A 144,179-nucleotide genomic window follows, 5' to 3' on the forward strand; every position below is an offset into this window, starting at 1 on the left:
GCAATTCAAATCGAAGCATATGAGCAATTTAGCGGTCAAATTGTAATCTTTGAGCCTCTACCGAGCCTTTTTTATTTCTTATTATCTTAAGTTTTCGCTTTAAAACGTAGCTGAACCACAAATACAGGCAGACTTGCCTGAATTTAAGCCGTCGATTTGATTCAATTCACTCTGCTTAAATTCTGGCTGCAAATAGAAGTAATAGAATTTGATTTGACGAGCGTTCATTTCCATAGCGTTATCACACCATAACGACAAATTTCTTTAGAAGATACCGATAGCTGTAACAAAAGCTTCACAGCCGTTATTTTTGGATATAGTATTGTGGCCTCGTTATACTCACGAACGCTTCCATTCATATTTAATTTAGTCATGGACAAATTAGACGTTATTTCCAAGCGCGAAACCTCGAGTAAAAAGCAGTTAGGCATCTATTCATGGGAACCTTTAGATTTTTATTGAACTCCAGAAAGTTTTCCTGAAGTCTCAATATCGGGGCGTTTGGCTTTCCTGCGGTCAAAGAAGGCCGACACAAAAACGCAGCCGAAATGTACTCATATACAAAAAAAAAATAACCTTTCATGACCGGTGGAAGTTGTACCGGCATCATATCAGAAGGGTCTCAGAGGGTTACCTGTAAACATAAACTGATAAAACATTTCGTGACCGGTGGAATTTGAGCCTAGGTGCACGATAGTTGCCATACCTTAGTTAGTTTTCAGTTGTCTGTAACATTCGAGTATCACTGACATCTTCCGTGAGGATCCCGCAGTTTCCTTCTTACTTTGCCCAGCTTAAGCACTGAACACTCTGAAGAACAATCGTGGTTATCACTGCCGAGATTTGTTTGATATACTGACTCCATTCAGATGCAAATGAAAAACTTCTTTTATGCACTTTAAAAACAAATCTGCATATTTATGCTCAGTATGTAATTGTCGCGTAGCACAAAACCACAACAGGCCATTTTCGAGTTGCCTTTTTCCAGTGTTTCTTCACGAGTGCTCGTGAGTCCTCGTGCAAAACTAACTGAAACGAGTGTGATCGGCACGAAAATGACGCTATGACTTGATACGCGGGACCGTAATAGGCAACTGTTTGTTTTATCGGACAGCTGTAATTTACATCCTTTTCTAGTCAGTCTATTATTAATACAAGTCCTTAAACCAACTCAAGCGGATAGTAACGCGACCAAGGCCCCGTCCACAATGCAATGCGCCGGAGGAATTTGGAAAGGGAAGTTTCACTCTGAAAATATATCGAATGCTTTCCGTCCACACTACGCCGGAGAAATTTGAAAAAGCAACAATTGCTGGTCATTTTGTATTTGTGTTTGTAGAAATCTCGGTCTGGGAAATAACATAATTATCGTGGCGCCATCGTTTACGAAAACTGGCTCCGTTTTCGAAATGTTTTCCTTCCACACGAAAACGAAAGCCGGCGTTTTCAAATTTCTCCGGTTTCAAGAGCTTTTTCGGAAAGCTTCTTTTCCACGACGGATTCATTAGTGTTGGACGGTAAGCCTAACCGTAGAATAAAGCTACGTTTTCATATTCCTGCGGCGTTATGTTGTGAAGAGCAAAACAGAGGAAACAATTTCAACAAATAATTGGAGGCGAAAGTTTTCACATGAAAATGAAATTATATTTAAGCTGGCCCGAACCTTTTTATGCGTTGGTTACATGATTTTTGACTCGCGCGTTTTAGCAGAAACGCTTTTTTTCCGATTTCTTTGATTTTTGTTATCTTAAATCATGGTGCAAAATATTTCAGTTTTGGGGAATTTGACGAGAATGTGTTTGGCGTGCACGTTGTAACGGAGAAGTTTTCTAACATGCTCTTATTCTCAACGCTTGTAAAAATACACTTTTTGTTATTGTAAATACATTTCCACTTTGTAGATGTTGACATATACATGTTGGTATATATTTTTCACTTTGCATCATCTTATGTTAAGCGTTAAGTTAAATTACTCGGATGCATTGTGCTTAATTGAAGCCCTTGTGTTTGGTTGAAGTTCAGCACTAATTGGAACCAAATATTGACTTGAATGGCTTTGAGCTAAGAGCTGAACTTATCTTTTGTAATGTCTTCTGTAATATTTAACAAGCCAATGTGTTCCTAGGCAACTGGCCTTAAAAGATTGTTTTGTTAAACTTTGTTCGGGACCAATACGGCTGTACGTTTTTACCCCAAACCAGTTGACTTTATTCTTTAGCAGATAATAATGACTTAGTTTGGAATCTCAAAGTGTTTTGAGTTACTTAAATAAATCCGGCAATCCGTTTTGAAGCCATACCAGTTGATATCAGCGACTAATCGTGCCTATAACAAAATTCTTGATTCTGATTGGTGCACGGTCACGTGGGTATCCAATTACAGGTGGACCCCAACCACTTATTAGAATTTTTTTTCTCCCCAACCTTCCTCGGCTTCAACAATTCAAGATGGCGGCCAAACATTTCGCAAAGAAATACTGAGCTTCCGGTGAAATACATATCAAGTTAGTCTGCCCTGACTTATAGTTTCCAGTAAACATTCACGAAAAAAGAAATTTTGGAATCGCTGATTTTCAATGAGAAGTAATCGCAAAAGTTATTTCTGTGCACACGCGTGTCGCGTGATTGTGCTGCTTTTGACGCAACTGATTCATCTAACCTACCACACGTTCTTTGATCATGGTAACTTCTGTATACCCTTCCCTCGGTATAACTCTGCTTGTTGGCGTTTTCTTAGACATTTTTTTTAACTGACAAATAATATAACTTTGGCCCTAATTAGCTGGGTTACAATTATAGAAAGTTACCTTAATTAAAACGCCTACACATTATCTTCAGTCAACACACCCGATATGCATAGAAAAATGCGAAGCAGCTGCCTCAGTCAAACAAACAAGTTTAATTTTTCAAAGCATTTATGTCTCGACAAAAGAAGTTAATTATTTCCGAGAAGTCCGAATGTAATTCAAGTGCATTTTTACCTATTTTCCGTGGGAAAAAATAAAATAGCTGAACGACTGATTGATCGAATTGAAGGTTTACGACGATCGAAAGAGCTGCAGAATACTTAAGACTCGAATAGACAAGAAACAAACGAACTTTGTTTGCTTTGAACAGCTTCTTAACAATTTGTCTGACACAAAGATTTTTAAAAAAGAAAAACAAAATACATGAAACTCACAATAAAACTAACAGAACTCTTACATGAACAAGGTTTTGAATAGGCCAATTGACCCCTCATCGTGAGATGACATAGAACTAATAGAAATAAAGCTTTTACGTTTCTTACTATGTATTTTGCATCCGTTTTTTTGTCATGATAATAATCAAGTTTTAAGAATGAATGAATGCTAGACCAGAATACTTTACCACCAGAGGTTCATTCTTTGAAACTGCAATGAACTAAAATCGACTATTTTAGCTTTAAATTTAACTCGCATTTTAGCGCTAGAAGGATTTTTACACCCGAAGTGCGAATTTTAGAGATTCGATTTTAACCTAATTGAAATGAGATGGGCCGATATAGCTTTAAAGTAAGTTCATAAATTGCTATTATTAAGACAATGAATTGCAAAATTATTTCCTCACTGACTTCTCTGTTTTGTCTAATAGGCCATAATTATTTTCTGTACTTTTGGACCTCTTCTCGTAGAAGCAGGTAAGTTGTATTATTGCATTTTTACCATAATCTGAAGGATTGCATACTCTTAGCAGCTGTGTGCTGATTTAGTTTTTCGTAGGCGGCAGCAGTTGCTACCAAAAAAAAATCGAAATTGAAAACACTCTTTGTTTTTCAAAATGCAATTTAAAAAGTCATCTATAGTATTTCGTTCTCGCGTCAAAAAAAGTCATCGAATGAATTCGATTCTCTTGCAAACTCCATGCCTCACGACAACTTCACCTGAAGTTTCCTTGGTATAAATATTTCATTTGCGTTCTAAAATTAACTAAAAGTGAAAACGGAGAACATTTTTTACAAACAGCAAATTCCACTTGCTGGATACGTTGCTATCTCATGGTGAAGTTGCAAGGACTGCAAATGTTTTGAAGCCGTTAATTCAATTCAAACTTGCTTATTTTGAGAGAAATGTGAATTATCGAGAATCTTATGATAAACGTAATGCCTATAGATAAAAAACCAAGATTGAATTTGGAAGCCTTTTTAAAGTTTAAGAAAGATTCGTTACGGCTCGGTCGATAAGTAGCTAGAATTGATCCTTCGTTAGGGCTTCAAGGCTGGAAAACGTTCGCCTAAATATAAATTTTCGAATTCACGTTGGTGTTCCATCTTGATTACCCCAATCCGAACATTTTTGTTTGTCTATTGTTTATTACGTCAGATTCCTTTCGAAGATTTCCTTGATTTCAAGTCGCATCTGTATACAAGACTCCATCATAATCAAACAAGTCGGTCAATTCGAAAAAAGGTTTCTAAGAAGTGGTCTTAGTAGAACTTGAAAACCAAAAAAAGCCCAGTTAGTAAGTCTCACGGAGGTCAAAGGACTCGTTTTTTGCTGTTACTAGAGAAGTTGTTTGCGTCATGAAAAATGACCACTGATGACTCAATTGATTATCGATGATTAGGCTTTTTTTATCTCGTTACTATAGCATCAACTGAAGAAAAGGTGGTGGAAGTAAAAGTGCTGAAAAACGCTGGAAACCGTTGCGAGTCCTCTTTATTGAGGGAGCTTTTTAACGAGAATTTTTTACGGAAAAATAAAAACGCTGGGGCGCGCTGGTCGCTTAAGACTTCGTCTCAAGACTATGGTGTTAAAACTATGACGCTCAAACGTTGCTGTTTTTTGTTTTGTTTTGTTTTGTTTTGTTTTTTTTTTTCCAGTTGAAATATTGGGTAGATGGAGCCTAGACGAGCTGGACAACGGCCAGCTTATAGAATCACTAAGTCAGAATGCTTCCTCCACCGTACTGGTTGCTCGCGAGGGTGCCACAAATACCCGCTTGGGGGTACTGAGCGTAGAAGACGTCAACCATTTGAGTATCGCTGTTCCCAACGGCGACTGTCTTGTGGATCTTGATGCATGTGGAGAAGGTTTTGGTGTCTCTTTCTGGATAAGATTCAAAGGTTGAGTATCACTATAAGCTGCTCTAAGGGATTTGCAGGGTAATTTAAGCGTTTTTTTCGACTCGCCCTTCGCGCTCTTGGACGTGCTCATGCTTTTGTATCGCGATACGTGCCCTGTCTCGCTAATCCACATGCTCACATCAGCACCAAAACTTTTTCTTGAAAATGTATGTTGTTTACTGGATTGGGCACATAGGAGACTATATCAGTCCAAATACGCTTCGTGCCTGCAATCAGACATTTATACGAGCACTAAACCGAATAAAATGAACTAAAATTTTCCGTTGCGTTCGCTCTGTGGTGTTATTTATCCTGTCGATCTTAAAGGGGACTCTCTTCCTTTCTTCCTTTCAGTTTTCAAACGTGTTTCGAATAGTTTGGAGCTAACTACCTCATTGTGAATTATCAATCATATTCAGAATAGAACGGTCTTTATTGAGTGTTGTAAAACCAAAACCGGCCTCAAGAGTCCTCATGGGCCCGATGAGGATGAGTGAGTGAAAACCAAAACCAAAGTAATCACGCTAGCCGATCACAAAGGACACAGACAATACAGTTAGCCAGTCAAATTCGAAGAAATTACATGTAGCTGACGCGAAGCGCGGGAAAATGTGTGCGAACGCGTCACAATTGGTTTTGGTTTTACTTCTGATTGGGTGCAAAAGTAGCGCGATATCTTTAAGCCAATCGTGTATCATAGAAAGTGCAAAACCAATTACTTTTCGACCTTCGTTAACAGCATTTTTAATTTCGTTCCCGATTTGTGAGTTGTAATACCTCATGCGAACACGTTTCACAGTGAAACACGCTTCAATCGTGATTGGAATAAAATGTACCGGACTAGCTAGTGTGAACGCGGACATTAACTTCCCACAATGCCATTGTGTGGTTACGTCTGCTTTATATATAGCCACGCAATATTCCTCTGTTATCGCTTGGCCTTTTCGTGACGACCCTCACAATGGCTTTAGATGCAAGGTGTAAACGATACCTAGGTGGACATTTTTCTGTTTTCTTTAAACAGGACTTATATCAGACATCATTGGAGACACTTACAACCAGGAGACCACATTGAGAGGCTGGTTAGATGTTGTCACGAGTCCTGCGTTGCGTTGGATAAACTGTTATCGAGCGGCACAACATGGCTGGGACGCATCCAAGTTTCACAGTAGATGCGACTTTAAGGGCCCCACGGTTACCCTGGTTAAAGTAAAGAAGTTCGTTTTCGGAGGATTCACAGACATCGATTGGGGAGGTGAGATCGACTTGGCTAAAAAAATGTACTAGAATTAGAACTTGCTTTCATTATCGCTTTATCTTACGGACTATATGTTAACGTAAATACTTAAGTCCCGTCTACCTTTCTAACTACTAGCCTACCTACCTACCTACCTACCTACCTACCTACCTACCTACCTACCTACCTACCTACCTACCTGCCTGCCTACCTACCTACCTACCAACCTACCTACCTACCTACCAACCTACCTACCTACCTACCAACCTACTTACCTTTCTACCACTACCCACCCACCAACTCTCGTTAAAGAGGACACCCTCGAGACTGTCACAAGGAGAGTCCGCAGTAGAGGTGTCTCATGAAAATGGCTCCATTTTTAGTTGTGTCGCAATTTACGTATTCAGTTATACCCTTTGAAGATTTTTAGTTCTTTTGAATCTGTAGTACACATCTTCTTTGACACATAATCATCTAATGTAGGCCAAAATAGTGCACAAACAAGTAAACATTCTTAAGCTGCAGAATAATTAGGTTATTCAATACGTCCAAGTTGTCCGTGTTAGCGAGAAAAGAACAATGAAAATAACCGGGAGAAACTCCTATATGAATGGGAAAATATGAATGAAACCCCTAAAGGAGACAAATCTGAGCGTGGTTAGATCTTTATTTGACCCCTGTAAGATACCACTTAAAACGGAATAGGCTGGATTACCAGCCGCTGTTAAGGAAAGGAGCCCACGCTTGTAGACCAGACTCGAGAGACCCGTGGAAATCGAGTCTGAAAACGAAAATATGAGAGTTTTTTCACTCGTATTTCTTCGAGTGTACCCTTTAATATACTTTGACAGCTAAAAATAGTGGCGTTTCGTCATGAATGCACTTAGTGAGACCACAATCCTTGATTTACACCTCTAAGCGAGGGGTCGAGCATCTCCGGCCTTTTCATATGGGATTTCCTCCCCCGGGGCCTCTCTCTTTCCCTCCCTCCCTCCCTCGTTCCTTCCCCACTTTGGGACCAAATAAAGTGTCCGCAATTCCGAAATAGCGGTAGTTACTTCGAAACATTTCTTTGTGTTTTTTTCCCTTCTGCCTTGTTACGTACACAGGGTCTACAGGCTTCAAAAATAGCAGCACCTCCTTCTTATTTACCCTTGCAAACATGGACGGCACAGCGGGCGTTAAACTTGATGTGCAAGACACTTCAAAAGCGATTTACAGCGATCCGTCTTACGGGCCATGCTTTGGTGATGGCGACCTTGTTATAAGTGACATGGCTGCCAAAAATCTTAACTCAAGCAGTCATCTCGGTACTTCTTACAGTCTGCCAAACGCGATCTTTCCTGGCAGTGTCGATGCTGTTAATTTTTTGGCAGGGAGTGAATACTTTATGCCTGACGATTTGGAAGTGTTTTATATAGGTAGGAAAAAATGAAGAAAAAAATACCATAGTTAACTTTTGACTCATATTTGTCCCAAAGGTGTTTCCTTTGTTTGTTTGTTTGTTTTGTTTTGTTTGTTTGTGTTTTTGTTTGTGTTTGTGTTTTTGTTTTTCTTAAAGAGCTCACACTCCGGGATGGAGAAAAGGCCCTTGCCGTAAGAGATGTGGCGTTTTAAAAATGTTTTGTCGTGTAGTTGGATCATGAAAGGGATTTTGTGTCTGAATACGAGAATACGAATAGTAAAACTCTGCACAAATGTAAGAGGTTTGGATGAGGTAATGGAAACTAAGTTCTCAGTTAAATTCTCCGGCGACAATTTCTCAGTTATCAATTTGGAAATCATAATCAACATAGAGTTTTGACGATTTTATTTTTTCCGTTTTCTCTTAAGTTGTGGTTTCAACTGAGAAGATATATCAAACACCCAAGACAGTGTTTGATCACATTTCCAAACACCTCGTAGCTCGTCAAAAATACTCCGTTAGCAGTGTCATATTTTCAATTCTCTTCTCGATGTTTCGAAATGTGGTCGAACACGGTCCTTCCTGTTTTATATACTACATCGTGAGTAAAAGTAAAAAAAATATAAGCCAATTGCCCTAATACATTCGAGGAATCTTCTTAACGGAAGTATTTCGGCGTTTTGATATGTCTTAAATTTGTTTTGACGCACAGCAACCAAATTACTATAAATTCTCAGTTGCTCAACATTTAAAGAAATGATCTTTTAAACCTTGAAACTGCAAGCCAGGTTTAAAGAGAGCAAAACTGTGCATTTCGTACCATTAAGGCTGTGACATATAACAAGTACCATCTTTTTTAGTCAACATTTTGTTTAATTAAAGTTCTTGCATACAGTGAAAACCCACCTTACGGTCACCTCGTTAACACAGTCACCTCGTTATTACGACCACTTTTTTTGTCTCGGCGAAACGCCCATACATTTTCTTATAAGAAAACCCCGTTAATGTGGTCACCCCGTTGATACAGCCAACATTCTGAAATCCGAACCTGTATAATTCATTATAATTCTACTCCGTTTATACGCCCGCTCAAATTAACCAGCTATGTTCATCTTTCCTTCTTAGTACTTTACTCACTGATACAAGTTCCATTGATTTTTTTTTTAAACTATATCTGCACTCCGAATGATTATTAAAGAACAATTAAGACGTTACTCGATTTAGACGAGTCATGAGGTTTGACCTTACCGGCCGTTAATACGACCACATTTTCATGGCACGTTGGCGCTCGTATATGAGAGGTTCCCGTGTATTTAATGGCAGACATATTATTTTGTTTTTGTTTTTTTCTTTAATAAAGAGTGCTTCCATCCACTGGGCATGGAAAATGGCGATATTCGGGACAGCCAGATAACACAACTCACTGGTAACTACAAGGGGCCCGGTGACATTAACAACGCTCCTTGGCAGGCAAGATTGAACAACCCGTCAGGTAACACATGGATTCCTTCGAATCCAAGTGTGGCCACATTAATCGTGGACTTGGAAGATGTTTATCATGTTATTGGAATAGAAGCCCACGGTAACAACAAAGTTCCAGGCAAACCTGGATATCCAACTAATTTTGAAATTCAATATAAGCCGAGGTTAAATTCGTCATCTTGGGTTCCTGCTCATTCGGTGAGTATTATCAGTCAAAGGAGCTCAATCACGGTATTTTGAGTTATTTCGGCCACGTACAAAATTACCTATAAATTGAAGGAAACCTGAAACTAATGATTTACTAAGATAGAAAAACACCAAAGAGGTAATAATAAACCATAAAGGGACAAGGATGGTTAAGGATGGAGAAGACTGACAAGGATTACAAACGATGAACTTCAAAAATCTAGGCTTAACTTTTCAAGATGCCGAAAACGCCGTGTCGCAGCTCCTTTAAAGAAGTTGCGTCAGAGACGGAACATGTTCAGATGTATGGCCACCTTTTTTCATGTTTTATTTTCCTCAGTCTCCCTCAGTTGTGATGTTAAATCAGTAAATTTAGCTTGTATTGTATTAATTCTCATCGAGATAATCGGACACCGAGGGTACTCCCACGTGAAAAGGTTAGGGATGCTCGTCAGAAAATTTGAATTGTCCCCTAAGGGAGACCAATCTGGCGTGGCTAGAGCTTTATTGTACCCCTAGCAGATACCGCTTAAAACGGACATTTTGTCTTCAAGTGCACCCTAAAAGATACCTTGATGGCTAAAACTAGTGGTCACTGTAAGCGAGACTAAATTTACATACGTGATTTTAACACCCTCTAGCGATACGAGAAGCATATCCGTCCTTATGACAACTATTATTAATTCTTTAGCTTTTTTTCGGTTTGGTTAAGTTCTGTACTGTGACCCATATTCAGCGTGTCTCAGTAACTTGTGAACAAAATCGACTGCTAGCGTCTCCCTCCACTATTTGTTGTACTGTTTGTGTCCTTCACTAGTTATAAAAACGATCAAAGTGATATACAGATTAGCGTAGCTCCACGGCCGGTTTTTTCAGAGCCCGATTAAGCTAACCCAGGAAAAGCGAGAATTTAGATTTGAGTTTTGTAACTTTGCGGTGAGGTTTTTTGTTTATATTGTTTGGCCTTCTCAAACGACGCAAAACATAAGCAGTGAAAAGCATTTCTATACCAAAAAAAGTTATAATTCGGTTAACTTTTAATCCCGAGTTAGCGTTAACCAGCTTCCCAGTAACCCTCTTCTGATTACAGAAAGTTAAACTGGCTTGACTATGCGATACCTGGTCAGCGGTCAACTTTTAAAAAAGCATGTGACCTCTATAAGCTCTAAACTTGAACCTGCGATATGGCACGTAATGCTGGTCAGCGGATACCTTGTTTTGACAGGTGTCAATTAACCAGAAAATGGATGCCCAATATCAAAGATGTGCGCTGTATATAAACCAAGGCTACTTGTCTCAACCTATTGGCTGGAGTATGGCCACCATGTTGCGCGACGTCGTCGTCGTGCGTACGCGCCCACGAGCAATACCGCTAGCCATTATAACCATGAGCAATTCACGGGTTCCTACGAGTATGGTGCTCCGCCTAGCGGCTCGCCGGAGCTCCGCTTATAAATACCATCTTGGTAGCTACCGTAAATGCCACGGCCGGCTTATTTGTAGGCTTGATGGCCAGCCGCTCTTCGAAAAAGAAATTAAGCCCGGTCTCTTTCCCGAACTCACTCTCTTCCCGTGGAGGAACGTAGACCGGTCTCATGCGAGCGGCGGAAATCGAGCCTAGGTTGTTTAAAAACGTGGATAACGTTATCCAGGGCAAATCACTATTCACTTATTGCTAGTTGTAATTTGTTGAGTATAGGAATTTATACTTAACTCAGTAAACTAATTGGGCCACTTAGGAATAAAAACATAGGAATAGAAATTCATTAACGGTAATAGAAATTCCTTAACTTATGAGATGACTTTCTCGATCTTTTTAGGGTCTGAGCTTAGACGACGCATTTTCAATCAAGCGATTTCTCTTCGTCCCGTCATTTCAAGCAGAACATCTTAAGTTTATCCTCAGTCAATGCGTTAATGATGAATGTGGTTTTGCAATAGAGATTTATGGATGTTCCGCAAGTATGTGTAATAATAATAATAATAATGATAATAATAATAATAATAATAATAATAATAATAACTTTATTTAACTGTCAAATGTATTTAGCACTGTTGTGCTAATTGAGGACACTGTGAATAACCAAACAAATATTGCAAATAGAACACAAATTATTAAGAATTCCAACTGGTGGGAGGCTGACCAGTTGGTTATTTACACAACGCGGTGGAGGAGTTGAACTCGAGACTACCGAGAACAAATCTAGATCGCGGTAGGAAGGTGGATTTTAACCAGGGACCTCCAGATTTCAAATCCAGCGCCCTAAACAACTCAGCCACGCCGCCTCCCAATTTGTGTTTAATCAGGCTCTCTTCATCTTTAGTATTCATGATCACCTAGTAAGTAAACGTGTTCAAATCTGGATCGGTAGGTCTGGCCTGGATGCTACTCTTTGTATCGTCTCGTGTTGTGTCGATTTGTTGTTTTGTGCCTTATGAGGATCTTACGGGATGGTAACTTTAGCAGCAAATGGTTAATATTTGGGCTTTTTTACTCCAAACGGGTAAATTTTTGTCCCGTTTTACGGCTACTGAAAGGTCAACCGCATTGAGACCCTCCTGTATATGATCCGTGCTGTTTGGTCAATTCTTTGTTCAACCCTTTTTTGTTATGCAGTTGTGTTTGACGGTTGTTCTGTGTTTGGTTCGGTTCGTATGCAAGCTATGGGGTGAGCCAACCAGATAAGAGCTAATATAATAACTTGAGCGGTGTTCAATAATAAATTCTACAATATTTGTTTGGGCCGGACCCATTGTGATCGTCCCTGAATATGTGTTCGTCGTTGTGCATCAAATCTGTGATTTGCCCCGATACTTGTGTTTGAAATCTCGTAAGGCAAAAAAGTGCTTTATCCATGGAACCGAAACAAATAACCGGAGTTCTGATAGATGGATCTTTTTTTTTTTTTTTGCACCTGATCGCGACATATTCAAAAGCAAATTTCTCGAAAACCTCAGGTGCTTGATTCCGATTTATTAATAAGCAACGCATTCAAGTAGTTCGCGAATGGGCTAGTGTTATAGCTTACACATGCGCCGACTGGCGAAACCATCCCTTAAGTCCTATCTCATATTGTAAGTGGAAGTAGGTCACATTTCCTGAAGAAACGGAGGTTCCACTGTATTTTAAAATTAAGGGTTGCAGGAACATTCTTCATTTCCCTTTAACACTGAATGATTTAGTCGTATAAGGTTGTCGTAACATAATAAATGGTTGGAACCCAGGAGTATCAGTAGTTTCTATAGTGTAATCGCCCGGATGAGGGTAGTCCTGAAAAAAAAACTGTTGTTGGTGACTAGTCACCAACAACAGTTCTTTTCAGAACTACCCTCACCCGGACGATCACACTATACGAACTCAAGTGAATAATGTTAGTCAGTCGATGATGTTGTAAGTCTGGTTCGTTGAAAGTGATTGGTTAAACAAGTTTAGCCATGATGGTATTGGCTGAAAGACTCGTGTAAAGTTTGTCAGCAGTCATTGGTCGATTCTAGTAAGTTTCCATCAGTGTTTAGTCAGATCGGTGTGTATGAGTTCCACTTATTGTTAGTCAATAGATAGTTAACGATTCCGTACGTTTCTTTTTCTCTCAATCTCCAATAACTTATGTTATTTATATTTACTCCATTCAGGGTGGTGTAACAGAGCGCTTCGTATGGAAAGCATTACCGCTTCGTCTTTCTTCTCACAATATCAGCCCGATGAAGCTCTGCTCGATTCTTCTTCATGTTGGAAACCTCTAACTGACAATGACCCTAACGACTACTTGCAAGTTGACCTGGGAAGTGTCAGACTACTAGAACGCGTGGTCACTAAGGCGTTAACCTCTCAGACATATGTGGAGTCGTACAAAATCCAATACAGCGTTGATGGCATAAAATGGCAATTCTACCCTAACTTCGATGGCACGCCAAAGGTATTGACGTACATGTACTTTAGTCATAAACATTACTATCTCTGTATGGCTCCCTGGCTTCGCATGGACGGATGACGGGCAAAGGGCAAAGAGCATTGCGGTCAAACGAAACAAATGTGCAAGAAAAAAAGTATTTTGTGACTAGTTTATCATTATCACTGTTCAACGTTCCACACTTTATCAGTTTTTACTGAAAAAAGGTCTAAGTATTTGAAAACTGGGAAATGCGGACTTCCCTGCGCCATTTGTCAAAGCAGAAGTTTTTTCGGGTGCGGAGCGTTTTAAACGTAAAGAATCTCAGTTTTTTTTATCTTTAATCTTTAATCTTTAAGATTCAAGCAAGAGTTTTTTCGGGTGCGGAGCGTTTTAAACGTAAAGAATCTCGTTTTTTTAGAGAGAGAAAGTGAAATAACAGTATGTTTACACCCAGCAGCTATTTTATATGTTCTTGCTTGGGCTTCCATGTCATAGCCTGCGTCACAGCCGCGGCCATGATACAGGCTAACATTTCATGGTAAATGAAATTTCCAGAATGAAAATAAATATTGCCTGACACATTAGCTTCGGACACACCTCCTTCGGACGTCCGACAGTATTCGGACGTACTTTCGACAGGATTCCTCCGATTTTGTAACTACAGATGCGGGATTCGAGGGTGAATAGTGAATAGTTCTCGTAGTATTGTAATGCAGGTATTTTTTTTTTGTGTGTGTGATTTTTTTTTTTCTCCTAATGTAACAAAATGAAGTTATTAAATATGGACCCCGTCAACATAATTGAACAATTTCAATAGATCTTGTTTCCGCTACTATTTTTGCTAAAAGAAACATTAACGGAAAATGGATCTTCATTCCAGGACAACCACGTGACTCCAACTGCAACGGCGCACCCGAGGATCATGTTATATTACGTGACAATTTTCTGTTCTCTCTATTTCTCTAAGGTGTTCACAGCTGGTAGTAATCTTTCCACAGTACTTCTTGAGTCCACGGTGCAAGTACGTTTCGTTCGGTTCTATCCGGTCAGCGGAGAAAAGTGTGTCAAGTTGGAGCTCCGTGGCTGCGCGTCAATGAAAGGAGGATGTGAGTATGAATAGCTGGTGTCACGTGTTTATCACGTGTTTGTTGAGTGAGTGGCTAAGGTCACGTGTTCGCAAAGGAATAGTTACGGTCGCGTGTTCGCAAAGCAGTAGAAGGTCACGTTCTTGTACATCGTGTGATGGTAAAGCGAAGAGCTATAATAAAGTTTTGTGCTCATGTAGGACTAAATATTACCAATGGCCCACTATTTTATTTTTCTCTCAAACGCCCGCTAGCTCTTTGGAATAGTGTAAAAACGTTGTTGTACCTGAATGTTCCTTGGTTGCTGTCCGAATATGGGAACATGAAGCATATTATTGTCGAATCGTTTTCTTTCTTTTTTTTTTTTTTTCTTTATTCACTGTTTGTAAAACCATAGCACATTTGCAGATTCTCAGCATGACATACTTGATGAACTTAAAAAGAGCTCTGTATGCTGGAAACAACGTATAAAACTGAGATGAAGATATTGTGTACAGTTCAGTGCACAGTTCGGAAGTGCTTTACGAGGCGAGCAGGTTTAGTTTCATTAGTTAAAGGAGCTCAGTTACGGTATTTTGAGTTATTTTGGTCACCTACAAATTAAAATTACCTTTAAACTGAAGGAAACCTTAAAATAATAGCTTACTAAGATAGAGAAACACTAAAGAGATAATAATACCTCATAAAGGGAAAAGGATGGTTAAGGATGGAGAAGACTAAACTGGATTACAAACGACGTATTTGAAAAATCTAGGCTACACTTTTCAAGATGCACAAAACGTGACGTAGCTCCTTAATTTTTGAAGAATTCGTCAGAAACTGGGAAAAAATCAAGAGGTATACTTACCACTTTCATCAATTTTATTCGGCATCTTAAATCTTCAGATGCTGAAATATTGTCATCTGGTAGTGACCCTGGTAACGACACTGGCGTGCTGGTTTACTCTGAGTCAATGCTTAAGGCACAGTATCAGTCTGCCGAAGCTTTGGGTTACTCAAAGACCAGCCCGCTTCCCTCAACAGAATGGACGCGCTTCACATTTATGCTGAAAAAGAACTTCGATACGCGCATTTTCCTAGACAATGTAAATGTCGGCTCTCCAGAGCGAGAAGACGACGAGTTTCCGTTAAATCCTGAGAAGATGATCAACTTGGCCAGCCGTTTATCTTTCTTCGAATGGTGGAGTGTTGAGAACATTCAACTGTCCGACTTGAGTTTGTGGAGAGATATCCCTGGGGGTGGCGACTGGGAAACTTGGGCTGGCGTAACGCTACCTGAAACGCTAGGTAATGTTTTGTTTCTTTTCCGGAGGAATTTGAAAACGGTGTTTTCACTCTGAAAACGCATTAAATGTTTTCCGTTCACACTACGCCGGAGAAATTTGAAGAAGCAACAATCACCGGTCATTTTGGATTTGTGTTTGAGGAAAACTCGGGCAGGGAAATCACATGCTTATCGTGATGTCATCGTTTTCGAAAAGCCTCGTTTTCAAAATGTTTTCTTCCACACTAAAACACAAAGCCGACGTTTTCAAATTTCTCCGGTTTGAAGAGCGTTTTCGAAAAGCTCCGTTTTCGTGACGGATTAGTGTGGACGGTAGGATCAACGGAAGAAATAAAGCTGCGTTTTCAAATTTCTCAGGCGCACTGTGGACGGGGCCATAGGAATCCTAGTTATTGTAATAACCCATTTTCCGGTCGCCCTGAGCCTCTCCATCAATGCGAGGCCCGGTGCACAACCATTCATATGAAAATGAGTTGAATTTCGTATCAGTGTGAATAAAATCTCATTTTTCATTTATGACAGGATGGGCACCAAGTCTCGCTTTGAGAAAAAGGCTAAAGGTAAATCGAAAATGGTCTATTACCCAATTACTTGAATTATAATGTAGGAGTTAAGAAAATGGGCACAAATGTCTCAGAGACATTGAAGATGATTTCCAGTCCGTAGTGCGCACTCTCGAGGGTTTGTTTGCGTTTTTTGCTTTGTTTCATGTCAGTAAAACATCACAAAATGTAAACATTTCGCAACTACGTACATGAAGTAAATTCAAAGTTTCAAAACAACCGCACTCTCTATTTTCCAATTGCCCATAATGCACTCTGTTTGCCCCCCAAATTTTGCATTAACTATTGCTGTGAAATGCTCTTGGGAACATGCAGACTTCCCAAGAGCATTTCACAGCAAACAGAGTGCATTATGGGCAATTGGAAAATAGAGAAATTCTCTATTTTTCAATTGCCCTTAATGCACTCTGTTTGCCCCCCGCGAAGCGGTCGAAGCTTTATGCTTCGTTCTTTCTCATATCACTTGATGACACAACTTCGCAGCTGTAAAAATCAATGAAGCTGCTGGAAAAAGGCCTCGTAGATTTGGTATGTGGTTCGTAACGAATAACATCGATTAGCGTTCCATCGAGTGAGCCTTACAATGTTTATATAAATTGAAACATTAGGGTACTGCGACTGCGCAGTACGGACAGGAAGTCACTTTGATGACCTCATAAAGTTATTATGTTATTACAGGAATTCGTCTTTGTGGCGGTGTTTGGAAATGTGGTCTTAATTAGCTGATTGGATTTTTGTGACTTTATCTCGCCGTTTACCCGCTAGGTTTGGTTTCAGCTGAAAAGATGAATCAAGCGCCAAGGACAGTGTTTTATCACAACTCCAAACACCTCGAACTGCGATGAGTTTCGATCGATGTAAGCCCTTGAAGCGCATGCGTGACTATGAGTAGATTACGACCAAGAAGTAGTCAACAGGTCGTCAATGAATCAGTTTTATCGATTCTTTGGGATTAATCAAACAAGCTGCTGAGTTTTACCAACTTACGCCTTGATAATGCTGACCCTGTAAAACAACTCGAGCGTGCGGTCTAATAATCGAGCTCACTCCTGTGGCTGAGTAAACCAACCATTTTTTTGAAAAAAAAAAAACCTTTTTTACGTGGCAATATAGTCAACGCCTACCCTATTGTTATGGGCACCTGTCTAATCGTTGGAACATTAGCTAAAAGAAACCTTGTGCCTTTTAAAAGCCATAAGAAATAAAATTTTATCCTTTAGACCCTCTTGATGTGGAACATTTCTGCTTTTTCTGCTCTTTTTGAACGGCATGGCCTCCCAGGACATTCCAATACATACTCTTGCAATATGAGTATAAAGAAGTCATTATTGTTCTTTTTCTCCCAGATCTGTGTAATTTCGATGATTCGCCGTGTCCGTGGAAGATTGGAAACTGGACAATTAAAAAGGAGTGCGTGCCCAGCAATAGATTGGGGACCGGGCCTTGTCTTGATAAAAATGGCGGTACAAGTAAGTGGAACAGGGTGTGTCTTTTTTTCCCCAGTCGGGTTTATTTGTACAAGGCACATTTTTCTTTTGCCTAGTTCTCAGGCCTCATTTTGAATCACGGGTCTTTAGTTCTCGTCTTCAGAGTGGAATATTTTAGTGGTAAAAGATTTGATCAGCTAAACAGCTGCCAACGGTTGCATCTTGGCTTTCAGGTTTGGAATCTATCATGTCGTTGTTGCGTTACGTTTTCCAAGCTTTTTCTACGTAGTATCAGCCTTGCTAAATATTCTCAATAAGGACCTTAAGCAACACCAGGGACGACGCCTAGTAAAAAATGGGTTTACATTTTACCTTCGAATTTCGTTGCTATCTGAACCTGTTCAGTACGCCACTCGGTCTAAAAACTTACTCAAACTAAATATGTAATGCCAGCGATCACTTCCTAAAAGATTTCCTAAAAGTATTTCTTTAAAATACGCAAAACCTGGTCATTTCACGTTGTTGTTAATTTTGCAGAGAACGGGTACGAAATGTACCAAGCATTATAACGCACGTGCACAGCTATTGTTCTGCTCATTAAACCTTTTGTTTGGTGACGTTCTCGTTGCTATTGCCGTCGTGGTTTGCTTACGTTCCCTATTCTAATTTTGATGCTTCTCACTTGTTCAGGCTTTTACATACACCTGGAGTCTTCCTATCCTCGCTCAAAAGGTGAAAGTGTCCGGTTCGAGAGTCCGTATGTCTTAAGTTCCTACAAATGCGTGATATTTTGGTATCACATGTGGGGAAAACATGTTGGTCGTTTAAACGTCTTCGCTGCGAAAAAACTTGGCTCAGAAAAGCTCAAATGGCGACTGAGCGGTGATCAAGGAAATTCTTGGAACGAAGGAACCATAGGAATCAAAAGAAATTTTGCCTTTAAGGTGAGGGAAATTATTTAAAGTTTAGTTCGTTTCTTGTAGACCCGGCGCCATAGGAATTCCGTCTTTTCTACCATGTGGTCGTTTGGTTTTAGGTGAAAAGCAAACAAATAAAACAAAATAGCGTAAACAACTCACACCATTCAACTCGAAGGCGTAATCTGTTCCAGGCGAGTGGTTTGTTAAGCCCCGGCCAAACGATCACAACATTTCAACGCAACATATCGCTACATTGTTGGCGCAAGATGTTGCGCGCGTTTGGCCTCCCTTTTGCGACGTGTTGCAACATGTAGGGTGTTGTTGGCTCAAATTTGAAAATGGTCAAATTTTTCATGCAACATTCGCGGATGTTGCATGATGTTGTACTCGTTTGGCCAGGTTCGTGCAACAATGTTGCGCCCGGGCATGCGTACTTATTCGATTTTCAACACCCAATTTGTCGCAACACGCCGCAACAGGGTGGCCAAACGCGCGTAACATGTTGTGCCTAACAATGTTGCGATATGTTGCGTTTAAATGTTGCGATCGTTTGGCCGGAGCTTGCGAACTCTGAGTTAACAATGTTGCGATATGTTGCGTTTAAATGTTGCGATCGTTTGGCCGGAGCTTGCAAATTCTGGGCCAACAATGTTGCGATATGTCGTGTTGAAATGTTGCGATCGTTTGGTCAGGGCTTTAGAGAGTAACGCAAAGACTGAACGGGTTTAGCGCGAAAAAAAAAACTGCTGGCTCTGCTCATGCTCTGTTCACAGGCCGGTCATCAAGTGTTTTCCTTCCGCACTACACCGGAGAAATTTGAAAATGCAACAACCACTGGTCATTTTGGATTTGTGTTTGAGGAAAACCTAGGCAGGGAAAACACATGAATTTCGTGATGTCATTCGTTTTCAAATTCCTCCGGTTTGAAGAGAGTTTTTGAAAAGCTCCAGATTAGTGTGGGTTTTAGGCCTAACCAAAGAAATAAATCTGCATTTTCAAATTTCTGCGGGGTAGTGCGGACGGGGCCTGAAAATGTCTAAAAAAATCCATTAAGTGGGTATTTTTAATTAATAACCGCTTGTTGATACAGGTTATATTTGAGGCCGTGGTGGGTGATGGATTTCTGGGCGACATTGCTATCGATGAAGTAACGCTGTCCACCACATCATGTGATACTTTTCCAAGTTTCGCAAAGCCCGACGTTTCTGGTAAGTGCTTGAAAATGGTAAATCATTCCAAATCAGGTATTTTACATTTGTTTCACATTCAGGCCCACTGCATTCGTTCAAAGGGCTGATTAACGCTATCCGCGGATAAATCGATATCCATGCAGTGGATAATTGTTGACAAAACGAACTGTATTTAAAAACACATTCAGCTTTCAGAGACTGTACGAATTCCGATTTTCTGATTGGCTGATTTGTACCGCGTGATACTGAGTTGTGACGAGACAGCCACCTTGACGTCATTATCGTGGTGTAATAGCCGTAGTGTAAATTCAACACACCACTGTCATTACACCATGGCTTCGGCTGCCTCAAATATAGTGGTTTCAGTGCAGTGTTTCTTTGTGCAGTGTATTCAATTTGGATAATAAAAATGTTAACGCACTCATTGCCCGTGCATTATCGGGATTTACCTGTACTCGCTCACTAACAATAAACTCGAAATTTTCAAAATTTCAAAATTTCTCGTTCATTGTTAGTGAACTCGTGCAGGTAAATCCCGATAATTCACTCGCTGAGTGCATTAACCTGTAATTATTCCACAAACTCGCGTTGAATATGAGTTGGCTATAACCATCTCATATCCAACAAGCGCGAGTGGAATAATTGTTTTATCAAAAACGCACCCCAAAATCTACAAACCTAAACTAAAATAAAAATTAAAACACCCCAAAAAAGTCTCGTGTACGCTTAGCGTATTTGTAAAGCATGGTATAATGGCTCATATACCATGGTGGCTAAGCCAATGAAAGCTCTCGAATTGCATTATCCAATGATCCAGTTTTTAATATAGTGAGTTATCAATCCTTTGAATAACCGGGGGAAGGGATTCAACTGTTCGAAGCATTATTTTGAAGAGAACTTGAGATTTTACCTTTTCGAAGCGTCAATCAGCACAAGGCTGAAAAAGTGAGGTCAGGCACTGTAACAGGACAAGAGCAGTGCATTGTGACCGCAGCTTTGGCTTGAACTCAAATTGGATGTTGCAGTAGGTAATAGGCCTAGGTAAATCGTCCTTGAAGCATTTGAATAATTTTCGATTCGTTTTAATCAGTAAATAACCAGAGATTTCCTTCGAGCACTCCTCAGATTACTACGTCAGTATGACGCAATGAAGGCACTTTGTGTTGGTTAGCAACTAAGGAAACGAGAGCGGTGGCGTCACTCGGACGGATTACTGTTCACTGTTTTCTTAGCACCTGCCTAAAAAAAACCAGAATTTTAGAAGTTTATTCTCTTTTAGGGTCCGTTTCAGGCCACGATCTTGAAAAGTCTGCGATAATTGGCCACCTGGAAGGGTTTAAAACGTTTCTAACGCAAGCACTGAACGATGCTGGTGTAGAGGACAAGATCTGGATACCATGCTATCGGGCGTTTTCCCACGGAAGAGACGTGGCAGAGTTTTACTCCAGATGTGCAGGGAAAGGAATGACTGTTACAGTAGTGCGTTCAGACAACTACATCTTTGGTGGATACACTGAGAAGGACTGGGGCAGCTCTCTAGGTTAGAATAACAATTTATTAGTAATATAATACACATTACCTACCTACCTCCTGCCTACCAATTACCCACCTACCTACCTGCCTTTCTGACTGCCCACAAATGTACTAACCTAACTGCCTTTCTAACTACCTGTAGTTATGAATACCTACCTACTAATCAGCCCACCCACACACACACCCACCTGCACACCCCACCCATCTATCTACACACCCACCCACCGATCTATCTATGGAGGCAAGATTAACGGCCATAAACTGCAAGGCAACCTACCTACCTACTTACCTGTACCTACCAACGAACCTTCCTAAGTTACGAACCTGACGTATTAACCCATCTAACCTGTTAAACATGTTTAAAAGAGGTTTAACTAAACAAGGTTAAAGTTTAGCTGCTCATACCATACACACCCCGCAACTTATCAAGTTAAAAACCTGGTTGAATAAAATATGTTAGCAAGGTGGTTTGAAATTTGTCTTCTCAAAATGACTGCAAAAGTTAATCAACAAATTGGAAAAACCTAAATTTGTTTTAGTTAAATTAGTTTAGTTGGTTTGAATGGCGTATATAGGGAACCAAGCAACTGGCTAATTACCTGGCAACTTTTTTTGGACCAAAATCGCGCAAAACATTTATTTCTCCCTTACACTCACTCAAATTGCATTCCTTAACTTAATTATAATTAAGTCACTTTAATTCAAATAGCCAGTGTAAGTGACTATGGCCTGAAAAAGCAGAGCTTGCTGTACATTAAAAACGCGTTTAAATTTTCTTCTATTTGTCGTTTTCTGTAGAGAAGGGAGCTGCTGTGAGTTATCACGCATTCCTTTTCAGCCTGAGCAACAAACAGGGTACAGACCCGGTGTTATTTCCTTTAAAGCACGACAAGCGATACACAGCACATCCTGTAAGGCCGGAGCAAGGACCCACATTCGGTAATGGTGATCTTGTACTGGAGACGATGTCCAGTGGCTATAGTGAACTGGGTAACTCGTTTGGTACCACAGCTGATGTTGCGTTCTTGTTTGCAGAAGCAAACAACTTCGTTATTTCTGACGTTGAAGTGTTATATACAGGAGGTAACTACGACAATAACAAATTATAATTGAGATCATCAAGTAGATATAATCCTCGTTTTTGGTATCAATCCTATCGGTCAATTTTTTAAACTCGTCAATATCTGTTGTCGGGAACATGGGGTCCATAGGGGCTGCCAACAAGGAATACTTTACTTTGTGGCTTAGTCATTCTGACAGTTAATTAAGCAATCGCACTCATCATTACTTAAATCATTACCTATTAGGTAGTTTAGATTTGTTCACACTGAAGTGTATTCATGCATTAGAGAGATAAGAAACACCAAATATTGTTAACTATAAACGTACATTTTGATATTTTTGTATCGCCTTTTTTCTCAGCAACCATGTTTTGTTTTTTCAGGTATAACTAATTAAGTTAAAGATGTGAAAACTTTGTTTGTAACTTAGGCTGTGTCAAGTTTCCTATAGGACTAAATACATTTAATTTATATATCTAGTTTATATTTTTAATTCTTTTTGCTTAATTTTACTTTTATTTAGACCATTACGAACGTAAGGGTCACAAAATCTGAAATAGGGGATTTCGGACCTATAATGTCGGGCGCCGTGTTAGGACGTTGTGCGTACCATCAAAGCTGACACCTCACCTTTACGGGTTTTTTCTGATACTGGTGTGCAACTTTTTTTTCCAAAAACAGACACCTTGTGCGCAGAGCTATGTAACCACGCCGAGGGACGCTGTGACGAAATCACTGGCAAGTGCAAGTGTGATTGGTCGGATCGTAGCGTAGAGTGGTGCCTAGAAGGTAGCTATGGTTACCAAATTAAAGGGGCTATGTACGATGTTTTAAGTCATTTTTCTGATCTGATGTACACCATTTTTAAATTGAGGGCATTAATCTCGATTCAGGTAGAACAGAACCAACAAAAAAAAAAATAATAAATCAAAAAATTAACAAGGACGTTGCGGAATTTAAAAAAATGGCAATTTTTCTTAAGTCGGTAAAAACCGAGACTTTAACAGGCCTAAAATTTACCAGCATTGCAAACGTTGGTGAAATTATAAAACACATTGTTAATGGAGAAATACGTTTCAAGCGATGCTGGTTTTGAGAAACATTAATGAAACCCATCAGTGAGAAGTATTAATATTAGATATTTCATTTTTCACCTTATTCAGGTGAACCAAAGAAAATTATCAATTTATATCAGGATGCTGTGTCTTACTGGGCACTAGACTCTTTAGAAGAATTGAAGGACCGAGCAAGAGTGGGCTGGGGTAAGGCGCATGGTGGAGTAAGCCTAGACACTAAGGGGCTGAGTGGCCAGGCACTACAGCTGGACGGTGTGAGTGGATGGATCGACTTCGGGGATCTGGGCACTGCTTGCCTAGAAGCGGGATGTTCCGAAGATTTTAGCATTTCCATGTGGCTTAAATATAATTCCAAAGAGAGCAAAGAAGATCAAAGTTTTTTGACTTTAGGTATGTGATTGACGTCTGATTTCTCCTTAGAATATAAACACATTTTCAACCAGTCAGGTGATGAGAAAAAAGAATATCGTCAACTACCCAAGACTATGTAAAAGCTTCTGGTTCTGATTGCTCAATCAGAACTCACACGATCGCCCTGAAGGTTGTGACCTTAGATATCACCCGCTGCTTGGATACATTCCTAGCTAGGTCTTAAGACAGCCACGCTGACTCTAGTGCCGAGTGAAATATTGGTCTGTAAGATAGCATGTAGGTTTGATGAGTAATAAACTATATGTTCCAGGGGGATTTAAATGTAAAGAATAGGCATGTGTTCTTTTTCAACCGAAATGATTTTAATTTTCCTTTCAATGACCTTTTTCAAGAGGCCGTAAGCAGAAGACAATCTTCCTTAGTACAGGAGAAACTGAAGCATTACAGCACTATTTAATCTTTGTCTTCCTTTATATGGTGCTTATTCGAGGGCGACGCGCCCTTAAGAAACAGTTTAGTACAAACACAACTCTTCTTTATCCAAATACTAAGAAAACGATAAAAAACTCAGTTTAAAATTTCGCTGTCACTTTCTCATTCCTGACCGAGTTAACTAGCCTTATAGGGATGTGAGGGTTATCGAATAATTAATATATGGGTCGCTTTAAGGCTCGTGTTTGAGTAATATAAGTGCTGCGTTTTTGTTCGGGCTGTCCACCCTTATTCGGATACGTCGCTTGTTTTATTGGACCGGTTTGCCTACATTAAGCTATGCTAAGAGTAGATATGGCCGGAGTTTTGATACCCAACCAGCTACGAACTACCAATGACTCCCTGTTACCTGAAACCGATAATCACGTGATTTTCCTATCCGAGTTTTCCTCAAACACAAATCCAAAATGACCGGCGATTGTCGCGTTTCTAAATTCCTCCGGCGTAGTGTGGACGGAAAACATTTGATGCGTTTTCAGAGTAAAGCCTCTGCTTTCAAATCCTTCCGGCTTAGTGTGGACGGGACCACAGATTCAATACTCTAATCATCAAACTACACAAAGTTAATTTCAGTTAATTCTGTCTCTTTAGACAGCGGAGTGCTGGATTTCGAGTTGTTCTACGACGCAGCTCTCAAGGAGGTGGGCGTGGCTCTGAACACTGCCACCTTAAGTGCGTCGTACACGTTTTCGGTTTTTGAAGGATTCTGGACATATCTGGGTGTCTCTTGGAACAGCGTCGAAAAGTACATTGGAATACAACAGTAAGTGTAAACAAATATGCAAGTGGAAGTCATCTTTGATCAGAACCTTGCGTCGACCGTTAACCCGGAAAAAAGTCGATGATCCTACGGGATTCAAACCCATGACCTTTGCGGTGACCCATGCCTGACACAGGTTAAGAAACGGCAGGGAAAAAGTTTCTTTCAAACTCAAAAATAGTCACCGGCGTTTTTTTTTTTTTTTTCAAAATCAAGGCAGTAGCTTTTAGTGGTAGTTTGATATCTAGCATCTGGCTAGGGAAATCACACTGTTTCTTGATAGAAAAATAAGGCGATTTTCATACATCATTTTTACCAGTATTCTTACTTCGATCCTAATCGCTGAATTTAATGGTTTCGCATTTGCCTTGGGTAAGAGTACCTTGATCTTCTCCTGCCTTGGGCTACTCGCCCATTCCTGTCCCCTGAGGCTGCGCTCCTTTTGGTCAGCGGGACTTGAGGGGACAAGAATGGCCTCTCGCTCTTTGATAACAGATAAGGCAGCGCAAATCGACATTTGTGTCACACAGGAATGGTGAAACGTTACCAACGACTATTACATGGAATGTGTGTCACGCATGCGAGCGTGCACCCAACAGCAACACTTCCTTTACGCTAGGAAATGGTACATTCCCGGACGCTTCGTTTGACGAGATAGGAGTTTGGTTCCAGGCACTTGAAAACCAGAACTTTGTGGACATATATAACACATACAAAGGTATTTATGGGTAGATTTCGTTGTCTCAACCAGCAATTATCGCATTAACCTGACGTGTGAAAAACTGGGATGTTCGAACACACATACTCGGAAAAGAACAAAACCCGGAAAGCAAAGCTTGGCTCATTCCGGTTCATAATTAGCCTTTAGCCCTGTCTGTGTGCAGCTGTATGAGTTTTCCTCCAGCGAGGACTTCATATGAAAAAGCGGGGGATGCTTTAAGAGAATCTTATAATACTATTAATGAAAATTTTTAGGTAGAGTTAATACAGTGTCCCCCATTAGCCCACATTGGGCCGGCTAAATACATGGACACTTAAATAAAGTTCTTACTTACTTTCCTTCGTCGTCTCGTTTTGTGGTGTAAATCAATGATGTTGGTCTCAATTAGTGTGTTCAGGACAATCAGGACAATACGCTGTTATTTGTAGTCGTCTTTTACGGTACACTCGAAGAAATAACAAAACAAGCGCTAGCTCTCTCATTTCCGTTTAAGTGGTATCTTTTAGGTCACGCTCAGATTGGTCTCCTTTAGGGGTTTAATTCAAATTTTCTGATGAGCATCCCGATGTTTTCATTTGCGAGTCTGCCGCCCCTAGGCGATTCATCTTTTGACCACTATACCAAATTTTCTTAAAATAAATACACCCGGTCAATGTGAGTCCTTGGATTTTCCTTAGTTTACATAGATATATTTCGTCTTTTACGCTCGGCTCAAAACATCTTTATCACCTGTTAAGTCAGTCTACAATTACCTTATTGCACGATTGTTGCTTTCATATGTTATCCGCGCATCAGGTCTTGAAAGACTTCACGTTGAGTTATCTCTTCAGTTTACGGGTATTTCGTGGAAGGATGACTTCCTTGATCCTGAATCAGCGGATTATATAACGCTTCTACAGGACTCAAGGGATGAGGTTTGTAAATAAACCAACAGCGCCTGTCTGTTTATCAGCGAGGTGGCCTCATGGTTAGTGCGCTCGTCTCCGGATCGGCCAGTCCGGATTCGAACCCTGACCAGGGACATTGGGTTGTGTTCTTGGGCAAGACACTTTACTCTAACAGTGCCTCTCTCTGCCCAGGTGTATAAATGGGTACCGGCAAATTCAAAGTTAGGGGGGTAACCCCGCGATGTACTAGCATTCCATCCGGGGGAGAGTAAAAATACTTGTGGTCGCTTCATGCTGCAGAAACCAGGATAAGTTCCGGCCTGATGGGCCACTTAGCTCGTATGCAGACTTAACCTTACCTGTCTGTTTATAATCTATTAGAAGCGATAGGCTTAAGAACAAGTTTATGCCGTCCATCGTTTTATAGTTTCGGTCTATGGATATCCATTGCCTCTCTTCTGGAGAGTTTTTTTTCTGTAGAATCAAATCACGAAGAGATTTTGGTTTATTTTCGGTGCATTTACATGACCTTCGATCTTTTCTAGATTACAATGTTCTATTCGAGTATGCCTGATGTCGTCACAAGCTCGGAGAACATAACTATGTCAAAGTGCTGGTAAGCGCATACGGTTAGAGGTTAAAGTATTATTGTACCCAGAATGCATTGTGGTCCGTTTTCTTCACCAGCGGGCTTCTTGTAAAATCCATTGTATGTCAGTTGTATCGGATTTAATAACGACATTGTCAAAAACGTTACACTACCTGTATCCCATTCGTTAAGGCCGCCTAATAGAGATGTGTGCATTTTATTGTTGTTTGCTCGGCAAATTACATGGTGATTATTAGCCATGAACTGTCCGAAGGCTTTCTCTTAAATTGCAGTTATTATTTGGAACTTCAATTCTACAGAATAGTGAGCAAGAGTTTCTGTTTTTTTGAGTGTTTTGTAATGTTTTGTTACCACGTAAAGACCGTGTGTTTTTCCATCTTTCCTGTAGGGATGATGGTGGCCTAGTCTCATGTGACTTGCAAGTGAATTATTACAGCTCAGGGTACAAACAGCTTCAACTTCTATTAGACGACTGGTTGCCAAGTGCAAATGTATTGGGTGTTTCTGAAATCGTTTTTCTTGGCAGTAGAAATGACAATGGTACGCAACCTCTATTAGATTGCTGCTATTTAAAGTCAATTTGAAATGGGAATGTAAATTTATTAATGTAGAAAGAAGAAGAGTGGCGTAGTGGTGAGAGCGCTCTCCTCTCACCAATGTGGTTCGATTCCGACCTTGTACCATACATGGGTTGAGCATCCTCTCCAGGTTGAGTTTGTTGTTGGTTCTCTCCTTACGTTGCTCCGAGGGTTTGTCTCTGAGTTCTCCGGTTTTCCTCCCTCCTGAAAAACCAGCATTTCCAAATTCCAATTTAATAACCGAAAGCAGAGTCGCTGTTCGAGAAAGGAGTCCGCGTTCTCTCCCGAACTCACAAGTACACCGGACTAGAGTGAGCAGCGAAAATCGAGTCTATAGGATAGAGCACCCGTATGGAAACCAAGGCTCATGTATTTATTTATGATAGTGTAAGGTTAGGTCGACAGCCTGACATATACCCTTACCGTAACGACTCTGTTAAGCGCCCTTCTCTCAATAAGCGCTTCCCGCTGTACGTAGGTTTGTACCCTCTTCCAGGGTTTCGGTTTGTGGTGGAGAGCAAGAAAGCGGGCGAAGAATAACGCTGGAGAGCGGTAGAACGTTTTTCAGTCAAAGATCGGTCCTTGGATTTTTTATGCAATCAAACCAGCGTTGAATTAGTGAAGATTTTAGTCGAAGTATCTAGCCAATCAAACCATGTGTCTCTTGAGCCACCTTTTACTCGTACTAAGGTTCCCCCGGCCGAGAGGGAGAGGCGGATCTGGGGACGAGAATTCGAATGACTCAACTGATTCTTTTATCTCGAAGAATTCGTTTCCAGGAATTTTTTTCATACCTTTGCCATAGTCTAGCTTGTAATAACAGATGTAGAAATCAAAATGTTTCTGGAATATATTGGTAATCCAGGGGCGGATTTGGGGGGGGGGAGGATGAATTGGGTGGTTAGTCACCCCCCTTTTGGAGAAGCATGACGTAAAAAAAAAATTGAAAAGGATTGTGAATACGCTCTGGACAGGTACTTCATGTTAATGTCTCCTTTGTAGCATCGCTAGTATTTCTGGTGTAGCAGTTTTTCAATTAGGTTCCAATTCTCAAATTGCAACATTTTGGTGGCATGCCCCATTGATTCTGCAACCCCAATTTACCAGCCATCACCCCCTCCCCTTAAAAAATACTAGATCCGCCCCTGAAATCATTCGAAAGTTTCAAATGATTTGTTTTTGGTATAATTTAAGTTCCAAGTACCACAGTTTCTGGACTAACAGCAAATGCAACTGGGCCATCCTCAGTCAATGTGTCCTGGGACTCACCCCCTGAGGAAGATAATCCTGGTATATTGGTCAATTATGAGGTCAACTACAAAGCAATAGGAAGTGAAAACTGGCTTACGGAAAAGGTTTGGAGTACGGACGAGCCTTATGTTATCACAGGACTTGAAACTTTTACCAGTTACACTGTGAGTGTAACAATGGTTAATCTTGAAGGCAAAGGAATTGCTGCCAGTGTGAACGTGTCGACGGAGGAAGAAGGTGAGTTTGTTTATCGCCAAAAAAGTAAAACCTGGGCCACGTACTGTTGCCTGCATACCATTTGGCGGGAACCTCCGCCATTTTGAATGCCGACAACATTAACAGTATTTATTTTTGGTTTCTTTTTTACCTTTTTCTCACACCTGAGCTTGCTCTCTATATACGTTAAGCTCTCCTATCATAACTATTTCGTATGCTAACACTTATATATACTTATTGGAAGGCATTTGACGTGATGTACGCTGCCTCGTTTGACCATAGTTTTAGAGGGAAATGGTTATGAAACATGCCAAATTTCTTTGTTGTATGTTTTTGTTGACTATTTTGGGGGTTGACCCTGCACAGACCCTGACAAAATGCAAAAGGTGGTTATGTGTGCTCATACAACTAACCAATAGAAGTATTGCGATTATTTAACTCATGCATGGTGTATGAGCATAAAACAAAAGATGTGCAGGGTCAAGGACCTTCCAATTTAAATCTTAAATCTGTTTGTTTGCTTCTATGATGTTTTCCGGACTTCTTAACTATTCTCTCTATTAACTATTTACATTTCCGCTTCTGCACGACGTGCATCAAAGCTGTGTCTAATCGGCCAATATCTTGCCATTTAGCTCCGCCCAGGCCGCCAGCGAACCTAACAGCATCGAACACAACTTCAACAACAATTGCCTTAAAGTGGGATCCGCCCGAGGGACCCATCCCTGGCATACTACGTGGATATCGCGTCTTCTACGCCAGGGCCCCAGATATCATCAATACCACAGTCTATACGACAGTCGATAATGAAGCCATTACGTATCACATTGCCAAGGATATGACATTAAGGAATGTGACAATTTACGATGTAGATCTGACCGAATATACGGTAACAGGGCTGGAGCCGTTCACATGGTATTTTCTGTGGGTCACAGCGTTCACCGTTGCTGATAGTCCAAACAGTCATGCAGTTTCACGGGCAACAGAGGAGGACGGTAAGTTATGTTAGTAAACATTCTACTAAGCTGTGAACAGGTATTTTAAGTTAGCACTGCAATCTTTAACCGTTTCAGAATTAAGAGTGTCTGATTAATTTTCTGTTTGTTTAATTGTTTGTTTGTTTTAATTTTAACTATCACTCAGCATTTTTCATCTAGGGTTGAGAACTAAACGAGGTCCGTGCCTGTATGAGTGTGGCCTGGAACAACCTGTCTGTCTGAAAACAAGAGTTCAATAGAACAAATACTGTTCCCTTTTGCTATGATTTGATTTAGTAGTAAAAAAAAAATATAAATAATACAAATGCTAAAATGAGTGCACGAAGTGGAAAACATAACCCTTGGCAACCAGGGCCATCGGAAAAAAACCGTATGACCCTTCTAAACGCGCGAGAACTGTTTTCTAAGCAGGGTGGGTCTATACGGATTATATGCCTTTTTTGTATTTATTTCAGTCCCTGGCGCGGCTCCACTGATACAAGTAGTAACAGCGACAAACCCCAACGAATGTCTATTAAGCTGGAGCCCAATCCCTGCAGAACACCACAGAGGAGTGCTCCTGGGTTATAGAATTGTTTACACGGCTGAAAATGAGGCGTCGAACTCAAATATCACCGTCGGTGTATCAGAGTACAGGAATGTCCCTGTTGATGGATTGAGACATTACACCAACTACTTACTAAAAGTGGCTGGTTTTACTTCGAAAGGAGATGGAAACTACAGTGTTGTGGAAGAGTGCCAAACACTAGAGTCTGGTTAGTTTCTATAGAATATTTTAAATATAAGAAATGTTATTTAATAGACCATATAAGGCAATTTATTAACATTTATCCGATAGCAGGGTAACCAAACATGCGGTCACAGGGTGCTAAAACGAAACCCGCAAGGTAAGGCAATAAAGTAATAAGATGATAAGGTAATTCTTCATTTAAATTGACACACTCCGCTTGGCTAAGAAACTACTTTGCAGGAAGCTCACTATTAAAATAACATAAATATACATTAAATATACCTATATTTTAATTATTTAAATAAACAAGTGAACAAAAGAAAATGTAAACTAGTTAAGACGTAAGTACCACAGCGAACCCTAAAATGTAGCATTAGAAACACACGCATGTTAGATGAAGTCCACAAGGTCACAACCCAAGACACTGATAAAACAAGGCTCCTAAATTAACTGGAATGGAGTTGACGCACAAAATATAATACTTAATTGTTTGTTTCCCGGCTTTGTGCCTCAATGAGGCACAAAGCACGGGGATAAGGTCCGATAATATAATTCCCTGCATGGAAGATTCTGATAGTCCATCGCGCAGGTACCACTCTGCTACGGCTGGTGGACCTGAAATTTGAATTGCCTAATTAGGATTCAGCAGGCGGGAAAAACTGTACTGTCCTGACGTCAGTGTATGTTAAGAGGAAAGGCATTGAAGTTGAGCAAGGTTTCTCACTGGGGACCGCATTGAATATTCACGAAGAGGGATTTATAATTCCAAAAACCATATCAGATTGCAAAAAGTGGGAAAAAAAAGCTTCTCTCTAACGATCTTTGCCATTCTTTCCATCAGTACCCAGTCTCCCTCCAGAGGACAGAGAAGTCTACAATGTAACCAGTACGAGCTGTGAAATACACTGGGGCCCAATCCCCGATGAGCATCAAAATGGCGTCATTATAGGATATGAATTACAGTATGCACCGCACACCCGGGATACTTTGGAAATAATACTGGATGAACTGCAGACTGTATCCTTGGCTGCAAATACGTCTTCGTATCGCCTAACAGGTCTTAATAGTTACACGCAGTATAGTATAAGCATTGTTGGGGAAACATCTGCTGGCACAGGAGCACACGGTGGTCCTGAATCAAGATCTTCGTGCACCACAGAGGCTGACTGTAAGTAGTACAATATGTAACCGCTAGATTATTTATTAGCTCGAGATTTCTCTGAGGTGCACGTGGTAGTTGAAGCATAAGTAGACTTCTAACTGAAGTTTCCTTCAAACTTGAGACTATTTCCAACAATTTCTGTACTTAGCATTCATCTTCAAGTTTTAGAAAAGTCGCGCAGACTGAATATCATTTGAAATTTTCAGTTGTGTGCGCGGACATCCGTTTTTCAACTAGTATTTCGAGATTCTAACGTTACCAAACTGTGAATGTCTTTTTCAGTCTTCTCAGAAATTGAATAGTTCATTTGTTTCTAAATGTTGTTCCGAGACTTCGTAGAAACGACGAAAACGTCCCCATTTCGTGCACGAAGGACAGCCACTATATACCAATGGCTGATAGTGTACAATAGATCAGCCAATTGGATCATGTGCAGCATTGGTATCGGCGTAGTACCAATATGGAGAATAATTTGGTTTATCGTGGGAGAGCGCGGGGTGAGGGTAAGTTCTGCAAACGGACTGATAGCCATATCTGGTCTCGCCCTCTACAGACCCTTCTGCCAGTCCCACGGGCTTATCTGTCGTGGATTCCACCGCTGACAGTTGCTGGATCAACTGGACCACCATTCCTGATGAGGACACAAACGGTGAATCGGTCAGCCATGAAGTGCATGTAGTAAAAAATGAATCCGCTGACCAAGGTTTGGACGGCGAAGCTTCCACAACTGTGTTAGTATGTGGCAATGCTACTGAGGCCAAAGTTACACTGCTAGACTTTTTTACCGCCTACAGTATCAAAGTGGCTTTTCACAATAATATTGGAAGGGGGAATTACAGTGACACAGTTCAATGCATCACGGGTGAAGGAGGTAAGATTTGGGCTGTTTTAATTTCATTTCTTGCTGCATCAAAACGTGGCGTCAAAAACAAAGCCGTCATTGGGATCCTTCTTGACATTGACCATTATAAAGTTTCAAATTTAATCAATAGTGCAAGACTAATGCGAGCTGTAGAGAACTGTAGCTAGCGCTGAAACAGGGCTCACGTTTGTATCCCTCGCGCAAATGACGAAGCTGCGGGAACAACACACCTGGAGGCCTCGTGGAGACTCGTTCTCGCTCGTGCCTGTTAGAAAGGCTAGAGTTCTTTGAAGGCACGCAATTATAGCGCGATGAGTTGCTTACCAACCTCAAGACATAGACAGTAGGATCCTTTGACTCTCCAAGGCTGGAATTAATCATGAACTGCCTTCTATTTTCTCGACTATATCTCAGCAACAGTCTAGAGTGAACTTGTTCGCGCCTTATTTATTTCACTCAATGTACTTTTTTTTCTACTCATTTTCCTGAAACTCAGGCCTTTTTGCTATGAACTGAATCAGTTTTCACACACCCCACACGCTTTTTTCGTTCCATGGCTTGGTAGCCCCAGGCTTATCTCGGCAAACGTCATTCGTTATTGATTAACGAATTACTTCAGTCTTAAAAACAGAGAGAACACTTATTAATGCATTAGTATATTTCTCAATCATTATGTACAGTTTAAATACTAATTAAAGTGAGAGATTGAGGCAAAAAGTCACTGTAAGAAACAACTCAAATGGTCTTGTGACAAAAAAATTGCTCAAATGAGATTAAAGTTTATGCGTTCTTTCTCCCTGCGTCTCCTAGCGCCCAGTCTCCCTCCGCAAAACATCAGAGGACACAACATCAGCTCATCAAGCATAAAGGTTTACTGGGACCCAGTCCCCGAAGCCAACAGACATGGTATCATCAGAGAGTATCATTTTTACATCTATCCCCTTCAGTCACCAGACTCTTCTTTCGATGACGTGAATACAACAGGCGACTTGTATAAAACCTTTACAGGATTGGAGCCGTATTGGAATTATTCCATTCAAATGGCGGCTAAAACTGTTGAATTAGGAAACTACAGTGTACCCATTTTTGTTATGACGGGAGAGGCAGGTGAGGAATATTGTTTTATTATTATATTATGGTTTCTGTTTTCCAGATTATTCAATTGTTACTGAGTCTGTGCATTACCATTTAGTAAAACCAAAGTAACCCTGACACGTGACACTGCGCAAAAAGCAAAATATTCGGACCTGAATTAGACCGAAGTACCAATCGGTGTAGGCTGCGTATAGTGAAATATTTTGAGGCATTCAAGGACGCTTGACTCGAAATACGCCTGGAATATCTTGCTAGAATCCTGCCTGTTTTTCTGAATTCGACTTGAATGCTTCAGGTAAGCATCCTTGATTACTCCGGTTGTACATATTGCCTTGGCCTAGAATACTCAAGTATCATTTATGACGTCAGCAGCGCATATTCGAGACCAGAATAGTCTGGGACATTTTCGCTTTGGCGATAAAAATGGTCATAGTACCAAACGTCAGAAATAGAAACAAGCCTGATAAAATAAGTAAGGTTGCCAGTTTGAGACCAGTAATCTGTAAATGTACATTTTATGACGACTTGAATGTTTAGAAAAACTAAAAAGATTTGTAGAGGAAAAAAGGTGGAAGACGTCAAGCTTTGCCGAGCCAGCATCCAAATCCTTTGCATATTTCAAACTTATAAACAGCTATAAAATAGCACCTACACATTAATACCCTCAAAACTGGCGATCTTACTACTTTTATCACATTCTATTTAATTTCTGCACTGATTTCGTTCCAGGACCACTCTTTATGGGTCTAGCGCGCTCATTTAATCTCTCATTTTTATAGTTTTAACTTAAATTTTATTTCATCATATTAAATCATATTTCATCATATCTCCATTGGCAGCTCCCACAACAGCACCAGAAATTATCCAGGCGTACAACACCAGCGACCGCAGTATCTTTGTCCAGTGGACACTTCCACCAGGGCGAGTCCCTGGAATAATACGCGGCTATCGAATCTTCTACAAGAACTTGAACTTGTCACTTAGTCTAGTCCAGGAAACGTCAGTGGATGCAGACACATTGAGCTATGAAATAACCTCGCTGGAACCTTACAGTGAATACAGAATCAGGATTCTGGTTTTCACTGTGGCTGATGGCCCAAAAAGCTCTCAAAAGACGCTATACACGGACAAAAAAGTTCTTCCGCGTAAGTCTTTTAGGATTCATATAACTGAGCAACTTAAGCTACTCGTTAAAATATTATAAAGAAACCAAGGCAGTATGTATTATGATTTTATGATTTTATAAACTGCGACTGAAGACAGTTTAGAACGTGAGGAAAATTTGCTACAAAGCAGGAGACACTGGCGTAAATTCTCAAACGAACTGAGTATCTTATTTTGCATAGCACTTTATTAGACCGTGTTACACTTCAATATATTCTCACACCTTTCTCACACAATAAATTAACATCTGGACCGTTATTTTCTCTACATGATAACAGAGTCGCGATGATTTCGAACAGAAGCATCTCACCAATCTAGGTGATATGCTTCTGTTTTGAAACATCGCAGTTTACTTTTTCTTCTTTTTGTAACCAATAGTATTTCGAAACGTTTGCTTTATATCATGATAATGCCATAGCAAATACACCAATCAGAATACAGGTAAGCCGTTGTACACTCGGAATAGACACACGATGCTCGGACATATCATTGTAATATCTAGTGCGATACTGCATCGAGTGCTAGTCGGAGAACGCTAATATCAACTCGAAATCCGCTCCCGTTTCAGCTCCAGATGGTATTCCGGAAAACCTCGTGCTCGGCAACAAAACATCGACGAGCTGTTTCATACTTTGGGACTCCGCTGGAAATTCGATCGAAGATCCTGATGGGGCCATACTGGGCTACTATATCTACTATAGAAAGGATGGCTCCAACGACACCTTTGCTAAGTTAGATGTTCAGGGAGAGAACATGACAGGCTCTGATGTGGAAGAACTTCAGGAGTTCACGAGATACGAGTTTCATATTACAGCATATAGCTACTATGGAGAGGGCAATGCAAGCGACGTTTTTCAATGCGTTACGGACGAAGATGGTAGGTACAAGTCCCCGGATGAAAATGTCAATTCTCATAACTGAATGCTATACGTGTGTCTCAATGTAGCTATGAGAATTTAGTGGTACATCAAGGCAAAATCTCCAAGTTGATGATCTTTGTTATCATAAATTGTCTCTTTAGTAGTGTGTGTGGAGATTTAGAGTTTGATCATTCTTGTTTGAAGAAAAGAACCCGTCGTACGTTTTCCTTTTAAAAAATAAACGCTGGCAAGGTGACCTGCACTTTTCGTTGCTATCGGTTGTCAGTCTCCCTGGATGAAGTCACAGCGTTCGTTGTACAAGCGTGGCTTCAATGACTCGCATAATTTTGGTTATGAGAACTTTCAATTTGAAGGCACCTTTCTGATCGCTCAAAATGTACGTAACTAATTGTAAATCGTAAAATCGCTAGCGATCAGCATTAGGAAGTCAGAGATTTCTGGCCTGCAAAAGGCTCGTTTTAAAAACGAAACAACAGCAACAAAAATTTCAAAGAATCCTAGAAATGAGAAACAAAACTCGGACAGGAAAAAGAATTGAAGAAGAACTTATTTTCGTTTCAACAACTCCGCTTGTGTTGGTTGGACTGTGTATTATGGAACGCTTGAGACTTCAACTGGTGAACAAAAATGTTAAGAACAATGAAATATTATTTCTCTGTTTCCAGCTCCAAGCGCCCCTCCAGCTAATGTTACAAGCGTTCAAGTTACACCCAGAGGGATACAAATCGAGTGGTATTTACCAAAAGAGGAGGACTGGAACGGCATCATACGGGGATTCACGATTATGTTTTACAGGTAAATTATGACGCAATAATTATGCACTCAGATAAACTATTAACAGAAATTAAATAAGAAGGCAAGAAATATATTAGCTCCTAAAACTATTAGGGTTAGTGTTTCATCAGGGACTCCATACACTGTAGCTCGCGACAATATTGTATTTCTTACAGAAAAGATGAAGGGAATTCGTCAGCCACGTCTGTCGATGTACCAGTCAACAATTTGAATGTACAGCTTCCGGGACAATCTGGAAATGGAGGCTCTCGGAGAAGGAAACGAGCTACAGACCTATCTTGGTCACTGACCGGCCTTGAAGAATACACCATATACATTATTCACGTTCAGTTCTATACTGTTGGTATCAGTCCATACAGCCTTCCTTTGGAAATACAAACGGCTGAAGACGGTAGGTGTGGGGTAGGTAGTGGGATGATGGGGAAGTGGGAAGGGAGTCAGGGAGTGTGAAGGTTGGGAGCAGAGAAGTAGGATGGTTAGAGGGCGAGGGGATAGTGGAAGCGAAGGTGTGGGGTAGTGGTGTTTGAGTAGGGTAGTCAAGGGAAGCAGGGGAGTGGGGTAGGGGAAGTACAGTTAGCCGCACCTTGGCACCAGCTTCTAGAAGCACATGCTGGAAATACCTTCCTTTTTTTAGTCCGGTCAAAAATGCGTACTAAAGGGGCTTGGCAATGAGTTGGCAATAAAATCTATTGAAACCACCAAGTATCTCCCATGTGATATCAAAGAGTCGTCATCCATGTTAATAACAACCAAGATTACTAAATTAATCAACGTTCAATTTATTTTATTATTGCACAGCACCGTCCTCACCCCCCACAGGGGTCCTCGCCACTAACAACGGGAGCTCCACGAGTTTATGGATCACGTGGTCTGATGTCCCGGATATCGACCAAAATGGAGTCATAACGAGTTTTGTGATTGGCTATTGGCTAAAAGACGACATCGGATCACGTATCAATTTTAATGTTTTAAAAACTAGTGTTTCTTCACCTTCCAAAAGAAGAAAACGAGCTTCAGGTGCTTCATATAACTACGTTTTAGAAGGCCTGGGAATATGGACGGAGTATTACGTGGTAATTGCAGCGGTTACAGTTAGCCAGGGACCTTTTAGTGAGCCTTACTTGGTGCGAACTGACGAAGGAGGTAATGTGGAGTATATTTGTTTTCATCCTTTAATTTAGTAACCAAGAAGGTGCAAAGATAAAATGGAGCATGGAGCGGTGAGCAAAAATTGCCCGATATAAAGAACAGATGTTATACTTTAAGCTTGAGACGTAGTTATAGAGAATTCTTTTTTCACAGCTGTTTCATCAATATTCCACGTGCACTTCAACACTCTAGAATATGGCGTTCTTTTCCACGTTTATTTTTTACAATGTGTATTTTATTCACCAGTCCCCTGTCTGCCACCACAGTACGTCACCTACGATGTCCCGGGACTTACTATGCTTCTTGCAAAGTGGCAGCCAGTCCCCGCGCACTGTCGCAACGGAGTGATCCTGGGTTACAGAGTCAGATACCAACAACTGGACGGAGCTTCCCCAGCCAGGATTGAAAACACAACAGCTGATGTACTGTATGCCTTTCTTTATGATATGGACATTTATGCTAATTACAGCATTGAAATCACTGCCTTCACAAGGAAAGGTGAAGGGATTGCGACGTTGGATCTTGCCTTACCAGACACACTTGGTAAGTGTTTGGACTTAACATACGTGAGAAATTTTGTTAACGGCGCCAGCGAGAAAAGGTTGAGAAGCAAAGAAGTAAACGTGAAAAATGTCATGTCTTGTTGAATGGAGCTATCGAAACCACAAAAGTTTTCAAGCGTTGAGAACACATGCGCGAGACAAGTCCTTTGGAAATATATATTCCTTTATCCCGTGACTTTAACACAGATGTGCATTCATGTAGACATGGAATAACGCACGTCCATATACGCGTCCCATTGCACGCTAAAAACGCACGCGGATACACGCGTAGTATGTAAAGCATACACGCTAGCAGTATGAAAACGCGCTAGTACACGCGCATTAGCTAACGCCCGCTAGTACATACACACCAGTAAACGCGCGCTGGTGCGCGCGTGTTACTACACGCACGCAGGTGTTGGCAGAGCTCGCGCTTCCTTTTGTAATCTACAACTTCATTTTGTTTGACTCAAAGGGCCAAAGAAGACACCGACCAACGTGACAAGTTACAACTACACGTCAACCACTTCTGTTAATGTCACTTGGTTACCTTTTGACGACTTGTTTATACTGGAGAGAATGCTTGGCTACCGCGTCTCTTACCGGGCCGTGAGGATTGGTGACGAGAATGTAGAGAAGGAGGAGGCGCCAACGTACAACTTCACAGTTCGTAAGACAACTTTAACAGTTGTTATAGAAGGACTGGAATCGTACACTCGGTACCAGATCAACGTGTCTGGGTTTAGTCGCCAGGGGGATGGGCCGAGTGCGATCACTGAAGGAGGTATGAGAAAGAAAAGGCATTTTTGAGTTGTTTTTGTCAGCGGCGCCTGGCGTGATACCTTGTCATTTCTTACTCCTTATAGTGGCAGTAGATTTTGAAATACATTGACTCGCAGCTGCACTAGCCAGCGCTGAGGAAACACGGTCCTCACAATCTGCTAAAGAAGTTGGAAAAAGTCTAGTAAAGGATAGCTCTGCCCAGAAAGTCGAAGGAAATTAAAACGAGACTACACCTATCGTTGATATCTTTTTTTAATAATAATCACTTTTCTGGACGTTTATTCGGAAACTTTTTTATCGCGCACAAAGTTAAAGGTAAATGAAACATGAACGAAATCACCATAGAAAATGAAAGAAAAAGAATACCGAAAAAAAAAATCCGAAAAACCCCACTTGGTCTTTTTCCGCCTGCTAACACTGAAGACCTCAATATTGTGCCTTTAACGCATGCCCCAATAAGATATTTTGTAAAAAAAATACTTGGAAGTGGAAGGAATTGCTCAAATTAGGTTTCTGAGAATTTAGCTGCAATTTCTTGCAATAACATTTACAAAAAGGCTTTGGTAGTCCCTGTTTAAATGCAATTACCACTGGTTATTATGCTAAACATTTTTAAGAGGACTTCACATGTAACAATCCTAAGTGTAATCGCGGTCTTTTCGTCAGATACATGTCGCTGTCAAAAACGACTTTCTTCGAACTATCGAACTTTCCCGCCGTATGTAGATCAATTTGACGTGAGTGATGATGGACGTTTCACTGTAGCCAACATGACGGGGATGCTGCCTAAAATTCTCGATGACCTTGTGGTCACGTGCTGTCAATCTTGTGGAGCTCACGGAAGATCGTATGTGGACTTCAAGTATAACGGCACGAATGGTACCGCTAAACAAAACAGCGAGAAAGAGATGAAGTTCTTGATTGAGGATCGTAACGATCTCAGGTAAGTGAAACTGAAAGGAAGTTAGAAGCTGTGACAATTTTCCTGTTCTCATGCATTCCTTTCTGTTTAGAAATTTGTCAATTTTTTGCGTCTAAACTCATTACGGCAAAATCGAAGGTCAGTCCAAAAATATAGTTGATTAACATTCACACAATTATATTCTTAAAGCTTCTGCGATTGATTTTTTTTGTAAGATCTGTGTACCTTCATTTATGTGAAGTGTAAAAACCTTATTGGTTTCTCTCGAAAATATCAGTCTCAAAAGGGTTAAAATTTTCCTTTTCCCAACTGACTGAGATTTGAGGCCACCATTGCTTAGCACTGTTCGCGATTAGTTACATTTGTGAAGACTAGCTCTTAATCAATAATGCCACAACATTGGTATCATACAAATTCGATCCCAGTGTTTGATGAACATGTTTTGGTTATCTTCATGTCATAATGGGTTACCATAGCACTAGTACAACCTGCTAAAAACACCCTTAATTTAAGCTCTAAGTGCTAATTATTTCTCAAAAACAAGTGCGGTGACCCCCATCCCATTTTTTGTAGAGAAATCGTATCTGGCATGATGAAAATCAGTCTAAGCTCATGCAAAAATCTTAAGAAACTCTTCCGAGAAAACTAAACCTTGATTTTGTTCTCAATCTCAGTTTCCCTGTGTATGGTTGGAAGTGGCAGGAGTATTACAGTGCCGATTATCGATATATTCCACTGGTTGAGTCTCCGGGCGTGGCTTTCATAATAATCGAAAAAGAAGGTCTTAGCCCGTCACAACGACTGGTAAACGAGGTCTTTGCAACTTGGCCCTACATGGTTATAACAACGTTACTTGCTGCTTTAGCCGGGATCGTTATATGGTTCTTGGTAGGTAACAACCTTTTAGCGGGTCGTTTAATTTATTTCATGCATCATTTATCCTGAAATAAGAGGTTTAATTTTTTGGTGCATCTGTGAAAAGCAACGTTCAAACGAGTATGTCTGGGCAAGGATCTATGGTGCCTCGTTTTCATGTCTTTTCGTGACTTAAAAACGAGGCAGTCAGGTCAAGAACCTCATTGTTGTTGTTTGTCACGTGCTTTTAGCTGTGAATTTTCTCTTTCGCAGGATACAAAGTCCAATCCAGATCATTTTCCTCGCACGTTCCTCCGTGGTTCGGGAAACGGGTTTTGGTGGGCGTTTATTTCCATGACAACGCTAGGGTAAGAAGTAAACAAAACAAACAAACATCTGTTTATTATTTACGACACTTTCATTTGGCTCAGTAACTTCTCTGTATGTTTCTCAAATAATCCAATTCAAGCCAGCCACCCTCGATCGTGGCTTTGACCTTTTGTCAAAAAAGGCTGGTACCGTAATGACAATGCAGGTCCAAACCTTACATAACAACGACCTGAACCAGGTTAGACATTTCATGACCGTTTTCATATAAAGTAACAATCTGGTTAGCTCACTATATGGTTAACACTCGTCTCCGGTTTGTTTGCGGTTAATTCCTCTCAGGTTTGCTTGCGGTTAGCTTTCAGTTTGTGGTTTGGACGACACTGTATTACATATGTTAAACTACGTTTCGAATGACCCTCATGTAAAAATAAGTGAGTCACTCTAGTTCAGGTCCTTGTTAACTTAAGTCTTATTTGTCAGTCACATCACCTGATATATTAAGACAGGTTTGCTGAGGTTTCTGATTGCTTCAGAAATCTGTGGCGTTGTTTAGCATTTCAGAGTAAAGATCTTGTCTTCTGAGCGGTGAAGTAACATTTGTGGTGCGTATCTCCTCTTTCTGTGCAAGTCTGACGCACCGAAGCTTACTCAGTAATTCTGACGTTACCCAGGTAAATCGGAACTGTGTGACAGCACATAGCCTGTTCCAGGCTCTCAGTTTGTAGAGACGAACGAAAGGGGAACTAAGCGGCGAGCGCGAGAACGAGGTAGATCTTTCTCCCCACTACGAACCGAGTCCCTGCAACAGACTAAACAACCCAGTTTAAAACTAGAGAAGAGTAGCAGCTCTCGTAAGCTGCAATTGTTAAATTTATTGTAGCACGCGCAGCTGTTATAGTTTTAGGGCTAAGGGGGTTGTTTCTGTTGTTTGTTCTATTGTTCCCTTAAAGGGTATCGAGCCATTTATGTGAGACCTCACAAGTGCTGCTCCCTGATCTTATGATCAGACTGTTTGTGTTACCAAGCTTTTTCATAGTGTTTATTTATGATTACTGTAGGTATGGTGATAAAGTTCCCAAGGCTAATGCATCCAAAGCGTTCGCCATTGTCTGGATATTAACTGGTCTGGTGATGATGGGCATACTGAGCGGCGCTCTCACAACCGCAATTACGATCTTCGTGTTTGAGGCCGACATAATCTTGTACGGCACCAAGGTAGGACCAGGATATTGTAGGTGCAGAAAAACCTCACACGTCAACAGTTAGGTAAACATGCATTACCAGGGTTTCCTAAGTCAAGGGCGAAATTCTGTAACGTAGCCAGACTTAGCCTGTGATTTTCGTCACCTAAGTTGGTTAGCAACTTGATGTAGTCGTGTTCGTAATATTTTCGTGAGTGATCCTGCTTTTCTCTTTTTCTGAACACTCTTCGGATGTTTCCAGTCAGAATAGATTTAACGCAAGACCATTTGTCACCCGCGGCTTAAAACGCGCATGCACATAGGAGGTCAAAACAATCAACCTCGTTCTCAGGTCCTACACTGGTGTTAAAGTGCAAGGTGGTAGCCAGTCCAAGTATCGACAAATAACAACAGAAGTAATCCCATGCCAAAAATGGCAAGACTTAGTATAGTGAAAAACGAACTCATACAGGTATAAAAAATGTCATCAAGCAAGTTGGAGTCACAGTGTTTTTTTTCTTTCTTTAATAGGTCGCGGCAATTCAAGACACACCTGAATACAGACTAGCTGTGGCAAGGAATGCCAGAGTAAATGAAGGTACTCTAAAAAAGAACTTGGTTATTAACAGCAATATTTTTCTTAGGCACTCAGAAATCCTCGTTGCTTGTTATGTTGGTATATCATTTCATTCAGCACGATTTTTGTCGCAAACATATTTTTTTAAACATCAAAGAATATCAAACCGACAAAATACGCATCAAACAGGACACACGTAGCGTTACCAAGGTTGCGTGTCGTACTGTAGCATGACCGCAGCGTGACCTAGTCAAGCGTGACCCAAAAGCGTGACATAGCCGAGCGTGACCTCAAATAATTGGTTTGCTTTTTCAGCCAAAAACTACACAACCTTTACCGAAGTTTACGATGCTCTCATCAACGAAGACGTACAAGGAATGTTGATCGATACATACGAAGCTGGATACAAGAAAGATCAGTTTAAAGACCCAAGGATCCGAATTCACACCATTTATGATTACAAGTCTACATACGGTGTGGTTCTAGCTGGAAATTCCACCAAACTTTTACAGTGTTCTAAGAGTTACATGCAGTCACATAGAGCTGAGATGTATGAACACATTGCAAAGTTTATCCACTCCATTGAGGTAATTGAGAATTACAGTCATATGAGCCGAGGTAATCGTCGTGTGAGGTGTGCTTTCAATGTGATTCAAGTTAACACAGAGATTCTTTTTCCACGATATTATCTATAGGACGGTAAAGCATGCTTCAAAGGTTAAGTAGGTGTATAAAGTAGCAATTCTGGACCTCGTTATATTATTCAATTCTATATGATTTACATTATACATATAACAATACACTACATGGTGCAGTTGGTCATTGTGCGAAACCCATTTATCATAACTTGATGAATATGGTGAGACAAATTAATCGAAACGAAAGAAAAAACGGAAGACGGATAAACGAACAAACGAACGAACGAACGATCGATCGATCAAACAAACGAACAAACGAAGAAATGAGCAAACGAACAAACGAACCAACCAACCAACCAACCAGCCAGCCAACCAACTAACCAACCAACCAACCAACCACGAACCAACCAAGCAACAACGAACGAGCGAACGAACGAACGAACGAAAGAAGGAAAGAACGACTGACCGAACAAAGAACGAACGAACGAACGAACGAACGAACTAAAGAACGAACAAGAGAACGAACGAAAGAACAAACGAACGAACAAATGAGCGAAAGTAAGAACCTGCGAAATGACCCCCAGCCTCTCCCTAGCTGGTAAGTGCCGCTTTCATCAAACCCTGGCTAAATAGTGTCCTTGCCCAACGTTCCCCTTCCGCGGCCGGTTGTAACTCCTTCACAACCCGCCTCGCTCCCTGGAGGGTGTAGATTTAATATTGATGTTTGATTTAAACAGGAGGAACATGTTCCCTAGAAGTTTCCTCAGGCCTGTTTGACCCTCAGAATGAAGTTTTCAGATATTTTTCGTACATCATTAGTGCTTGCTTAGCCGTGGCAATCATCCTGGGGCTTATGTGGGAACGCAGGAGAAAGGTGCGAATTCGGGAAGCTGAACAATGCGGTAAGTCCCTGATATAGCTAACAGTATTATAGCCCTCAGCTGGTACGCGCACTGTGATTGGTCTATTAAGCGGGCCGTATTCTACTGCGCGGCCCGCTAAAATTTAAAGCTGTTTTCGTGGCCAAAATGTTTCGTGATTTATCACCAAGTGTTCTTATTTTTTTAGCACGTAAAAGTTTTAAAACTCTCTTTTATTTCTGAAGTTAATTCTGTATTAAAACTTGCTAACGACGTAAGAGTCACTTAACAACGATTTCAAATTGATTCGTTTTGCTTTCGACGTGCGTCAGAAATTTGAAGCCGTTCTGCGTGAATAGAAATCGTTCCCGAACCCGTCAGACACACAGTAGAGATGTAATAAATATCTGACTAACCTCGTTTTCTCGACCGTACTGTAAGTTACGGATCCTCGTTTTTCCCTTCGATTTATGGCCCGACATAAATCGACAGGGAAAAAACTCGGTCCGTAACTTACAGTACAGCCTTCGAACTCGGTTAGTAAGAGGTATGTATTATCATTAATAAGTAGGATGGGCGCTTGCTTTATGGTTAGTGCGCTGAACATCCGGAGTGAGCGGCCTGGGCTCGAGCCCTGATCAGGGTCATTATGTTGTGTTCTGCCTTCTTAGACAAGACATTTGAACCTCAGGGTGATTCTCTCCACCTAGGATTAAAAATGGGTGTCAGCGACGTTACTGTAGCTAAATGACCCGATAGGTCACTAAGCTTGAACGCAAACTTCACCCAGTTTGCCTATAGTAAGGAGTCAATTGTTGATGGAGCTGATTTCACTGAATTACCTGTATTAGAACTAAATCGAGTCAGTCAATGGCCAGTCACAACAAACGTAAACAGCCAAATGAATCAATGAGTACTTGAGGCAAAAACACGTAAACGGTAATATGCGCGGGAAAAGGCGTGTGATCAAGTCGCGATTTCTTTTGAAATTGCATCTGATTGGCTTAGCTGGTGGCGCCATGTTTTCAAACAAAACACAGTACGAAGACATCAGTGATCATCGCAGTTATGAACACAACATAAGCAGCGGTGAAATTAAAGCCTGAAAAAAATGAAATTAACGCCTGAGAAAATCACTGATGTCTTCATACCTTTCTCCGCAGTTCAAATATATGATCTTTCATATATTCATTAGCAAAACACAGTAAGTGGTAAAGCAAAACTAAAGCAATTCTTGATTGCTTTATGTAGGTGAAGTCATTTTTAACATTGTTCAACTGAATTGCCTTCAAAACGAAGGAAAGTACAAAAAATGATTTGAACCAATGTAGAAAACGAAAGTAACACATCACTTGCAAAAGATTTCGGAAGATTTTAATTTCGGCCAAAAAAAAAGTGTCCGAAAAAAAAGTGTCTAGTTGAGACACTACTTGACATACGTAACGGCTTGATAGAATTTGAGTCATTTTCTCGTCGGTGTATTCATAGAACCTTGAAGCTGCAGTAAAACTTTCATTTCCAGAAGTTGTTTAAGTTTAAGTCGTGTTTTGCAGGCGTTAATTCGCATTAGATTTGTTTTAGCAAAATGTCCGAAATTTTTGTCCGAAATTTGTCCGAAGTAAGACAAAAGGTGTCCCGGCCCGAAACGTCCGAAATTTTTGCGTCCGATTTTCTTTGCAAGTAATGTAAGCTAAACTGGAACATAGATTATGGATGGCCATACGGATTCTAACTTGGTTTGTTGTTATTTGTTTATTGTCCCTTTACTTTGGTAAATCATTATTTGAACCTTCTTTTATTAGTTCTGAAAGCCTGATAACGATGAACTTGAAACATTTAATTTGGGCTAAAATCGTTAACGTGCCCAATTCTTGTTCGGCCCCTAATATAATCTTTGTAAGCAAACTGCGTGAAACACAATAAAATGATGCTGAAACTACCTTTGTTCCCACTGTGCCGTAACACTCCACTCCCTTTAGTTTTTGTTTTTTTTAGTGACGGTATTATAAACTATCTTTTTATCATTCGCAGAGGGTCATCTCGATAGAGAAAAGACTAGAGAACTGCTTGAACAGATGAAGACTTTTGTGGAAGAATTTTACTACAATTTCAAGGCAAACTATAATAAAATGATGAAAAAGCACCGATTGCAGTTAAAACGCTTTAAAGCTCAGCATCCCAACAGCAAGCTGGTTTGTAACAACCGGCCTAACGCTAAACAGGGTTTCTTTAACGAAATGTGTGACCGAGAAATGAAGTTCTCATCTCTCGTAGATTCTGGTGGAGCCAAATCGGGCAGAGTTACAGCTTTACTGCACTAATTTTCAACCAGTGTAACCTTTAAAGGAACCAGTCATATTTTCATCACTTTAAGCCGGTTTTAGCAAAGCTCAAAACCATACTTAGATGACTGAAAAAAGTAATTAATTGAGTTTTTAGGGTAGTAAATCATAGAAAAATATCCCGGTGAGCCTTCAGCCTGGAAGCGGTATAAAAGATTCCTTTTGACCACTCAAAACTGACCATAGTTTAACTGTACAATATGCAGGACATCGTTTTCCTTTTATTCTAACTTGCATTTACGTATGTCTTTCTTCTCTTACGGTAATATCGTCTTTAATGTAAATATTAATTTAAATTACACTTAACATGCGGCCAATGCCAACTTATATCTGCATGACAGTGACCAACTCGAAAGCTCGTTGGCTACTTTGGTCACTGTACACATGCAACTAAATATTGTTTCTTCTAGTTTATTTCTATTTGTATTTTTTTCTGTATCATTGTAAACCATCTTATGTTATGTTAAGTTGTTTTCTGTAAACAATGTGCAATAATAAAAACTGAAACTGAATGTTCCAATATTATCGTGGTATAATGGCTCCATGTATCAGAAATTCTGTCTGTAAAAATACCTTCCCATTCTAGTCTCCCCAGGGTAGTCTACTGGGGTCGTCGCAAATCATATAAAGACTTCATATCACGTGACAACCTGAATAGCGGTTAGAGGTTGAAATGAACTATTACAACTACAAACTTGAAAGTCCTTTTTAATTCTTTTTTATTCCTGTTTACATTTAAGTCATTTTGGTTCATGCATGCATATATAAGTCAACAACAATTGGCTAAGTATGGCTTATTAAACTGGCTGGTGTTTTATAAATACATTTTATAACATTTTATAAATATTTTACGATGTATATAGGCTTAATTATTTTATTTTAATTATTTTTAATATTGCTACGACTGTCACTATTTCTTCCAAATTTTTGCGGGCCATTAGGTTATCAGTTTTAATACTGTCAAATGTTACCCTCGTAAAATAAAGTCTTACTTACTCCTCGTTTACTTACTTACTTTGATCATGTAATCAATTAAGGAAATCTAGCAGACAAACTTCTGTGCGACTATTTTAAATATATTCTCAAAATAAATCATTTCTATCAGCACCAAATGTCGAAAACAAGTTTTGAAACTCATATAAAACATTTGAAAATACAGTTGAAATGAAACTTTTGGAGAACTTGGAGCGAGAGCGGCAAAAAATCGTACCACCCCCTGCTTCATCGATTTTTTTGCTCTCTCTCCAATTTACGCGCGGCCGGAATGCGGAAAAGCTCTTCGTACGAGGAACGCTTGCTACGCCAGTTCTCTCGCGGATTATCTTACCAAGCGTGTTGCGTGGATGTTTTCTGGTGGATCCGAATGCACGCGATCAAACTCCGGGTCACAGTATTGGCTGGTTTTGGACCCTCCCGAGATTTCTGAAACCAGGAGTGAGCTAAAAATAACTTAATGAGGATTAACTTGGGAATTAGGCCTATGGCGGGGATTACTTCACTAACTCTTGATCCTCTCTTGAGCCAAGCAAATATTAATTAGCGACTGGCGACTTTTCCAACCCTTCTCCGCTAAGACTGGGGACAAAAATATCACGTGACATAGAGATGCCATTGTGACCGAGTGAGCTTGGGGTCAAGAGATAAAAACAAAGATGGCGGAAGACATGTGGGCATGTGGAAAAAGCTTTGAGTGTCATGCTCTCGTGAATGGGCTATTGCCCGGGGCTATTGCACAGGGAAATACAAAAATCTCATTGAGAAATAACCGAACTGTTGAAGGCTGATGCATAGAAAGACATTCAGCAAGTAAGACTGGATAAGTGAGACTGGATAAGTGAGACTGGATAAGTGAGACTGGATAAGTGAGAAATAACTTGGCTGAACGAATTGAAACAGGCCAAGGAGAGCAGAACAGGGGAGATTCAAAATGTCACCAGATAAAGACAAGATAAACAGTAGCTGAATGGCAGAACAGGAAGACAACTGAATATTTGGCACCATATAGCAGGTATGTTTATTAATAGTTGTTGTGAATAATTAGCACTGAATAATCATGATATCCATTGTGAAGGTAACGTGTAAAAAACATTTTAAAACTACAGGCAGTTTCTTCGAAACACATTTTAAGATAACAAAAAAACAATGGTTCAAACTCAATGAGGTCATTTTCAAGTTAAAAAGTGATTACAATATTCTTGCATACCCTAAACTACTGCTTTTAAGCCTCTCCGCTTATAAGCTGCCTCCTCCAATTATAGGTCCATCTACCGGTAAACAAAAAAATACATCCAGTTATAAGCCTCTGCCACCCCCCCCCCCTCCCCTCCTCCCCCCGCCACCCCCAGATGAAAGCCCCCCTCTAGCTTTCCTTGTTTTGAATTCGTTTTAATACGAGGTTTCAAAACAAAATAGTTAACCCCTCCATTTATAAGCCCATCTTAAAGTCCTTACAAAGTTGTATAAGCCCAGGGCTTAAAAGTGACAGTGTAGGATATATGAGTAAAATTTACATGTAGACATGTGAATTTGAAATGACAATAATGTAAAAATGCACTAAGCAATACAAAATGTAAGTGATAAAACTCTAAAATACTAAAGGCTAGATCAAACAATATTTTTTTTTGCATAGAACAAATTTCTATTAGAATAAACACATTATTTACAATACTAACTAACATAACTTACAATACTAACCTTACTTTAATTTAATCGCGATTTACATGTACACTACTTACAATAATTATTTTAATAGGGACGCTACTGAAAACCAAATTTTGTTGTACTTGGTGGAATAGCTCTTCTTTAAATCATGAGATCAGCTGTCCTACTGTAGCAAATCTAACTGAAAACATACAACTTTATTTCCTGAAGATTGTCTGATTTTCTAAGCTGCAATTTGTCTTCCATCAGCATTCTTCCATCAGAAGTCAAATGTTCGCTTTGAGTTGACGAAACAAAGATAAAACGGCCTTTGATAGTTTCACAAGCACGTTTGAATTGATGTAAAAGGTGAGCTTGGTAGAGACATTCGTTGCTAGCATAAATGTGCATTGTCCAGTGAATGTAATCAATTCGAGGGGTAGCACACCCAAGGTTGAATGACTTCGGGTAAGAATTGGTGCAACATTTCTCGATGTAAAATTCGAGATTCTCAAATTCTTGTAACAGCTTTTCAAAATTTGAACTACACAGCTTGAAGGGGAGACAATCATAGAAAAGAATGCTGTCTAAAACTAGCTGTTGTGCTGCAGGGTTAGAAAAAATAATATCTAAAATATATTCTTTGGTACATCTAGCAATCCTGACGGTTGAAATTTCTTGACTCTTTTCTTTTGCATGAGGTGCTTCCTCACCAATATCGTAAGACAAGACTTCGAAGTGGTGAATTGTCTTCAGCTTAGTTAGTGAGTTCTTGCTAAAGTTGTTGTACCTTGTTACTAAGCGCACTCGGATAACACTCTGGAAATTGTGTCGGACATATTCATCGAGCACCCGCGAGAGCTTTTTGCTAATACCACAACCACAGTATTCTGGAAGGACATGCGCCGCTCGTCAAATACATGTCTTTCCATCATCTACAATAAAACCAGCTGTCAAACCAACTAGTTTTTCACTGACAACGGCAACCATAACAGCACAATTCTCCATCTTCATCCATCTATGAAATTCAAGTGGTAGATAGTCATGTCCTTTGTAAATACCCCTTGACAAATTCACGACTTCTTCCAAATCGCTCAGCCAAGCAAGACGAAACCTCACCTCTTCCACGCTGTAGTTTTTTGCGTGACTGACGAGCTGCAACAATTCAGACAGCAATTTATAGTCACTAGTATGTCGACCTGTGGCAATTTCATGTATTTATCATTGGTTGTGTGACCTCATCCTTAGGGTGTTATGCCATTGTGACACATTGTCACAATGCTTCATTAGCAGAGCGTTGGTATATATATAATATATCTCGGTGTCCTCATTTGTATTCATTCGAGTCAAATGGCGGCTTTTTCGCCTTCTAAATTAAATACCCAATACAATACAATACAATACAATACAATACAATACAATGCAATGCAATACATGACAAGACAAGACAATACAATACAATACAATACAATACAATACAATACAATACAATACATTTACAATACAATACAATACATGTACATGAATTTATATAGCGCTCATTTTCAGAGCTCAATGGCGCTTTACAATGTTTGTAATGACTAAAGCCGACTGGCATTTTGAATATTGGTGTATAGGATTGTTGCAAACTTTATTCAGTTAAGTTATTATTCAGTATGTATTTTCAGTTTTCGTTATTTTGTACAGGTGGGTATTGTTTCTGTAAGTCATTATTATGTCATTTTGATCGAAAGGACATAATAAAGAGGGTCATGCAAGACTCCTGTTGACACACCTTGAAGTGGTCTTTTGACACATGATAAAATTATTTTAAATTTTGTCTTTGCTTTATATTATTTGAGTATGAGTCATGTAGTAGTTGTTTGCCAAAGTACCACAGAGACATTTGGATAAAAATATGTGAAAAGTGAAATGAACATGTCATTGGATGGACATATTAAGGCCATGGAACTTGATTCCATAGGTGGGTTGACCCACCTAGCCGTGGTCAAAAACTAGCCTGCAGTTATGCGCAATTTTATCAGCTCCGCCAATCCTTTGGAGTGAACTTCTTCAAGTGGATGTATAGTTTAAAATTTCAGTGGAGTTCACCCCAACCCTTCCAAGCAATAGCTTGGCATTTGCTCATGTCTTTATTCTATAGGTGAGCCATTTAAAATTTAATTACCAACAAGGTGTGGGCAATTGCCTACCTCTGGGACAACCCCAGAACATTTGGCAGCCTTGTGGATTTGTGACTTGGCACCCATGGCCACCCTGTTAATACAGCAAAATTTGCATGGCCAGTGGGTTACTGTTTTATAAACAGCGTTTCACTGTACCCAAAATAGTCACCACAAGATTTCTAACCTGAAAAATGCTCATGGTAGCTCCCAGATTTCAAATCCCAAATTTGTCTATGTACCTCCCGGTCATCCTTTAGTTACAACACATTCATCTGCTGCTGTTCATGTATATCATGTTCAGGGCTGAGCATGCATTATTGTTTAATTTATAGATGCACAGCTGGAAATTCATAGAGCATGTACATGTCCCAGATGTTGTGTTGCCAGTGCAATCACTGCCCCTTCTCAGAGGTAAATATTTTTACTTTTTTATGCTATAATTATTCTCAAATGAATAGAAGATGGTATTCCTTTTGAGGTCTAGAAAAACTGCATTAATGCATTCGCATCTTGAAGCAGTTCTTTAAGGCTTCATGCATGCATGTTTTTTTCTCAGAGAACATGGAATTTCATCTTCTATTTGCTATAAACATTTCAAAATAAAAATGAGCGATAGAAACTTTACACAACGTTTCAATGTCGTCATGACATCATTATCAAGTGACAAGAAAATAACGGTTCAACAGTGTTATATATGCGGTGAGAGGTGTGATTGTTCATTAACATATTTGTCTAAACAAATAGTTTCGCACGGATGGAATCTGATTGCGGGTTCAAGTTAGGTTTCTTCTTTCTAATAAACAGCATTTCGTAAATCAAACAATCCAGTTTTCCATTGCATTTCTTTAGGACGGAAAAATTATTGGCAAGGTCGTCGATGTTATAAAGGCCATGATCATTCTTTAAATGCTTTCCGATTGCGGAGAACCTGTGTTCATCAATACGTTGGTGCAAATGCCGGCTGGTATACCCGACATACTCTGCATCGCACAGATCACATTGGTAATTGTACACTACACATTGTTGAATAAGTAGAGGTGGTTTTGGTTCACGCATCTTGAGATCTTCACAGATTTTGCGACTCTTGAATACTGGTTGAAGAGTGTGATCGATTTTCTTGCTCAGGTCAGATAGTTGTTTTTTCACTGCATCGGCCGACGTTCGATCTTTAAATGGCAATACCACTTGGTGAACAGTATCTTCGTTGACAGGTAGTTGAGGTGGCACGAGAGGATCTTTGGTCATCATTGAGGTGACAAAGTGAGAAATGACGGAGTTAATAAGGCTTTCAGGGTACTTGAGGTTCATAAACATCAGCTTCAGGCGATCACATTCAGTCACGAAAGACTCCCATGTGGATGACAGGTGAAAAGCATGGTTTAACATGGTTTTAATGAGAGATTTCTTGTACCTTTTGTCCATATGGCTTTGGTGATGGAGTAGTAGGCCGGTATTTGTTGGCTTCCGGTAAACACTGGTTTCCAGTTTGTGACCTTTCTTAAGTATTTCCATACCAATAAATGGTAGCTTGTTGTCAGAAGCTAGTTCCATTGTGAAATTTATGGATGGGTGACAGTTGTTAAGTGTTGTGAAAAAGGCTTCTGCTGCTGGCACATCCTTCATCGTGGCAAGCGTGTCATCGATGTACCGCCTATAAAACTCTGGGAGCTTGTTGTCATGTTCTAATTTCTCTTCGATGGAGCAGAGAAATGCATTTGCCATAAGGGGTCCCAAAGGTGAGCCCATTGCCACTCCGTCAGTCTGTTCATAAAGCTTGCCATCGAACTGGAACAATTGGTTCTTAGTTGCTACTTCTAGAAGTTGAATCAGGTCAGGCTGGGTGATGTTTGACTTGTGTGTTTCATTAAACCAGTTGTTTAAGAACGCTTTTTCGGCGATCATTTCGATAGTTTCCTTAAGTAATACATTAGTAAACAAAGACGTGACATCATAGGATACCAAAATGTCGTTTTCGGTGACTTTTAGGTCTTGAATCTTTATAACATCGACGACCTTGCCAATAATTTTTCCGTCCTAAAGAAATGCAACAGAAAACTGGACTGTTTGATTTACGAAATGCTGTTTATTAGAAAGAAGAAGCCTAGCCTGAACACGCAATCGGATTCCATCTGCACGAAACTATTTGTTTAGACAAATATGTTAATGAACAATCACACCTCTCACCACATATATAAAACTGTTGAACCATTATTTTCTTGTCACTTGATAATGATGTCATGACGACATTGAAACGTTATGTAAATTTTTATTTTGAAATGTTTATCGAAATTTAATCTCATTCGAATATTTGCTATAATTCAGCAATTTACCAGCTATTTAAAAAATCGAGCACAATTTTCCCTAGACTAAACTCCTGTAGCCAGTAGAAATTGTGATGCCATAAAATGTTTAAATCTTAAGTGTAACCACAAGCTGTAAGGAGTGATTTTACAGAAAGTTTTAGACTTTTTATGATTACACTTGAACTACCTGTATGGTCATAAGTCGATTGCTATGGTACATACATGTCATAGAGTACTTCTTGCTTACATTCTGATTCATAAAAATTGCTGAAATCTATCACTTTGCATGTAGGGCTCTATTTCCCTTGTAGGGAAAAGGACATGTTGAGGATTATGATGATCACTTTGCATGTAAAAGGTGTAAGCCACCCCTTGTTCCTTAGCCCCACCACCCCTTGCTTCATCCATGTTTTTTCTCTCACTCCCAATTTGTACGCAACCAGAATGCGGAAAAAGCTCTTTGTACTTGAATGCTTTGTACACAGGCTTCTTGTCTTAGTATAAAGACTTCACTTGAGTAATAATTTTTTTAATGGAACACAATCACCTTGAGGATATTTCCATGATTATTTATTGTAAATTAATTGGTCATCTTATAAAATCAGTGGATTAAACAGGTTAAGCCTGTAATTATGCCTGTAATTAATTTTCCTTTGAAGTGAGTAAATATTATCTAGCTTAATGTATCTTTCATTTGTTTTCCTCCTTCAGGAGAAAAGAGCTCACGACAAGTGGTAATGTTCTCTGTGACCTGATGCCAAGATACACAAAATTGCATTCAGTTAAGTATTTGTCCAACTTCATCCTGTATTTCACAAAAAGCTACATAACTGCAACTTTTACATGTACATTTTTGTGAAGTTATCGAACCCAGAATGGATATGGTCTGGTCCTGTGACTATTTGTATACTGACTGAGAAAAAATAATTGTCATGATTCCTTTTTATGTGACAGAGACTAATTTTAATTATATATTTCTGTAAAATTGTAAATATGCGAGTCATAATAATCAAGTTTGTTGTAAAAGTTTGATTGATTGTTTACTAGTTAAAGTCAATCAATAAATTAGGGGTTAATGAAAATTTGATTTATCCATCAATAAAAGACAATTCTTTAAAAAAGTTAATAAGGGATGTACCAAATTAATATGGATATGGTCAGTTTCACAAAAACCTTTTCCAGAGTTTCTTGATCTATATATAGTGCCACATAAAATTGATCTGTGCAGGAGATGGGTGGAAGAACTGACCCACTAAGGAACTGGTTCCACTGAAAAATGTTTTCCCGAGTTTCTTGATCTGTGAAGCATAAACTGGTCCCACATTCCAAAATGCCAGCACAGTTTAAAAAAGAAACACTTAACATTTAGGAACAATTGGACTGTCTGCATACCCTGAATGGATCTCGAGCTTTGTACAGGAGATGGGTGTAAGAACTGGCCCACAAGGGAGCTGGTTCCACCAAAAATCTCTTCCTGAGTTTCTTGATCTGTGAAGCAAAAACTGGTCCCACATTCCAAATTGCTGGCACAAGATTAAAAAGCAAAACTTGTTTAGGAACAATTGGACTGCCTGCATGTGATGAACGGATCTTGAGCTTTGTACAGGAGATTGGTGTAAGAACTGGCCCACAGGGGGCTGGGTCCACCAAAAATCTCTTCCTGAGTTTCTTGATCTGTGAAGCATAGACTGGTCCCTCATCCAAATTGCCAGCACAAGAAAAGAGACTTGTTTAGGAACAATTGGAATTTCTGCATGGGCTGAACGGATCTTGAGCTTTGTACAGGAGATGGGTGTAAGAACTGGCCCACAAGAGAGCTGGTTCCACCAAAAATCTCTTCCTGAGCTTCTTGATCTGTGAAGCATAGACTGGTCCCTCATCCAAATTGCCAGCACAAGAAAAGAGACTTGTTTAGGAACAATTGGAATTTCTGCATGGGCTGAATGGATCTTAAGCTTTGTGCAGGAGATGTGTGTAAGAACTGGCCCATAAGGGAGCTGGCTCCACCAAAAATCTCTTCCTGAGCTTCTTGATCTGTGAAGCATTGACTGGTCCCACATTCCAAATTGCAGATACAAGATGTTAAAAAAGAACTGTGTAGGAACATATGGACTATCTACAAGTACTAATTAAATAGATCTTGAACTTTACAAAAGAGATTGGTGTAAGAAGTGACTTGTATAGGAGTTGATTCCATCCAAAAGAATTTAATTATCTCCAGTGCATTTGTTTCTCTGTCTGTAAGAGAGACTGATCCTACATAAACAGTTAAAAAATGTCTTATAGAAAAATGCCTTGTTATGAATTTCAATTTTTTGCACGACTGAAACTGATCTTTAAGCAGCTTTAGTTGTAGTTTTTTTTTTCTGTCCTCAAATTTAGAACCGAAATGGAGTTTGTAAATTTATGTGGCTACTTGGCTCATTTATTAGTTGCTATTCTGAGTAGATTTTGCCTTATTAAATTAATTTTATTCACTGTTTTATTTATACTTTAAATGGCTTGTTTTTTGTTGTTAGGGCTGACCTGCAAATTGGAGAAAATAATTAATGATATAAACATGAAAAAATTTGGGTGGAGGAAGTGCTAGAAGATCTTTCTTGAGGCCATTTTTTCTCATTTGAGAAAACTTTTTTCAAATTTTCTGCACAAAATTCTCGTCATCATTTTAGAAAATTTGCTATTGTATTTCAGCCAATCATAATCTAGAATAATGATGTGTAATTTGCACTGGTGTTATACTTTCTGCACTGGTGTTACACTTTTTGCACTGGTGTTACACTTGAACTGCACTGCCCTCAGCCAATTAGAATCGAGTAATTTTTTCATGTATTTTGTTAATTAATACTCTTCAAATAAAATGTTTTAACCTCCACAGGATTTTAAGACCAAAGGTATTCAACCTAATGACCCATGATGTTGAACATGACAAGCTTTCCTCGGTTTCGCCAGAATACAGGCAAGCTCCCTTGGCAACTTTAGCATGTCTTGAATTAATACATGTAGGTCCGTTAGGCATACATATGGAACTAGCCTTTATTATGATATCCTTTATCCATTTTTGGTTTGGTTATAATTCTAGAGACCTAAACTTGTGTAAATTTATGGTTGTCGTCGATTGAAATTGAATTTCAGTTTTGGAATTTCCAAAGTATCTCATATGATCGGTGGCCTTTCGATCTGTGAACAATGTTCTGTCTAATAGACGTTAAATTCATAAACCCTTCCAAGTTTGTAAATCTTGGAACAGACAAATAATTCTGCATGTAATTGTCAACTGAATTAAAGAGAAATGTTATTAGTAATGAAAGGTAACGTGGCATTAATTGCTAATTTGCACCCAAGAACTATTTATTTAAGGGACACAGTCAGCTTTGGGACTGCGCTGACCTGGACACTAGTTTTCTGGCTTTGAAAAAAGTACACCTCAACCTGAAATCAAAGTACATCTAGAAATCCGCTTTAATCTTCACAGTGTTGTACTTGATTTTCAATCGTTAACTAAAAAACCTGTTTTTGAGTGTGCTTTTGCTCATCTCATGATTTTATTTTTATAATATTTGGTTAAAAACGGTATGGATTGCATCTCTGTGATATCCAAATTAGCTATGAAATGGTATCTAATGCGCATGTGCGCCAGCTGATTGTGTTGCTTTAAAACCCATTTTATTTTAATCAGTTAAATTACTGTAGTACAACACATGCAACACAAACAATTATGGTAGATGTGTTTACGTTAGACAGTTTTCATCTTATTTCTGTTTATTCTTGGTCCATTGTTATCAAACAGCAACCAGTATACAATTTGAGAGAAAAGTTGAATAACAGTGAAACATTTTTATTTTTTGCTTTTGTTTATAGGCATCGATGGTGGGCAGTTCCAAATGTTCAAGAAGATGACTTGAATCTTATGCATCATTTACGCTGGTGGAAAAATTCCTCTCACATTTTCCATTAACGCGAGGGGCAAATTCAAGTAAGTTATGTTGCGAACATTTACTGTGGATTTGATTATTTGAGATCTGCTTAATGTTACCTCATTGATATCAACTCATTTAACTAACTCAAGTTTACTCAATTCAAAATCTTTGACAAAATCCTTTAGCCAGTCTAATTGGGTAATGGAGCAAAAATAGTCACCTGCTTGTTGTTTTATTATGAGATTAATTCATTTCAGTGGGAAAAAGACAAATCTCAACAATAGTTAAGAGGGATTGACATTATCAATGCAGATTTCGAGATTGGTTGTCAAATCAGGGGTAGCAAGAGATCTGCTCTTTGAAAGATGTGTTATTCAGCCGAGATTTTGCTGGCTGGGAAACCCAGAAGGCCTCATCCTCGTTAAACTAACCCTATTCCAGAAAATGGGGAGGTGCGGTGGCCTCATGGTTAGTGTGACTCCAGATCGAGCAGTCTAGGTTCGAGCCCTTGGCCAGGGACATTGTATTGTGTTCTTGGGCAAGACACTTTACTCTCAGAGTGCCCCTTTCTACCCAGGTATGGGTGCCAGCAAATTTAATGCAGGGGGTAACCCTGCAATGGACTAGCATCCCATTCGGGAAGAGGAAATACTCCTAGAAATATAGAAATACTCCTAGTTGCTTCATGCTACAGAAACCAGGATAAGCTTCAGCCTGATGAGCCACTTGGCCCGTATGCTGACTTTATTTTTACCTTACTTCGCAACACCCCTCCCCCCACCCCATGCTACTGAAGGTGTGCACACTGTAGATATAGCCCTGGAACCACACCCCAAGAGTATTCAGGGTGTGGAAATTCTTTAGTGATGTGCCTGTTGGCTGGGAAAGTTTAATAGGAAAATTTGCTGAGAAGTAGAAGTGGATACATCTCTGTTCAGAGAAGCTAAGCCAGCCTCAAGTTAACCCGAGTGAAAGCTAACCGATTCTTGACCCAAAATCCTGACTCAAAATCCAACCCGAAATCCAGGCTCGAAAAGGATGCATTTCTCGATTTCACCGCGACATCTACGTTCAGAACTAAATAGATTTATTGTTTGATGCGTTTCGTTGTTAAGTCAATAGTCCTAGACTTTATTGAAACATGATTTTTACTGCAAAAACGTCAAGAGGTGAAAACAAGATAATGTAGCTCTGATCGAAACTTCACGCGCATGTGAAAGGAAATATTGCTTTTGATTACTCGCACTGGTCTTTGCTGTTATAAAAGTGTTTGATATTCGTCCTTGCGGTATGCAAAACTATTTTAAGTCGTAGTTGTTAAAGATCATAGACCCTATTCATAAATGGCTGCCAATTTAAAATTCTTTTGTGTGTATTTAAATTAGCCCAACTAACCTCGTTTGAGAGTAAAAATGTTTTTGAATTATCACCTCAAAAACGAGGTTAGTTGGGCTAATTTAAAATTCTTGCAAAATAATTTTTAATTGGTAACCATTTATTAATAGGGTCTATGTACTTTTAGAAGAGTAGTATTTTGGCGAAAAATGTTGTTAGAGACGAAAAGCAGAGATAGATGAGTATAAGAACTAGCCCACAAAGGAGTAGGGTTCACCAAGGATATCCTCTCCGGCCTATGTGTTTCTCTGTCCTTAACATAGAGTGATTTTTACATCAAAACAGTTCAAAAGAGAAACTTGCCTAGTTTTGAAGTTAGACTGTCTGCATCAGCATGATACAAATTGATCTTGAGTTAGCGTTAGTACCAACCCGCCAAATGAAAAGGAAACACTTTTTAAATAATGTTCTTACCTTCCACAGGTTTGAAAACCAAAGGTGTTCAACTTAACGACTAAAGTTGTCAATCCGTTTCGCCAGATTACAGGTAAGGCCCCCCTTAGAGAACTTAAATGGCTAAAAATAGATCCGCTATGCGCACACGGGGCACTACGTTACTATGCTTCGCCCGCGTTTAGTTTGGTTGAAATAGCGTTCGGGATCCGAATTGGTCAGTGTTGCTTGAAATTGCAATTTAGTTTGAGAATTTTCAAAATAACATATCAATGCTACTGTGTAGACCGGAGTACAAAGTTTCGTTATGTATCCTCAGCGGAACAATATGTAGCCTGCGTAGCTGGCATTTATCGCCTGCGAGTGACTTTTGGCGGCGGAACAGCCATATTATTGATTGTGTAGAAAGTGTTTTAAAAGCAACCTTAAAAGCTTCTTTGAGATTTGCTATGTATCTTTACTGCGCCCATAATTCAAGTTGCAACGCGCCAGAGAAATTTCACTGCTAAGAATAACGAAACCCCTCAGAGATCGACAGTGGCTGAACGTAACTGTGTGTATCGTATAAAGAATATCGAATACATCGAGCTATAAAAGTCTTGGATCCCTGAAGCAAGTTCGTTTTGCCGGGAGAAGTCATATCAACGTTCTCTCTGATCCGTGGAAAAAGTATCCGGTTTTTCTTTTCCTTCTTTCTTTCTTTCTTTCTTTTTTTTTTTTTTGTAATGGTTGAACGTAAAATACGATGAATTCTTTGCTCTTTTTCCTTTAATGTGAGTGATTTTCCACTGCATTTTTTTTCAATGGCACACGCAGAAGGCTTGGTCGATTTATTTTTGGTTTTAAAGGAAAAAAAGGTATATCATACGTCAGGGCCGATAGTCGAACTCGCGCCTCTGTTAAATTCCGGAGCGAGACGCGCGCACCAAACCACTGCGCCAACTCGACTTAACATGATTTGATGTTGAAAACCTGACTACATAAGCATACCAGTGGTGCGCACTAATGGTCAGCGTGACATACCTAAACAGCCAACACAAAGTAATACTATTGCGATTAACTGTTTTAGTTTTTGTTTTGTTTTGAAGGAAATTTTATCTCGCGAGAGATACAAATGTGAAAATTTTTATCCCCAGGTTTGAAGTATCTACAACGTGGAACAAGCAAATAATTATAAATTTGTCATATTTACAGCTATCACAACCTTTTGAGATAATAAAATCCTATTTTAACACTAGTGGTCGTAAAGAAGGTTAAAGGGGAGCTGATTATTTGCGCTTTGAAAAAAAAAAAACTTCTTGCGTTCTTGTGCAAAAGAAAGCATGATGTGTCTACCGCAGAGCAGAAGAACGGCACAATTTGCATTTTATTTGCGTTTATTCTTGTCTTTTATTTTAATTTATACGGAAAGTTAACAGTGATAGTCGGATAGGATTAACCTCTTTTTATTACTCTTTGTTTCTTTTAGGCTTCAACAGCGAGCAGCTTCAAAGTTTGAGAAGATGGCTTTCGAGGACATCATGCACGCTATCGAAAGAATCCTGTAAACGCGATGGGCAAACTCTGGTAAGTCGTATTGTTTACATATTTACTATGCGTAATTTTATCTCGTTCTTATCAAGGCATTCAACAAACCCGAGTTTAAGTACAGAACTAGACAGATTTTAACCGGTTGAAGCCTTTTGTTTGTATATTTGGCCGTAAACTTGGTTAGACGTCAACATTGCTTTTTAAACGTGAACAAAGGTAAAAGCATATTTCGCGACGATCGGTCTTGAATCAGGAACAGCTACATGCAGATGTGGAATAAAATATTCTCTCTAAGAAATCACGCTATGAGATTATGAAAATTCAAGTGCAAAAACGTGAAAAGGTATATGAAAGCAGTCTCACTACGATCGGTTTTGAACTGTCAGGCACAAGTGCAAGCGCATCTAAATTTCGGAGATATTAAGTCTAAGTTGTTACGAACATGTGCTTTTGGAATAATATTCTAAGTCTTTTCACCAGCGGAAAATATTTACATGTATAAGTTGTATAAGTCTAAGTTGTTATGAGCATGTGCTTTGGAATAATATTCTAAGTCTCCTCACTGGTGGGAAATATTTGCATGTATAAGTCTAAGTTTTACAAGTCTAAGTTGTTAAGAACATGTTCTTTTGGAATAATATTGTAAGTCTCTTCTAAGTTGTTAAGAACATGTGCTTTTGGAATAATATTGTAAGTCTCTTCACTGGTGGGAATTATTTGTATTTTTTTAAGTTCACTTTCTCTCCTATTTCAGATTTCTTTGAGATGACCAGTGTGGGGAAAGGCAAAAGAGAAAAGACCACCAACAACTAGCATTTGTTTTATACTTATAGCGAGACTTTTGGGCTCTCGTCCTTGTGGTGCAACCTTAAATGCACGCATGCGCGTTTGGTATCATATTTTACAATAAATACGATAGTCTTTTGGCGGGAAACCTTTGTATATGTCAAATTCACTTGTGATCCCTTTCTTTCAGATGCCTTGAAAATGACCAGTTTTAAGAAGTGGCCAAAGAAAAATTGCCAACCTCGGAAGGAAGGCAAAAATTGATGTGGAACACCGCCACCTCCCCGCCACCACCACTAACTAGCATTTCTTTTATACTTATAGCGAGAGTTTGGTGCTACCATCCTTGTGGTACAGTACCTCTAATACGCATGCGTATTAGATGAGTTTCCCAGTTACACTGATGTACTGTATGTCCTGACTGTAAGTGACCGATAGCTTCGTGTCGGGTAACCCGAAGTTTAAACCGAAGTTCAAACTTCCGGTTCCCCGACACGGAGGTATCAGTTACTTGTATGTCGTGACTGTAAGTAACTGATAACTTCGTGTCGGGTAAACCGAAGTTCGGTTTAAACTTCGGGTTACTCGACACGAAGTTATCGGTTCCTTGCAGTCACGACATACAAGTAGCTGATACCTCCGTGTCGGGGAACCGGAAGTTTGAACTTCGGTTTAAACTTCGGGTTGACGTTATACGAAGCTATCGGTTACTTAAAATGTACGAGATACAGTACGTTAGGTTGTAACTTGAACACTCACCTCCTACGCATGCGTATTAAAGCTTACTGTACCACAAGGATGGGAGCACCAAACTCTTGCTATAAGTGTAAAAGTAATGCTAGTCCTTCCAAGATTGTACGGCATTTGTACGGCATCTGCAAGAGTCTTGCAAGAATGTTTTTCAGTAAATTGACACAAGTTTGTAACATGATAAAATCTATTTATTTTGTAATACTACAACAGACAAATCAATAAAGATTAAATTACAATACAAATCTTTCGCGTACAATACACAAAATAAAGATTAATATACAGTACAACAGTACAACAGTGTACTCGTTTATCGCAGTTAAAGCTAAGTCCGAAGCTCTTTGTCTTAATTACCTCCGCTATATTCTGAAGATGTGATCATAATAAAACCTTCATTTACGAACCTTGTGTTATTTTCCTCTAATGGCTTCGATCCTCTTGAATTACCGCGATATTAACAATATGTGGAACTACATAGCGCCATTGTTTCCCTTTGATAACTACAAAGTTCACGAATAATTATTAGACGTTGTTAGAAGATTTAAAAATCCTTGCAACACATAACTGCCATTGAATAAACTTAGAAACTTCCATTCGGCGATTTACTGCAGAAATTATGTACAAAAGATTGAAGGATATTAAGCTGGTCTCGCTGTACGTGAACAACAGCAGAAACATGTAAATTGTAATGATCACAGAATAACATTCCATAAAATTACCATATGTATTGTTATTGGAATAAACAATTTGAATGACTTTGAAGTTCGCGGGGTTTCCAGATCGTAAACATTTGCGTTTGTTGAGGTAATGTTTCGTCGTTTCTTGCCGCGTATTAGAAACCAAAATTAGGGAGCTTAAGAAACCACGACGGCGACGCCGACGACAAAGTCGATTGAAAAATGAGTTTACGAATCTCGCGGCACCCTGAAATCATTTACTTTGTTTATCGCTATCAAAGCTATCACGAAACTGAATCTAGGACACATCGATAAATTCGAAATAACAATTTTAAAAATTAGCTGTCGTGGTTTACGTTCTCCAGACAACGCAGAATTCGGTCATTTCACGTTGTTTTGCAGCGGACAGCAAAGAAATGTACCAAGAATTATAACGCACGTCCACAGCCACTTTTCTGCTCATTGAACCTTTTGTTCAGTGAGGTTGCCGTTGCCGTTGCCGTCGTGGTTTTCTTAAACTCCCTATTAATTCATCACACAGAGCCAGTGAAAACCCCCTTTCTGGGCACTTCTCTGTCACGCAACGCTTCGCTCTCGGCAGAGAGGGCCCTTTCTCACGAGAGCGTAGCGTTGCGTGACGGTGAGACATTTGAAATATTATCGGCCGTAATCTTTCCCAGTCCTAACCATCCTGATTCCTAAATGGTGATTATAAACCGACGTGTTCAAGTTGCCTTCTGGTAGACAATTTGACTATCGCGTCATGACTCCTTTGAAATACTCTTTCCAACACAGTCCGATTCCAAAAACTCTTTCTTAGAAGTAAGAGATATCTAACCTGTCACTGGTACATACACTATTCGGTAGAAATATAAAACCTATTGGCTAGTCCCTCTCAGACATCATCCATAGTGTATGATTAATTCATCTTCAGGTTATTAACAGTCCATCCAGGCCTCAGCTACTCTTCGAGACTGAAAAAGCGTCCTACCTGGAATAAATAAAAACAATTTATCAGCATTCAGTTACAGCAATTATATTGCCTATCACCATTTTACGAATAATTTGTCGTTCCATTACGACCAAAGGACAGAAGACATATACAGGGACTGTGTCACAACAGAGTTTAGTCTATTTTAATAAGTTTTGCAAATACTCGCGATGACTCTTAATGTTAGCGAAGAAATTACTTTTATGGATACAACTGACCAAACCATAGACTCATTACAAACAAATTCCTGGGCGTTAAAATTAAAAGTGACAAAACAAAAAGACATAACTGTTCAGCCTAACAGTTTTCAAAAACCTATATCGCAATCCGTTTCAATCTTCTTCAAGTTTTGCCCGTCCGTAGCTTCTTTTGTATTTATTGTAACACAGTTCCGTTTCGGAAATACCTCTAAAACCTATTAATTCACAAAATATCAAGGAGAAACAGCTCAACATAAAGGGAAGCACACACGAGAACTCGTTCGACGAAGCTCGAGACACCCCGCAAGACACTATCTTTCTATAACGGCTCTATTTTCATTGGGCCAATGTAATCGCTATACTCGCTCGATATTTCTTTTATTTTAGGGCTGGTGGTATACTTATGACCTGATCTATTGTCTTAAGAACCATGAATAAAGTAGCTCGTTCCAATAAGCAAAGCTGTACCGGAGAATGAATCACAATCACAGATTAAAGTACTGGTCCATGCTTGTTTGTTAAACTTATATTAAAAAACAAACTGAAGTGAAGTTTAGAATCCATGATCGGCCGGATGAACATTCGGCAGTCGCGTAGCTAATGTGGATTTGCCTTTTAATTTTGACCCCCTCACCACCCCCACCCCCCCCCCCCCCCCCCCCCTCTGCAACCCCCACTAAACAAAATACGCCCATTTAACTTCAACTCACAAAAGTCAAAAAAAGCGAATTCGAAAGCGTCGGGCTACAAGCAGCTCATAAAAGCGAAATACTTGACATAGAAACGGGGAAAGTAGACAGTAGCAAAAGCACAGGCATAAAGGATGCCATTGTCACCTACATGTGACTCGAAAGTTTCGTGAAAAGCGTGGATGAATGTTTTTTTTCTGATCATACCTTTTTAAAGACCTCGTAATTTTGTTGACACAAACACGCATAATTTACGTAACGGCAACATTTACCTTTGACTCTGAATTCTGATTATCACTTTTATGATATCATCATACCTAAACAGGAGTACCCGACGGAGCCGCTCGACAGAAAACCCGCTCGACAGGCTGCAATTACGCTGGCTGGGAAATATTAGCATTAGATTATTTACTGGCTGGGATTTTCTTTCAGCGTCTGGCTTGCCAAAAACTTATTTAAAACACTGTCCCTAGCTGGTAAAAAAGTGACTTTTTTGTTTTTTCTGGCTGTGACTTTTTCGAAAAAGCAATCAATCCCGCCCTGGGACGTAAAAAACGCGAGACGATAAACCGCAAGCGGTCGTACTTACTCCCAGCGCCACGCTCTGCAAAAAAAAAAAAAAAAAAAAAAAATGCAAATCAACGCGCGCGTGATGCCATGCCCGAAAATGATGGCTCCACTGTCAGATTGTTGCGGTTTATCTTTTTCATCAACCAGTAAAAATTGCATAACACCAGCAGCTGTCATTTTCAATGACGTAATAACACTAGTATCTCGAATGGCCGAATCCGTTAAAAACGTTTTTTTCAATGGAACACGGCCGATCTCCAGGATCTCCGCTCGTTTGTCGTTCCAAAGGCCTCAGTTAAGAAGCCGTCACTTCAGAAAACCGCTACTGGCGCTATTGTGCTGCAAGCAGTCAGCAGGTATAAAGAAACAGTGGAAAGCAACTTAAAGGTTGGTAAATTCATTCCTATAATTCTCTTGCTTGCACACGGGGCAGTGATGGTACATTGTGCTGGAATCAGTGACACTGTTCGCTGTCTGTTTTGCATTAATTCTTTCATTTATAGACAACTAAATTTAAAAAGGTATCGGAGGCATAAGAACCTAGACTCTAAGGTATCCATTTACATTCCTATTTTGCAGTCATTCTGAGTTATTTCGAGGGCTCCACAGGTAAAGGAAAGAAACGAGATCTGCCAAATCTGAGATCTGCTGTGAAAGGGACTTGGCGCAGACAAGCAAAGCAGCTGGATAAAGGGTAGGCAAAATGTTCTGTTTATATGCGCTAGTCGTCTGCATCGGTGGTCAACTTTCCTCTCTTGATGCTAAAGTAATCAAGTAAAGTAATCTCATTGTACCATACACTCATCGTTTCGCTCATAGCATTTTTGGGTTGCTATAAATCTGCAAATTTGCTAAATCGAAAATTTCCCGAAGGTTGCCGGAAGACGAAGGACAATGGTTTGCCCTCTTTTCAGTCTTATTGGGTACATTAAATGCCTTAATCGTGGTTCAGTACCAGCACAACGAGTTAATGTTTGTCCTCTGGAAAACAAGGGACTATCGCGCGTTGCTCACCGGAAATGGCCGTCGGGTGAATTCATTCCACACTGTTGCTGTCTCTTTGAGAGAAATGCTTTTATTTTGAGACCCTAAACTTATTAATGTATCGGCGATTCAAGATTGCCGGGAGTTAATTTACATTTGCAGTCATTCTGAGTCATTTCAAAGGCTGGAGAGAAAAGAGAAAAGAGACTAAGGGAAGACATCTGTCCGATCTAAGTTCCGCTGAGAAAAGGACTTACCAAAGGGACAAAGCAGCTGGATAAAGGGTAGGCGTATTTGTTTATATGCGCTAGCTCGGACTGCATTGTTGGACATGCAACTATCCTCTCTGATGCTAAGATAAAGGAATCATTGTATCATACAATCAACGCCTCCCGCTCATGGCACTTTTGTTTTGCTTTAAATCAGTGCAACTTTGCGTGATGGAGTTTTCCGAAAGTTGCCGGACGACGAGGGTCAATTGTTTGCCTTCCTTTTCAGTCTTATTGGGTACATTGAATGCAAGGGACTGTCGCGCGTTGCTCACCGGAAACTGTAGTTAAATCATGCAATGTATTTTGTTGGCATAATAAGTAAAATGTTAAAATTGTCTATGTTATTAAAATCTTTGTCAGTTAAAAGAACTCAAGATTTTACCTTCTTAAACTTTCCTTCAGTTTGTAGTTGAGAAGGAAACAACTTTCGTCTTTCCGTGCGGCTTTCTTTGAGCAAAAATATATCATTTGTCGCCTTTAGTTGTGTTTCACAAAGCTAGCTGGTCGGACCTGTAGGTTCTGCGTGTAATCATGTAATAATTGAATTTCCGTACTAGAAACCGGAGGATCTTTCGAAGCCTAAAGAAGACAGAAATCAGCGAAGGATTACAGAACTCGCGATCGTTTGTCATTTTGAAAACACTGTTTTAGAATTGTGAAAAGCAAACTACTAAGCAAGTGTCCGGAAAATATTGCCAAAGTACAATTTGACAAGCATAACGCGCGATGTGTTTGATTGCCCCAAGCAAGTGAATTTCCGGTAATAAACGCGATCCAAAACAGCTTTCATTTGAACTCGTCGTTGACCTACCAGTTGAGGCAACGGTTTCAATCTGCACGCTAGTACCGTGAATCAACTGGAGTCGTGTAATAAATGATCTATGGATGAACTGTATATCGAAGTGGACACTTCTACCAGTTTAAAATTCTTTGACCAAAGAGCGCACGTCTGGATAATAATTTTGCCAGATTATTTGGCAGACATCTGTCCCCCTTGGTATTGGGCGGGCGTAAAGGCGAAAACCCCTATTTTTTAATTTTTTTTCGGCATGTTCACTCGCTTAACACAAGGCCAATGGGGCGAATTCCTTTGGGGTGATCCAGGTCAGGATTTATGATCCGAGATCACACTGATCATGTTCAAAACGAGAAGCCGCAAATGACCTTTGGAACGTCAGGAGATAAGTTGACCCATGAGAAACTTGACAGAGCCTTAAGACATGACCGCAAACAAAAGCGGTTGTATTCCTAATTAGACGCTTTGACAAGGTCTGTGCACCCAGTACGTGCACAGGAACCACACAAAATTGCAAAAGTCGTTTCAGTTCGTCGACTAGTAGAATGGGTGATTGGGGGTATAGATCACGTTTCACGGAAAATAAAAAGGCCTTTTCACAATTCACGACAACTGATATAATATTGGCATTTCACGCTTCACGGAAAATAAAAAAAAAGAACGTTTTGGAAAATCACGGCTCACGACTACTAAGACAAAGCCAGTCGCTTCAGTTATGAGCAACTAACGATTGCTTTTGCTCCGAATCATTCCGACTTCTGTCGTGAGTCTTTTGCGGTGATCGCCTTACGAACGACTAACGATTGCTTTTGCTGCGAATCCTTGCGGCTTCTGTCGTGAGTCTTTTGCGGTGATCGCCTGACGAACAACCAACGATTGCTTTTGCTGCGAATCCTTGCGGCTTCTGTCGTGAGTCTTTTGCGGTGATCGCCTTACGAACGACTAACGATTGCTTTTGCTGCGAATCCTTGCGGCTTCTGTCGTGAGTCTTTTGCGGTGATCTCCTTACGAACAACCAACGATTGCTTTTGCTGCGAATCCTTGCGGCTTCTGTCGTGAGTCTTTTGCGGTGATCTCCTTACGAACAACCAACGATTGCTTTTGCTGCGAATCCTTGCGGCTTCTGTCGTGAGTCTTTTGCGGTGATCGCCTTACGAACGACTAACGATTGCTTTTGCTGCGAATCCTTGCGGCTTCTGTCGTGAGTCTTTTGCGGTGATCGCCTTACGAACAACCAACGATTGCTTTTGCTGCGAATCCTTGCGGCTTCTGTCGTGAGTCTTTTGCGGTGATCGCCTTACGAACAACCAACGATTGCTTTTGCTGCGAATCCTTGCGGCTTCTGTCGTGAGTCTTTTGCGGTGATCGCCTTACGAGCGACTAACGATTGCTTTTGCTGCGAATCCTTGCGGCTTCTGTCGTGAGTCTTTTGCGGTGATCGCCTTACGAACAACTAACGATTGCTTTTGCTGCGAATCCTTGCGGCTTCTGTCGCGAGTCTTTTGCGGTGATCGCTGGCGAACAAGTAACGATTGCTTTTGCTGCGAATCCTTGCGGCTTCTGTCGTGAGTCTTTTGCGGTGATCGCCTTACGAACGACTAACGATTGCTTTTGCTGCGAATCCTTGCGGCTTCTGTCGTGAGTCTTTTGCGGTGATCGCCTTACGAACAACCAACGATTGCTTTTGCTGCGAATCCTTGCGGCTTCTGTCGTGAGTCTTTTGCGGTGATCGCCTTACGAACGACTAACGATTGCTTTTGCTGCGAATCCTTGCGGCTTCTGTCGTGAGTCTTTTGCGGTGATCGCCTTACGAACAACCAACGATTGCTTTTGCTGCGAATCCTTGCGGCTTCTGTCGTGAGTCTTTTGCGGTGATCGCCTTACGAACAACCAACGATTGCTTTTGCTGCGAATCCTTGCGGCTTCTGTCGTGAGTCTTTTGCGGTGATCGCCTTACGAACAACCAACGATTGCTTTTGCTGCGAATCCTTGCGGCTTCTGTCGTGAGTCTTTTGCGGTGATCGCCTTACGAACGACTAACGATTACTTTTGCTGCGAATCCTTGTGGCTTCTGTCGTGAGTCTTTTGCGGTGATCGCCTTACGAACAACCAACGATTGCTTTTGCTGCGAATCCTTGCGGCTTCTGTCGTGAGTCTTTTGCGGTGATCACCTTACGAACAACCAACGATTGCTTTTGCTGCGAATCCTTGCGGCTTCTGTCGTGAGTCTTTTGCGGTGATCGCCTTACGAACAACCAACGATTGCTTTTGCTGCGAATCCTTGCGGCTTCTGTCGTGAGTCTTTTGCGGTGATCGCCTTACGAACAAGTAACGATTGCTTTTGCTGCGAATCCTTGCGGCTTCTGGCTTGAGTGTTTTGCGGTGATCGTGCGGCTTCTGTCGTGAGTCTTTTGCGGTGATCGCCTTACGAACAACCAACGATTGCTTTTGCTGCGAATCCTTGCGGCTTCTGTCGTGAGTCTTTTGCGGTGATCGTCTGACGAACAACCAACGATTGCTTTTGCTGCGAATCCTTGCGGCTTCTGTCGTGAGTCTTTTGCGGTGATCGCTGGCGAACAAGTAACGATTGCTTTTGCTGCGAATCCTTGCGGCTTCTGTCGTGAGTCTTTTGCGGTGATCGCCTTACGAACGACTAACGATTGCTTTTGCTGCGAATCCTTGCGGCTTCTGTCGTGAGTCTTTTGCGGTGATCACCTTACGAACAACCAACGATTGCTTTTGCTGCGAATCCTTGCGGCTTCTGGCTTGAGTGTTTTGCGGTGATCGTCTGACGAACAACCAACGATTGCTTTTGCTGCGAATCCTTGCGGCTTCTGTCGTGAGTCTTTTGCGGTGATCGTCTGACGAACAACCAACGATTGCTTTTGCTGCGAATCCTTGCGGCTTCTGTCGTGAGTCTTTTGCGGTGATCGCCTTACGAACAAGTAACGATTGCTTTTGCTGCGAATCCTTGCGGCTTCTGGCTTGAGTGTTTTGCGGTGATCGTGCGGCTTCTGTCGTGAGTCTTTTGCGGTGATCGCCTTACGAACAACCAACGATTGCTTTTGCTGCGAATCCTTGCGGCTTCTGTCGTGAGTCTTTTGCGGTGATCGCCTTACGAACGACTAACGATTGCTTTTGCTGCGAATCCTTGCGGCTTCTGTCGTGAGTCTTTTGCGGTGATCACCTTACGAACAACCAACGATTGCTTTTGCTGCGAATCCTTGCGGCTTCTGGCTTGAGTGTTTTGCGGTGATCGTCTGACGAACAACCAACGATTGCTTTTGCTGCGAATCCTTGCGGCTTCTGTCGTGAGTCTTTTGCGGTGATCGTCTGACGAACAACCAACGATTGCTTTTGCTGCGAATCCTTGCGGCTTCTGTCGTGAGTCTTTTGCGGTGATCGCCTTACGAACAAGTAACGATTGCTTTTGCTGCGAATCCTTGCGGCTTCTGGCTTGAGTGTTTTGCGGTGATCGTGCGGCTTCTGTCGTGAGTCTTTTGCGGTGATCGCCTTACGAACAACCAACGATTGCTTTTGCTGCGAATCCTTGCGGCTTCTGTCGTGAGTCTTTTGCGGTGATCGTCTGACGAACAACCAACGATTGCTTTTGCTGCGAATCCTTGCGGCTTCTGTCGTGAGTCTTTTGCGGTGATCGCTGGCGAACAAGTAACGATTGCTTTTGCTGCGAATCCTTGCGGCTTCTGTCGTGAGTCTTTTGCGGTGATCGCCTTACGAACGACTAACGATTGCTTTTGCTGCGAATCCTTGCGGCTTCTGTCGTGAGTCTTTTGCGGTGATCACCTTACGAACAACCAACGATTGCTTTTGCTGCGAATCCTTGCGGCTTCTGGCTTGAGTGTTTTGCGGTGATCGTGCGGCTTCTGTCGTGAGTCTTTTGCGGTGATCGCCTTACGAACAACCAACGATTGCTTTTGCTGCGAATCCTTGCGGCTTCTGTCGTGAGTCTTTTGCGGTGATCGTCTGACGAACAACCAACGATTGCTTTTGCTGCGAATCCTTGCGGCTTCTGTCGTGAGTCTTTTGCGGTGATCGCCTTACGAACAAGTAACGATTGCTTTTGCTGCGAATCCTTGCGGCTTCTGGCTTGAGTGTTTTGCGGTGATCGTGCGGCTTCTGTCGTGAGTCTTTTGCGGTGATCGCCTTACGAACAACCAACGATTGCTTTTGCTGCGAATCCTTGCGGCTTCTGTCGTGAGTCTTTTGCGGTGATCGCCTTACGAACGACTAACGATTGCTTTTGCTGCGAATCCTTGCGGCTTCTGTCGTGAGTCTTTTGCGGTGATCACCTTACGAACAACCAACGATTGCTTTTGCTGCGAATCCTTGCGGCTTCTGGCTTGAGTGTTTTGCGGTGATCGTCTGACGAACAACCAACGATTGCTTTTGCTGCGAATCCTTGCGGCTTCTGTCGTGAGTCTTTTGCGGTGATCGTCTGACGAACAACCAACGATTGCTTTTGCTGCGAATCCTTGCGGCTTCTGTCGTGAGTCTTTTGCGGTGATCGCCTTACGAACAAGTAACGATTGCTTTTGCTGCGAATCCTTGCGGCTTCTGGCTTGAGTGTTTTGCGGTGATCGTGCGGCTTCTGTCGTGAGTCTTTTGCGGTGATCGCCTTACGAACAACCAACGATTGCTTTTGCTGCGAATCCTTGCGGCTTCTGTCGTGAGTCTTTTGCGGTGATCGTCTGACGAACAACCAACGATTGCTTTTGCTGCGAATCCTTGCGGCTTCTGTCGTGAGTCTTTTGCGGTGATCGCTGGCGAACAAGTAACGATTGCTTTTGCTGCGAATCCTTGCGGCTTCTGTCGTGAGTCTTTTGCGGTGATCGCCTTACGAACGACTAACGATTGCTTTTGCTGCGAATCCTTGCGGCTTCTGTCGTGAGTCTTTTGCGGTGATCACCTTACGAACAACCAACGATTGCTTTTGCTGCGAATCCTTGCGGCTTCTGGCTTGAGTGTTTTGCGGTGATCGTGCGGCTTCTGTCGTGAGTCTTTTGCGGTGATCGCCTTACGAACAACCAACGATTGCTTTTGCTGCGAATCCTTGCGGCTTCTGTCGTGAGTCTTTTGCGGTGATCGTCTGACGAACAACCAACGATTGCTTTTGCTGCGAATCCTTGCGGCTTCTGTCGTGAGTCTTTTGCGGTGATCGCCTTACGAACAAGTAACGATTGCTTTTGCTGCGAATCCTTGCGGCTTCTGGCTTGAGTGTTTTGCGGTGATCGTGCGGCTTCTGTCGTGAGTCTTTTGCGGTGATCGCCTTACGAACAACCAACGATTGCTTTTGCTGCGAATCCTTGCGGCTTCTGTCGTGAGTCTTTTGCGGTGATCGCCTGACGAACAACTGATTGCTTTTGCTGCGAATCCCTGCGGCTTCTGTCGTGAGTCTTTTGCGGTGATCGCCTTACGAACAAGTAACGATTGCTTTTGCTGCGAATCCTTCCGTCTTCTGTATTGAACCTTTTGCCAACGAAATGTCATATTGACAAAGGTAACTGACATCTGTTTGTATCGTAGGTTCATTTGAAAATAAAAATGACAGACACTGGGTAGCCAAAGCCTAGTGAGGGCTTTGTAATCTCGTGTCGCTTTTACTTCATGAGCTAAACAATGTTTCTTTGTATGGAGGTTCGTTGACTTTTTGGAACAATAACTGTGGGAAATGAAATGAATGTGAAAGTTTGTCGTATGTAAGCGTTAGAAACTGATTGATAGGTTGCTTGTTGTACTTATAATAACAACGATAGATCTTCATTAATATCTAGATTACGTCTGTTAAGTGAATGGACATTGTTTATACTTCACGCTTCTTTTGGAGGGAATTCACGATTTATTTTCAGAGTGAAGCTTGGATCCCTGAAGGATAATCAGGACACTTTAAGCACATTTTATCTTTCCCTTTTGTTTACTGTTGAATGGTAAGTGTAATCTCTTAAGTGTTACAAAAACTTTCCAGTCAAATGTAAAAATGAAACCATTAACGTACTTATTGCGTTCATGGTACGCAATACTAAATCCGTTGTTATATTAATAGTTTTAAGGAAATGTACCTTGCTATGGTATATTGAAATTACTCGCTCGCTGGCTGGCAAAAAATGGTATACTCGAACATACTGGCAAACTTTTGGCAAACTTTTCTTATGCTGGCTGGCTAGGTGACAAATTTAAAGCATGCTGGCTCGTTGACGACCTCAACGTCGAGCGCTGGCTGGGAGTCCGATAACTTCGAAATCCTGCTTGCTGGCGGTGAAGAGCGGGTATTTTTTTCCCAGGAAAGTTAAATATTAAACAAGATTGACGTAGCGACACTTGGGTAATGTTAAGCAGACCGTACGGTGGATTTTCTTCAAAACTGTCGTTGGGTACTCCTGCCTAAACAGCTATCTTGCAGTAATAAATGGAGCCAAAAAAAGACAACGCAACTTGATTCTACATGCGCATTGCGTGATGTAGTGGAGATCATTCCCGCTCACAGTCCAGATGAACACAGCTTCGATAATGGGATCAGAACTTTTTTTCCCTTCTTGTTTTGTTTTTGGACGCGCCTGTTCCCCGTTTTGACCTCTTAAAATTCTTAAAGAACGGACTGACTTCCAAGTATAAATCCGCGTCGAGGCATTGAATAGACATAGTATTCTATCACCAAGGCAAAATGCTAGAGGAAGCAACGGTAACAAAATACCAAAACATTGACTCGAACACTTTGTCAAACGCCAATCACCTCTGGATTGTCACGTGACTTCAAAAAAAGGTCCCTAAGCTCTGACTAGTAAATACATTTTTTTTTTACGAATTCCACCAACCAGAAAAAGTAATGATGAAGGGTGTATAAATCTGTTGTAATTCTCACATTTATAGATTAAACAAATCCTCTGAGAAAAGGATGCTAGTTATTTATTTCTCTCCGACCCCGCCCCACCCACCAAAATTAACTGAAACGCTCCGGAAGAAAAGCCTCCTTAGTAACTGCTTCTCTAAAGAAAAGGTCCACTCCTCCTTTTAATGACAGCAGTTTAAACTATCGTTTATATTGTCGGATCGGGTGCACCGATCTCTCATGCGCTAGCTTGTCATCTGCATGTCGATAAATGATCGGAAGTGTCACGACAGGCGACGAACGGGAACCATTTCCGATCGTGCCAGTCAAAAGCCGCAAAATTTTGTTAGATCACAAACGCATAACCCAAGACAAAATTTGCTTTGTTCTGAATTTTGAAAACTTATAATATATCAATAACATATTCACAAAAATCTAGCAGTATTCAAATGTAAAACAGGCAGAAGCTGTAATATTTGATTATTTTTTATCAGTTCTTATAAAAGAGTACCGCGTGGTGTAGTGGAGATCAACGTCGCTCCTCGATCAAGAGTTCTAATCGACCGCAGGTTCGATAACAGCTTGGAACCTTTCTTTTTTCATAGATACATTTCACCAATAAAAGTGACTCTGATGATGATCAAACAGATCGAAAACGTTAAGACTCAATTTTAACAGCTTTTCACCTTAAAGTTTTATATTTTTCTTTTTTTTTTTTTCGTTTGTCCTTTTTGACGTTTTTATTTTATTTCTTTTTTTTTTACTGTTTGTAACCCCTTTCAAAATTTAGATAGAAGGCAAAGGATATAAGCAAAACAAACAAAGAGGAACTGTCCGTGGTTGTCTAGTAATTTCTCGGACTGACTACAAGTAAAGTCAAGTCAAGTCAGTCAGGGTTGTAAACGAAGATATGAATGGTTCCATTGGACTAAAATTTATAATTATTTGACAGCAAGGTAAGCAAGGTTACCAAAATATCCACTTTGGAAGATTATTTTGTGTTCACAGTAGGATCTATAGTTTCTAAATTATATAAAAACTTTCATTACATTCTCGAACGGCAATCGCGTTTGGTATGTCACGTGACCAGAAGAGAACATAGCCTGCGTAGCAAGCGTTCCCGTACGAAGAGCTTTTCCGCATTCTGGCCGCACGTAAATTGGAGCGAGAGCAAAAAATCGACGAAGCAGGGGGCGGTGGGGCGAGAAAGAGAAAGCTAAACCACAGGAAAAGCTGATCTTATTAATTTGAATTATTGTCCTCCAAACGAGTATGTAGAAACATTTAGCACAATTATGATTTTTTAATAACTCAGTGACAAATTTGTCGCTCAATAAATGAACTCAACCGTGAAAACCAGTCGGCGGTTTTTAAAATCAAGGGGTTTGCAAGCGAGCGTTCCCTCTCTCGCCCCACCATCCCTTGCTTCGTCGAGTCTTTGCTCTCGCTCCAATTTACGCGCGGCCAGAATGCGGAAAAGATCCCATAGTTCTATATTTTCAACAGCTTCCCACGCATTTTCTCCACAGTTATGTTATCATAAGAAAAATGAACGAAAACGAGATTCAATCACAGCCATTCCTCTGATTTATAGTTATAGTTATTTCAGTACTATAGTACGCTAGACAAAACTGTTCTGGATCGACGTTTTAAAACAAAAAAGTAAAACAAGCAAAGCGATGCAAATAATTTTTTGATTGTCTTAAACCTTACTAAATTCCACACGTGGAAAATTATTTCATATAGATCACGCAAGGAAGGCTTGCGTTACAGCGTGTCTAAATTTGCGGACTGGATCACAAAAGTACGGAATTGCGCGATTTCTAAGATAAAATTGTTATGGTTTACATCAACATCGTAGTGTTAGACCAGTGTTGTGTGAAGAACATTGATACGTGTTTGTGGATGTTTTCATGAATCGACGAGATGGCGCTAAGAAGGAGCGATAATCCATTTAAACAGCACTATAATCCTGTGATACATCAGCGGGTTTGAGAATCAAAGATTCAGGTTGTGGTGCTATTACTGAAGGGCCACAAAGAAAACCAAACAAAGTTATTTTAAGCTGTCATGTAAGAAAATCCGAGAAAATGGCAAGTTACTGGTAGATGGGCCCAGAAACAGGTCCGTAAACTTTCCTAAAAGCACAAATAGCAGTGCCTGATGTTCTTGGCTGACAACGCCTTAACACAGCAGTATTCTGTCCAATTGTGGCTTGTACGAAGCGTGATAAAGGCAGCCATATTCAGAACAGGCGCAAGACCGATCTAGCGGCAAGAACAGTTTTAAGACCTCACAAAATCGTGACAAAAAAATCCACCTGGCGGCACGTAAAGAGTTTCTTCGCAAAACGACACTCCAAATGTGACTCATTTTTCTCAGAAATCACTTGATTTTGAATACTTTTGTGACTCAGTTACCAAATTTGGACAAGGTGTAACGCAAGCCTTTCTTGCGTGATCCAGTAAAATAAGTTTCCATATGTTGAATTTAGTAAAGTTTAAGACAATCGCAAAATTATTTACGTCATTATGTTTCTTTTAATTTTTGCTGTAAAACATCGATCCAGAACAGTTTTGTCCAGCGTACTGTAAACTGACAGAGGTGTTTTATACGGATTTCCAACCCTGGATCAGGCATGGAAAAGCCGTAATTTTCCACGAGTAAAATTACAGCAAGAGACTTGATTACGATAATTTCACTGTGATGATATCGATGGGGTAATGCCTGATGTCATGTTCGACCCTTTAACTTTGCTTAAAATTTGTTGGTGTATAGTCGGAACATTTTTGGACGTCTTCGGAATCTTCGTTTATCTTCGAAAATCCTTAGCAATCTTCGGAAATTTACGGACAATGTTCAGAAACGTTCGTGTGTCTTCGGACAAGTTTTGGAGAATCTTCGGAAATCTCCGGAAAGTGGTCGGAAATCTTCGGAAAATCTAGAAAGGGTAGAGTAAATTATTGGACTAGTGATTTGGAGGTAAAATCACGTAAATTCCCAGGGGTAAACCCATTTAAGGAGGATAACAGAGAATCTGAGTCATATTACGTTTCGGGTAAGTCAATGCATAAGAACACAAGTGTTTACCTACGTTCTGGATTGCAATAAAATCATCACTTATGAGTTTATCCTCTTCTTGTTTTGTCCCTATTTGTATCCACCTGAAAAAGAGAAAAACTGGTCAGAAAGATTTACATCAAATGATTAATGGCTAGCATGGTGTGCTAACAGGTTCCAAACCCAAGGAGCCTGGGCAATGTTCCTGCCTAAGACACTTTTCTCTCACAAGGCCTGTCTCAACCTTTACTATAAGAATTTGGAGTGGCTGCTCGGGTACAATAGCTGTCAGAAGGAAATGAGAAAGGCCCAGAACAATGTCCTCAAGGAGGATGATTTTTAAAAACTGGTGACTTCATGGCGGTTATTCACAACTCAATTGGAATATCAGAGTCAAGAGGCTAGTCAAAGTGACTCAGTGGAAAGAGGGGGGTATTATTTGAGCAATGGAGCACTTTTTCCGTGTTTACATAGCCTCATCTAAACACCAGGAGGGTTGGGAGCATTTGAGACAGTTAAGTAAACCCGAGACGAAGTCGAGGGTTTGCATAACTTTCGAGAATTTTCCCAACCCTCCAAGTGTGTAGATGACGCTGTGTAAACACGGAAAAAGTGCTCTAATGCTTTCATAAAACAAAAGTCTCAAAAAAACGCGCTAAAGTAAAACGTCACAACCGTTTTTTACGTACTCTCATCTAAACAGACCTATCGAACAACGAGAGCGCGGGTTGTGGCTCAGTTACTCTATAAACCCAACTTCTAAGTTAGTATAAAAAAAATTAAATGTTACATGTAACATGATTTGAGGTGGTCTACTACAGTTTTGAAGTTTATACATTACAAGTTATCATATGAAAATTATTAAAGAAACAGAACGATATTTCTGGCAAACGCAAAAATGTTTGCTGCGTGTCTTTCGCAGCTCATACACTAAAATCAGAATATTTGAATTATTTGCTTGGATCTGGCGATTTTTATTTTGTTACCATTTTTTTGATGGATTGATTTAGGATTACAGAAAAATAAAATGGAGTCACAGGCAAATTATTTCCTATTTGCTGTAAACGTCATTCTTAAACTCTCTCTTATAGAGTCAGCCATCCCTCAGTGTGTGACTTGAAAGTCAACATTTTGTTTGCTGTAAATCAGTTACCTTTCTTCTGTTTGCTCATGTCACCTGTGTACACAATTTCAATTCAAATGACATGGGATAGTTTCGGTAAAAAGAAAAAAAATGTGCCCCATTACAATCCATCATTCCTTAGCAAGTGCTAACATGGTTATGAAAATGTTTATTTTATATTAGATACTGAGACTTTCTCGCAAAAAAGATATGTGAAATCAGTAGCCAATATAGAAAGTGAGAATGACAAACATTCACAAGTGAAAAAAAACATCATTTACCCAATCACAAACGCGAATGACAAAAACTCGCAAGTAAACAAAACCATATGGTGATTTCCCCCATGGCAGAGACAAGATAAAGATTTGCGGCTTTCTATGACTCACATGACTCATTTATTGCAGAGCAAGAAAACCAAAACACACTAAAGAAAACAAAATAAGACATTGCGTGGTTGACAGCATTTTCTCAAGAAATAAAGAAGAGACAGGAACCAAGATAACCAAAATTCCTACTGCCATCAGTTGCATGACCTGTTGATCGAGTTTATATGAGGCTACGGCATACATACAGCATCATTGTTGTGAGGTATGGTAACCATTTTCAAAAGGCACCTTAATAAAAAGTCCTATCCTGTTAGCATCATCGATGGATGACCTACAGGGTCACCTGGCATTTGAAGAGCTACAAAAAGCACTCCATTCTAAACACAAGCAAGTTAAAACTGTCATTTTAGCTGTGAATGGGTTTCCCAAGCACGCCGCAGAGTGATACAATGTCAATCGATTTTGCATTTTAAAACCGCAGTATCCAGGGCTCAAAATAAATGCTCACAAACTTGCAAAATGTAAGCGATTTTGATAATCTGCGGGTGAGAAAAATATCCACTGCCAAATGTTTACGAGTTAGAATCATCCATGTCTCCCAAACATTTGTAAAGAATTTGCTAGTGGTCTCACCAGCATGCTAATAGAAAAAAAAACTTACTAGCAAAACTTTGCTAGTGGACTAAAAAGTTACCTTCAAGCCCTGGTATCTATAAAATAAACAGTTTACACCTGCCTGTGGAAAACATTTTGAACAATTATCGTCCACTTGTTGAGCTGTATCAGAAAGCTCACTCATTCACTGAAGTACCAGGGTTTTTAAATTACAATAAAGTAGTAGGAGGAAATCATAAACTAGGCACGTACTACTGGTTCGCAATAAAGGCGGCAATGTATGGAAGAGTAGGCTAGTGGGTATGTTACCCTTCTGGGGGGATGGGTGCTAGCTCTTGAAATTTTTGAAAATCTGTGTGCATTGAGGTGTATTGTGGTACAATTTTAGCACCTAAAAGTGTGTATTTTAACAAGAGTTTATTGAAAACTCACTCATTGCAAGATGAGTTTCTATGAAAATTCACATAGATTATAGATTATTATTATAGATTATAAAAATAATTAATGCATACTTGTTAAATTGCAGCATCATGTTTGGCTTGCAATTCTACTTGATTGAACTGTAACAATGTCGTAAGGTAAAGTCTACATACAAGCCAAGTGGCTCATCAGGCAAGAACTTATCCCGGTTTCAGTAGCATGAAGCAACTAGGTATATTTCTACTCCCCCCTGGATGGGATGCTAGTCCATCGCAGGGTTACCCCCAGCATTAAATTCGCCAGTACCCATTTATACACCTGGGTGGAGAGAAGCACTGTGAGAGTAAAGTGTCTCGCCCAAGAACACAACACAATGTCCCCAGCCAGGACTTCAGAACCCAGACTGCCCACTCTGAAGTCAAGCACACTAACCATGTGAACACCGCACCTCCCACAATGTATGAATCAATCAACTGAAATTTTAATGCCACATTTTCAATTATGCATTTTTAAGAAGCAACTTTCAACATCAAGATTGTTTTAGTTTTCGTAGAGAAAGAGCTGCAGATAAATCAGGTCTATCATAGTTAAAGAATTGAGGCAAATTCCAGTGATATCTTTCCTGTCACATACAGGAAGTATCACAATGACTACAAAATCAGCAATCTCATTTCATTTCTACTTCTATATTTTGACCTTTTGTTCCATATTCGAAAAAATCCAAAGACTGGATTCGCGTTCACCGCGCACAAAGGGCTAAGTAAATTTGTGGCCAATTCAGCTAAACTGTAAGCCAATTGTTTTATCACCGCATTCAAAACTCAAGTAGCTCGTTTATAAAATGTTTTACCTGTTTGCCTTTATGGCATCTCAACAGTGGTAATAAAAGACAGCATAGTCTGTTGCCTCACCCTACATCGTGGAAAATGTGCACATGCCAGCAAATCCAATACATATTAAATTTCCAACAAAAATTGCTTGTGTCAAATTTCGAAATGACAGCCACACTTTTTTTTCACCACACAGTTTCTAAGTTTTTCACCTGATCATTTATTTCCTCAAAAAGATCAGATCATTCTGTTGGTGAGAAAAAACTGAATAGAAATAATATTGGAAAAGTACCCTACATGACATGTAGCTGCACAAGAAGTAGCCGGTGACTACAATATACAATTGTAATGTACAGATGTATCCATGGATATATTTTTCTGACTAAAAAAATATTAAACATTTTCATACCTGGGCAAGTGTTCTCACTGAATTCTTCATTGTAAGCTTAACAGCAATCATCATTATGGTGATGGGAACTGAAATGAAATACATCCATCTATAGGTAAATCAAGAAGAATATTATTTAATAAATAATTTTAGAAACAAGTGAATGTTATAAGTGGCTCTTTCTAGCAGAGCAAACAACTTGCCTTGCAAAATATAATTATTTCTTATATGTCGGTAGACTCTATAAATAGTTCAGACGTATGTTGAAGTAGTTAATTTACAGGTTACAGGCGAAGCTTGGAGACTGAACTAATCCATATTCATTTAGCTTCATACAAGTGAGAAAATAAGTATCTGAATTTTGATTCTAGCACAGTACAATCAATTATCTTGTTTTGTCTGTGAATTTTTCACCAGGCTTCTAACCAGAATTTGAAAATGTGCCACTGGGCCTGCTCAACATATGAAAAATAAATCAATTTTCTTTAGGAAGTGGCCATCCCCAGATCGCCTGGACACCCATCACGCTAAAAGCCTGTCACATACAAAACAACATAAATGTCTCTTTTTGCTGCAGTCTTTTTTGACTCTCGAGATTTCAGACTTTTAACTTCTTATTTCTATAATTTATGATTGTATAGTAGTTGCTAAAGCATAGAGATAAAGACAAAATTAATTTGCATTTAAAGTATCAAGAAGCTTTCATTCCCTGAAATATGTTGTTCATCTAAGGCAAGGCTGTCATTAAGGGCTGTAACCTGCAACACCTGTTACAGCTGAGTGTGATGCTTTGTGTGAACTTGATAGAATTCATCCACAAAGTTGTAAGTTTGCTACCGTTGTGGAGAACAAGGCTACAGGTGACTCAAAACTTAATGACAGCCCTGTAAGGAACGTAAAATTTGGTCTTGCACAAGCAAACTAACTTTGGTATTGGCGCAGTAAGACTCTGTTCCCCAGGGGCTCCTGCTTTCTCTCCAACTTATCTTTGCAGGTTTTCCCCACTGTTAAACTTTCTATTTCCCTACAAGCTGCCCCTGAGTCTCCAAGGATCAGCCAGGCCCCCTTCCCTTTGTCCAATAATTATCAACTCACATATATATTAAAGTTTTACATTGTATGCGAGTCATCTCATTCCAGTAACTGTTAAGTATCATCTATTAAGGACATTCGCGCTGATTGTTTCTGCACATCCTTACTGCACAGGCAAATTCACATGCCACGTCATGCGTGAGAGCGCATGCTAAGTAATAAAATGGACATTTGGTAACCCCTATTTTTCTTTTGATGGATCATTTTCTCCACCGATTTTCTCTACCGAAAATCTATCGACTAAAAGTTTGAAATTTTTTTGCACAATGCACCATCGAGTTCCATTCTTTTTAGCTCTTCGTTTATCTGTGTGACAGTTTCAAATGCCTCTTGAAGGGTTAAGTTTTGTGAAAACAGTGGTAACATTTGAAATAATTCACACAGACCCACTTCTACAAAATATGACTATGACTGTTTGCCTCTGTTGACTCACCTTTAATATTTTTTTAACTATAAGCCCCTGCAAATAGCCATGCTAAATTACGTGCACCAATTTTTCAAAATCAGGGTAGTTTCCCACATGCTTTATCTCTGAAACAAAGTTGGTGACCCCCATCTTTTTTTTTTTTTTTTTTGCATTTCTGACACAAGTAACTCATTATCTGATTGCAAAAATAATTTAAAAGAAATCTATTGACTGGAAAATTTTTGCACGCACTTCCTTAATGTTAATTGTAGCTCAGCTGACATTGACTAAATTGGTCTTTCAAGCTATGCACAATTCCAGAAAGTATCCATACCTACAGTATATACCACGGATGGGTTTTTGGGATTCAAAGGGCAAGGGAGGTTCTTTGAACATGAATTCCAAAGGCAAGGCCCAGGGATACTCATAATTGGAATTCTGAAGGCATGTGGGTGGGGGGGAGGGGGGGGGTGAGGGGGGGACAAGTTAAGAAAGGAACAGACAAGAGTGTGAACACACCATTGAACTGACAACACTGCTGACATCTGTGACAAGCAGGAAACAAGACAAATGTAGATCGACTGGACATATGCCCGCATTCATTTACAGAAGAAAACTGATAAAACGTGGGTTATACATCAAACTCTAGAGGTTTTAAAACTGATGAATTTCTTGTCAAAGCCTGTCAAACCTAAGACATTATGACCACTGACCCACGAAGCCAACACAAACTATATGCCATAGCCAGCAACACATATTCATAAAGATACCGTGAAATGGTGTCTGATAAAGTGAATGTCATTCATAAACGTTGAAGGTGAATCAGAAAGGATTTGCCTATACATGTAAAAATTTTCATTGTTAAAACACAACAACTGAAATCTTTAATTCTTCCCTAGTTTAGTCAAAATATAGTCACAAAATTGCGACTGAAGAAGAGGAAGTTTAGTGGCCAAATATTTGAAATTGCGAATGTATGCATAACTTAAGTCCTGCAGACAGTTGTTTGACTGAAAATTACTTACAATAACTTCTAGGAAGATAGATGTAAAAGCATAAAAATCCCTTTTCATTGGAGGTCGTAAGGAGTCAAACCAAGGAATTCCAAGAGAGCTGAAGTAAAAAAAAAAAAAAAAAAAAAAAACAGAAATCCAGAACAGAGGGGGCTAGGGATTGGGGAACTCAAAAGGCATGGGGAGAAGAGCATTTTGGAATTTCCAAAGGTAAGGGAGGCAGGTGGGATTAAAATATGGAAGACATCCATGGTTGGGTATGGATATTTTCTGGAATTCCCCAATATAGCCATTCTGATTTATATAAGTGTGTCCCCTTTCGCCTACTTCCCTACCAAGCCCCTAACCTCCCCCCCTCCAGCCCAAACCTCTAAACAGATGTACATATCAATGTAAGCTTACAATGGAACAACATAATTCAGGATGTAACATGTCGATAATTTCAATAGTCAATAAAAATCAATCGTTACTGATCAAATTCGATACTTATCAATCGACAAGTACCAGACATCGATAAAAATTGATCACACGATTTCTTGTGATTATCAACTTTGATCGACTTTGATCGATTTTGATTGATTTCAATCAACAAGTATTGGAAATACAAAAAACGATGTATGGTGGGAGACAAGACTATAGTTGCCAAGCACAGATTAATGAAGCAGGATTGGCTATTCCAAGACTTTATTTTAACGATTTTACACTGTAATTGGAACCTCGAATAAACCTGAACAAACACAGGGCATTAATTTTCATCATTTCCAGTGAAATATCCCCAGGCACCGCTGCATGGTGCAATTTGCATGATCAAAAAATGCCCTGTGCCTCTCGACGGTTGGAGGCCACTTTGTCATGATAGTGCAGCTGCTAAGCTAGAAATTCAAATCCTGAGGCCAAGATAATCAGTTACGGATCGAGATGTAGCAAAAAATGGAAAGAAAGAGCTGGAGAACCAGTGATTCTCGCGTGGTTAAGATAAATTTTGGAACCTTGGGAGAAAGCAAATGGGAAGAAGAGTTATCGACAGCTGCTACGAGGCAATTTTGGCGAGATTAGACCATTTGTGTGGAATTTGTGGAGCTTTGTGTGCTGGCTGTTGGGCCAGTGGGTCGCCCGCCTTTCGTTTCTCTTTAGGGGAAGCAAACAGCCAGAAAGTAAAATTCACCTAAATGGCTATAAACCACCTCCAGCAACTCAGTGACATCAAAATACCGCAATGCAAACATAAGGTAAGTTATTTTATTTAAACTGTTTTCTACACATAGCATTTAGGGCAATTTTCGAATTATTCTCATACATTGTGTTATGAACGGCTAAAATTGTAACGTAATCGCCAACAGCATAATTAACAATTATTCACCAAAGTGGAGGTAAATATCCATCACTTTCACCGGCACTGAGGTGAATAATTGTTTTAGTATATATCACACAAGCTGAATAATTAGCGGACCAAAACGTTATTTTATGTGTGACAAGTGGTCGGAAATTTTAAAATCTCTCGCACCGGCTGCTCGGAGGTGAATAGTACTTGCTAATCACCTCCGAGTTAACCAATCAGAGCACACGAAAAGCACTATTCACTTATGTGGTATATACTAATGTCACGTATTAACCGTATTCAACGTCTGGGCTGCCTGTGCTTTGATCGACATGTTACGTCCTGCATAATCAATAATTACGGCCACAACCAACACTTTCGATACTTTTCATACCGGCAAACTTACAAAATGGAGATGACACACATTTTACCACCGTCTATTTCTTAAATAATCAAATTTAAGCTTAAGCTTATTATAATATATCGACTTCAATAAAGTTTGAACAGTGCTCACCTCATTCTGGATGATTTTTGAACTCATTTGAATCACGCGCCAACTTTTTTTATTAGTTTGCTGTAGTTTGCTACGGGAGTCGAACACTTTTTGAAACAATCGGCATCATGCTTCACCTGGGAATAAATTTATATTGAATGGTAAATTGAAAGTTCTCCCTACAAAGGAAGAATGAGACGAAAAGCACATTTAGTTGGCTTATTGGCCTTGTTCACAACATGGCGGAACTGTATTTGCAAAGCAGGTTGGGAGGTTTTCTGCTACTCGCGAGTTCCTCACGTATGGCCCACGCGAGTCTCGAGAATACCTGGAGGAGTACGGAAATAAACATTACACTGATCGCACGTCGAATATGAAATGATTTTTTGAAAATAAAATACAGTCAAACGACAATAATTAGCGATCCCAGAAAATAACTTGAGGTTAACAAATCTCCATGATCCAACGCAAACATTTTGCCACTTAATTCGGTCCGTTCCCTCCCCCCGCCCCCCCCCCCCCCCCGATCCCCTCCCATTTCATATTACTGTGTTCCTTTCCTGAGCCCACGTTCATCAAGTACATGACTTACAAATACGATCCAAGATGGCGGAGGCTGTACCGGATGATGATGTCACATTACCGAGAGGTCTGTGGTGTATTTCTGAGATCCTCAAAAGATTATTTTTGTTTAACGATTTTTTTAGATTAAGTGGTCTTTTTTCCTTTTATTTTACGTTATTTTCTCGTAATGCAGAGTTATTTTTCGGCTAAAATAAAACGTCACCGAAGTGTGCGGATAATTTGTAAGCCTGTTTAGATAGAGTAAATGTTGATTTCACTGCAGAAGAGAATTCTGTGCCAGTAGGCAGGTTCCGACCCATTTAACAGTACAATCTGCAAACAGCTGCGCTCACCTTGTTGCCATGTTTGTTCTATCATTCAACTTAAAGATGGTATAGCGATTGTAGTTTTTATAATTTTGATCTTATACATACACAAATACAGTACTGTGAGTGCCCAGAAGGGTTGCTTATTCATTTTATGTGGGGCTAGGTAAATCCGATTCTGACACATCATTACAGTTTGTTGGCTATTGTGTATTAATAAAAATAAATGTAAAAAAAGAAAATTCTACTTCCTTTGGCAATTTTTTTTATAATTACCTACAGTGACCAGCAATTGTGACTGGTGCAAACTTAAGAGTTCTTCCAATATCCTAAATTTCAATATCCTAAATTGCAGCTAAATTGTATGCATGGGTATGTACCCATTTACTAGCATTTGAATCTACATGTACATCCCCTCCCCAGCCTCAAAACTGCTAGTCTACATGGTCAAGGGAGAACAAAAGAGGCCTCTGCGGAGGAGAGGAGAGCCCATAACATACATGTACATTAAAAATGCCTGCTTACATGTAATTAATTACACTCAATTATGCTGTTACTATTATTCAATTCAGATTAGTGTATTACTACTGTAGACATGTGAAACACTTTTTTGCATAACAGCTGCTGTTAACAAGATGATCAAGGAGATGATACCAAATGTAAGGGTGTCCAATGATGCAAGAGAACTTATTCTAAACTGTTGTACAGGTTAGTGACTTGCACTTGGCTTTCAAATAAACTTGAATATAATGAACAACCATAAATACAGTTGTTAGAGGTGTGGTGGCCTCGTGGTTAGTGGGTTCGTCTCTGGATCAAGCAGTCCGGGTTTGAGCGCTGGCTGGGGACATTGTGTTGTGTTCTTGTGCGTAACACTTTACTCTCACAGTGCCTCTCTCCACCCAAGTGGATAAATGGCTATCGGCACACTTTATCCTAGGAGTAACCCTGTGATGGACTAGCATCTCATCCAGGAGGGAGTATAAATACTCCTAGCTGCTTCATGCTACAGAAACTGGGATAAGCTCCATCCTGATGGGCCACTTGGCTTGTATACAGGCTTAACCTTTACATTACCCATAAATACAGGTGAACCCCACTATTTCAAACTCTCAGGGAAAACAAAAACAACAGTGTGAAATGGCAGGAGAACAAAATAGCTGATAGTAAACGACTGAAAGCCAGATCCATGGGAAATGGATTTGAGCTTGAGGTAACAAGGAATTTGAAAACCGTGCTTGAATAAGTGGGGTCCAACTGTAATAACACAAATCTTGAAGTCTTGCAAGCAGAGCAGGTTGAGGTGAGAGCAAGGGGTACAGGGAGCCTGAGTGGTAGGCAATTATTTGAAAAAAAAAACTAACTTAACTTTAAAAAAAAAAACAGTTTCTGTGTTAAGAACACTGGAAAATTGCTATCTTCTCAGTTTTTCCTCTTTCCAAAAGAATTTAATACACTCTTCAGTCCACCCTCCAGTTCTTAAAATTATGCTCTGAATTTATATACATATTGTATGAAATAAAATAATTCTCGTGGATATAAATTATTTGATGAACAATATACTACAGTACATGTATGTTACAGTATACCACTGCTCACTACATGTTGATCTGTATGCTGCAGATCAACATGTAGTGAGCAGTGGTATACTATGTACTGTACATTTCAGTTACAACAGTATGCACATGTAATTAATTATATCTTTTGGATTGCCTTCCTTGTAGAGTTTATTCATTTAGTTTCATCAGAGGCAAATGAAATTTGCAATCGTCAGTTGAAAAAGACTATTCTTCCAGAGCATGTATTCCAAGCCTTACAGGTAAAGGATACAAAATAATTACATACTGTATTAGTATTTAGTGTGCTCTCTCTTCTACTTGTAAGCTTCTCTCTCACCTCCCATCGCCCCTTCTTGTGAGATCAAAGTTTAGTTAATATAAGCCCCTAATATTTAGCAAGGCAGGAAATAATTGTGGTCTATTAAGTGAAAGACCATCTTGGTAGGTCCACATTGAAGTATTCACATGTAAAAGAGTTAATTTAGCAGAGATTAGGTGGCTATCCTCTCCTATGCACAAATTACATTTTAAGATGTGAAACTTATGTTGTGTGCATGTTCTTACATGTATTTAACCTTGGGAAAGTAGAGGATAATCTAAGGTTATGTGTCTGACCTACATTATGTTTGTCAACAAGGTTGATACTACAGATTGTTCTCGAGTTCTTTCTTAACTTCTGTTATCAGCACTGTTAACATGGTCCAAACCAGGTGAATGCCAGTGAGGGGAAGATTTTGTAGACCGGTGTCAGTATTGAAGCCCCAACTGTTAGTCAATGTATTGTTTCTTTTCCAGGGATTGGGGTTCCATTCTTACATCGAAGAAGTCAGATCAGTTCTCCAGGAATGCAAAACTCAAGCTGCTGTAAGTACTAAGACCAGAACTAGGCTTAGATTAGCATGCAATTGATCAATGAAAAGCCAACAGAATTATCTCAGTTGTGTTGAACAGTATTCATCAAAAGACAGCCCAATCATGGTTGGAAGCAAAGATGGCTGTAATACTGGCATATTTTATTATCTTGTTGAGAATGGCTGAACATTATGTTTTAAGTCCTTTTTCAGCAAACCTATTATGAAATCACTTGAGGTGTCTTCAAAACATTCTTGTAGAATTCAAAACAGTATGCTCACTGGGACCTTTTCAATTTGATAAACCAAAAGAGACTGAAAATACTTTTATGCACCCGTATATAAACCATACAGTATGTAATTCTGTAGCATATGTATCATAGTTTAAAGCAACATTAAATAGAAAACATTAATACTGTCCATGATAACTCTGCAAAATTGTTCTTCTCGGATTTCATTGCAGAACAAAAGAAGGGCAAGCACACGCCTAGAGAACCTGGTATGTTTGTTTAAACTAATCCTGTTGATTGGTCCTTGTGATATCCCTTCAACTTGAATGCATAAATTATGTATAGTAAGTAATGCAACAGATAAGGAAAAGCGCTTTTTTCAAAGTTATGGGAAGTTTAGTATCATGAATGTATTTCTTATTATAATGAGCCATGCCGGAGGTACATTTACTTACTCTGATATTTAATCTAGTGCTACAGCCTTTAGCAGCTGTTGTTGTATAATTTCAGAGGCATGTAGGTGAATACTCAGGCATGGATCTAGGATAAAGGGTGACTGGTTTCAAAAACAATGAGCACCAAAGGTGCAACCTTCTAGAGGGGTCCAGGGCTATTCTCCGCTGGAAATGTTTTGGATTTCAACTCCCTGTAGTCTGCTTTCCTGGGTTTCAAAGTCATTCTGAAAAATCTGACAGATTTCTGTAGATCAGTGGAAACTGGTGTGGATCTGTGCCTGAATGCTAGTGGTTTTAATTTATGTTTAATTAGTTATTATTTTTTTATTTTTTGTTACCAGGGAATTCCAGAGGAAGAATTGCTTAGGCAACAGCAAGAACTCTTTCAACAAGCTAGGCTGCAGCAGGCACAGGTATTAAATTGATTTCGTGAATGGACTAGCATAAGATAATGGGGAGAGTAGAAATACTTCTACATGTAGTAGCTTCATGCTACAAAAACTGGAGGTAAGTATCAGCCTGATGGACCACTTGGCTTGCACTGCAGTTTAGTTAGCCTTGTTATAGCCAAGTAGTCTGATTAATCAAGAAGTTGTAACCAGTAAGTGGGAGAGGCGAGAACTTACTTGGTGTTCAAACATTTTCGTGTCGGATGGCAGATGTTGGCTAGCAGCAAGCTGTTAGGGTAACTTGACGAAATTTGAAGGGGGAATAGAGATGGGCAATCTGTGATGTACGATGGTATACTGTGTATCAGTAACAAGCAGGAAGGAAGCTACCGGTGCATGTGTGCATCTAGTCACTTAACACTACAGAAATTAGAGCCAATGCTGATAAGCCAATGTAAAGTGCTAAGGTAAAGTCAGCACCAGACGGAAGTGTCTCTGATGCTGCTGGAGATTATTCGGCTTTCCATCTATCCCAGGTAGCCCTGCTGATCTCTATCTACACTGAAGAGTGGAGTTCACATTTTTCTCTTTAAATTAATTTGATTTAATTTGTGAACTCTTATCCTTCAGGCTGAACAAGAAGAATTCCAACAACTTCAACAAGCACAGACAGCAGCCTACCAACAGCAGTCGCAACAACAGCAACAACAACAACAAGAACCAATACAGCAGCCGAGCACATCTACTACACAACCTGTAGCCACACAGTTAAATAAATAACATGATACCTGTTGACAAATTGTGGTGTTATAGTATGTTAATACTTTAATTAAGTCCATCTGAAATGGAATTTTAAGTTGCCACACAAAATGCACATTTTGCATTCCACATAGTTTTATGTTGGGCGAAAAAAAAATTTCAGTAGTTTTCAAGCTATAAAGTTTGTCACTATACTAGTTGACAAGGAGCACAATAACATTGTTGGTACGGTCTGTAGCAACCATCGTTCAGGCTGAAGTAAAAAACATACTGTAAGGTGTATGTGTATGCCACAATGGATAAATTCAGCTTAGTTATTTTCTCTTATTATTTAATTTTTTTTTACTGAAAAGAACCACAAGAATTATTGCAATATTCTTGTGGTTTTCCAACCTTAAAATGATGCATTGTTAAGTCTGAACAACTGACTGGCTGGCTGACCGATTGACAGACTGACTGATTCAGTGACTAACTGACTGACTGACCAACTGACCAACTGACCAACTGACTGACCGACCAGCTCAGTGACTTACAGAGTGACCGACTGAGTGACCGATCAATTTGCAGATGGAAAGATATTCCCGTGAACTAACACATATGAAGTAAAAAGTCATTATTGTATTCTAGTACATCTATAGTAAACAATAAACAACAACTACATTGTAGTGCACATTGGTGTGACTGTAATTTAATTTCTATGGGCGTGCAAATCCAACCACAATCACAGACAAAAGTAGCTGACACTCCCTGTAAACAAACCTTCTCTCTTCAAATGCAATTTGTTTTCCCTACACTACTCATATGGGAGGTGTTGTGGCCTCATGGTTAATGTGCTCGTCTCTGGATCGAGCAATCTCACAGTACCTCTCCACCCAGGTGTATAAATGGGTACTGGCGAATTAATGCTGGGGGTAAATTTGCAAAGGACTAGCATCCCATCTGGGGGGGAGTAGAAATACTCCTGGTAGCTTCATGCTACAGAAACTGGAGAAAAGTGCAGGCCTGATAGGCCACTTCGTTTGTATGCAGACTCCTCATATTTCACTCCCTCCCCTACCCTCCCTTCCAATGTCATAATCACTTCACATCATTGACAAAGCCTGTTTCAACATTGACTGCAAATTAAGTTCTATTTGTAGCTCGGAGCATTCCTGTGTTTTGAGTCATTAGCAAATTCTAGAGTTGGAAGAACGGGAGATCTGCAAGGATGGGAAAACATGAAGCTGCAGAAAGTGCTTGGTTTTGGTTTTCGCTAAATTGGCTGAAAAAAATAAGATTGTCGCTTCCATTGTTTTTGTCGAGCAAAAATGGATATTCTAGTTAAATAACAGCGAGTCATGAGTTTAAAAGAGTTTTAGAGACATCAGTCTGATTTGAGGCAATTTCTCAACTCCGTGGAATTATATTACAGGTAATGTTGGATTTTTTAAGTTTTACAAAGATAAAGTTAGCATCATACATTTGCATTTCTGCAAACACTAAAACGGGGAAGAGGTTCGAGGAAACTAAAATAACCTCTAATAAAAAGATTCGCATATTTCACATGAAATACTACAGGATAAGAAGATACGCTCTCCATTCAATACCACGCCATTCAGCGGCGACGCAAATCATGTTACAAACCCATAAGATCAAAATACTGAAAAAAAATATTTCTAGCAATATGCAAAGAACCTGGCATAAGTTGAAATATTTTTATAACATCTAATCAATATTCAACAACTTCAAGCATTACTGGAATTCACCAGTAAATTGTAAAAGCCTTTTAAGAATAATAACCTATGTACAAACATAGGCACGCAAGGCGTGCAAGAGTTATTTTTTTGTGTTAAGTATCGGATATAGGAGCATTCATGGAGCTGTTTACAGTAATGATTTGGTTAATTTGACAAGTCGTTTTGGTTGCGATGTACAGCAAGAAAGAAACTGGGAATTTATGATGTACATGCGATGCTACATCGGTCATGGTAAGATAGCTAAATAGTAATCCATAAAATGTTTGACTGAATAAACTACAGTAATCTGACACGTCTCCAGATTAATCTAGATACCATGTTATTTTCTAACAGGCAATTTGATTCGTTCTTTGATACAACCCGCACTGTGATTGGTGTGACACGCGCACATGCATAACTCCCTCACTCACCGATCACATAGCCCTTCCAACCCCCAAGAGGAATTTTTGCTCAAAAATGCTCAAGTTAATTAAGAGACTTTTTCGCATTTTATACGAGTAATAAGTTTACCCTTTTACAAAACACAACACAACTTCACCGAAAATAGAAAGAAAGAGAAAAAAAAACCTCTCCTGGCACGTTGAAAGTCTGATTTAATTAAATTGCACTTTAACTTAGTGCCACGCGGTCTTCAAAGAACATTTGAACAGTTTTCATACTTTTACCTTTAAAAATATCGGACCGAAATGAATGTCATCGAATAAAACTATTAAACTGCTACTGCAGAGACGTAAAAACCGTCCAGAAATGAAAGCTTCTTTTTTGTTTAATATCCTGGAAACAATAGCTGATAACTTGTCAGCTCTAATTGAATTTACTCCCTTGTGAAAAACAAGAGTGTCAAATTACAATTTGTAACTAAAAAATAAAAATACCTCGTTATATTTGCACGCAGCAAGAACAAAACAATCGTTACCCGCACTTACTATTGTAAACATTAGAACTGTTTCAAATCTAAATAGTCTCGTCTCCTCTAAAACATGTCCTAAGAACTAGAAGCGATGATTCGTGACCTCTAATTGAATTTACTCATTGTGAAAAACAAAAGTATCAAGTTACCTTTGTAACTAAAAATGAAAATATCCCGTACATTTGCATACTACTAACTCACGAACTGTTTCAAACCTCAAGGCTCATCTTGTTCATAACTAAAATCCTCAGCCTAACCCACAGAAAATGTCGAAGTAAACCCAATATATGAATATTTCCTCCTCTTTTATGGAAGAATAAATATGGCTGTTCTGAACTCTATCGGGATCAAATCTTCTCACATACCATTTACCTTTACAACAAGAAATTTGATTGGCTGTTTATAGTAGATCCAATCTGATTGGTGTGACATACATACATCACTCACTCACTCACTCACTCACTCACTCACTCACTCACTCATCCATTGACCCGTCCATAACATACCCGACGCGCCGACTAAGAGGTATTTTTTTTACCAAAAAATAACTCAAAAATAGAAAGAAAGAAAAAAACCTCTCTGACACGTTGAAAGTCTGATTTAATTAAATGCACTTTAACTTGACGCCACGCAGTCTTCAAAGGACATTTGAACAGTTTTCATACTTTTTACCTTTAAAAATATCGGACTAAAATTAATGTCATCAAATAAAACTATTAAACTGCTACTGCAGAGACGTAAAAAACACTCTAAAAATGAAAGCTTCTTTTTTGTTTAACATCCTGGGAACAATAGCCGATAACTTGTAAGCTCTAATTGAATTTACTCCCATATGAAAAACAAAAGTGTCGAGTTACCATTTGTAACTAAAAATAGCAAACATCTCGTGGGAACAGGTGGTGACGATTCGTCAGCTCTAATTGAATTTACTACCTTGTGAAAAACAAGAGTGTCAAATTACACTTTGTAACTAAAAAATAAAAATATCTCGTTATATTTGCATGCAATAAGAACAGAGCAAACGTTACCTGCACGTTAGAACTGCTTCAAATCTAAATAGTCTCGTCTCCTCTAAAACATGTCCTAAGAACTAGAACCGACGATTCGTGACCTCTAATTGAATTAACTCCTTGTGAAAAACAAAAGTATCAAGTTACCCTCTGTAATTAAAAATACAAATATCTCGTGCCATTTGCCTACTACTAACTCATGAACTGCTTCAAAATTCAAGACTCATCTCGTTCATAACTAGCCACCATTACACTGAAAATTATGCACTCTAAAACAACCCAATCTACGTATGTAACTGTCACACTCCCCTCCAAACCGGACTAAAAATCACAAACCGGCAACATACATGTCTCTCTTTATTTTTCAATTACCAAAGTCCTTGTGTTTATACATACCTTGTGTTTCTCACATACCATTTACCTTCACAACAAGAAATTTGATTGGCTGTTCATAGTAGATCCAATCTGATTGGTGTGACATACATACATCTCTCACTCACTCACTCACTCACTCACTCACCCATTGACCCGTCCATAACATACCCGACGCTCCGACTAAGAGGTATTTTTTTTACAAAAAAATAACTCAATAATTATTCACAAATTACAGTCAAATCTAAATAGCTGCAAACTAACACTAATAATGACCAAATGATTTAAGTTAAAATAATGATCCGTCAAAATTTGAAAATATATAAAAAAACACTAGCAGCATTGCTGGTAGTGGTTTGTTTAATGCGTTGCTGATAACCAAAGAAAAGGGCAGCTTCGACAGTTTGAACGCCCCTCCCCCCTCAACCCTTCCCCAAAGCTGAGTTTGTTCCTTATCACAATATTTACATACGACAAATGAAACCTTAGGAACAAATGGTACTTTTTTTCTTTTTCTTGTTTGTTTCCTCTTTTATTGCCTCTTTCGGTCAGCTGGGGTGCGGCGGAAGACAGCGAGCGAAAAAACGATCCCCTGTTTTAAGTGCTGCGCCCAACTAATTGAACGCCTTGAACCTGGAGACTATTTTTAACAAAAGGAAAGCATTTTACCGATCATCGATAATACAAAAATCTCCGGCATCTGTAATGAGTTATATGTATGGGTTATTATTGATCAAGTGTGAGGTCTAGAGGCCTGGATGTTGGCCAAGTTCTTTTTTTGCATGTTTACGGACCGAGACGGAGTCAAGGTCCATAATCTCGCAAAAAAAGAACGAGGCCAATATCCAGCCATCTTGACCGAACAAGCTTGGTCAATAAACAATTTATTATATGGCTTTCGGGGAAATTTTTCTTGCGGGACACGCTGGGTAGCCCCAAGCCAGCAAGATAGCTCCATCTTGCCTGCTCGGGTAGCCAATCACAGCACAGGATTTGATTCATCTTACCAGCTCACGGAGCTACTCATAGAATAAACAACAATTATACTTCCACTTGCTTAGAGAAAGAACTAGGATCAATCTGTCGTCATACAATGCCTTGTCTGTTTGGTTTCGTTCTAAGAGCAATATTAGTATTTTTGTGGAAATGCATAAAAGCGAGAAAAAATACCAAAATAATCCTTACTTTTTTGTTTGTTTGTTGTTGTTTTTTTGTTTTTTTAACTGCAAGAGACGAGGTCAGGAAGGAAGAAAATTTTCACACAGGCAAGACTCAGTGGATATTGAAAAAAAAAACCTATGAGAAACGATACGAAAGAAAATTGAGATATCAGTAACTTAAATGAAATTACAGCGAGATTTATCAGCCATTTTTGCTCTTTATATATGACACAGAAAACGTTTCCTTCAATATGTTGGCGTTCAAACTACTCAAATTGGTGAGTAACTCATCTACTTCAATATGTATACTTTGTTAGCTGTTAAGCTAGTCACAAGAATACGTCCATCTGGCGCTGTTGCTATTCCAGTAGGACGTGGTAACTCGGTGATAGTTTTGCCTGTGAAGCGACCGTCTAAAGAAAACTGCTGAACTCGGTTATTGAAACAATCACATACAAGAAGATTATTGGAGCTGTCTAGAAGCATATCATGCGGAAAGTTAAATTGTCCATCTTGATTCCCTTCTTTTCCAAACTTGTATAAGAAAGGTCCTGACTGATTGAAAACTTTAATACAGTTATTGCCTCTATCAGCTACCAGAAACATGTTTTTGTAAGGAATGCAGCTTGTTGGATGATTGAGTTTCTCTGGGCCGCTGTCTCCAAACATGGTAATAGTCTCACCCTCTTGTGTCATGACCTGTATCCTATTATTGCCGAATTCGGTTACAACAATGCAGTGTTGTTCATCCAGGCAAACATCAACCGGGTTGGAAAACTCTCCCTTCGCTTTACTATGTTTTCCAAAGGTTTTTACAACAGTTCCTGTTTGGAAATCTACTTGTTGTATTCTATGATTCCCTTGATCTGCAATCAGAATCTCGTTATCATTTAAATATGTAACGCCGTGTGGGTGGTCAAATTGTCCGGCATTTCCTCCTTGGCTGCCAATTCTTCTTAAACAGTTGCCTTCTTTATCGAATATATAAACACAGTGTCCTTTGTAATCTGATATAGCAATGTTCCCTGTCGTATTTACAGCAATTCCACATAGATTGCGAAGCTCATCTCCTTGAAATAGCTTCAAGTTCAACTCACCGACTACAACAAGTTCACGTTCTTTGACTTGCGTAATAAATGGACACTTAGGAAGTTTATCGTCGTTGATCTTCACTTCAATGTTATAGGCGCCCGGCACTTTTGGTGAAAAATTCACCTTGAATTTACCGTTTTCGCTCCCGCTAACAATCAAATTTGAGACCTCTTTAGTAGGTTCAATGAGAACTTCAATTTGATTTTTAAGATCAGACTGGTTGCTTATCTCTCCTTCAGGTGTTCTGGGGCATAATATCAATTCTGCTGCTACACCAGCCTGAAGAATTTGATCCAGTCCTTCCAGAGTGCATCGACTTGCATCAACTCCCTCGGTTGCGATATCGCCCAGTCTCAAACCCTCCACGGAAGCCGCGGTAAATTTGATGAATGAGGTCTCGTGGTGTTTTGGCATCTCAATGTCACGAAGCTCTTGAAATCTGTGTTTGAGAGTTTCCTTGTTTTGCATGATATCTAAGCTTAAACTTCTCTGTACCAAATTTTGTGTAAACTCAACGGTTTGGATCATTTGTTTGAGCAGTGATTCCGCTTTCTCCTTAGCCGAGTTAATATTCTCGAGTCTCGTCGCTTGTGTTTTGTCCACGGAAGCAATCGCCTCTCGCTCGCGCTCTCGAATCTTTCTGATCATTGTCTCGGCTGATTGCGTGATTCCACGTTTAGCGATTGCGACATTGGTTTCGAGCTTAGAAATGGTTTCATCAAATTTTCGAATCACATCTTTCAAGGCTGTCTCGTTTTGTCTAGTCGCTGCAGCTTCTGCCATGATATTGCCCTTCTCGTTGTCAGCCGCTTTGTCGAGTAAAATTACTTCATGGTTTCGGTGGTCTGTGACTATGCAAGCATGACAGACACAGGATTGATAAGAAAGGCAGAAAAATCTTGTGATTTCTCGCTCGTGGTACTGTTCAGAGCAAAATGGTTGTCGCTTCAACAAGGCTTCGTAGTCTTGAGTTTGAAATTCTTTGACGGGCATGACTTTGTGTCCCTCGAATGCAGCCCGCATAACTTCATGCGCGCTTAAACAGTCGGGGCACATAAATCTTGCGCAATCAAAGCAATAATGAACATCGGAGCTTGTTTTCTTACAGTTGCCACAAGTTATGCTACTTCCATCACCACTCTGTCGAACGGCAAGGAGACTCAACAAACTGTTGTGGAAAAAACTGGTCGGCAAAGTGTCGAAACGATTTCCTTCGGGCAGATCGATTTGCGCTTGGCACTCGGGACAACGGAACTTTCCTTGTCTGTGGCTGGCTCTTGCATGATTCTCCAAACACTGACAGCAAAACGTGTGAAGACATGAAATAGTTTTGGGTTGGTTGTAGGTATCGAGACAAATCGAGCATTCAAGATGTTTTTTGAGGTTTTTCAAGAGGGCCTCCATGGTAAACGTTTGCCAAAGACTGCTTGTGAAACACACAGCTTGTTTACAATAGCGCTTTTGTTTGTGATTCCGAGAAAAGCAGATTTGATTTCGTCTACGTCTGAGAATAACTAACCTTTTTAACCTGAAGCGGAGTTAGCTACAAATGACCAATACTGATTGGTTCTGGTTGTTATGTACATCAGGAACCTGAATTGCGTGATGCATGAAAAATGTGGACGCAATCTCGGGTAGGTTTAGGGTGGGTACGTCCCTTCCACGTTTTGGTCAGCTAACAAACTGATTTGTGAAACAGATTCTCTGTGAATAATATAATTTAAAATCACTTCTGATCATTTGAAGTTTTTCTTTATTTATAATTTTATACCCTTTCTAGGAAACTTTTCGAATATGGATCGATCGATCAATCAATCAATCATTTTATTTAAAAACTCGGTAAAAATTTTCAGTAAGGACAATAGTATATCAATCTGAATACAAATATTACTTTAATTAAAAACTACTATATATATTGTTTTTCAAGATTGCCGAGTGAGAATCCGATGATTCAAATACGCGATTGATTTGCGTCTTGAATTTCGCAATTGATTTAACCTTGATTTAACAGTTCCTGTCTGGACATCTACTTGTATTCTATGATTCCATTGATCTGCAACCAGAATCTCGTTATCGTTTAAATATGTAACGCCGCGTGGCAGGTAAAATCGTACGGCATTTCCTCCTTGGCTGCCAATTTTTCTTAAACAGTTGCCTTCTTTATCGAATATATAAACACAGTTTCCAGTCCAATCTGCTACGGCAATGTTCCCTGCCGTATTTACAGCAATTCCACGTGGATCGTGAAGCTCATCTCCTTGAAATATCTTCAAGTTCAACTCACCGACTACAACAAGTTCACGTTCTTTTACTTGCGTAATAAAAGGGCAGTTCGCAAGTTTATCGTCGTTGATCTTCACTTCAATGTTATAGGCGCCCGGCACTTTTGGAGTAAAATTGACCTTGAAATTACCGTTTTCGCTCCCGCTAACAATCAAATTTGAGACGTCTTTAGTAGGTTCAATGAGAACTTCAATTTGATTTTTAAGATCAGGCTGGTTGCTTATCTCTTCTTCAGGTGTTCTGGGGCATAATATCAATTCTGCTGCTACACCAGCCTGAAGAATTTGATCCAGTCCTTCCAGAGTGCATTGACTCACATCAACTTCCTCAATCAGTGCGATTTCGCCCAGTCTCAAGCCCTCCACGGAAGCCGCGGTAAATTTGATGAATGAGGTCTCGTGGTGTTTTGGCATCTCAATGTCACGAAGCTCTTGAAATCTGTGTTTGAGAGTTTCCTTGTTTTGCATGATATCTAAGCTTAAACTTCTCTGTACCAAATTTTGTGTAAACTCAACCGCTTGGATCATTTGTTTGAGCAGTGATTCCGCTTTCTCCTTAGCCGAGTTAATATTCTCGAGTCTCGTCGCTTGTGTTTTGTCCACGGAAGCAATCGCCTCTCGCTCGCGCTCTCGAATCTTTGTGATCATTGTCTCGGCTGATTGCGTGATTCCACGTTTAGGAATTGCGACATTGGTTTCCAGCTTGGAAATGGTTTCCTCAAATTTTCGAATCACATCCTTCAAGGCTGTCTCGTTTTGTCTAGTCGCTGCAGCTTCTGCCATGATATTGCCTTTCTCGTTGTCAGCCGCTTTGTCGAGTAAAATAACTTTGTGGTTTCGGTGGTCTGTGACTATGCAAGCATGACAGACACAGGATTGACAAGAAAGGCAGAAAAATCTTGTGATCTCTCGCTCGTGGTACTGTTCAGAGCAAAAGGGCTGTCGCTACAACAAGGCTTCGTAGTCTTGAGTTTGAAATTCTTTGACGGGCATGACTTTGTGTCCCTCGAATGCTGCCCGCAAAACTTCATGCGCGCTTAAACAGTCGGGGCACATAAATCTTGCGCAATCAAAGCAATAATGAACATCGGAGCTTGTTTTTTTACAGTTACCACAAGTTATGCTACTTCCATCGCCACTCTGTCGAACGGCAAGGAGACTCAACAAACTGTTGTGGAAAAAACTGGTCGGCAAACTGTCGAAACGGGCAGATCGATTTGCGCTTGGCACTCTGGACAACAGAACTTTCCTTGTCTGTTGCTGGCTCTTGCATGATTCTCCAAACACTGACAGCAAAACGTGTGAAGACACGAAATAGTTTTGGGTTGGTTGTAGGTATCGAGACAAATCGAGCATTCAAGATGTTTTTTGAGGTTTTTCAAGAGAGACTCCATGGTAACCGTTTGCCAAAGACTGCTTGTAAAACACACACCTTGTTTACAACAGCGCTTTTGTTTGTGATTCCGATAAAAGCAGATTTGATTTCGTTTACGTCTGAGTATAAGTAACCTTTCTGACCTGAAGCGGAGTTAGCTACAAATGACCAATACTGATTGGTTGTCAATCAGATAAAATGTTTGTTTTGTGGAGCTGTTTTGGCCTGGTTGTTATGTATATCAGGAACCTGAATTGCGTGATGCATGAAAAATGTGGACGCAATCTCGGGTAGGTTTAGGGTGGGTACGTCCCTTCCAGGTCTCCAAGACTTCCTTCAAAATGATGCCCCGTTTTGGTCAGCTGACAAACTGATTTGTGAAACAGATTCTCTGTGAATGATATAATTTAAAATCACTTTAGACCGTTTGAAGTTTTTCTTTATTTGTAATTTTATACCCTTTCAAGGAAACTTTTCGAATATGGATCGATCAATCAATCAATCAATCAATCAATCATTTTATTTAAAAACTCGGTAAAAATTTTCAGTAAGTACAATAGTATATCAATCTGAATACAAATATTACTTTAGTTAAAAACTGCCATGAATTTTTTTCAAGATTGCCGAGTGAGAATCCGATGATTCAAATACGCGATTGATTTGCGTCTTGAATTTCGCAATTGATTTAACCTTTCTGATGTTTTCAGGTAATGAATTCCATAATAAAGCCCGGCTGTAGTTGAAACTACGTTTCAAATAATTAGTACGCGGCCTAGTCTCTTCCGCAGCCGTTATTAGGGTAAGAATTATGCATTACGCGAATTAGTTTAGGTCTCTTTTATTGTCGCTGAAAAGCCCCATCTGAGGAGTGTCAATAAACTATTGTTATATAACTATTGTTACGCAAATCATAGTCTGTGCTTCTTTCGTTCAATAGGTCCTGCAAGTACACTGGAGCTAGAATCTTGGTCAGGATAAAATAAGAAATAAAACGCCTCCCCACGAATCATCGATAAACTCGCGCTACAACCAAAACGGGCAATTTTTTCCATCATTGAAATGGGGGAAGGGGTAGTCTTAATAATTCATTTATTTTGTCCAAGATTGTAGCTCATTTAAGGGATTTAAACATCTTTATTGCTTTTTCTTACGAGAAGGAAGCTCAGTTGAGCCAGTTTCATAATTATTGGTCTTTAAAATTACTCTGGCTGCACAGTTTTGTAATTTTTTGTAAATTGTCACTCAATTGATTACTTAAGCCACTAATCAAAGTGAGGTTGGATTAACGCATTATAAATTAGTACCACGGTAGATTGGGAGATGAGAGGTCCGATACGCCACAGGGCACCTATTGCCAAAAACACCTTTTTACTCATTTCGTTAACATGATTAGACGAGGAAAGCCGATCTTCGATAATCAGACCTAATGATTTAGCATGATTAACTGTGCTGATTAGCTGGTTTGCTGATTTGATGTTTATTTCTTCATAGCTCTCGGCAAGAAGTTTCAGAGCCAACGACCATATAATCAGTTCTAAAACAGGAGTTCCGAGATTACGAGCCCGCTGGGAGGCTCATACTCTTAAGGGTATTTTGGGGGAGTATTTCATTCTCTCCTCCCACCTCCCTCCCGAACCCGGTAGACACTGCAATAACTGGAGGCTCATTAGAATCTAAAGTGATTATGAAGATGAAGATACGTGTGGCTAAAGAAATTAGAACGAGATATTATTCTTTGTTGAACACTTTTGCAGCAATTTTCTTTGGCGTGTGTTTGTGATTCCGAGAAATCGACTGGAGATACCACACAGCCCGTTACAGATATTGTCTGTGATTCCGAGAAAAGCAGATTTAATGTCGTCTGTAAAGCTGACCTATCTGTTCGTGAAGCCAAAATAATTTAAGAACTCTATCACGCAAGACGTTTGTTTGTATGGAAACGTTAATTTTCGCAGGATTTCTTAATATTGTGTTTTCAGCAAGGAATAATTGTCATTAACACTACCCCGCTGTTAAAATTGGTCTTAGTGAATTTTGAAATGTCTTGTGTAGTAAAAGCGTGCGATAGAATGAGTGTTGTGTTGATTATATTGTGAGTAAGATGATGTCACAAGGTGAAGTTCGCGTGAACTAACCGTGTACAACAGCTGATTGTTTTTAAAACACGATACAGCGTGACTGTGATGTTCAAAAACATCACAGTGACGCTATCGTGTTTTCCAACACAAGTTATTTAATATTGTCCTGGTTTTTCCAAGTTTGCGTCCTATAGAACTGTGCAAATTATATTCTGTTTAAATTTCGTGGCACTAAAAACGTTTGTTAGTGAAGAAGATTTATTTTCGCAGGATCTCATAAGTGCGTCTCAAACAAGGAAAATTTACCACGAAAGCTTCCTAGCTGCTAAACTTGGCCTTGCTTGTGTGGAGTGTCTTGCGAGGTAATTGCCCGATAACTTAGAGTTGTGTTGATGATATCGCGAGTAACATGATGACACAAGGTGTCGGGGTTCGTGTGAACCTAAGTACGACAACCGATGGAGTTTTTAAATATCACAGTCAGGTTATCCGGCGTGTTTCCTTAATGTTTGGGTTGTTTCGTTTCTGAATCTTCAGTTTTAAAGTTTATAGAACTAACTGTGTAAATTATATTCTTTTTAGGGCTTTGAGCATTCTTGCCGGTATTTTCAATCAAAAGCCTAGTTCGAAGTACGGGAAACCTGTCACAAGGGCGGGAAAACATGAAACCGCGGACATTGTTTGAGAGATGGTGGTTTTCCTTTTGCACTGAACTCGCCGAAAAAATAAGACTTTCGCGTTCATATTTTCAGTTTAACAGACCTCAGTCAAATTTGAGGCAATTTCTCTTGACTTCGTGGAAATATGTTACAGGTAATGTTAGATTTATCAACTTTTGGAAGAGTGAGAAATATAAGCATCATTCATTTTCATTTCCGAAAACCCTCAAAAGGGGAATAGTTGCATGGAAACTACGACAACCTCAAATAAAAAGATTCACTTATTTCACATGGAATACTAGAGTGTAACAAGATACAACACGACTCTCATCTAGATCATAGTCTCTTTTTACAAGAAAAGGTTCAAATCACCTTACAAAAATGCACATCAAATATAACGACACGAGAAATGATAATAACACAGATCACAATTTTAATTAATCAATCCATCGAACGGTCAATCAATCAAGAAAACTACAGCGGGTGAAAAGGAGTAAATATATGAAAAGGAATACAAAATGAATAATTTAACATTGACAATGAGATCAAAATACTGTGTAATTATTTCTAGCAATATATAAAGGACCTGACTTAAGTTCAAATATTCGTATAATATTAAATCAGTATTTAACTACTTCAAGCATTACTAGCATTCACCAGTAAATTGTTAAAAGTGTTTTGATAATAATTAAAAAAGTCAATGCTTTACAACGAGAACTTAATGAAACAAAACTCAGCAAAAAAGCTACAATAATAAACCACAAATTATAGTCAAATCTAAATAGCGATAAACTAAAACTAACAATGACTAAACGATTTAAGTTAAAATAATTATCCGTCAAAATTTGAAAATATATAATAGAAAAAAACACTAGCAGCATTGCTGGTAGTAACTTATTTAATACGTTGCTGCTAACCGAAGAAAAGGGCAGCTTCGACAGTTTGAAGGTCCCTCCCCGCTCCCCCTTCTCCAAAAGCTGAATTTGTTTCTTATCACAGTAATTACCCATGACGAATGAAACCTTAGGAGAAAATTTTCTTTTTTCTGTTTTTCTTGTTTGTTTGCTTTTTTAAAAACTCTTCCGATCAGTTGAGGCGCAGCGCAAAAAACAGCAGCAGAAAACAATCCGCCGTTTTAAGTGCTGCGCCCAACTGACTGAACGCCTTGAACCCGGAGGCTATTTTTCACAAAAGGAAAGCATTCTATAGATCATCGATGATACAAAAATCTCCGGCATCTGTAATGAGTCATATACAACAATTACACATCCTCTCGCTTAGACAAAGAACTAGAATCGATTTGTCGTCATACAATGCTTTGTCTGTTTGGTTTCGTTATAAGAGCAATATTAGTATTTTTGGGGAAATGCATAAAAGCGAGAGACTAACTAATTTAAAGCCTTATTATTTTGTTTGTTTGTTTGTTGATATCTGTTTAGGCGGGAGACTAGATCAGGGATGAACAAAATTTCCACACAGGCAATTAAGACTGAATGAGTGAAAAGTTGATGCTGTGCTGAAAAAAACCTATGAGAAAAAAAAACGAAAGAAAATTGAGATATCAGTAACTTAAATGAAAATACAGCGAGATGCATCAGCCATTTGTGCTCTTTATATATGACACAGAAAATGTTTCTTTCAATATGTAGGCGCTCAAACTACTCAAATTGGTGAGTAACTCATCTACTTCAATATGTAGACTTTCTCAGCTGCAGCGCTAGTCACGAGAATACGTCCATCTGGAGCTGTTGCTATTCCAATAGGACCTGGTAAATCGGTGATAGTTTTGCCAGTGAAGCGGCCGTCTAAAGAAAACTGCTGAACTCGGTTATTACACTCATCACATACAAGAAGGTTATTGGAGCTGTCTACAAGCATACCTTGCGGAAAGTTAAATTGTCCATCTTGATTCCCTTCTTTTCCAAACTTGTATAAGAAAGTTCCTGACCGATCGAAAACTTTAACACAGCTGTTTCTTGCATCAGCTACAAGAAACATGTTTTTGTAAGGAATGCAGCTTGTCGGATGATTGAGTTTCTCTGGGCCGCTGTCTCCAAACATGGTAATAGTCTCACCCTCTTGTGTCATGACCTGTATCCTATGATTGTCGAGCTCGGTCACAACAATGCGGTGTTGATCATCCAGGCAAACATCAAGAGGCTGGGAAAACTCTCCCTTTCCTTCACCATATTTTCCAAAGGTTTTTACAACAGTTCCTGTCTGGACATCCACTTGTTGTATTCTATGACTCCATTGATCTACAACCAGAATCTCGTTATCATTTAAATATGTAACGCCGCATGGGCTGTCAAATTGTCCAGCATTTCCTCCTTGACTGCTAATTCTTCTTAAACAGTTGCCTTTTTTATCGAATATATAAACACAGTTTCCAGTCCAATCTGTTATAGCAATCTTCCCTGCCGTACTTACAGCAATTCCAGATAGATCGTAAAGCTTATCTCCTTGAAATAGCTTCAAGTTCAACTCACCGACTACAACAAGTTCACGTTCTCTGACTTGCGTAATAAAGGGGCAGTTCGGAAGTTTATCGTCGTTGATCTTCACTTCAATGTTATAGTCGCCCGGCACTTTTGGTGTAAAATTCACCTTAAATTTACCGTTTCCTTTCTCTCTAACAATCACATCTGTGACGTCTTTTGTAGGTTCAATGAGAACTATAATTTGATTTTTAAGATCAGACAGGTTGCTTATCTCTCCTTCAGGTGTTCTGGGGCATAATATCAATTCTGCTGCTACACCAGCCTGAAGAATTTGACTCAGTCCTTCCAGAGTGCATTGACTTGCATCAACTCCCTCGGTTCCGATATCGCCCAGTCTCAAGCCCTCCACGGAAGCCGCGGTAAATTTGATGAATGAGGTCTCGTGGTGTTTTGGCATTTCAATGTCACGAAGCTCTTGAAATCTGTGTTTGAGAGTTTCCTTGTTTTGCATGATATCTAAGCTTAAGCTTCTCTCTACCAGATTTTGTGTAAACTCAACCGCTTGGATCATTTGTTTGAGCAGTGATTCCGCTTTATCCTTAGCCGAGTTAATATTCTCGAGTCTCGTCGCGTGTGTTGTGTCCACGGAAGCAATCGCCTCTCGCTCGTGCTCTCGAATCTTTGTGATCATTGTCTCGGCTGATTGCGAGATTCCACGTTTAGCAATTTCCACATTGGTTTCCAGCTTGGAAATGGTTTCATCAAATTTTCGAATCAGATCCTTCAAGGTTTTCTCGTTTTGTCTAGTCGCTGCAGCTTCTGCCATGATATTGCCTTTCTCGTTGTCAGCCGCTTTGTCGAGTAAAATAACTTTGTGGTTTCGGTGGTCTGTGACTATGCAAGCATGACAGACACAGGATTGACAAGAAAGGCAGAAAAATCTTGTGATCTCTCGCTCGTGGTACTGTTCAGAGCAAAAGGGCTGTCGCTTCAACAAGGCTTCGTAGTCTTGAGTTCGAAATTCTTTGACGGCCATGACTTTGTGTCCCTCGAATGCAGCCCGCATAACTTCATGCGCGCTTAAACAGTCGGGGCACATAAATCTTGCGCAATCAAAACAATAATGAACATCGGAGCTTGTTTTCTTACAGTTGCCACAAGTTATGCTACTTCCATCGCCACTCTGTCGGACAGCAAGGAGACTCAACAAACTGTTGTGGTAAAAACTGGTCGGCAAACTGTCGAAACGATTTCCTTTGGGCAGATCGATTTGCGCTTGGCACTCTGGACAACGGAACTTTCCTTGTCTGTGGCTGGCTCTTGCATGATTCTCCAAACACTGACAGCAAAACGTGTAACGACATGAAATAGTTTTGGGTTGGTTGTAGGTATCGAGACAAATCGAGCATTCAAGATGTTTTTTGAGGTTTTTCAAGAGGGGCTCCATGGTAAACGTTTTCTAAAGTTTGCTGGTGAAACGCACACCCTGTTAGAGCTATTGTTTGTGATTCTGGGAAAAAGAAACTTGTCTTTCATCTATGTGTATCCGACCTTTCTAACCTGAAGCCGAGTTAATTACAAAAGTTCAATGCGGATTGGTACTCAGTCACGTAAAACGCTTTTCTTGTGGAGTGGTTTTGATCTTATGTCAATCAGGAATTGTACGATGCATGTAAAATATGGACTTCTACTCTCGGAGTGGGGTACACAAGTAAGTCTGACGGGGTGGGGTTCTCCATACAAGGTCTCTAAATGTGGCCCGTTTAAAAAGTAAAGAAAAATTGCTTTACAAAATCATCACATCGTAAAAATACGCCAAATGTTATCTTAGAAATGTAATAAATTTCAATAAGCCGTTTCTGAAAAGTTATCACCTTGTGGGTAATATGAGTGACCTAACTAACGTATTTTATTAAGCAAAGTTTTTGCGAATAACTTAAAATCGCTGCTAATAATTTGAAATTTTTTTGCCTTTTATACCCCTTTCTGGGGAACGTTTCGAATATGGATTCCCTGTTATATTTCAGAAGTTCTGATATCTCAACCCCGGCCCGTTGAGAGGCACATACCCGTATAGGTAATTTGGTAGTGCCTGCCCTCCCCCCCCCCCCCCCCAGACAACCCCCACACATCCACAGTTTGCACTTTATTAGCTGGAGGTTTATTAGAATGTAAAGTGTTCATGAAGAGGACGACACGCGTGGCTGAAGACATTAGACCGAGCTAGAATTCTGGGCTGAGTATTTGTGCATGACGTTTCCTGCTCCTAGTTAACGATTTAGAAAATCCGGAACTTTTACACAGTTTTGGTTGGTTTTCAGTGGACCAAACTAAGTTTGTGGAAACTTATTTGGATTTTCTGTATACTGTAAGTCAGTTCCTGCATACTAACGAGTATCTCTTTTGTACAACAGGGAGTGCGGTACAATAAGCTCGCCCGAACATGTTCGCTTTTAGCAAAGAGTCGCATCGCGCTAAAAGCCAACTCATTTCCACAATTTGTCTCTGAAAAGACGCTTTTTTGATTAATTAAAAGTTCAACCCACAGGCAACATTCAATATCTCCTTTGTTTCAAGATGAACCTCCTACACAGACATTGTTTCAGCTCAACACGCGAGAAGAATTTGTAATGAAATTGAAAGAATAATACGACAAATGGCTTCAGGGTGTTTCTTTTTGTGTTTTGATGAACCAAAAAATGCGTCGTATTCTGCAAACGTTTCCAATTGCTGGTTAACTAGACTAAAATAAAAGTGAAAACAAAGTTTTAACTCTTTACCTCCAGGCCGAGAAGGTTCTTCTTGTGCCCTAAAGTTTTCCCTCAGTTGGCGTCAATTTCCTTTGCTCCTCTCCCTCGGGAAAAAAGAGAAACTTCATCCTTGTTTTATAAATACATAGAAATAGAAAAAAAACACCATAACTGATAGAAAGCTAGAAACATCTGCAAAAACAGCGCGAGGTTTACGTTCCCAACACGTTTTATTTTTTTCAGACCCTCCACTCGTTATCTCAGAGCGCGCGCTCTGGTGCAAAGTTTTCTATTTGTTACGACATGCATTTCTTTCTTTGATTACGTCAAAACACCTTTGCTTATTTTTGTCAACATGCGATCAGTAATCGTCTTTTCTCTTTTACTGCTCACTTCCTTTCTACCTATTATCGATACAAGATAATTTTTATTGGATCCCGATGTACAACAAGGACATGCGCTGTAATTTGGAAAAAATATTCGATAACTTCAAACATTTTAAGCTATATTAAGAGATCATCGCAGTTTTGTACTCGACTTAGATAGTTGCGAAAATAACTCCTGAAAAAAAATCAGCCCTAACCAAAACCGGTGCAGTTCTCTTCCAACTGAGCCAACAAACTGACTGAAACCATAAAAAAACTGCATATTTTCCAATAAAGCACATTAAATAATAATGACAGCTTGTTTATACTGTGTGCAGACGGCATGAAACCTTTGCTGAGAAGCGAAGGTTTTCATCCGGGCCGACACGCTGGGGTTTCGTCTGAGCATGACGACTTTGGGGACCATCGTCGAGTTGTGAAAGATGGAGATCCGTGGTGCACCTCTTCGGGAAATCGCTTTGGAGAATTGGGTAAAACTGGAAATAATATTCATATTTTCCTCTTTTAAGGGTACATGGCGGTATCGTTCAAAAAGGTAGCATAGGATTATTGTCGGCTTCGGTCTGGACTACTAATGGAGTTGTTCGGATTACCGTCGTGTAAACCTCGAATTCTGACGGATTAAACTATCACCTGCGATTATAGTTGAATTATAGTTTTGATATAATACATAGTTGCACCATTGCTATCCTCTTGCAACAGTTCAAGATGTTTTATTAGCTCAGTTACTCTTGTCACCCAAAATGTTGGCTAACAGCAAGCTGTTATCAAGCTGTCAGGGTAACGTGACAAAATTTTAAGGGGAGGGGTATAGGGGTGGGCAATCGCTGATGTACTATGGCATGTTGTGTATCAGTTACAAGCTGGGCAGGGAGGAAGCTACATGTATGCTTCTAGTCACTTCACACTACAGAAATTAGAGATAATCCAGATGCCAAGGCTGATAAGCCATTATAAAAATTTGCGGTAAAGTTAGTATTAGGCGGAAGTGTCTCTGATGCTGTTGGAGATTATCCCACTTTCCATCTATCCAAAAGAGACTTGCTGATCTCTATCTAGAATAACGCTAAAGAGTGGACTTCACATTTTGAAATTAAAATTATTAAAATTAATTTGGTTGAATTTGTGAATTCTTATCCTTCAGGCTGAACAAGAACTCCAACAACTTTAACAAGCACAGACAGCAGCCTACCAACAGCAGTCAGAACAACAACAACAACAACAACAACAAATGCAGCAGCCGAGCATATCTGCAGCACAACCTGTAGCCACACAGTTAAATAAATAGTACATATATATCTTAATTGGCCACTCCCCCATGGGGCTTTCCGAGGCCAGTGGAAACAAATGATGAAACAAATAATGCAAATGAACATAACATGGTTAGAAATCCCAACTGCCAGGAGGTAGACCAGTTGGATATTTACAAACGTGGCCGAGGAGTTGAACTAGGGTCTACCGAGAAACAGCTCTAGCTTAGCATACTATTTGGGACAGTCCCTTTCACGCTCGCTGAATAAGAGATGGAGAAATACTCCGCGCCCAGATATTGAACGTTTAGTAAAGACCCGAAACAATAGCCAATACTCAAAAGCGAAACCCAAAACTTAAACAGCAAATCCTAGCCACACAAAACTTAAGACAAAGAGCTATGCAATTGTAAGGGAAGAGGGTATGAATAAAATATCCAAAAGGTGCTAAAGCTAGTCCATGAGTGGTAAAGCAGGATACTGAAAATACTAGGGATAAAGGCAAACGATAAAGGAGAAACAAAAAGGTGCAGAAGAATTTAAACCGCCTTTCAGGCTAGCATGGGAAGAGGAGAAACGACGCAACAGCACGTGCCCAAGGTAATTGCACAATTACAAGAACGTAGGTGCACAAACTAAAAGCAAAACAAGGCGAACATATTACTGAATAGTACAAACCAAGGAAAAAGCGAGTAACAATTACACCGAGCCAAAGGAATAGTATTTCACAAGCCCGGCATTTGCGAGGCAAAGCAACCTCGGAAAAAACATCACTGAAGAACACAAAACATATTTGATGAAGCATGAAACTTAAGGGAGCCGAGGGAATAGCACTGCACCAAGTGCCCGATATTTGTGAGCCAAAGCACGCATACAAAAACATTACTGAATATAACAAAGCGTACAAAGTAAAGGGAGCCGAGGGAATAGCACTGCACAAACGCGACGTTTGTGAGGCAAAGCACGCATACAAGAACATTACTGAATATAACAAAGCGTACAAAGTAAAGGGAGCCGAGGGAATAGCACTGCACAAACGAGACGTTTGTGAGGCAAAGCACGCATACAAAAACCCGCATTACTGAATATAACAAAGCTTCCAAACTAAAGGGAGCCGAGGGAATAGCACTGCACAATCAGATCTTTGTGAGGGAAAACACGCATACAAAAACATCCTTGAATTTTACAGAACCTGCAAACTAGAAGGGAGTCGAGGGAAAGGCGCTGCACAAGCCCAATGTTTGTGAGTCAAAGCACGCATAAAATAATGTGAGTACTGCAACTTCACAGTAAAAGCGTGAAAATACTTAAAGGGCGTACTGCAAGGGAAAACCATGGATAAAATTCAAGCAATTGCGACGGAATAAGGGACTATACTCGCGCAAAAGCAAGTTTGTAAACGACTAAAAGCAACAAGCCACAAGAAAAAGTTATGTTGTACCAGTAAGGGTGCCGGATTTGGTTTCCATAAACTGGACCTGTACGCGTTTAGTTCAGTTGAAGGAATCAGGAACTGTGCAAGCAGCATGGACAAGAACTTGATCATCCGGCATATGATACAACAAGTGAAGTTACGAGGCGAAGGATTCTTCAGTACACGAACTGGGCTGAAATGAGATGCATAGCTCTTATTTATACCCGCTTAATAAGGGACTGGCGCGAATAGTGGTCAGAACGGGACTAGAAAATTAATCCACGACCTCCGGATTTCAAGTCCGGCCAGCGCCCTAACCATTCGGCCACGCGCCCTCCAATAATTTAATAACATGATACCTGTTAAGAAATGTTGTACTTATTATGTTTATACTTTAATTAAAGTGCATCTGGAATGGAATTTTAAATTGCCTAAACCTGAACAAATGCACATTTTGCATTTCACATACTTGGGCAAAAGAAAAAGAAAGAATATTGAGGTAGTTTTAAATAAAATACGAAAAAAAAATTTAAAAAATAAGGCTGTTACTTCATTTGTTTTTCCATGCAAAAATAGATATTCTAGTTAAATAAGAACGAGTGATAAATGTAAAATAGGTTTACAGACATCAGTGAAACACTCAAAAGGGGAAGAGGTTCGTAGAAAAGACATAAATGTACTTTAGTATATAAATGTCTAAATAATCTAGTACCTAAATATTTGAGTGACTATTTCACAAGAAATTATAATGCGCATAGCCACAATACTTGCAGAAAAACAGATTTGCACCTGCCCAAACCCAAACTCAGCCTTGCAAAAGGAACTTTTAGATATTCGGGCTCAGCTTTTTTTAACCTCTTACCCCGGAGCATTCAAAACGCCGAGTCACTTTCTTCTTTCAAAGTTCTAATTGACGTCTACAATTTTTAAATTTTAGACACTAGATTTTTATAAATTATTGCATGCTTGTTTATACTCTATACTTTTAATTATTACTTGTGTTTTTAAATTTATATCCACCCACCTCTAACAGCACAGTCTGATGATCGCTTCGTGCGTGAAACTCGAGTAACTGTCCGTACGGTCTCTATCTTTAATTATGGTATTCCGCTCTGCATGTATTTGCATCGAGCACTTCTACGATAGTAAGAAACCTTTTACATTTTTCTTTATCTTACATTTTTTAAATTTTATCTTGTATTTTTAAATTATCACGATGTCTTGTATTTTTAGTTATTATATTTTTAGTCCAGGGTTCCTCTGGAGATCAGCCTCGTTGCTGAATGGGCCACCCTGGCTAATAAAGTTTACCTTTACCTTTACGTATACGATAATCTCCAGTAAAAAGATTTGCTTATTTTACATGGAATGCTACAGTGTAACAAGATACAACAAGAGACTATCATCTAGATCACAGTCTCTTGATACAGGAAAAGGCTTAAATCATCTTACAAAATTGCACATCAAATATAACAACACAAGACTTTATGATAACAGAAATCACAATTTTAATCAACCATTCAAACGGTATATCAATCAAGAAAATTGGAGCAGGTAAAAAGGAGTGAATGTATGAAAAGGAAAATACAACAAAAAATCAAGTCATTTAAAAATTTACGATGAGATCAAAATAATGAAAAAATTCTTTCTAGCGATATCCAATGGACCCGACTTAAGTTCAAGTATCTGTATTATATTGAATCCGATTAAACTCTTCAAGCTTTACTGGCATTCACCAGTAAACTGTCAAAAACATAATAATAATAATAAAAATCCATTGTTTTATAAAGGAAAAAGTTAAAACTAAACTAAGCAAAAGCTCTACAATAATAAATCACAAATTACAATGAAATCTAAAATTAAACGCTAGTAATGACTAAATGATATAAGTTCAATCCTCCGTATAAGATTTAAAATGATATGAAAAACTAGCAGCATTACTGGCATTCGACAGCAACTTGTTTAATATGTTGCTGATATCCGAGGAAAAAGCAGCTTCGACAGTTTTTCCATTCCCTCCCCCTCCCCTCCCTTCAAACAGCTACGTTTGTCCCCTATAAGACTATTTACACTTGACAAATAAAGCCTAAGGACCAAACTATACTTTTTCTTGTTTGTTTGTTTCCTTGATTTTTTTTTTTTTAAAGCCTCTTCCAGGCATTCAGTTAGTTGGGACACAGCACGAAAAACGGAGAGCGAAAAAAGGATCCGCGGTTTTCTGCGCTGTGGCACCCCAACTGACAAAACGCATAGAAGAGATTATTTTTTTTCTTACAGAGGGAAGCTGTTTAGCCGAAAAATCATCGACAAAACTAAAAAGTCCGTCATCTGTAATGAATTGAAACAATTGTTAAACTTCCTCTTGCTCAGAGAGAGCACATCAATCTGTCGTTCTCTTTCATTGTAATAGCGATATTCGCATTTTTGTGGAAACGCATAAAATGGAGAAATACCCATTTAAATCTCACACCTTAAAACAAGAGAAAGTAAATTTACGGTTTGTTTGTCTCTTTTCTTGTTGTTGTTATTGTTCTTGTTGAAAGCGATCGAAAGATGAGATTAGGAATGAAAAGTTTTTCACCAGACTGGATGAGTGAAAACTTGATGCGTGCTGAAAAATCTTTGAGAAACTATACATGCGAAAGAAAATTGAGATTTTTAAGTGAAAAATACAGCGACATGCGTCAGCCAGTCGTGCTATTTATCTCACAGAAACCGCTTCTTTTGTTTATGAAGGCGTTTAAGCTACTCATACTGATGAGTAAATCATCTACTTCAATATGTAAACTTTCTTAGCTGTGCTAGCCACGAGAATACTTTCATCTGGCGCTGTTGCTATTCCAGTAGGATCTGGTAAATCAGTGATGGTTTTGCCTGTGAAGCGACCGTCTAAAGAAAACTGCTGAACTCGGTGATTGTTAATATCACATACAAGAAGATTATTGAAGCTGTCTAAAAGCATACCATACGGCAATTTAAATTGTCCACCTTGATTTCCTTGTTTTCCAAACTTATACAAGAAAGTTCCAGACTGATTGAAAACTTTAATACAGTTATTGCCTCCATCAGCTACAAGAAACATGTTCTTGTAAAAAATGCAGCTTGTTGGATAATTGTAGCCTGCGAGCAGGCTCACACGTTAGAGCACAGACGCGCGCGGCGTAGCCGCGAGTTGTTCAACTCACCGACTACAACAAGTTCACGTTCTTTGACTTGCGTAATAAAAGGGCAGTTCGGAAGTTTATCGTCCTTGATCTTCACTTCAATGTTATAGGCGCCCGGCACTTTTGGTGTAAAATTCACCTTGAATTTACCGTTTCCTTTCTCGCTAACAATCACATTTGGAACGTCTTTTCTAGGTTCAATGAGAACTTCAATTTGATTTTTAAGATCATGCAGGTTGCTTATCTCTCCTTCAGGTGTTCTGGGACATAATATCAATTCTGCTGCTACACCAGCCTGAAGAATTTGATCCAGTCCTTCCACAGTGCATTGACTCGCATCAATTCCCTCGGCTGCGATATCGCCCAGTCTCAAACCCTGCACAGAAGCCGCAGTAAATTTGATGAATGAGGTCTCGTGGTGTTTTGGCATTTCAATGTCACGAAGCTCTTGAAGTCTGTGTTTGAGAGTTTCCTTGTTTTGCATGATATCTAAGCTTAAACTTCTCTGTACCAGATTTTGTGTAAACTCAACCGCTTGGATCATTTGTTTGAGCAGTGATTCCGCTTTCTCCTTAGCCGAGTTGATTTTCTCGAGTCTTGTCGCGTGTGTCGTGTCCACGGATGCAATTGCCTCTCGCTCGCGATCTCGAATCTTTGTAATCATTGTCTCGGCTACTTGCGAGATTCCACGTTTAGCGATTGCGACATTGGTTTCGAGCTCTGAAATGGTTTCATCAAATTTTCGAATCACATCCTTCAAGGCTGTCTCGCTTTGTCTAATCGCTGCAGCTTCTGCCATGATATCGCCTTTCTCGTTGTCAGCCGCTTTGTCGAGTAAAATTACTTCATGGTTTCGGTGGTCTGTGACTATGCAAGCATGACAGACACAGGATTGACAAGGAAGGCAGAAAAATCTTGTGATTTCTCGCTCGTGGTACTGTTCAGAGCAAAAGGGCTGTCCCTTCAACAAGGCTTCGTAGTCTTGAGTTTGAAATTCTTTGACGGCCATGACTTTGTGTCCCTCGAATGCAGCCCGCATAACTTCATGCGCGTTTAAACAGTCGGGGCACATAAATCTTGCGCAATCAAAGCAATAATGAACATCGGAGCTTGTTTTCTTACAGTTGCCACAAGTTATGCTACTTCCATCACCGCTCTGTCGGACAGCAAGAAGACTCAACAAACTGTTGTGGAAAAAACTGGTCGGCAAACTGTCGAAACGATTTCCTTCGGGCAGATCGATTTGCGCTTGACACTCTGGACAACAGAACTTTCCTTGTCTGTGGCTGGCTCTTGCATGATTCTCCAAACACTGACAGCAAAATGTGTGTAGACATGATATAGTTTTGGGTTGGTTGTAGGTATCGAGACAAATCGAGCATTCAAGATGTTTCTTGACGTTTTTCAAGAGGGACTCCATGGTAAACGTTTTCTAAAGTTTGCTGGTGAAACACACACTCAGGTCTATTGTTTTTGATTCTGGGAAAAACAAACTTTTCTTTCATCTATATATATCTGACCTTTCTAACCAGAAGCCGAGTTAATTACAAAAGTTTAATACGGATTGGTACTCAGTCACGTAAAACGCTTTTCTTGTGGAGTTGTTTTGATCTTATGCAATCAGGAATTGTACGATGCATGTAAAATATGGACACATTCCCGGAGTGGGGCACACGAGTAAGTCTGAAGGGGTCGGGTTCTCCATTTCAGGTCTCTAAAAGAAAGAAATGCACGCCGCAACAAATAGAAAACTTTTGCACGAAAGTGCGCGCTCTGAGATAACGGGTGGAGGGTGTGAGAAAAGGAAAACGTGAAAAAATTGCTTTACAAAATCATCACATCGTAAAAATACGCCAAATGTTAGCTTAGAAATTTAATAAATTTTGATAAGCCGTTTCTGAAAAGTTATTACCTTGTTCGTAATACGAGTGACCTAACCAACGTATTTTGTTATGAAAGTTTCTGCGAATAACTTAAAATCGCTGCTGATAATTTGAAATGTTTTTGTCTTCGGAGTCTTATACCCCTTTCTGGGGAACGTTTCGAATATAGATACCCCGTTATATTTCAGAATTTCTGATATCCCAACCCGGCCCATTGAGAGGCACATACCCCTATAGGTAATTTGCTAGTGCCCCCACCCCCCACCCCCCCCCCCCCCTCTCCGCCCCACATCCACAGTATGCACTTTATCAGCTGGAGGTTTATTAGAATGTAAAGTGTTCATGAAGAGAACGACACGCGTGACTGAAGACACTAGAACGCGCTAGAATTCTCGGATGAGTATTTGTGAAGCAAGTTTCCGTGCTACTAGTTAACAATTTAGAAAATCCTGATCTTTTCAACAGTTGTAGTTGGTTTTCAATAGACCAAGCTAAGTTTGTGCGCACTTATTTGGATTTCCTGTATGCTGTAAGTCAGTTCCTGCGTGCTAGCGAGTATTTCTTTTGTACAACAGGGAGGGAGGTACAATAAGCTCGCCCGAGCATGTTTGCTTCTAGCAAAGAGTCGCATCGCGCTAAAAGCCAAGTCATTTCCATAATTTGTCTTTGAAAAGACCCATTTTTGATTAATTAAAAGTTCTACCCACAGGCAACGCTCAATCTCTCCTTTGTTTCAAGATGAACCTCCTACACAGACATTGTTTCAGCTCAACACGCGAGAAGAATTGGTAATGAGATTGAAAGAATAATACGACAGATGGCTTCAGGGTGTTTCTTTTTGTGTTTTGATGAACAAAAAATGCGTCATTTCCTGCAAACGTTTCCAATTGCTGGTTAATTAGACTAAAATAAAAGTGAGAACAAGATTTTAACTCTTTACCTCTAGAACCGAGAAGGTTCTTGTTTCACCCTAAAGTTTTCCCCCACTTGGCGTCAATTTCCTTTGCTCCTCTCCCTTCAGAAAAAAGAAAAAGAAAAAGAAAAAAATAAACATTTCATCCTTGTTTTATACATACATACAAGGAGAAAAAAATATTAATTATGTAAAATTAGAATCATTTGTAAAAACAGCGCGTTCCCAACACGTTTTCCTTTTCTCACACCCTCCACCCGTTATCTCAGGGCGCGCACTTTCGTGCAAAAGTTTTCTATTTGTTGCGGCATGCATTTCTTTCTTTCATTACTTCAAAACACCTTTGCTTATTTTTGTCAACATGCGATTGGTAATCGTCTTTTCTCTTTCACTGTTCACTTCCTTTCTACCCATTATCGATGCAAGATATTGGATCCCGATGTACAAGAAGGACACACCCTGTAAGTTGGAAAAATATTCGATAATTTAAAACATTTTAAGACATATTAAAAAATCATCGCAATTTTGTACTCAACTTAGATAGTTTCGAAAATAACTCCGGAAAAAAATTCAGGCCTAGCCAAAACCGGTGTAGTACTCTTCCAACTGAGCAAACAAACTAACTGAAAGCATGAAGAAACTGCATATTTTCCAATAAAGCACATTAAACAACAATGATAGCTTGTTTATACTGTGTCCAGACGGCATGAAACCTTTGCTAAGAAGCGAAGGTTTTCGTCCGGGCCGACACGATGGGGTTTCGTCTGAGCACGACAAATACGGAGACCGACACCGAGTTGTGAAAGATGGAGATCCGTGCTGCACCTCTTCGGGAAATCGCTTTGGAGAATTGGGTAAAACTGGAAATAATATTCATATTTTCCTCCTGTTAAGGGTGCATGGCGGTATCGTTCAAAAAGGTAGCATAAGATTATTGTCGGCTTCGGTCTGGACTACTAATGAAGTAGTTCGGCTTACCGTCGTGTAAACCTCGAATTCTCACAGATTAAACTAAGACCTGCGATTATAGTTGAATTATAGTTTTGATATAATACATAGCTGCACCATTGCTATCCTCTTGCAACAGTTCAAGATGTTTTATCAGCTCAGTTACTCTTGTCACCCAAAATGTTGCTAACAGCAAGCTGTTATCAAGCTGTCAGGGTAACGTGACAAAATTTGAAGGGTAGGGGGATGGGTGTGGACAATCGGTGATGCACTATGACATGTTGTGTATCAGTTACAAGCTGAGCAGGGAGGAAGCTACATGTATGCTTCTAGTCGCTTCACACTACAGAAATTAGAAATATAATCTAGATTCCAAGGCTGACAAGCCATTATAAAAGTTTGCGGTAAAGTCAGTATCAAACGGAAGTGTCTCTGATGCTGTTGGAGATTATCCCACTTTCCATCTATCCAAAAGAGACTTGCTGATCCCTATCTAGAATAACGCTAAAGAGTGGACTTCACATTTTGAAATTAAAATTATTAAAATTAATTTGGTTGAATTTGTGAATTCTTATCCTTCAGGCTGAACAAGAACTCCAACAACTCCAACAGCACAGACAGCAGCCTACCAACAGCAGTCACAACAACAACAACAACAACAAATGCAGCAGCCGAGCACATCTGCTGCACAACCTGTAGCCACACAGTTAAATAAATAGTACATACATATCTTAATTGGTCACTCCCCCATGGGGCTTTCCAGGGCCAGTGGAAACAAATGATGAAACAAATAATGCAAATGAACATAACATGGTTAGAAATCCCAACTGGCAGGAGGTAGACCAGTTGGATATTTACAAACGTGGCTGAGGTGTTGAACTAGGGTCTACCAAGAAACAACTCTAGCTTAGCATGCTATTCGCGACAGTCCCTTTCACGCTCACTAAATAAGAGACGGAGAAATGCGACAGCGCTTAAGTGAGTTGGAAGTGTAAAAGGATAGAGAAACAGACGGACGGGAAACGAGAAGCGCGGTAGCGTGGAGAAGTAAGTGAGAAAGAGAGGCAACATGTTGCAGCTGCCAACAGCCGTAGGATTCCTAGCCACCCAAAACTTAAGACAAAGAGCTATGCAATTGTAAGGGACGAGGGTGTTAATAAAATATCCAAAAGCTGCTAGTACTTGAGTGGTAAAACAGGATACTGAAAATACTAGGGATAAAGGCAAACGAGAAGGTAGAAACAAAAAGGTGCAGAAGAATTTAAACCCACCCAAGGGATGGCAGCCAGAGCGTCAGTAATTCGATTAGGGCATTAGACAGCCTTTCAGGCTAGCATGGGAAGAGGGGAAACGATGCAACAGCACGTGCCCAAGGTAACTGCACAAGTTACAAGAACGTAGGTGTACAAAGTAAAAGCAAAACAAGGCGGACATATTACTGAACAGTACAAACAAAGAAAAAAAGCGTGTAACAATTACACCGAGCCAAAGGAATAGTACTGCACAAGCCCGGCATTAGCGAGGCAAAGCAATCTCGGGAAAAAAAAAACATCACTGAAGAGCACAAAACATAATAAGGTGTGCAACTGAAGGGAGCCGAGGAAATAGAACTGCACCAAGTACCCGATGTTTGTGAGGCAAAGCACGCATACAAAACCATCACTGAATATAACAAAGCTTACAAACTAAAGGGAGCCGAGGGAATAGCACTGCACAAACCAGATGTTTGTGAGGTAAAGCACGCATACAAACACATCCTTGACTTTTACAGAACCTGCAAACTAGAAGGGAGTCGAGGGAAAGGCACTGCACAAGCCCAATGTTTGTGAGGCAAAGCACGCATAAAATAATAAACAGTACTGCAACTTCACAGTAAAAGCGTGAAAATACTTAAAGGGCGTGCGGCACGGGAGAACCATGGATAAAATTCAGGCAATTGCAACGGAATAAGGGACACTACTTGCGCAAAAACAAGTTCGTAAACGACTAAAAGCAACAAGCCATAAGAGAAAGTTATGTTGTACCAGTAAGGGTGCCGGATTTGATTTCCATATACTGGACCTGTACGCGTTTAGTTCAGTTGAAGGAATCAGGAACTGTGCAAGCAACATGGACAAGAACTTGATCATCCGGCATAGGGTACAACACATGGAGTTACGAGGCGTAGGTTTCTTCAGTACACGAGCTGGGCTGAAATGAGATGCAGAGCTCTTATCTATACCCACTTAATAAGGGACTTGCGCGAATAGTGGTCAGAGCGGGACTTGAAAATTAACCCGCGACCTTCGGATTTCAAGTCCGGCGCCCTAACCACTCGGTCACGCGCCCTCCTGTAATTTGATAACATGATATACCTGTTGTGAAATGTTGGTACTATATATTATGTTTATACTTTAATTAAGGTGCATCTGGAATGGAATTTTAAGTTGCAGAAAAACAAATACACATTTCGCATTTCACATAATTGGTCAAAAAAAAAAAGAATGTTGAAGTAGTTTTCAAGCCATAAAGTTTGTCACAATACTACTTGTCGAAAGGAAAAACATTTCCCAACCAAGCGATCATTCAAACTGATGTGAAAAACAGACATTCCACAAGGTGTGCTTGTATGCCACAACGGATAAATTCAGCGTAGTCATGTTCTCTATTCCATTTTTTATTTGTTTTACTGAGAAAGAACCACAATAATTATTCAGCAATATTCTTGTGGTTTTCTAACTTTATAATGATGTATGGTTAGGTCTGATCAACTGACTGACTGGCTGACTGATTGACAGACCGACTGACTCAGTGACTGACTGACTGACTGACTGACTGACTGACTGACCGATGGACGGATGGACGGATGGACGGATGGACGGATGGACGGATGGACGGATGGACGGATGGACGGATGGACGGATGGACGGATGGACGGATGGACGGATGGACGGATGGACGGATGGACGGATGGACGGATGGACGGATGGACGGATGGACGGATGGACGGATGGACGGATGGACGGATGGACGGATGGACGGATGGACGGATGGACGGATGGACGGATGGACGGATGGACGGATGGACGGATGGACGGATGGACGGATGGACGGATGGACGGATGGACGGATGGACGGATGGACGGATGGACGGATGGACGGATGGACGGATGGACGGATGGACGGATGGACGGATGGACGGATGGACGGATGGACGGATGGACGGATGGACGGATGGACGGATGGACGGATGGACGGATGGACGGATGGACGGATGGACGGATGGACGGATGGACGGATGGACGGATGGACGGATGGACGGATGGACGGATGGACGGATGGACGGATGGACGGATGGACGGATGGACGGATGGACGGATGGACGGATGGACGGATGGACGGATGGACGGATGGACGGATGGACGGATGGACGGATGGACGGATGGACGGACGGACTGACCAAACAATATGCCGGATGGAAAGATATTCACATGAACTAACACCTATAAAGTATGAAGTCATTACTGTATCGTAATATATCTATAATAAACAATAAACAACAAGTACATTGTAGTACACAATGGCGTGACTGTTGGTTAATTTCTATGGGCTTGCAAATCCAACTACAATCACGGACAAAAGTAGCTGACACTCCCTGTAAACAAACCTTCTCTCTTCAAATGCAGTTTTTCCTCCCTACAGCTGTACACTCCTCATGTGGGAAGCGTGGTGGCCTCATGGTTAGTGCGCTCGTCTCCGGATCGAGCGGTCCGCTCGATCCGGAGACGATTGTTTTTTTCGAGCAAAAAGGGATATTCTAGTTAAACAAGAACGAGTGATAAATGTAAAATACAATGAAACCTCCATTAAGCGGACACCTTCGGGACCTTCCCAAGTGTCCGCTTAATAGAGGGTGTCCGCTTGATAGAGGTTTGTAAAAATAGCGCAATGTTTGTTAACGATTAACATTCAACGGTTACTCTATACTGTGATAAAGTTCCATTTTGTTGAGGAAGTTATCCCGAGTTCAAGTTCGATACTTTTCATTACCAATTGTAATTTGTTTTTTAAATGCAAAAATATATTTAACAGCAAAACAGCAACGATAATACGCGCAGTACATGAACTCTTTGTCAATTCAGTTCGGTGTTTGCTTAATAGAGGTTTTTAACAATAGAAACTAGCCAAATACAATAGCCTCCAATAAAAAAAAACCGCTACAACATTACGCAAGGTACAACATTACGCAAATCATAGTCTGTACTTTGTTCGTTGAATAGGTCCTGGAAGTCACCGGAGCTAACTCACTCAGGGATTTAAACATAATTATGGCTTTTTGCTTCGTTCTGCGTATTGCTAGTTTGTCCCATTTAAGTATTTCGAGGAGGAAGCATGAGCCAGTGTCATTATATTATTTGCTATTAAAATGACTCTGTCTGAACGGTTTTGTAACTTTGGTAGCTTGTCACTCAATTGATTACTAAGCCACCCCAGACGGGGCTACAGAAATCAAAGTGAGGTTAGATTAAGACGTTCTAAATTAGTACCGCGGTAGATTGGGAGATGAGGAGCCTGACACGCCTTAGTGCACCTATTGCCGAAAATACCTCTTTACTCACTTCGTTAACATGATTAGACCAGGAAAGCCGATCATCGATAATCGGACCTAATGATTTTGCGTGATTAATTCTGCTGATTAGGTGGTTTCCAAATTTGATGTTTATTTCGTCATAGCTGTCGCCAAGAAGTTTCTGGCGAGAGCCAACGACCATAAACTCAGTTCTAAAACAGGAGTTCCAAGATTAAGAACCCATTCGGAGGCCAATACTCTTCGAGGCTTTTTGGGGAAGCATATCTCCCCCCCCCCCCCCCCCCTCTCCCCCTAGACCGGCAGACACAGCAATAACTGGGGGTTTATTAGAATCTAAAGTCATTATGAAAATGAAGATACGTGTGGCTAAAGAAATTAGAATGAGACATTATTCTTTGTTGAACACTTTTGTAGCAATTTTCATTGGCGTATATTTGTGATTCCGAGAAATCGACTGGAGATACCACAAACCCTGTTACAGCTATTGTCTGTGATTCCGAGAAAGGCAGATTTAATGTCGTCTGTAAACTATGACCTTTCTGTTGCTGAAGCCAAATTAATTTAAGAACTGTATCACGCAAGACATTTGTTTATACGGGAATGTTAATTTCCGCAGGGTTTATTAATATTGTGACTTAAGCAAGGAATAGTTGTTATTAAAACTACCCCGTTGTTAAAATTGGTCGTACTTGTTTTGAGTAGTAAACGCGTGCGATAGCGTGAGTATTGTGTTGATGATATCGTGAGTAAGGTGATGACACAAGGTGAGTTCGCGCTAACTGACACAATACAACAGCTGATCGTGTTTTTTAACATCACAGTCACGCTACAGTGTTTTCTAACACAGGTAACTTAATATTGTCCTGGTTTTTCCCATTGCAACTCTTGTAGAACTGTGCAAATTCTATTCTATTCCAATTTCGTAGCATTTTTGTATCACGCAAGACGTTTGTTAGTGAAGAAGATTGATTTTCGCAGGATTTCATAATTGCGTCTCAAACAAAGAATATTTACCACGAAAGCTTCATAGCTGCTAAACTTGGCCTTGACTGTATGGAGTGCCTTGCGAGGTAATTGCCCGATAGCTGAGAGTTTTGTTGATAATATCGTGAGTAACATGATGACACAAGGTAAGTTCGCGTGAAGCTAAGTACAACAACCGATTGGGTTTTTAAACATCACAATCACACTATCGTGTTACCTTACTGTTTTTGTAGTTCAGTTTCTGAGTATTCGATTTCTCAGCTTATAGAACTAACTGTGTAAATTATATTCTATTTATAGCTCTGAGTATTGTTGCCGGTATTTTCAATTATAAGCGAATTCAAGGTACGGGAGACCCGTTACAAGGGCGGGGAAAAAATGAAGCCGCGGACATTGTTTGGGAGATGGTGGTTTTCGTTTTGCACTAAACTGGCTGAAAAAAATAAGACTTTCGCGTTCATTTTTTTTTTCCCAAGCAAAAAATGGATATTCTTCTTAAACAAGTTTGAGAAATAGGTGTAAAACAGTTTAACAGACATCAATCAAATTTTAGTCAATTCCTCTTGACTCAATGGAAATATATTACAGGTAATGTTAGACTATCACGTTTTGGAACAGTGAGATAAATTAAGCATCATTCATTTTCATTACCGCAAACACTCAAAAGGGGAACAGGTTCATGGAAACTGTGATAACCTCAAATAAAAAGATTCACTTATTTCACATGGAATACTACAGTGTAACAAGATACAACAAGACTCTATCATCTAGATCATAGTCTCTTTTTACAGGAAAAGGTTCAAATCATCTTACAAAACTGCACATCAACTATAACAACACGAGAAATTATGATAACACAGATCACAATTTTTAATTAATCAATCGATTAAACGGTCAGTCAATCAAGAAAATTACAGCGGGTAAAAAGGAGTAAATGTATGAAAAGGAAAATACAAAACGAATCATTTAACATTTACAATGAGATCAAAATACTGAGAAATTATTTCTAGCAATATACAAAGGACCTGACTTACTGGTTCAAATATCCGTATAATATTCAATCAATATTTAACTACTTTAATACAAGCATTCACCAGTAAATTGTCAAAAGCGTTTTGATAATAATAAAAACCGTCAACACTTCATAACGAGAAATATTAAAACAAAACTAAGCAAAAGAGCTAAAATAATAAATCACAAATTACAGTCAAATCTAAATAGCAATAAACTAAAACTAACAATGACTAAATGATTTAAGTTAAAATAATTATCCGTCAAAATTTGAAAATATATAAAAACACTAGCAGCATTGCTGGTAGTAACTTGTTTAATACGTTGCTGATAACCGAAGGAAGGGGCAGCTTCGACGGTCTGAAGGCCCCTTCCTTCTCACCCCAAAGCTGAGTTTTTTCCCTATGACAGTATTTACATATGACAAATGATACCTTAGGAACAAATTGTACTTTTTTGTTTTTCTTGTTTTCTTCTTTTTTGAAAGACTCTTCCGGTCAGTTGGGGCGCAGCGCAAAAAACAGCAGCAGAAAACAATCCGCCGTTTTAAGTGCTGCGCCCAACTGACTGAACGCCTTGAACCTCGAGGCTAGGTTTTACAAAAGGAAAGTATTTTACCGAAGAATCATCGATAATACAAAAAACTTCGTCATCTGTAATGAATTATATACAACAATGACACTTCATCTTGCTTAGAGAAGGCATTAGAATCAATCGGTCGTCATCATGTACAATGCTTTGTCTGTTGGGTTTCGTTGTAAGAGCAATATTAATATTTTTGTGGAAATGCATAAAAGCGAGAGAAATACCAATTTAAATCCTTATTGTTTTGTTTGTTTGTTTGTTTCTTATTTTGTTTTTAACAGCGAGATATGAGGTCAGGAATGAAGAAAATTTTCAGGCAGGCAAGCCTCAGTGGATAACGAAAAAAAAATCTATGAGAAACGATACGAAAGAAAATTGAGATATCAGTAGCTTAAATGAAATTACAGCGAGATGCATCAGCCATTTGTGCTCTTTATATATGACACATAAAACGTTTCTTTCAATATGTAGGTGTTCAAACTACTCAAATTGGTGAGTAAATCATTTACTTCAATATGTATACTTTGCTAGCTGCGCTAGTCACGAGAATACGTCCATCTGGCGCTGTTGCTATTCGACGAGGACACCGTAAATAAGTGATAGTTTTGCCTGTGAAGCGACCGTCTAAAGAAAACTGCTGAACTCGGTTATTGCCAGAATCACATACAAGAAGATTATTGGAGCTGTCTACAAGCATACCTTGCGGAAAGTTAAATTGTCCATCTTGATTCCCTTCTTTACCAAACTTGTATAAGAAAGGTCCTGACTGATTGAAAACTTTAATACAGCTATTGCCTCTATCAGCTACAAGAAACATGTTTTTGTAAGGAATGCAGCTTGTTGGATGATTGAGTTTCTCTGGGCCGCTGTCTCCAAACATGGTAATAGTCTCACCCTCTTGTGTCATGACCTGTATCCTATTATTGCCGCACTCGGTTACAACAATGCAGTGTTGTTCATCCAGGCAAACATCAACCGGGTTGGAAAACTCTCCCTTTGCTTTACCACCTTTCCCAAAGGTTTTTACAACAGTTCCTGTCTGGACATCTACTTGTTGTATTCTATGATTCCCTTGATCTGCAATCAGAATCTCGTTATCATTTAAATATGTAACGCCGTGTGGGTGGTCAAATTGTCCGGCATTTCCTCCTTGGCTGCCAATTCTTCTTAAACAGTTGCCTTCTTTATCGAATATATAAATACAGTGTCCTTTGTAATCTGATATAGCAATGTTCCCTGTCGTATTTACAGCAATTCCACATAGATTGCGAAGCTCATCTCCTTGAAATAGCTTCAAGTTCAACTCACCGACTACAGCAAGTTCACGTTCTTTGACTTGCGTAATAAAAGGGCACTTAGGAAGTTTATCGTCGTTGATCTTCACTTCAATGTTATAGGCGCCCGGCACTTTTGGTGAAAAATTCACCTTGAAATTACCGTTTTCGCTCCCGCTAACAATCAAATTTGAGACCTCTTTAGTAGGTTCAATGAGAACTTCAATTTGATTTTTAAGATCAGACTGGTTGCTTATCTCTCCTTCAGGTGTTCTGGGGCATAATATTAATTCTGCTGCTACACCAGCCTGAAGAATTTGATCCAGTCCTTCCAGAGTGCATCGACTTGCATCAACTCCCTCGGTTGCGATATCGCCCAGTCTCAAACCCTCCACGGAACCCGCGGTATATTTGATGAATGAGGTCTCGTGGTGTTTTGGCATCTCAATGTCACGAAGCTCTTGAAATCTGTGTTTGAGAGTTTCCTTGTTTTGCATGATATCTAAGCTTAAACTTCTCTGTACCAAATTTTGTGTAAACTCAACGGCTTGGATCATTTGTTTGAGCAGTGATTCCGCTTTCTCCTTAGCCGAGTTAATTTTCTCGAGTCTCGTCGCTTGTGTTTTGTCCACGGAAGCAATCGCCTCTCGCTCGCGCTCTCGAATCTTTCTGATCATTGTCTCGGCTGATTGCGTGATTCCACGTTTAGCGATTGCGACATTGGTTTCGAGCTTAGAAATGGTTTCATCAAATTTTCGAATCACATCTTTCAAGGCTGTCTCGTTTTGTCTAGTCGCTGCAGCTTCTGCCATGATATTGCCCTTCTCGTTGTCAGCCGCTTTGTCAAGTAAAATTACTTCATGGTTTCGGTGGTCTGTGACTATGCAAGCATGACAGACACAGGATTGACAAGAAAGGCAGAAAAATCTTGTGATTTCTCGCTCGTGGTACTGTTCAGAGCAAAATGGTTGTCGCTTCAACAAGGCTTCGTAGTCTTGAGTTGTAAATTCTTTGACGGCCATGACTTTGTGTCCCTCGAATGCAGCCCGCATAACTTCATGCGCGCTTAAACAGTCGGGGCACATAAATCTTGCGCAATCAAAGCAATAATGAACATCGGAGCTTGTTTTCTTACAGTTGCCACAAGTTATGCTACTTCCATCACCACTCTGTCGAACGGCAAGGAGACTCAACAAACTGTTGTGGAAAAAACTGGTCGGCAAAGTGTCGAAACGATTTCCATCGGGCAGATCGATTTGCGCTTGGCACTCGGGACAACGGAACTTTCCTTGTCTGTGGCTGGCTCTTGCATGATTCTCCAAACACTGACAGCAAAACGTGTGAAGACATGAAATAGTTTTGGGTTGGTTGTAGGTATCGAGACAAATCGAGCATTCAAGATGTTTTTTGAGGTTTTTCAAGAGGGCCTCCATGGTAAACGTTTGCCAAAGACTGCTTGTGAAACACACACCTTGTTTACAATAGCGCTTTTGTTTGTGATTCCGAGAAAAGCAGATTTGATTTCGTCTACGTCTGAGAATAACTAACCTTTTTAACCTGAAGCGGAGTTAGCTACAAATGACCAATACTGATTGGTTCTGGTTGTTATGTACATCAGGAACCTGAATTGCGCAATGCATGAAAAATGTGGACGCAATCTCGGGTAGGTTTAGGGTGGGTACGTCCCTTCCACGTTTTGGTCAGCTAACAAACTGATTTGTGAAACAGATTCTCTGTGAATAATATAATTTAAAATCACTTCTGATCATTTAAAGTTTTTCTTTATTTGTAATTTTATACCCTTTCTAGGAAACTTTTCGAATATGGATCGATCGATCAATCAATCAATCATTTTATTTAAAAACTCGGTAAAAATTTTCAGTAAGTACAATAGTATATCAATCTGAATACAAATATTACTTTAATTAAAAACTACTATATATATTGTTTTTCAAGATTGCCGAGTGAGAATCCGATGATTCAAATACGCGATTGATTTGCGTCTTGAATTTCGCAATTGATTTAACCTTTCTGATGTTTTCAGGTAATGAATTCCATAATAAAGCACCGCTGTAGCTGAAACAACGTTTCAAATAATTAGCACGCGGCCTAGTCTCTTCCGCAGCCGTTATTAGGGTCGTCACGCAACGCTTCTCTGGCCAATGTCAATTTACCGAATTAAGAATTATGCATTACGCGAATTTAGTTTAGGTCTCTTTTATTGTCGCTGAAAAGCCCCATCTGGGGAGTGTCAATAAACTATTGTTATATAACTATTGTTACGCAAATCATAGTCTGTGCTTCTTTCGTTCAATAGGTTCTGCAAGTACACTGGAGCTAGAATCTTGGACAGGATAAAATAAGAAATAAAACAACGCCTCCCCACGAATCATCGATAAACTCGCGCTACAACCAAAACGGGCAATTTTTTCAATCATTGAAATGGGGCGAGGGGTGGTCTTATAATAATTCATTTATTTTGTCCAAGATTGTAGCTCATTTAAGGGATTTAAACATCTTTATTGCTTTTTCTTACGAGAAGGAAGCTTGGGCCAGTTTCATAATTATTGGTCTTTAAAATTACTCGAGCTGCACAGTTTTGTAATTTTTTGTAGTTTGTCACTCAATTGATTACTTAAGCCAGTAATCAAAGTGAGGTCGGAATAAGGCATTATAAATTAGCACCACGATAGACTGGGAGATGAGAGGTCCGATACGCCACAGGGCACCTATTGCCGAAAATACGTTTTTACTCATTTCGTTAACATGATTACACCAGGAAAGCCGATCTTCGATAATCAGACCTAATGATTAGGCATGATCAACTGTGCTGATTAGCTGGTTTGCTAATTTGATGTTTATTTCTTCATAGCTCTCGGCAAGAAGTTTCTGGCCAGAGCCAACGACCATATAATCAGTTCTAAAACAGGAGTTCTGAGAACCCATTGGGAGGCTCATACTCTTAAGGGTTTTTGGGGGGAGTATTTCATTCTCCCCTCCCACCTCCCACCTCCCCCCCGAACCCGGTAGACACTGCAATAACTGGAGGTTTATTAGAATCTAAAGCGATCATGAAGATGAAGATACGTGTGGCTAAAGAAATTAGAATGAGACATTATTCTTTGTTGAACACTTTTGCAGCAATTTTCTTTGGCGTGTGTTTGTGATTCCGAGAAATCGACTGGAGATACCACACACGCTGTTACAGCTATTGTCTGTGACTCCGAGAAAAGCAAATTTAATGTTGTCTGTAAAGCTGACCTTTCCGTTGCTGAAACCAGAATAATCTAAGAACTGTATCACGCAAGACGTTTGTTTGTACGGGAATGTTAATTTCAGCAGGATATTGGGACTTAAGCAAGGAATACATGTAGTTGTCATTGAAACTACCCCCGCTATTAAAATTGGTCTTTCTTGTTTTGAATAGTGCACGCGTGCGATAGTGTGAGTATTGAGTTGATGATATCGCGAGTAAGATGATGACACAAGGTGAGTTAGCGTGAACTAACACTGTACATCACAGTCACGCTGTTGTGTTTTCTGACACAGGTGACTTATTACTGTCCTGGTTTTTACCATTGTGCGTCCTATGGAACTGTGCAAATTGTATACTATTTATCAGGTTTCGTAGCATTGTTGTCTCCCGCAAGACGTTTGTTAGTGAAGAAGATTTATTTTCCCAGGATTTCGTAACTGCTTATTAAACAACGAATATTTATTACGAAAGCATCCTTGCTGCTAAACTTGGCCTTGACTGTATTGAGTGTCTTGCAAGGTGATAGTAAATTGGCCGATAACTGAGAGTTGTGTTGATGATATCGTGAGTAACATTAGTAACATGATGACACAAGGTGCGTTCGCGTGACGCCAGGTACAACGTTGACAACTGATTGGGTTTTTAAACATCACCGTCACGCTATCGTGTTTCCTAACTGTTTGAGTTGTTTGGTTTCTGCGTCTTCGATTTCTCAGCTTACAGAACTAGCTGTGTAAATTGTTTTCTATTTATAGCTCTGAGCATTCTTGCCGGTATTTTTAATCATTAGCGAATGCAAGGGACGGGAAACCTGTTACGAGGACGGGAAAACATGAAGCCGCGGACAGTGTTTGGGAGATGGTGGTTTGGTTTTGCACTAAACTGGCTGAAAAAATAAGACTTTCGAGTTCATTTTTTTTTTCCGAGCAAAAATGGATATTCTACTTAAACAAGTTTGAAAAATAAGTGTAAAACAGTTTAACATACATAAGTCAAATTTGAGGCAATTTCTCTTGACTCCGTGGAAATATGCTACAGATAACGTTAGATTTATCAAGTTTTGAAAGAGTGAGATAAATTAAGCATCATTCATTTTCATTTCCGAAAACACTCAAAAGGGAAATAGGTTCAGGGAAACTACGATAACCTCAAATAAAAAGATTCACTTATTTCACACGGAATACTACAGTTTGACAAGATACAACAACGCTCTATCATCTAGATCACTGTCTCTTTTTACAAGAAAAGGTTCAAATCATCTTACAAAACTTAACATCAAATATAAGAACACGAGAAATTATGATAACGTAGGTCACAATTTTAATTAATCAATCCATCGAACGGTCAATCAATCAAGAAAATTACAGCGGGTAAAAGGAGTAAATGTATGAAAAGGAGAATACAAAACGAGTCATTTAACATTTACAATGAGATCAAAATACTGAGAAATTATTCCTAGCAATATACAAAGGACCTGACTTAAGTTCAAATATCCGTATAATATTCAATCAATATTTAACTACTTCGAACATTACTGGCATTCACCAGTAAATTATCAAAAGCGTTTTGATAATAAAAAAAACCGTCAACGCTTTTTAACGAGAAATATTAAAACAACACTAAGCAAAAGAGCTACAATAATAAATCACAAATTACAGTCAAATCTAAATAGCGATAAACTAAAACTAACAATGACTAAATGATTTAAGTTAAAATAATTATCCGTCAAAATTTGAAAATATACAAAAAACACTAGCAGCATTGCTGGTAGTACCTTGTTTAATACGTTGCTGATAACCGAAGGAAAGGGCAGCTTCGACAGTTTGAAGGCCCCTCCTTCCTCACCCTAAAGCTGAGTTTTTTCGCTATGACACATGACAAATGAAACCTTAGGAGCAAATTGTACTTTTTTGTTTTTCTTGTTTGTTTGCTTTTTTAAAGACTCTTTCGGTCAGTTGTGATGCCGCGCAAAAAACAACCAGCAAGAAAACGATCCGCCGTTTTAAGTGCTGCGCCTAACTGACTGAATGCCTTGAACCTCGAGGCTAGGTTTTACAAAAGGAAAGCATTTTACTGAAGGATCATCGATGATACAAAAACCTCCGGCATCTGTAATGAATTCCCGGTAAATACAGCAATTACACTTCATCTTGCTTAGAGAAAGCATTAGAATCAACCTGTCGTCATACAACACTTTGTCTGTTGGGTTTCTGTTGGTTTTTTTGTAATAACAATATTAGTTTTTTTGTGGAAACCCATAAAAGCGAGAGAAATACCAATTTAAATCCTTTTTTTTTTTTTTTTTGTTCGTTGTTTTGTTTTTAACTGCGAGAGACGACATCAGGAATGAAGAAAATTTCAAGACAAGCAAGACGCAGTGGATAAATCAAAAGCTGATCCTGTGCTGAAAAAAATCTATGAGAAACGATGCCAAAGAAAATTAAGAGAAAATACAGCGAGATGCATCAGTCATTTATATATGACTCAGAAAACGTTTCCTTTGATATGTTGGCGTTCAAGCTACTCAAATTGGTGAGTAACACATCTACTTCAATATGTATACTCTCTTAGCTGTAAAGCTAGTCACGAGAATAAGTCCATCTGGCGCTGTTGCTATTCCAGCAGGACTTGGTAACCGAGTGATAGTTTTACCTGTGAAGTGACCGTCTAAAGAAAACTGCTGAACTCGGTTATTGTTCATATCACATACAAGAAGATTATTGGAGCTGTCTACAAGCATACCATTCGGCCAGTTAAATTGTCCATCTTGATTTCCTCGTTTTCCAAACTTGTACAAGAAAGTTCCTGACTGATTGAAAACTTTAATACAGTTATTGTCTCCATCACCTACAAGAAACATGTTTTTGTAAGGAATGCAGCTTCTTGGATAATTGAGTTTCTCTGGGCCGCTGTCTCCAAACATGGTAATAGTCTCACCCTCTTGTGTCATGACCTGTACCCTATGATTGTCCTGCTCGGTTACAACAATACGGTGTTGATCATCCAGGCAAACATCAACCGGGTAGGAAAACTCTCCCTTTGCTTTACCATATTTTCCAAAGGTTTTTACAACAGTTCCCGTCTGGACATCTACTTGTTTTATTCTGTGATTCCATTGATCTGCGACCAGAATCTCGTTATCGTTTAAATATGTAACGCAGCATGGCTGGTGAAATCGTACGGCATTTCCTCCTTTGCTGCCAATTTTTCTTAAACAGTTGCCTTCTTTATCGAATATATAAACACAGTTTCCAGTCCAATCTGTTATAGCAATCTTCCCTGCCGTATTTACAGCAATTCCATATAGATTGTGAAGCTCGTCTCCTTGAAATAGCTTCAAGTTCAACACACCAACGACAACAAGTTCCCGTTCTTTGACTTGCATAGTAAAAGGGCAGTTCGGAAGTTTATCGTCGTTGATCTTCACTTCAATGTTATAGGCGCCCGGCACTTTTGGTGTAAAATTCATCTGGAATTTACCGTTTCCTTTCTCGCTAACAATCACATTTGTGACGTCTTCAGTAGGTTCAATGAGAACTTCAATTTGATTTTTAAGATCAGACAGGTTGCTTATCTCTCCCTCAGGTGTTCTGGCGCATAATATCAATTCTGCTGCTACACCAGCCTGAAGAATTTGATCCAGTCCTTTAAGAGTGCATTGACTTATATCAACTCTCTCGGTTACGATATCACCTAGTCTAAAGCCCTCCACAGAAGCCGCGGTAAATTTGATGAATGAGGTCTCGTGGTGTTTTGGCATCTCAATGTCACGAAGCTCTTGAAATCTGTGTTTGAGAGTTTCCTTGTTTTGCAAGATATCTAAGCTTAAACTTCTCTGTACCAGATTTTGTGTGAACTCCACCGCTTGGATCATTTGTTTGAGCAGTGACTCCGCTTTCTCCTTAGCCGAGTTGATTTTCTCGAGTCTCGTCGCGTGTGTCGTGTCCACGGATGCAATCGCCTCTCGCTCGCGCTCTCGAATCTTTGTGATCATTGTCTCGGCTGATTGCGTTATTCCACGTTTAGCGTTTGCGACATTGGTTTCCAGTTTGGAAATGGTTTCATCAAATTTACGAATCACATCTTTCAAGGCTGTCTCCTTTTCTCTAGTCGCTGCAGCTTCTGCCATGATATTGCCTTTCTCGTTGTCAGCCGCTTTGTCGAGTAAAATAACTTCATGGTTTTGGTGGTCTGTGACTATACAAGCATGACAGACACAGGATTGACAAGCAAGGCAGAAAAATCTTGTGATCTCTCGCTCGTGGTACTGTTCAGAGCAAAAGGGCTGTCGCTTCAACAAGGCTTCGTAGTCTTGAGTTTGAAATTCTTTGACGGCCATGACTTTGTGTCCCTCGAATGCAACCCGCATAACTTCATGCGCGCTTAAACAGTCGGGGCACATAAATCTTGCGCAATCAAAACAATAATGAACATCAGAACTTCTTTTCTTACAGTTGCCACAAGTTATCCTACTTCCATCGCCACTCTGTCGAACAGCAAGAAGACTCAACAAACTGTTGTGGAAAAAACTGGTCGGCAAAGTGTCGAAACGATTTCCTTTGGGCAGATCGATTTGCGCTTGACACTCTGGACAAAGGAACTTTCCTTGTCTGTGGCTGGCTCTTGCATGATTCTCCAAACACTGACAGCAAAATGTGTGTAGACATGAAATAGTTTTGGGTTGGTTGTAGGTATCGAGACAAATCGAACATTCAAGATGTTTCTTGAGACTTTTCAAGAGGGACTCCATGGTAAACGTTTTCTAAAGTTGCTTGTGAAACACACACCCTGCAATTAGAGCTATTGTTTGTGATTCCGAGAAAAACAGGCAGTTTGATTTCGTCTATATATATCTGACTTTTCTAACCTAAAGCCGAGTTAATTACAAAATGTTTAATACGGATTGGTGCTCAGTCACGTAAAACGTTTTTCTCGAAGAGTTGTTTTGATTTTATGTCGATCAAGAATTGTATGATGCATGTAAAATATGGACTCACTACCGGGCTGGGTACACAAGTAAGTCTGACTGGAGAAGAGGTGTCTATTCCAGGTCTTCAAATGTGGTCCATATTGGAAAAATTGCGTTGCAAAAACATCACGTTGTAAAAATAGGCCAATTGTTAGGTTGGAAATTTATTAAATTTCAATAAGCCGTTTCTGAAAAGTTATTTCCTTGTCCGGCCGAAATATGAGTGGCCTAACCAACGTATTTTGCTAACCAAAGTTTTTGCGAATAACTTAAAATCACTGCTGATAATTTGAAATGTTTTTGCTTTCGGAATTTTACAACCCTTTCTGGAGAACGTTTCGAATATGAATTCCTAGTTATATTTCAGAAGTTCTGACATCTTAACCCCGGCCGTTGAGAGGCACATACCCGTATAGGTAACTACATCCACAGTATGCACTTTATTAGCTGGAGGTTTATTAGAATATAAAGTGTTCATGAAGAGGACGACACGCGTGGCTGAAGAAATTAGAACGCGCTTAAATTCTTGACTGAGTATTTGTGCAGCAAGTTTCCGTGCTATTAGTTAACGATTTAGAAAATCCTGAACTTTCACACAGTTTTAGTTGGTTTTCAATGGACCAAGCTAGGTTTGTACAAACTTATTTAGATTTCCTGTATACTGTATACTAACGAGCATCTCTTTTGTACAACAGGGAGGGAGGTACAATAAGCTCGCCCGAACATGTTTGCTTCTAGCAAAGAATCGCATCGCGCTAAAAGCCAGGTCATTTCCATAATTTGTCTTTGAAAAGACGCTTTTTTAATTAATTAAAAGTTCAACCCCGCAGGCAACACTCAATATCTCCTTTGTTTCAAGATGAACCTCCTACACAGACATTGTTTCAGCTCAACACGCGAGAAGAATTTGTAATGAAATTAAAAGAATAATACGACAAATGGCTTCAGGGTGTTTCTTTTTGTGTTTTGATGAAACAAAAATGCGTCGTATTCTGCAAACGTTTCCAATTGCTGGTTAACTAGACTAAAATGAAAGTGAAAACAAAGTTTTAACTCTTTACCTCCAGAGCCGAGAAGGTTCTTCTTGTACCCTAAAGTTTTCCCTTAGTTGGCGTCAATTTCCTTTGCTCCTCTCCCTTCGGAAAAAAAATAAAAAACATTGCATCCTTGTTTTATACATACAGAGAAATCGAAAAAAAAAAAAAATCATAATCATGGAATATAGAAACATTTATAAAAACAGCGCGAGGTTTACGTTCCCAACACGTTTTCCTTTTTTCACACCCTCCACCCGTTATCTCAGAGCGCGCACTTTCGTGCAAAGTTTTCTATTTGTTGCGAAAAGCATTTCTTTCTTTGATTACGTCAAAACACCTTTGCTTATTTTTGTCAACATGCGATCAGTAATCGTCTTTTCTCTTTTATTGTTCACTTCCTTTCTACCTATTATCGATGCAAGATATTGGATCCCGATGTACAAGAAGGAAACGCCCTGTAAGTTGGAAAAAATATTCGATAATTTCAAACATTTTAAGACATATTAAAAGATCATTGCAATTTTGTACTCAACTTAGATAGTTTCGAAAATAACTCCTGAAAAAATTCAGGCCTAACCAAAACCGGTGTAGTTCTCTTCCAACTGAGCAAACAAACTAACTGAAAGCATGAAGAAACTGCATATTTTTCAATGAAGCATATTAAATGACAGCTTGTTTATACTGTTTGCAGACTGCATGAAACATTTGCTGAGAAGCGAAGGTTTTCATCCGGGCCGACACACTGGGGTTTCGTCTGAGCATGACGACTTTGGAGACCGTCGTCGAGTTGTGAAAGATGGATATCCGTGGTGCACCTCTTCGGGAAATAGCTTTGAAGAATTGGGTAAAACTAGAAAAAATATACATATTTTCCTCTTTTTAAGGGTGCATGGCGGTATCGTTCAAAAAGGTAGCATAGGATTATTGTCGGCTTCGGTCTGGACTACTAATGGAGTAGTTGGCATTACCGTCGTGTAAACCTCGAATTCTGACGGATTAAACTATGACCTGCGATTATAGTTGAATTATAGTTTTGATATAATACATAGTTGCACCATTTCTATCCTCTTGCAACAGTTCAGGATGTCTTATTAGCTCAGTTACCCTTGTCACCCAAAATGTTGGCTAACAGCAAGCTGTTATCAAGCTGTCAGGGTAACGTGACAAAATTTGAAGGGGAGGGGGATGGGGTGGGTAATCGATGATGCACTATGGCATGTTGTGTATCAGTTACAAGCTGGGTAGGGAGGAAGCCACATGTATGCTTCTAGTCACTTCACACTACAGAAATTAGAGATATAATGTAGATTCCAAGGCTGACAAGCCATTATAAAAGTTTGCGGTAAAGTCAGTATCAGGCGAAAGTGTCTCTGATGCTGTTGGAGATTATACCACTTTCCATCTATCCAAAAGAGACTTGCTGATTTCTATCTAGAATAACGCTAAAGAGTGGACTTCACATTTTGAAATTAAAATTATTAAAATTAATTTGGTTAAATTTGTGAATTCTTATCCTTCAGGCTGAACAAGAACTCCAACAACTTTAACAAGCACAGACAGCAGCCTACCAACAGCAGTCAGAACAACAACAACAACAACAAATGCAGCAGCCGAGCATATCTGCAGCACAACCTGTAGCCACACAGTTAAATAAATAGTACATATATATCTTAATTGGCCACTCCCCCATGGGGCTTTCCGGGGCCAGTGGAAACAAATGATGAAACAAATAATGCAAATGAACATAACATGGTTAGAAATCCCAACTGCCAGGAGGTAGACCAGTTGGATATTTACAAACGTGGCCGAGGAGTTGAACTAGGGTCTACCGAGAAACAGCTCTAGCTTAGCATACTATTTGCGACAGTCCCTTTCACGCTCGCTGAATAAGAGATGGAGAAATACTCCGCGCCCAGATATTAAACGTTTAGTAAAGACCCGAAACAATAGCCGATACTCAAAAGCGAAACCCAAAACTTAAACAGCAAATCCTAGCCACCCAAAACTTAAGACAAAGAGCTATACAATTGTAAGGGAAGAGGGTGTGAATAAAATATCCAAAAGGTGCTAAAGCTAGTCCTTGAGTGGTAAAGCAGGATACTGAAAATACTAGGGATAAAGGCAAACGATAAAGGAGAAACAAAAAGGTGCAGAAGAATTTAAACCGCCTTTCAGGCTAGCATGGGAAGAGGAGAAACGATGCAACAGCATGTGCCCAAGGTAATTGCACAATTACAAGAACGTAGGTGCACAAACTAAAAGCAAAACAAGGCGAACATATTACTGAATGGTACAAACCAAGGAAAAAGCGAGTAACAATTACACCGAGCCAAAGGAATAGTATTTCACAAGCTCGGCATTTGCGAGGCAAAGCAACCTCGGAAAAAACATCACTGAAGAACACAAAACATATTTGATGAAGCATGAAACTTAAGGGAGCCGAGGGAATAGCACTGCACCAAGTGCCCGATATTTGTGAGGCAAAGCACGCATACAAAAACATTACTGAATATAACAAAGCGTACAAAGTAAAGGGAGCCGAGGGAATAGCACTGCACAAACGAGACGTTTGTGAGGCAAAGCACGCATACAAAAACCGGCATTACTGAATATAACAAAGCTTCCAAACTAAAAGGAGCCGAGGGAATAGCACTGCACAAACCAGATGTTTGTGAGGCAAAACACGCATACAAAAACATCCTTGAATTTTACAGAAGCTGCAAACTAGAAGGGAGTCGAGGGAAAGGCGCTGCACAAGCCCAATGTTTGTGAGTCAAAGCACGCATAAAATAATGTGAGCCAGTACTGCAACTTCACAGTAAAAGCGTGAAAATACTTAAAGGGCGTACTGCAAGGGAAAACCATGGATAAAATTCAAGCAATTGCGACGGAATAAGGGACTATACTCGCGCAAAAGCAAGTTCGTAAACGACTAAAAGCAACAAGCCACAAGAAAAAGTTATGTTGTACCAGTAAGGGTGCCGGATTTGGTTTCCATAAACTGGACCTGTACGCGTTTAGTTCAGTTGAAGGAATCAGGAACTGTGCAAGCAGCATGGACAAGAACTTGATCATCCGGCATATGATACAACAAGTGAAGTTACGAGGCGAAGGATTCTTACGCGAACTGGGCTGAAAGGAGATGCAGAGCTCTTATTTATACCCGCTTAATAAGGGACTGGCGCGAATAGTGGTCAGCGCGGGACTTAAAATTAATCCGCGACCTCGGGATTTCAAGTCCGGCGCCCTAACCACTCGGCCACGCGCCCTCCAATAATTTAATAACATGATACCTGTTAAGAAATGTTGTACTTGTTATGTTTATACTTTAATTAAAGTGCATCTGGAATGGAATTTTAAGTTGCCTAAACCTGAACAAATGCACATTTTGCATTTCGCATACTTGGGCAAAAGAAAAAGAAAGAATATTGAAGAAGTTTTAAATAAAATAAGAAAAAAAAATTAAAAAAATAAGGCTGTTACTTCATTTGTTTTTCCTTGCAAAAATAAATACTCTAGTTAAATAAGAACGAGTGATAAATGTAAAATAGTTTTACAGACATCAGTGAAACACTCAAAAGGGGAAGAGGTTCGTAGAAAAGACATAAATGTACTTTAGTATATAAATGTCTAAATAATCTAGTACCTAAATATTTGAGTGACTATTTCACAAGAAATCATAATGTGCATGCATAGCTACAATACTCGCAGAAGAACAGATTTGTACCTGCCCAAACCCAAACTTAGCCTTGCAAAACGAACTTTTAGATATACGGGCTCAGCGTTTTTTAACCAGATCATTCAAAACGCCGAGTCACTTTCTTCTTTCAAAGTTCTAGTTGACCCCTACAATTTTTAAATTTTATAGACACTAGATTTTTATAAATTATTGCATGCTTGTTTATACTCTATACTTTTAATTATTACTTGTGTTTTTAAATTTATATCCACCCACCTCTAACAGCACAGTCTGATGATCGCTTCGTGCGTGAAACTCGAGTAACTGTCCGTACGGTCTCTATCTTTAATTATGGTATTCCGCTCTGCATGTATTTGCATCGAGCACTTCTACGATAGTAAGAAACCTTTTACATTTTTCTTTATCTTACTTTTTTTAAACTTTATCTTGTATTTTTAAATTATCACGATGTCTTGTATTTTTAGTTATTATATTTTTAGTCCAGGGTTCCTCTGGAGATCAGCCTTGTTACTGAATGGGCCATCCTGGTTAATAAAGTTTACCTTCACCTTTACGATAATCTCCAATAAAAACATTTGCTTACTTTTACATGGAATGCTACGGCGTAACAAGATACAACAAGAACTCTATCATCTCTCTTGATGCAGGAAAAGGCTCAAATCATCTTACAAAATTGCACATCAAATATAACAACACCAGACAATAAAATAACAAAAATCACAATTTTAATCAACCATTCAAACGGTAAATCAATCAAGAAAATTAGAGCGGGTAAAAAGGAGTAAATGTATGAAACGGAAACTACAACAAAATCAAGTCATTAAAAATTTACAATGAGATTAAAATAATGAAAAAATTCTTTCTAGTGATATCCAATGGACCTGACTTAAGTTCAAGTATCTGTATTATATTGAATCCGATTCAACTCTTCAAGCTTTACTGGCAGTCACCAGTAAATTGTCAAAAGCATAATAATAATAATAATAATAATAATAATAATAATAAAAATCCATTGTTATATAAAGGAAAAAGTTAAAACAAAACTAAGCAAAAGCTCTACAATAATAAATCACAAATTACAATGAAATCTAAACTTAAACGCTAGTAATGACTAAATGATACCAGTTCAATCCTCCGTATAAGATTTAAAAAGATATGAAAAACTAGCAGCATTACTGGCATTCGACAGCAACTTGCTTAATATGTTGCTGATAACCGAGGAAAAGGCAGCTTCGACAGTTTGAAGCCCATTCCTCCCCCTTCCCTCCCTTCAAACAGCTACATTTGTCTCCTAGAAGACTATTTACACGTGACAAAAAAAGCCTAAGGACCAAAGTGTACTTTTTCTTGTTTGTTTGTTTCCTTGCTTTTTTTTTTTTTTTAAGAAGCCTCTTCCAGGCATTCAGTTAGTTGGGACAGAGAGCGAAAAAAGGATCCACGGTTTTCCGCGCTGTGGCACCCCAACTGACAAAACGTATGGAAGAGATTATTTTTTTCTTGCAGAGGGAAGCTGTTTAGCCGAAAAATCATCGAGAATACTAAAAACTCCGTCATGAATTGAAACGATTGTTAGACTTGCTCTTGCTCAGAGAGAGCACATCAATCCGTCGTCCTTTTTCATTGTAATAGCGATATTAGCATTTTTGTGGAAACGCATCAAATGGAAAAATACCCATTTAAATCTCACACTCTAAAAATATTAAAGAGAAAGAACATTTATGGTTTGTTTGTTTCTTTTCTTGTTGTTGTTGTTGTTGTTGTTGTTGTTGTTGTTGTTGTTGAAAGCGATCGAAAGATGAGATTAGGAATGAAAAAGTTTTTCACCAGACCGGATGAGTGAAAACTTGATGCTTGCTGAGAAATCTTTGACAAACTATAGATGCGAAAGAAAATTAAGATTTTTAAGTGAAAAATACAGCGACATGCGTCAACCAGTCGTGCTATTTATCCCACAGAAAACTTCTTTCGTTTATGAAGGCGTTTAAGCTACTCATACTGATGAGTAAATCATCTACTTCAATATGTAGACTTTCTTAGCTGCGCTAGCCACGAGAATACGTTCATCTGGCGCTGTTGCTATTCCAATAGGACGTGGTAAATCAGTGATAGTTTTGCCTGTTAAGCGACCGTCTAAAGAAAACTGCTGAACTCGGTGATTGTTAATATCACATACAAGAAGATTATTGGAGCTCTCTAGAAACATACCATGCGGCAATTTAAATTGTCCACCTTGATTTCCTTGTTTTCCAAACTTATACAAGAAAGTTTCTGACTGATTGAAAACTTTAATACAGTTATTGCCTCCATCAGCTACAAGAAACATGTTTTTGTAAGGAATGCAACTTCTTGGATAATTGAGTTTCTCTGGGCCGCTGTCTCTAAACATTGTAATAGTCTCACCCTCTTGTGTCATGACCTGTATCTTAGGATTGTCGAGCTCGGTCACAACAATGCGGTGTTGATTATCCAGGCAAACATCAAGCGGCTGGGAAAACTCTCCCTTTCCTTCACCATATTTTCCAAAGCTTTTCGTAACAGTTCCTGTCTGGACATTTACTTGTTGTATTCTATGATTCCCTTGATCTGCAACCAGAATCTCGTTATCATTTAAATATGTAACGCCGCATGGGCGGTCAAATTGTCTGGCATTTCGTCCTTAGCTGCCAATTTTTCTTAAACAGGTGCCTTCTTTATCAAATATGTAAACAGAGTGTCCTTTGTAATCTGTTAGAGCAATCTTCCCTGTCGTATTTACAGCAATTCTAGCTGGCGCGTGAAGCTCATCTCGTTTGAATAACTTTAAGTTTAAATCACTGACTACAACAAGTTCGCGTTCTTTGACTTGCGTAGTAAAAGGGCAGTTCGGAAGTTTATCGCCGTTGATCTTCACTTTAATGTTATAGGAGCCCGGCACTTTTGGTGTAAAATTCACCTTAAATTTACCGTTTCCTTTCTCGCTAAAAATCACATTTGTGACGTCTTTAGTAGGTTCAATGAGAACTTCAATTTGATTTTTAAGATCAGGCTGGTTGCTTATCTCTCGCTCAGGTGTTTTGGGGCATAATATCAATTCTGCTGCTACACCAGCCTGAAGAATTTGATCCAGTCCTTCCACAGTGCATTGACTCACATCAATTCCCTCGGTTGCGATATCGCCCAGTCTCAAGCCCTTCACGGAAGCCGCGGTAAATTTGATGAATGAGGTGTTTTGGCATCTCAATGTCACGAAGCTCTTGAAATCTATGTTTGAGAGTTTCCTTGTTTTGCATGATATGTGAGCTTGAGCTTCTCTGTACCAGATTTTGTGCAAACGCAACCGCTTGGATCATTTGTTTGAGCAGTGATTCCGCTTCCTTCTTAACCGAATTAATTTTCTTGAGTCTCGTCGCGTGTGTTGTGTCCACGGAAGCAATCGCCTCTCGCTCGCGCTCTCGAATCTTTGCGATCATTGTCTCGGCTGATTGCGAGATTCCACGTTTAGCGATTGCGACATTAGTTTCCAGCTTGGAAATGGTTTCATCAAATTTTCGAATCACATCCTTCAAGGCTGTCTCGTTTTGTCTAGTCGCTGCAGCTTCTGCCATGATATTGCCTTTCTCGTTGTCAGCTGCTTTGTCGAGTAAAATAACTTTGTGGTTTTGGTGGTCTGTGACTATGCAAGCATGACAGA

At 39.7% G+C, this 144,179-nt stretch overlaps 9 protein-coding genes, 2 long non-coding RNA genes and 4 pseudogenes across 15 annotated transcripts in view; 3 read left to right on the top strand and 12 right to left on the bottom strand.

Moving 5' to 3' along the window:
• The window catches only part of LOC110042857 (dermatan-sulfate epimerase-like protein), a 7,544-nt gene extending 6,395 nt beyond the window's left edge, over window positions 1-1,149 (bottom strand). The window contains exon 1 of the mRNA XM_020748243.2: window positions 707-1,149. The gene's annotated coding sequence lies outside the window, so the exon portion shown is untranslated. The remainder of the gene's footprint in view (window positions 1-706) is intronic.
• A 21,076-nt stretch (window positions 1,150-22,225) lies between these two features.
• On the top strand, window positions 22,226-47,698 carry LOC110042703 (protein sidekick-1-like). Its single transcript, XM_089297090.1, has 29 exons — window positions 22,226-22,371; window positions 23,031-23,138; window positions 23,513-23,815; window positions 24,881-25,052; window positions 25,580-25,767; window positions 26,566-26,684; window positions 27,203-27,273; window positions 27,656-27,807; window positions 29,040-29,333; window positions 29,948-30,307; window positions 30,766-31,065; window positions 31,882-32,208; window positions 32,756-33,073; window positions 33,875-34,171; window positions 34,999-35,304; window positions 35,892-36,200; window positions 36,870-36,999; window positions 37,155-37,390; window positions 37,798-38,142; window positions 38,395-38,691; window positions 39,166-39,474; window positions 40,140-40,416; window positions 41,070-41,283; window positions 41,524-41,618; window positions 42,639-42,795; window positions 43,293-43,359; window positions 43,654-43,941; window positions 44,717-44,878; window positions 46,868-47,698. Exons 1-29 carry the CDS (start codon window positions 22,254-22,256, stop codon window positions 47,155-47,157), a joined length of 6,609 nt encoding a protein of 2,202 aa, XP_089153216.1. The 5' UTR covers window positions 22,226-22,253; the 3' UTR covers window positions 47,158-47,698.
• Window positions 47,699-48,782: 1,084 nt separating this feature from the next.
• On the top strand, window positions 48,783-63,305 carry LOC110042794 (uncharacterized). The gene is made up of 7 exons (XR_016209346.1): window positions 48,783-49,186; window positions 52,316-52,394; window positions 54,998-57,245; window positions 58,148-58,262; window positions 60,025-60,088; window positions 61,463-61,560; window positions 62,279-63,305. It is a non-coding gene; the product is annotated as an uncharacterized LOC110042794 (long non-coding RNA).
• Window positions 49,994-52,067, bottom strand: LOC149107217 (histidine N-acetyltransferase-like; annotated as a pseudogene).
• On the bottom strand, window positions 52,415-53,885 carry LOC149107218 (uncharacterized). The gene has a single exon (XM_089296653.1). The coding sequence runs from the start codon at window positions 53,883-53,885 to the stop codon at window positions 52,716-52,718; it is 1,170 nt and encodes a 389-aa protein (XP_089152779.1). The 3' UTR covers window positions 52,415-52,715.
• Window positions 63,230-86,443, bottom strand: LOC110042546 (uncharacterized). 4 transcript variants are annotated; one of them, XR_016209345.1, is made up of 4 exons: window positions 86,189-86,443; window positions 81,867-81,934; window positions 78,174-78,247; window positions 63,230-64,728 (listed from the first exon to the last, which is right to left on the bottom strand). It is a non-coding gene; the product is annotated as an uncharacterized LOC110042546 (long non-coding RNA). The 4 variants fall into 4 exon arrangements; XR_002295902.2 differs by having other exon boundaries at window positions 81,867-81,954; XR_016209344.1 differs by lacking the exon at window positions 86,189-86,443 and adding an exon at window positions 85,522-86,176 and having other exon boundaries at window positions 63,230-64,724.
• Window positions 86,444-86,757: 314 nt separating this feature from the next.
• On the top strand, window positions 86,758-91,970 carry LOC110042682 (protein Dr1-like). Its single transcript, XM_089296806.1, has 7 exons — window positions 86,758-86,816; window positions 87,679-87,765; window positions 88,782-88,876; window positions 89,412-89,480; window positions 89,931-89,966; window positions 90,494-90,565; window positions 91,172-91,970. The coding sequence occupies exons 1-7, from the start codon at window positions 86,774-86,776 to the stop codon at window positions 91,319-91,321; spliced, it is 552 nt and encodes a 183-aa protein (XP_089152932.1). The 5' UTR covers window positions 86,758-86,773; the 3' UTR covers window positions 91,322-91,970.
• Window positions 91,971-94,709: 2,739 nt separating this feature from the next.
• LOC110067311 (E3 ubiquitin-protein ligase TRIM45-like) lies at window positions 94,710-99,239 on the bottom strand. The gene has a single exon (XM_089296805.1). The coding sequence runs from the start codon at window positions 98,982-98,984 to the stop codon at window positions 96,780-96,782; it is 2,205 nt and encodes a 734-aa protein (XP_089152931.1). The 5' UTR covers window positions 98,985-99,239; the 3' UTR covers window positions 94,710-96,779.
• A 77-nt stretch (window positions 99,240-99,316) lies between these two features.
• Window positions 99,317-101,374, bottom strand: LOC149107219 (E3 ubiquitin-protein ligase TRIM45-like; annotated as a pseudogene).
• A 3,010-nt stretch (window positions 101,375-104,384) lies between these two features.
• LOC149107220 (E3 ubiquitin-protein ligase TRIM45-like) lies at window positions 104,385-107,950 on the bottom strand. Of its 2 annotated transcripts, XM_089297055.1 has the most exons (2): window positions 105,855-107,950; window positions 104,385-105,501 (listed from the first exon to the last, which is right to left on the bottom strand). In XM_089297055.1, exons 1-2 carry the CDS (start codon window positions 107,860-107,862, stop codon window positions 105,458-105,460), a joined length of 2,052 nt encoding a protein of 683 aa, XP_089153181.1. In that variant the 5' UTR covers window positions 107,863-107,950; the 3' UTR covers window positions 104,385-105,457. The 2 variants fall into 2 exon arrangements, with proteins under 2 accessions (XP_089153181.1, XP_089153180.1); XM_089297054.1 differs by having other exon boundaries at window positions 104,385-107,950.
• A 5,749-nt stretch (window positions 107,951-113,699) lies between these two features.
• On the bottom strand, window positions 113,700-116,909 carry LOC149107221 (E3 ubiquitin-protein ligase TRIM45-like; annotated as a pseudogene).
• Window positions 116,910-125,443: 8,534 nt separating this feature from the next.
• Window positions 125,444-129,140, bottom strand: LOC149107222 (E3 ubiquitin-protein ligase TRIM45-like). Its single transcript, XM_089296495.1, has one exon. The coding sequence runs from the start codon at window positions 128,978-128,980 to the stop codon at window positions 126,779-126,781; it is 2,202 nt and encodes a 733-aa protein (XP_089152621.1). The 5' UTR covers window positions 128,981-129,140; the 3' UTR covers window positions 125,444-126,778.
• A 2,960-nt stretch (window positions 129,141-132,100) lies between these two features.
• Window positions 132,101-135,787, bottom strand: LOC110042593 (E3 ubiquitin-protein ligase TRIM45-like). Its single transcript, XM_089296494.1, has one exon. It carries the CDS (start codon window positions 135,551-135,553, stop codon window positions 133,349-133,351), a length of 2,205 nt encoding a protein of 734 aa, XP_089152620.1. The 5' UTR covers window positions 135,554-135,787; the 3' UTR covers window positions 132,101-133,348.
• Window positions 135,788-136,575: 788 nt separating this feature from the next.
• The window catches only part of LOC110042619 (uncharacterized), an 89,674-nt gene continuing 82,070 nt past the window's right edge, over window positions 136,576-144,179 (bottom strand). Inside the window, exon 18 of the transcript XR_016209296.1 lies at window positions 136,576-136,908. The gene's annotated coding sequence lies outside the window, so the exon portion shown is untranslated. The remainder of the gene's footprint in view (window positions 136,909-144,179) is intronic.
• The window catches only part of LOC149107223 (E3 ubiquitin-protein ligase TRIM45-like), a 3,860-nt pseudogene continuing 898 nt past the window's right edge, over window positions 141,218-144,179 (bottom strand).

This window comes from Orbicella faveolata, unplaced genomic scaffold, assembly GCF_042242905.1.
Source record: "Orbicella faveolata isolate gen_17 unplaced genomic scaffold, um_ofav_v1 contig_27, whole genome shotgun sequence".
Classification (NCBI taxonomy): domain Eukaryota; kingdom Metazoa; phylum Cnidaria; class Anthozoa; order Scleractinia; family Merulinidae; genus Orbicella; species Orbicella faveolata.

Excerpts from the sequence above, each read along its gene's own strand:
- LOC149107222 (XM_089296495.1), bottom strand. The coding sequence starts at position 128,980 with ATGGAGGCCCTCTTGAAAAACCTCAAAAAACATCTTGAATGCTCGATT.
- LOC110067311 (XM_089296805.1), bottom strand. The coding sequence starts at position 98,984 with ATGGAGGCCCTCTTGAAAAACCTCAAAAAACATCTTGAATGCTCGATT.
- LOC110042682 (XM_089296806.1), top strand. The coding sequence starts at position 86,774 with ATGGCGGAGGCTGTACCGGATGATGATGTCACATTACCGAGAG. Across the intron at positions 86,817-87,678 it reads TGATGTCACATTACCGAGAG|CTGCTGTTAACAAGATGATC; the intron begins GTCTGTGGTGTA and ends TTTGCATAACAG. Across the intron at positions 87,766-88,781 it reads TATTCTAAACTGTTGTACAG|AGTTTATTCATTTAGTTTCA; the intron begins GTTAGTGACTTG and ends CCTTCCTTGTAG.
- LOC149107218 (XM_089296653.1), bottom strand. The coding sequence starts at position 53,885 with ATGATCGCCGAAAAAGCGTTCTTAAACAACTGGTTTAATGAAACACAC.
- LOC149107220 (XM_089297054.1), bottom strand. The coding sequence starts at position 107,862 with ATGGAGCCCCTCTTGAAAAACCTCAAAAAACATCTTGAATGCTCGATT.
- LOC110042703 (XM_089297090.1), top strand. The coding sequence starts at position 22,254 with ATGTCCAGTGGCTATAGTGAACTGGGTAACTCGTTTGGTACCACAGCT. Across the intron at positions 23,139-23,512 it reads CGTAGAGTGGTGCCTAGAAG|GTGAACCAAAGAAAATTATC; the intron begins GTAGCTATGGTT and ends CACCTTATTCAG. Across the intron at positions 31,066-31,881 it reads GTGCCAAACACTAGAGTCTG|TACCCAGTCTCCCTCCAGAG; the intron begins GTTAGTTTCTAT and ends TCTTTCCATCAG.
- LOC110042593 (XM_089296494.1), bottom strand. The coding sequence starts at position 135,553 with ATGGAGTCCCTCTTGAAAAGTCTCAAGAAACATCTTGAATGTTCGATT.